The following is a 144,179-nucleotide window of genomic DNA, read 5'->3' on the forward strand; positions in this document are numbered from 1 at the left end:
CTCCCATCTCCCCCCCCCCCCCCGATCATTGGTTGCAGCGGAGTTCTGATCGGAGTCCCAGTTTAATCGCTGGGGCTCCGATCGGTAACCATGGCAACCAGGACACTACTGCAGCCCTGGTTGCCATGGTTACTTAGCAATAGTACAACAGTAAAAGATTCATACTTACCTGGGAGCTGCGATGTCTGTGACCGGCCGGGAGCTCCACCTACTGGTAAGTGACAGGTCTGTGCGGCGCATTGCTGTCACTTACCAGTAGGTGGAGCTCCCGGCCGGTCACAGACATCGCAGCTCCCAGGTAAGTATGAATCTTTTACTATTGTACTATTGCTAAGTAACCATGGCGACCAGGGCTGCAGTAGCGTCCTGGTTGCCATGGTTACCGATCGGAGCCCCAGCGATTAAACTGGGACTCCGATCGGAACTCCGCTGCAACCAATGATCGGGGGGGGGGGAGATGGGGGGTGCACACTGTGCCACCAACGAATAATTATTACAATACAGGGAGGAAGGGGGGGGGGGCCGGGGGGGGCGCACACTGTGCCACCAACGATTTATTACAATACAGGGAGGAAGGGGGGGGTGGGGGGGGGCGCACACTGTGCCGCCAACGAATTATTACATTAGAGGGAGGAAGGGGGTCCGATGGGGGGCGCACACTGTGCCGCCAACGAATTATTACAATAGAGGGAGGGAGGGGAGGTCGCACTGGCCACCAATGATATTCAAACTGGGGAGGGGGGGGGGGGGGTCTGCCCCCTGCTGCCTGGCAGCCCTGATCTCTTACAGGGGGATATGATAGTACAATTAACCCCTTCAGGTGCCGCACCTGAAGGGGTTAATTGTACGGATCACAGCCCCCTGTAAGAGATCGGGTGCTGCCAGGCAGCAGGGGGCAGTCTTGTACACAGTTTGTAGTGTATTCTAACTAGAAGCGTCCCCATCACCATGGGAACGCCTCTGTGTTAGAATATACTGTCGGAAATGAGTTTGAATATACTGTCGGAAATAGATCTGAAAAAGCTTTTATGCAGACGGATCTTCGGATCCGTCTGTATGAAAGTAACCTACGGCCACGGATCACGGACACGGATGCCAATCTTGTGTGCATCCGTGTTCTTTCACAGACCCATTGACTTGAATGGGTCCGTGAACCGTTGTCCGTCAAAAAAATAGGACAGGTCTTATTTTTTTGACGGACAGGATACACGGATCACGGTCTCGGCTGCAAAACGGTGCATTTTCCGATTTTTCCACGGACCCATTGAAAGTCAATGGGTCCGCGAAAAAAAACGGAAAACGGCACAACGGCCACGGATGCACACAACGGTCGTGTGCATGAGGCCTAAGGCCTCATGCACACGACCGTTCCATTTTTTGCAGTCCGCAAACCGCGGATCTGCAAAAAAAATGGAAGCTGCCTGTGTGCCTTCCACAATTTACGGAACGGGCGGCCCATGGTAGAAATGCCTATTCTTATCCACAAAACGGACAAGAATAGGACATGCTATATTTTTATTGCGGGGCCACGGAACAGAGCAACGGATGCTGACAGTACACAGACTGCTGTCCGCATCTTTTGCGGCTCCATTGAAGTGAATTGTTCCGCACCCGGATGTGGACCACAACAACGGCCGTGTGCATGAGGCCTAATGCACAAGTCTGAAGACATCTCCAGCAACGGAGGGGAGAAATCACCACGCACACCCTCCAGCTCTAATACATTCACTCAGGGGAGGGGTCGGCAAGAAAAACGGACAGGACGCAGGCGTCTTCTGTGTGTGCTCAGTATATAAATGGCGCCATGTTCACAGGCCGGAGCACAAACAAGCTGAACCTCACTTATCTGAATGAGCCCTACCTCCTGCTGGATGTCACTGTGTGGTCATGGACGATCCTGCTGTCACCGGCAGCGAAGTCCTCTGCACGGATGGGTCATACACTGGCTTCACCTTTCTCCTCATCTGACGGCTCTGGTGTCTCCTTATCACTTAGTTCTATTAATTGCAACAGTAATCAGGAGATTTAACCCTTACACTGCCTTCCTGTGGAGATTACTGTTCCATTAGCTTCGGGAAGCCGTGTGAGGGTTAAATCTCCTGACTTGTAGCCACAATAAACAAAGGTCAGTGGTGAGGAGAAATGAGACGTGGCACCGAGGAGAAAGCATCGACTCTTCTCTCTGATGCCCTCATGTGCCTGGTTGTAAATACAGCCCCGTGCACATGCGCCGCGCTGTTTCTATGGACTTTATACTTTTTTTTATGACATCACTAGCTCTTATAAGGACAGCTAGTGATTTCACAATGAGGGCTTGTGATGTCATAGTGAGGGGAGGGGTTATGAGGAGAGCTAATGATGTCACAAAGAGTGATGTGTTTTATATGGTGATGTCACAGTGAGGGGGTGGGGTTATATGGGGATGTCTGGTGATGTCACAGTGATGGGTGGGGTTATATGGGGAGAGCTTGTGATGTCACAATGAGGAGGTAGGGTCATATGGGGAGGGTTGTGACGTCACAGTGATGGGTGGGGTTATTGTGAGAAATGGGGCTATATGAGGAGGCTTCTGAGGACCCAGTGATGGGTAAGAGTTATAAGGTGAGTGAGATGCAGGTTCTTAGGACAGCTAGTGATATCACAGTGAGGGGTAGGTTATGAGGAGAGCTAGTGATGTCACAGAAAAGGGGTGGAGTTAAATAGAGACGGCTATGTCACACTAAGAGGGAGGACATTCTAGACTGGATACAATTTTAGCAAACCCTCAGCTGTGAAAAGTGTTAGACCAGGATGGGACTCTTAATTTAAGCAGATATATTACTATTCACTAACAGGAAGCAGAGATCTTGACATGTCCCAACTGAAACACAAAGTATAACAAAAAGTTTCAAAACTCTTCATAACACTTAGTTTATATAACACCCGTCCCCCATACTGTACAGAATACCCCTGCTGCCCCTTCTCTGGACCCGGTGGTGATTTACTGGATCGCGTCTTACGAGCCTCTCCATACAGACGAGCGTCCGGACATCACTCGTGGATTTATGCTCTGGAGCCGGGGACCGCTGCAGTCCGTGTGGTCGGTCCTGTCCATCACCTGCTTTCTGTGTCTTCCCATAATCCCATGCACTTACACAATCTCCCAGTGCATCCTGATTTTCTTGAATAGAATTCAAGGAGTACAGTGAAGACTGACACTGGATTCATCTAACCTTTATATTGCTGCGATTCTCTGTGCCTCGGCGGAGACGTCTCTGTGCACTGCAGGGGGTTAATACTTTCCGCCTCCTGCTTCGGCTGTTGCACTCACACCTTGTTCCTGAGCGGCGCCCTCTGATCCGGATCCGTCTCATTATCCTTCCCCGCCGCTTGGCTTCTTGCTGTTTACAGCGCGCTATGTAAATGTCTTTCCTGTTGAAGCCGCAGGACGCATCAGGAAAAAAACCTCTGAAATAATTGCTTCTCTGAAGACAGCGGCGGCGGCGACAACAGTCCTCCGAGACGTGTAATTGCCAAACCTCCTTCTACAGTGCCTTGAAAAAGTATTCATACCCCAGGAACGTCTCCACATTTTCTCACGTTACACCCACAAACTTCTTCAATGTATTTTATGGGATCGACCGACACAAAGTCCAAGTCTGTGTGAATACTGTGCGGGTGCATTAGTATTCAGCCCCCTGAGTCCGTACTTTGTAGGACCACCTTTCTCTTTTGGGGTCTGTCTCTACCAGCTTTGCACATCTAGAGGATGACATATTTGCCCGTTCTCCTGGTCAGAAGAGCTCGCGCTCAGTCAGATTGGATGGAGAGCGTCTGTGAACAGCAGTTTTCAGGTCTTACCACAGATTCTCAATGGGATTCAGGTCTGGACGGTGACTGGGCCGTTCTAGCACATGGAGATGCTTGGATCTAAACCAAGCATGCCCGACCTGCAACCCTCCAGATGTTGCAAAACTGTTGTAGTTTTACAACAGCTGGAGGGCTGCAGGTTGAGCGTCCCTGATCTAAACCATTCCATCTAGCTGGATGTTGAGGGTTGTCATCCTAACTCTGTGATAACTGGGACATAACTCTTCTTTACACTTCTCCACAACTTTTTCCCTGACCTGTCTGTCGTGTTTCTTGGTTTTCATGATGCTGTTTGATCACTGATGTTCTCCAACAAACCTCTGAGGCCTCCACAGAGCAGCTGGAGTTACACTGAGAAGACATTACACACAGGTGGACTCGATGTACTAATGAGGTGACTTCTGAAGGCGAAGGTCACACTGGATTCTATGTAGGGGGCTGAATACTAATGCACCCCACACATTAAACATTGTGAAAACCTTGTATCATCTTCTTCTCACCTCACACAGACTTGTACTTTGTGTTGGTCGATCAAATAAAATCCCAATAAAATACAGTTTGTGAGTGTAACGTGAAAAATGTGGATAAGTGCAGGGGGTATGAATACTTTTTCAAGACACTGTATATTCAGGGGGAGGAAGGAGAAGATGTCAGGTTATTAACTGTCCAGTCCTATGAAATGTACACAGCTGAGGGTGTGTTACAATGTATCAGACAGAGCTAAACACTGCTGTGTCAATCTTTCTTCTGACTGGCGGCTTCCCGACAGCTTTTAAGAATTACAAGGTCAGGTTGGGTAAACATAAATGTCTCCATTCACTGACAACAAGCAGAGATCTTGAAAATAGATTATGATTCGCAAAGTCTCTTAGGAAGTTGCAGAACTTTTAATTGTAAGAAGATGAATGGACGAGTCCTTAAACTATTGAGGTAATATCTACAGCGCGAACACGAGACTCGCCCGCTTCTGCCCCTCATACACTGATCCGTTTATTCTCATCCTGCCTGGATTTTGTAATAAAGGAGCACTCCATCCCTACAGACACTAACAGTGTTCACTGGCTATATGTTGCTGGGTGGAGCTTAGACATCACATGACTGTGGTCACCTGACAACCGTTGGGTGTAGAGGAATAACATGAGTAGTCGGGGGGGGGGGAACTCTAGAGATTACCATGTGAAACCTCCGGACTGTACCAGTGACTACAGAGGGGAGGAGCTTGTACACTGAGGGGGAGGAGTCACAGCTGATTGACACTTTTCATAAAATAGGAAAATTCAAATAGCAATCACTGTATATGAAGCAGAAGTAAAACCGCGCTCTTCTTCTTTCTGCAGCGGACGATGTGCACGAGGTGGGACGGAACGAGGACCTCGGCATCAAGGAGGACAGTCAGGACATGGCGCCTCCACACAGTGTGGTGAGTACGGCACAGATTAAGGCCTCATGCACACGACCGTTGTGTGCATCCGTGGCCGTTGTGCCGTTTTCCGTTTTTTTTCGCGGACCCATTGGGTCCGTGGAAAAATCTGAAAATGCACCGTTTGGCAGCCGCATCCGTGATCCGTTTTTCTTGCCCGTGAAAAAAATATGACCTGTCCTATTTTTTTCACGGCCAACGGTTCACGGACCCATTCAAGTCAATGGGTCCGTGAAAAAACACGGATGCACACAAGATTGTCATCAGTGTCCGTGATCCGTGTCCGTGATCCGTGTCCGTTTTTTCCTATCATTTCAATGGCAAACTTGACTTAGATTTTTTTTTCATTTTTCATGTCCGTGGATCCTCCAAAAAAAAAGGAAGACCCACGGACGAAAAAACGGTCACGGATCACGGACCTACGGATCCCGTTTTTGCGGACCTTAAAAAAAACCGGTCGTGTGCATGAGGCCTAAAGGGATACTCCAGCCACACACTGTATCACCGGACGCCTTTATGGGGCGTATGGCTGGAATACCCCTCTAAATTATTACTATTATTCTATTGCACTTATTATTTTCTACGTCCTATTCCAGGGTCAATATTTATGATTTACCGTATCATAGATTAGAATAGATCTGTATCAGGCGACTGTCAGCTCTTCTGTCCTTACTGTCCTCAGGCTAACGTACTGCTGAGCCAATCAGAGCTGCAGTGTAAAGCATGGTGGATGGACACAGCCACAGGCTGAGCTTCTGATGAGACAGGCGGTATATTTCAGACTACCTCAGACTCCAGTAGGCAGTGCAGATAAGCTGGAGTGACTTATCATAGCTGTGTCCTGATGGAGAAGAGCTGCAGTGTAGAGCATAGAGATATAAAGTAGCAGTGGTATATTTTCATACTCCGGTAGGCAGTGCAGATAAGCTGGAGTCACTGATCATAGCTGTGTCCTGATGGAGCAGTGCTGCATTGTAAAGCATAGAGATATAGAGTAGCAGCGGTATATTTCAGACTACAGTAGGCAGAGCAGATAGGCTGGAGTCACTGATCATAGCTGTGTCCTGATAGAGCAGAGCTGCAGTGTAAAGCATAGAGAGATAAAGTAGCAGGTGTATATTAGACTACCTCAGACTACAGTAGGCAGAGCAGATAAGCTGGAGTCACTGATAATAGCTGTGTCCTGATGGAGCAGTGCTGCATTGTAAAGCATAGAGATATAGAGTAGCAGCGGTATATTTCAGACTACAGTAGGCAGTGCAGATAAGCTGGAGTCACTGATCATAGCTGTGTCCTGATGGAGCAGAGCTGCATTGTAAAGCATAGAGATGTAAAGTAGCAGCGGTATATATCAGACTACAGTAGGCAGTGCAGATAAGCTGGAGTCACTGATAATAGCTGTGTCCTGATGGAGCAGAGCTACAGTGTAAAGCATAGAGAGATAAAGTAGCAGTGGTATATATCAGACTACCTCAGACTCCAGTAGGCAGAGCAGATAGGCTGGAGTCACTGATCATAGCTGTGTCCTGATGGAGCAGAGCTGCAGTGAAAAGCATAGAGATATAAAGTAGCAGTGGTATATTTCAGACTCCAGTAGGCAGCACGGATAAGCTGGAGTCACTGATAATAGCTGTGTCCTGATGGAGCAGAGCTACAGTGTAAAGCATAGAGAGATAAAGTAGCAGCGGTATATATCAGACTACCTCAGACTACAGTAGGCAGTGCAGATAAGCTGGAGTCACTGATCACAGCTGTGTCCTGATGGAGCAGAGCTGCAGTGTAAAGCATAGAGAGATAAAGTAGCAGGTGTATATCAGACTACCTCAGACTTCGGTAGGCAGTGCAGATAGGCTGGAGTCACTGATCAATGCTGTGTCTTGATGGAGCAGAGCTGCAGTGTAAAGCATAGAGATGTAAAGTAGCAGGTGTATATTAGACTACCTCAGACTCCAGTAGGCAGTGCAGATAGGCTGGAGTCACTGATCAATGCTGTGTCTTGATGGAGCAGAGCTGCAGTCTAAAGCATAGAGAGATAAAGTAGCAGGTGTATATTAGACTACCTCAGACTCCGGTAGGCAGTGCAGATAAGCTGGAGTCACTGATAATAGCTGTGTCCTGATGGAGCAGAGCTGCAGTGTAAAGCATAGAGAGATAAAGTAGCAGGTGTATATTAGACTACCTCAGACTACAGTAGGCAGTGCAGATAAGCTGGAGTCACTGATCATAGCTGTGTCCTGATGGAGCACAGCTGCAGTGTAAAGCATAGAGATGTAAAGTAGCAGCGGTATATTTCAGACTCCAGTAGGCAGTGCAGATAAGCTGGAGTCACTGATAATAGCTGTGTCCTGATGGAGCAGAGATGTAGTGTAAAGCATAGAGATATAAAGTAGCAGCGGTATATTTCAGACTCCAGTAGGCAGTGCAGATAAGCTGGAGTCACTGATAATAGCTGTGTCCTGATGGAGCAGAGCTGCAGTGTAAAGCATAGAGAGATAAAGTAGCAGGTGTATATTAGACTACCTCAGACTACAGTAGGCAGTGCAGATAAGCTGGAGTCACTGATCATAGCTGTGTCCTGATGGAGCAGAGCTGCAGTGTAAAGCATAGAGATATAAAGTAGCAGCGGTATATTTCAGACTCCAGTAGGCAGTGCAGATAAGCTGGAGTCACTGATAATAGCTGTGTCCTGATGGAGCAGAGCTGTAGTGTAAAGCATAGAGATATAAAGTAGCAGCGGTATATATCAGACTACCTCAGACTCCGGTAGGCAGTGCAGATAAGCTGGAGTCACTGATAATAGCTGTGTCCTGATGGAGCAGAGCTGCAGTGTAAAGCATAGAGATGTAAAGTAGCAGGTGTATATCAGACTACCTCAGACTCCGGTAGGCAGTGCAGATAAGCTGGAGTCACTGATCATAGCTGTGTCCTGATGGAGCAGAGCTGCAGTGTAAAGCATAGAGAGATAAAGTAGCAGCGGTATATTTCAGACTACCTCAGACTCCAGTAGGCAGTGCAGATAAGCTGGAGTCACTGATCATAGCTGTGTCCTGATAGAGCAGTGCTGCATTGTAAAGCATAGAGATGTAAAGTAGCAGCGGTATATTTCAGACTACCTCAGACTCCGGTAGGCAGTGCAGATAAGCTGGAGTCACTGATCATAGCTGTGTCCTGATGGAGCAGAGCTGCAGTGTAAAGCATAGAGATGTAAAGTAGCAGGTGTATATCAGACTACCTCAGACTCCGGTAGGCAGTGCAGATAAGCTGGAGTCACTGATCATAGCTGTGTCCTGATGGAGCAGAGCTGCAGTGTAAAGCATAGAGATGTAAAGTAGCAGGTGTATATCAGACTACCTCAGACTCCGGTAGGCAGTGCAGATAAGCTGGAGTCACTGATCATAGCTGTGTCCTGATGGAGCAGAGCTGCAGTGTAAAGCATAGAGATGTAAAGTAGCAGGTGTATATCAGACTACCTCAGACTCCGGTAGGCAGTGCAGATAAGCTGGAGTCACTGATTCTAGATGTGTCCTGATGGAGCAGAGCTGCAGTGTAAAGCATAGAGAGATAAAGTAGCAGGTGTATATCAGACTACCTCAGACTCCGGTAGGCAGTGCAGATAGGCTGGAGTCACTGATGATAGCTGTGTCCTGATGGAGCAGAGCTGCAGTGTAAAGCATAGAGATGTAAAGTAGCAGGTGTATATCAGACTACCTCAGACTCCGGCAGGCAGTGCAGATAGGCTGGAGTCACTGATAATAGCTGTGTCCTGATGGAGCAGAGCTGCAGTGTAAAGCATAGAGAGATAAAGTAGCAGGTGTATATCAGACTACCTCAGACTCCGGTAGGCAGTGCAGATAAGCTGGAGTCACTGATCATAGCTGTGTCCTGATGGAGCAGAGCTGCAGTGTAAAGCATAGAGAGATAAAGTAGCAGGTGTATATCAGACTACCTCAGACTCCGGTAGGCAGTGCAGATAGGCTGGAGTCACTGATAATAGCTGTGTCCTGATGGAGCAGAGCTGCAGTGTAAAGCATAGAGAGATAAAGTAGCAGGTGTATATCAGACTACCTCAGACTCCGGTAGGCAGTGCAGATAGGCTGGAGTCACTGATTCTAGATGTAAAACAGCCAATTCTGAACGTGCGCCTCCTCCTGCCTCTGTGTTTCAGAAAGTGGAAGCCCCCGAGGAGGAGATGAGCGACACCATGGGCAAGTTTGACGTGGAACAGATGCGATCGCTCCTGGATTATAAGGTATAGACATCACGTAGAATCCCGTTATCTCCCCTCCCCCACCGGCGGCCCCAGTCACATGACCCATGGCAGGGCCCCTCTATCTCCACAAGACCAGTGGTTAGTGGGGCCCTTCTGATCCTGGGGCCCTTGCATGTCCCAGTTATCACATAGCAGCGCGTCTCACTGCACTGCGCCTTCTAGAACACACGCGCTGCAATCCGCCTATAGAATAGCGGTCAGGAGAGGCGCCTACAGTGTGCAGCCGGGGTGATTTACAGGCTGCACGACTCCTATGAATGAAGTGCACTGGACACTGCGCTATTGCACTGGATCATTGTGGTCGGGTTGTGTCCTCCCATTCACCGGAGTGAGGTCCCCGCCACCTCATGCAGAGTCTGCACAGACAACATGGCGGATTAGTCCTACTGAACGCCACAGATCCTGTAGTAAATTCGTGGCGGGGCACACGTGCACACCCCTTTATGTTGTTAGGCTTCGGGTCCACTTGATGCGAGGTCTCCGCGTTTACCGGACGCGGTTTGTCTTCTCCGGTCGGTATTTCTGGATCTAGTTCACTGGAAATGATTGGTCTTCCTTCCTGGACCAGTAATACATACAATAGAAGCGTCTGCTGGGGCGCCCTGTGTGAACAGCGTCGCATCCTCATGCAGGGCGGCATTAACCCCATCTGTGCCGGAGTGGAGGTGTAAATCCTAGTTCCGGACTGGGGTGTAGACGATCACAGGGAGGCGATGCTGATACACAACGAGGTTTAGATTCATGATTTCCTCTGCGGCTTTAATTAAAGCGTGATGCCGCCATTTACTACATCTCAGCTGGAGGCGGCTTCTGATGACGGGTTGCTCTGTGCATCTTCTGCTTTACTTAACATTTACTGATGCTGCGAGAAGTGTGATTTATCCTCCAAACACATCCAGAGCTGCAGAAGCTGCAGTACAGGCACCGAAAAGGAGACGCCAGATATCAGGAGGTTGTGAGCGCTCGTATAGCAGTGTTACTGGCGCTGTTCACGGGTTTGTCTGCGGCACTGTCAGTATGGAGGTTTTGGTCGCAGAACTGGGGATCATGAGCAGCGTGGATGGAGGGTTCTCTTCAAAAACGAGGAACAGGTTACCTGGCCAGAATATCTAGGCATACATTACATGTAGTGCATGGGCATGTGGGGATTACTCCAACCCCCAATATGGCATATAGATAGGGGTTCTTGTCCTGAGAAAATAATATTAAGATCTGGATTACTCAACATTATTAACTAACGAGTTTACACCATAATTGTATATAGAATCTGCTTGTCACGGACGTACCGCGACATACGGACGTCCCCGCAACAGTGGGTGACAGAAGATCTGAGAGACTGGCAACACGTGCTTTGATCTGACAGGTTTCCTTGTGGATCAATAGACGTCTGTGTTGTTTCTCTAACCTCCAGGTGTTGCTATTGTGGTCATTTAACTTTTTTTATAGTTGCGTCTCCCACTGAGCTGTGTGGTTTATAGCTTCAGTGGAATCTGCTGGTGTTTGGTTTTCGGCTGAGTTCCTGCCATAACTACTGGAAAGTTAAGTGTTTCCTTTCCCTTTTGTTTTGGTTTATTTGTGTGTTGTTTTTCCCCTGCCCTTTGTTGTAGGCCTGTAGGAGACTTCTGGTCGTCCTTCCTTTCTGGAGGAACAGTGTGTCTCAGTCCTGTCACTATCGCCAGGTTCTAATAAGGTGAGTTAGGACACTAGGTACTCCTGCGTATGAGCTCACCTACCTTTGGGGTCTGTTCATACTGATAGTCAGAACTGTGACTAGGGATTTTACTAGGAGGTGTCCTTCTTTCTTCGTTGTTCCCTCTCCTTCTTCGTCCGGTGTGGTGTCTCCCTCCCACACATGGGCGTGACATTATAAACCGCCAAACCGTAATTTTTTGTTAATTATGGTGCAGCCATGGACCCGATTGTTGTACTGGCAGAACAGATACAGGGTCTATCTTTGGATGTAGCCGATCTCGCAGATGCAGAGATTACAGGCTGCTGGTCCTGGTGGTGGTTACCAGACCTGTCTGGAGCCTAAAGTTCCCCTCCCAGACAGATTCTCTGGGGGTCGCGATAATTTAATTCTTTTGAGAGTCATGTAAACTATATTTTAGGGTTGTCATCTGGTGATAAGGAACAGCGAGTCGGTGTGGTGATTTCTTTGCTTAAGGGGGATGCACAGTCATGGGCTTTTTCTCTGCTGACCGGATCACAGTCTCTCTGGTCGGTGGACGAATCTATGATGACCCTTCCTGGCCGAAACCAAGCTGCACGGCCTTCGTCAAGGAGATCGTTCTGTGGAAATGTATTTCTCTGAGTTTAAGAGGTGGGCTACGGATACGGAGTGGCAGGATCCGGCTCTCTGAGACAGTTTTGTCAGGGGTATCTGAGAGGCTGAAGGACGCTTTGGCCTTTCATGAAACTCCTGTGTCTCTGGAGGCTGCTATGTTTCTTGCCGTACACGTGGATAGACGCCTGAGAGAGATCTAGGGGCCTCCACTCTCAGGACGTACTATCACATGATGTATTGTCCTCCTCTGACACTTTGGGTGAAGATACTCCTGGGTTTATGTCTGGGGACGAACCCATGCAATTAGGGGGAGCTACTCCTGGATCTGCTTTTTTGTGTATTAGTCAAAGGAAGGAAGGAAAAGGAAGAGACCACTGTGGTACTCAGCAGAAGTGGCCAAAATCATTAAAAACAAAAAGATAGCATTTAGGAATTATATAAAAAAAAAAAATCGAGGATGACAGGGAAATTTATAAGATTAGGCAGAGAAAGGCCAAACAAGTTATAAGAGCTTCTAAAGCACAGGCAGAAGAGAAATGAGCTCAGTCAGTGAAAAAAGGCGATAAGACATTCTTCAGATACATAAATGAAAAAAGGAAACTAAAACAAGGAATTATCAAATTAAAAACTAAAGAAGGAAGGTATATGGAAGAAGATAAAGAACTAGCTGACTGCCTCAATGAACACTTCTGTTCAGTCTTTACAAAGGAAAATGAAGGAGAAGGACCTCAGTTAGGAAGGAAGACTAATGAATCTTTTGACGCATGTGTCTTTACAGAGGAAGAGGTTCTGAGTCAGCTGTCTAAAATTACTACAAATAAGTCACAGGGGCCTGATGGGGTACACCCAAAGCTATTAAAAGAGCTCAGCGGTGAACTAGCAAAACCATTCACAGATTTATTTAACCAATCACTGGCAACAGGAGTCGTCCCAGAAGATTGGAAATTAGCAAATGTTGTGCCCATTCACAAGAAAGGTAGTAGGGAGGAATCGGGCAACTATAGGCCAGTAAGCCTGACATCAATAGTGGGGAAATTAATGGAAACCATACTTAAGGAGAGGATTCTGGACCATCTAAAATCCCATGGATTAAAAGATGGAAAACAGCATGGGTTTACTTCAGGGAGATCATGTCAAACTAATCTTATTGATTTTTTTGATTGGGTGACTAAAATAATAGATGGCGGAGGTGCAGTAGACATCGCTTATCTGGACTTCAGTAAGGCTTTTGATACTGTCCCACATAGAAGGCTTATCAATAAAGTGCAGTCTTTGTGCTTGGACTCCCATATTGTTGAATGGATTAGGCAGTGGCTGAGGGACAAACAACAGAGGGTTGTAGTCCATGGAGTATATTCAGACCAAGGTCTTGTTACCAGTGGGGACCTCAGGGATCTGTTCTGGGACCCATATTGTTTAGTATCTTTATCAGCAACATTGCAGAAGGCCTCGATGGTAAGGTGGGTCTTTTTGCTGATGACACAAAGATTTGTAACAGGGTTGATGTTCCTGGAGGGATACACCGAATGGAAAAGGATTTAGGAAAACTAGAGGAATGGTCAAAAATCTGGCAACTAAAATGTAATGTTGATAAGTGCAAGATAATGCACCTGGGGGGTAAAAACCCAAGAGCAGAATATACAGTCAGTGATACAGTCCTAACCTCAGTATCTGAGGAAAGGGATTTAGGGGTCATTATTTCAGAAGACTTAAAGGTAGGCAGACCATGTCATAGAGCAGCAGGAGATGCTAGCAGAATGCTGGGGTGTATAGGGAGAGGCATTACCAGTAGACAGAGGGGGGGGGGGGGGCGCTCATGCCGCTCTACAGAGCACTAGTGAGACCTCATCTGGAGTATTGTGCTCAGTACTGGAGGCCATATCTCCAGAAGGATACTGATACTTTGGAGAGATTTCAGAGAAGAGCTACTAAACTGGTCCATGGATTGCAGGATAGAACTTACCAGGAAAGATGAAAGGACCTTAACATGTAGAGCTTGGAAGAAAGACGAGACGGAGGGGAGATGAGAGAGACTGCTAAATACATAAAGGGAATCAACAAGGTAAAAGAGGAGAGAAGATTTACAAGAAGAAAAACTGCTACAAGAGGACATAGTGTTACATTAGAGGGGCAAAGGGTTAACAGTAATATCAGGAAGTATTACTTTACTGAGAGAGTAGTGGATGCAGGGAATAGCCTTCCTGCAGAAGTGGCAGCTGCAAATACAGTGGAGGAGTTTAAGCATGCATGGGATAGAGGGGGGAGGGGGTACGGTTACGGACGTCCCCGGGACAGTGGGTGACAGAAGATCTGAGAGACTGGCAACATGTGCTTTGATCTGACAGGTTTTCTTGTGGATCAATGGACCTCTGTGTTGTTTCTGACACTGGCCACATCTCTAACCTCCAGGTGTTGCTATTGTGGTCATTTAAACTTTCTTATTTATAGTTGCTTCTCCCACAATGCTGTGCGGTTTATAGCTTCAGTGGAATCTGTGGTCTGCTGGCGTTTGGTTCTCGGCTGAGTTCCTGTTGCTGCCATGACTACTGGAAAGTTAAGTGTTTCCTTTCCCTTTTGCATTTTGTTTTGGTTTATCTGTGTTGTTTTTCCCCTTCCCTTTGTTGTAGGCCTGGGGGAGATTCCTGGTCGTCCTTCCTTTCTGGAGGAACAGGTAGTCTCAATCCTGTTACTATCGCCAGGGTCTTATAGGGTGAGTTAGGACTCTAGGTACTCTGTTTATATTGATAGCCAGTCAGGACTTTGACTAGGGATTTGACTAGGAGGTGTCCTTCTTTCTTCCCTTGCTTTCAGGCCTTGTTCCCTCTCCTTCTTTGTCCGGTTTGGTGTCTCCCTCACACACACGGGCGTGACACTGCTCAGCTCCTCCTGCTCTATAACACACTGCCTGCAGATTACATGGTGACAGGTTCTCTGTATATATAATCTGCTCAGCTCCTCCTGCTCTATAACACACTGCCTGCAGATTACATAGTGACAGGTTCTCTGTATATATAATCTGCTCAGCTCCTCCTGCTCTATAACACGCTGCCTGCAGATTACATGGTGACAGGTTCTCTGTATATATAATCTACTCAGCTCCTCCTGCTCTATAACACGCTGCCTGCAGATTACATGGTGACAGGTTCTCTGTATATATAATCTGCTCAGCTCCTCCTGCTCTATAACACACTGCCTGCAGATTACATAGTGACAGGTTCTCTGTATATATAATCTGCTCAGCTCCTCCTGCTCTATAACACGCTGCCTGCAGATTACATGGTGACAGGTTCTCTGTATATATAATCTACTCAGCTCCTCCTGCTCTATAACACGCTGCCTGCAGATTACATGGTGACAGGATCTCTGTATATATAATCTACTCAGCTCCTCCTGCTCTATAACACGCTGCCTGCAGATTACATGGTGACAGGTTCTCTGTATATATAATCTGCTCAGCTCCTCCTGCTCTATAACACGCTGCCTGCAGATTACACGGTGACAGGTTCTCTGTATATATAATCTGCTCAGCTCCTCCTGCTCTATAACACACTTGCTCTCCAGGGTGAGAATCATTCCCCCGGATTAGCGGTTATATTAATCTCTGCCTCAGTTTTACAATGTAACAATCTAATCTGGACCCTATAGACAACACCAGCATTTCATCCGTTTCCCATGATCTGGTTACACTGTATCGGCTGCGGTATTGATGACCCCCGGCCTCTACTTGTTTTGGCGTTTAGCATTATTCTTTCTCCTGTAGAAACGTTCACATTAAAACCGATGAGAATAACAAGGGTTTTGACTTTGTGACCCGCCAATGCTGCCCAGGTCTTGTGGCTGCAGTCGCGGTGCGGTATTCTTGTGGCTGCAGTCGCGGTGCGGTATTCTTGTGGCTGCAGTCGCGGTGCGGTATTCTTGTGGCTGCAGTCGCGGTGCGGTATTCTTGTGGCTGCAGTCGCGGTGCGGTATTCCTGTGGCTGCAGTCGCGGTGCGGTATTCTTGTGGCTGCAGTCGGGGTGCGGTATTCCTGTGGCTGCAGTCGGGGTGCGGTATTCCTGTGGCTGCAGTCGGGGTGCGGTATTCCTGTGGCTGCAGTCGCGGTGCGGTATTCCTGTGGCTGCAGTCGCGGTGCGGTATTCCTGTGGCTGCAGTCGGGGTGCGGTATTCTTGTGGCTGCAGTCGGGGTGCGGTATTCTTGTGGCTGCAGTCGGGGTGCGGTATTCCTGTGGCTGCAGTCGCGGTGCGGTATTCTTGTGGCTGCAGTCGCGGTGCGGTATTCCTGTGGCTGCAGTCGCGGTGCGGTATTCCTGTGGCTGCAGTCGGGGTGCGGTATTCTTGTGGCTGCAGTCGGGGTGCGGTATTCTTGTGGCTGCAGTCGGGGTGCGGTATTCTTGTGGCTGCAGTCGGGGTGCGGTATTCCTGTGGCTGCAGTCGCGGTGCGGTATTCCTGTGGCTGCAGTCGGGGTGCGGTATTCTTGTGGCTGCAGTCGGGGTGCGGTATTCTTGTGGCTGCAGTCGCGGTGCGGTATTCTTGTGGCTGCAGTCGGGGTGCGGTATTCTTGTGGCTGCAGTCGGGGTGCGGTATTCTTGTGGCTGCAGTCGCGGTGCGGTATTCCTGTGGCTGCAGTCGCGGTGCGGTATTCTTGTGGCTGCAGTCGGGGTGGTATTCTTGTGGCTGCAGTCGGGGTGCGGTATTCTTGTGGCTGCAGTCGGGGTGCGGTATTCCTGTGGCTGCAGTCGCGGTGCGGTATTCTTGTGGCTGCAGTCGGGGTGCGGTATTCCTGGACAGCAGGCGACAGTACGCTTCTCTGATGAAATTTTTAAATAATGAGAGTTCGGGGAGAATCTGTTTTCATTCCTTGTTAAACCAAGTGAAATGGATGCCATGGTAACAGCAGCCAGAGATTTGTGCTGCCAGGCCGCTGACGGGTTGCTAGAATCCTGTAATGCCACCGTGTGCGCTCGTCGTGAAATGCCAGGGAGCTCAGCAAGTCCTTACATGTTCAGACTCTGCACCTGATCCTCCCTCATCTCCGGCCTCGTTCTTTGGTCCTGCGTCAGGAAAACATTAAAGGTTCTATATAAATAAGGTCCCAGATTTATCCTGCCTTCCTATCACATATCAGGCAGTACAGCCATAACATGCACCCTATAGACACAATACAGTAGAACTACACTGACCAAAAATATAACCGCAACACTTTTGGTTTTGCTCCCATTTTGCATGAGCTGAACGCAAAGATCTGAAACATTTTCTACAGACACAGAAGACCCGTTACTCTCACATATTGTTCACAAATCCGTCTAGATCTGTGTGTCAGAAAACCAGTCAGTGTCTGGTGTGGCCACCATTTACCTCATGCAGTGTAACACATCTCCGTGGCATAGAGTTGATCAGGTTGTTGATTGTGGCCTGTGGAATGGTGGTTCACTCCTCTTCTGTACCAAGTTGCAGAATATTGGCAGGAACTGGAACACGCTGTGGTATACGCTGATCCAGAGCGTCCCGAACCTGCTCAGTGGGTGACATGTCCGGTGAGTATGCTGCCAGGCAAGGACTGGGATGTTTTCAGCTTTCAGGAATTGTGTCCAGATCCTTGCAATATGGGGCCGTGCATTATCCTGCTGCACCATGAGGTGATGGTCGTGGATTAATGGCACAACAGTGGGCCCCAGGATCTGGTCACGGGATCTCTGTGCATTCAAAATGCCATCAATAAAATGCACCTGCGTTAGTTGTCCATAACATAGCCTGCCCATACCATAACCCCACCGCCACCATGGGCCACTCCATCAGCAAACCGCTCACCCACACGACGCCACACACGCTATCTGCCACCTGCCCTGAACAGTGAAAACCGGGACTCATCCGTGAACAGAACGCACCTCCAACGTGTCAGACGCCATCGGATGTGGGTATTTGCCCACTCAAGTCGGTGACGACGACGAACTGCAGTCAGGTCCAGACCCCGATGAGGACGACGAGCTGCAGAGGAGCTTCCCTGAGACGGTCTCTGACAGTTTGTGCAGAAATTCTTTGGTTATGCAAACCGATTGTTGCTGCAGCTGTCCGGGTGGCTGGTCTCAGACGATCATGGAGGTGGACATGCTGGATGTGGAGGTCCTGGGCCGGTGTGGTTACACGTGGTCTACGGTTGTGAGGCCGGTTGGATGTACTGCCAAATTCTCTGAAACGCCTTTGGAGACGGTTTATGGTAGAGAAATGAACATTCATTGCACGGACAACAGCTCTGGTAGACATTCCTGCAGTCAGCATGCCGAGTGCACGCTCCCTCAAACGCTGCGACATCTGTGGCATTGTGCTGTGTGATCAAACTGAGCATTTCAGAGTGGCCTTTTATTGTGGGCAGTCTAAGGCACAGCTGTGCAATATTCATGCTGTCTAATCAGCACCTTGATCTGCCAAACCTGTGAGGTGGGATGGATTACCTCGGCAAAGGAGAAGTGCTCGCTGACACAGATTAGACATTTGTGAACAATATTTGAGAGTAATGGGTCTTTTGTGTCTGTAGAAAATGTTTTAGATCTTTGAGTTCCTCGTGCAAAATGGGAGCAAAACCGAAAGTGTTGCATTTATATTTTTGTTCAGTGTATTAAAAACTGCCTCCTATGTACAAGAATAGAACTACAAGAGTATAACTACTATAATACTGCTCCTATGTACAAGGATATAACTACTATAATACTGCTCCTATGTACAGGAATATAACTACTATAATACTGCTCCTATGTACAAGAATATAACTACTATAATACTGCCTCCTATGTACAAGAATATAACTACTATAATACTGCCTCCTATGTACAAGAATATAACTACTATAATACTGCCTCCTATGTACAAGGATATAACTACTATAATACTGCTCCTATGTACAAGGATATAACTACTATAATACTGCTCCTATGTACAAGAATATAACTACTATAATACTGCTCCTATGTACAAGAATATAACTACTATAATACTGCCTCCTATGTACAGGAATATAACTACTATAATACTGCTCCTATGTACAGGTATATTACTACTATAATACTGCCTCCTATGTACAAGAATATAACTGCTATAATACTGCTCCTATGTACAAGAATATAACTACTATAATACTGCCTCCTATGTACAAGAATATAACTACTATAATACTGCTACTATGTACAAGAATATAACTACTATAATACTGCTCCTATGTACAAGAATATAACTACTATAATACTGCTCCTATGTACAAGAATATAACTACTATAATACTGCTCCTATGTACAAGAATATAACTACTATAATACTGCTCCTATGTACAAGAATATAACTACTATAATACTGCTCCTATGTACAAGAATATAACTACTATAATACTGCCTCCTATGTACAAGAATATAACTGCTATAATACTGCTCCTATGTACAAGAATATAACTGCTATAATACTGCTCCTATGTACAAGAATATAACTGCTATAATACTGCTCCTATGTACAAGAATATAACTGCTATAATACTGCCTCCTATAGGGTATTTAGGTCTCTGACTCCTCAGTTATGTGATAAGATATAAAGATGATGAGAGTTCTCCGGATCAGTTCCCCTCTCTAGGATTCTCCGCCATCTTGTGATGTGATAAGGTTATAATCGTCTGCCCTCCTTCTCCATGAGCGGCTTGTTATAAAGCTCTTCTGTGCTGCCCTCCTGTGCTCTCAGGTGATCATTACACTTCTTCTATAGGTGATAATGAGAGGACTTGTTATTTCAGATACATTTTCCTCTGGATGTTTTTTTGAGGACAATCAGAATGCGAGACGCTCGTCTATCAGTTACTGATGCGCCTGATTTATTCTTCTTAACCAATCTGATCGTCCCCTTTAAGTTTAGCAGCTCTCCCCTCAGTCAGCTGTTGTAGTCCGGTGTGAACACTGTCCAGTGGATTGGCGCTGTAGTGCAGCAGCTGCGTATAGGAAGGGCCACCTCTTTGCAGCAGCGTCTTACTGTAGATCTGCCGGTAAATGTCCGAGGCCTGCGGCCGCGTGCTCAGGGCGGAGAAGAGAACATACATGTAACTGTAGATTAGTAGCACTTGGGTTTTAACCCCTTAACATGGGAAATGTGTGCGGCTCAGGAGCCCATACTCCCAGTATGTGATAAATCAGGGACAGCTTCTCTGGATTATGGCTCCATTCACTCACTTTCCTCTGTTTATGCAGAATGAAGATGTGAGATACATGGAGAGCGAACTAGAAAGGTACAAACAGAAGTACACGGAGCTGCAGGCCTTCACCAGGAGCCTCATACACACCATACGAACCAACGACCGCGACCAACAACAGGTAGGAGCAGAATCCAGGTAACCTGCAGCCCGCTCACTATTCTGCTGGTGCAGTCACTGTGTACATACATTACTTATCCTGTACTGATCCTGTATTATACTCCAGAGCTGCACTCACTATGTCCATACATTACTTATCCTGTACTGATCCTGAGTTACATCCTGTATTATACTCCAGAGCTGCACTCACTATTCTGCTGGTGCAGTCACTGTGTACATACATTACTTATCCTGTACTGATCCTGAGTTACATCCTGTATTATACTCCAGAGCTGCACTCACTATTCTGCTGGTGCAGTCACTGTGTACATACATTGCTTATCCTGTACTGATCCTGAGTTACATCCTGTATTATACTCCAGAGCTGCACTCACTATTCTGCTGGTGCAGTCACTGTGTACATACATTACTGATCCTGAGCTACATCCTGTATTATACTCCAGAGCTGCACTCACTATTCTGCTGGTGCAGTCACTGTGTACATACATTACTTATCCTGTACTGATCCTGTATTATACTCCAGAGCTGCACTCACTATGTCCATACATTACTTATCCTGTACTGATCCTGAGTTACATCCTGTATTATACTCCAGAGCTGCACTCACTATTCTGCTGGTGCAGTCACTGTGTACATACATTACTTATCCTGTACTGATCCTGAGTTACATCCTGTATTATACTCCAGAGCTGCACTCACTATTCTGCTGGTGCAGTCACTGTGTACATACATTACTGATCCTGAGCTACATCCTGTATTATACTCCAGAGCTGCACTCACTATTCTGCTGGTGCAGTCACTGTGTACATACATTACTGATCCTGAGCTACATCATGTATTATACTCCAGAGCTGCACTCACTATTCTGCTGGTGCAGTCACTGTGTACATACATTACTGATCCTGAGCTACATCCTGTATTATACTCCAGAGCTGCACTCACTATTCTGCTGGTGCAGTCACTGTGTACATACATTACTTATCCTGTACTGATCCTGAGTTACATCCTGTATTATACTCCAGAGCTGCACTCACTATTCTGCCAGTACAGTCACTGTGTACATACATTACTTATCCTGTACTGACCCTGAGTTACATCCTGTATTATACTCCAGAGCTGCACTCACTATTCTGCTGGTGCAGTCACTGTGTACATACATTACGTATGCAGATCCTGCATTATCCTCCAGAGCTGCACTCACTTCTTTTATCTTAGAAGTCAGCAGAGGTGAAGAGATGAGCACTTCCTGGGGCCCCTCATGCAGCATCGTTATAAGCACCCGTTCTGTATCTATGATTAGTGCACATTTATATGCCATGCAGGGTATGGGGAAAGCTGGGTGACGATCCTGTGCCGGCGGCAGTGGATAAAAGCTTCTTTTTCTGTGTTGCTGCAGATTCTGCTCTCGGAGCCGCCTCTAGACCTGGATGACATGGACTTCAGCCACATGTCTCCGGACGCCGACGATACCTCATACAGCGTCTCCTCCATGTCCGAAGGAACAGCCCAGACATTGTGTGAACGGCCGGACTCCGGCCGCAAAGAACTGATGGATTTTACTAAAGTTTAGAAAAAGAAGAAATAATAAAAAAATAAAAAAACTAAAATTTTAAAATCCTGTAACTTATTTTCATCAAGTGGAGATAGAATCTATTTTGCATCGTGGAAATATAAATCAGAGAGGAAATAAACGTCTAACATGGAGGAGGCGTGCCGCACAGGCTTACTCGCGGACCGGGGGTCTCCATCATTCCTCCAATCAGAGGCAGACATTAAAGTCTATTGGTGCCTGCCCCTTTAAGAGTGTTGCCCCCTGTCATCCTGGAGTCCCCTCTTCCATCAGCCTGGAACATTCCTGCTCCTCATTCTTTTTACTTGTATCTGGTTCTAGGAAAGGTAGGTGACAACCAGCACATCCGGTCACCCAGCTTTCCAGGAGTCCTGATAGGCAGATGCTCCGATCCCCCCGACCTTCCAAGAGTCCCGATGTGTGCGGCCGTTCTCCAGAAATCTCCGGATTATCCAGGTCCTCACATTTCTGGTTTCTACAATGTAGCAGTTTGTGGCCAACTGTTTTCCCACGCCGGCAGTTGTCAGGCTTTGTGCAGTCAGTACAGAGGTCAGGGTTGTCAGGTTCTCATGTTCTTGCCTATAATGAGAATGTGCTGGAAACGGGGGCCCATTTTTTTAACCTTTTTTTTCTTCTTCCCATAGTTCTTCCTTTTCTATCTCTGTCCCGTTAGGTTACACTGGTCTGTCCCAAGATGGAAGATTAAAGTCACCTCTCGTGGCATCAAATGCTCAGACTGTTGCCCTCTCTGCTGCCATGCTTCACACTTCAGCTCTGCTCCCACACATTTGTAATCAGGGACTTTTGCTTATCTGATTTGTCTGACCTGCAGGTCCTCTCTCATCAGGCTCCTGCATGGTTTACCCCCTTGCTTTACTCTGCAGCTCTGCTTGTCCAGAGGTGAGGCGTGCAGGGATGACATAAAAAAACCACAATCACTGAAAGAACCTGAAACTGACAAAGGTAATAATAAAATAAACTCCTGAGAATCAGACGTCGCTTCTGAATTTATAGACGGAGCGCTGCCCCCGGCCGGACACAGACGGCGGGTCCTTAATGTTTACATGACCTTCTGATGCCATCCAGCGATTTCTGCCCCGTCCACAGGTATTTTGGCCGCTCCTCGCGAGCAGACTGCTGCGGCTGTCTCAGATATGAAGGAGTCTTCTCCAGGCTGTAGGTCTCAGCTCCTTTCACTGAATTTCAATTGGATTTAGCTCCGGGCTCCTAGGGGCCCATTTTCAGAATAGTCCAGTATGTTGCTCTCAGCGGTTCTTGGATGTTTTTAGCTGTGTTTTGGGTCATTATCCAGTTGGAGGAACCATGACCACATTTCGCTCCAGAATGCCTGGATAGTCTTGAGATTTCATTGTACCCGGCCCAGATTCAGGAGCCGCACAACACCCCTGAGCCTCCTCCATGTCTCACAGGAGGTACACTGTTTTTTTCTTGGAAAGCTTCATTTTTGTATCTGTGAACCTAGATCTGATGGGACTTGCCAAAAAGATCCAGTTTTGTCTCATGTGCAAAGGATATTCTCCCCAGGGCCGGTTTTAGACAAAATGTGGCCCTGGGTGAAATTAAAAGTGGGGCCCCAAATTCTGAAGTACTGTATCAACAGTCACATTTATTCACGACGCAAGTGGAGAAGTCCCCACCGTGGTCCACGATTGGTTGCAGACAGCGTCAAAATGGATGTTGACATCCAGGGACCTGAGGTCGGAGAGCCAGTGACAGGGAGCAGGTCAGGCCCAGTTCACACTTCAGTTGTTTGGTCAGTTATTGTGAGCCCAAACCAGTAGTGAAGGCTACTCAGAGATAAGGCAAACATTTCCTCCTGTTCCGTGTTTTGACCTGGTTTTGGCTCACAATAATTGATGGATATAACTGAGGTGTGAACTCGGGCTGAGGGCTCCTGCAGACGGCCGTTGCTTGTCTGCAATATGTGGGCACTGCCCGTGTGCTCACCATATCATGGATGCTGACCCATTCGCTTGAACAGTTCCACAATCCAGAAGGTGCGGAACGGAGGCAAAGAACCCAACGGAAGAACTATGGAGCGCTGCCGTGGGGTTTCTCTCCGTATTTGTTTGCGGTGTGGATGGATCACAAACCTTTTCAAGTTGAATGAGTCTGTTTCCGTCTGTGGCAACCACATGGATGGTGCCCGTGCGTTGGGGACAGCAAACTGCGGTGCCCAATGCACGGAACGGCCGGTTTGTGTGCAAAAGCCAGATTTATACCAAGATTCAAAAGGAAAAAAATGCAATGGCTCCGTAATAAGGAATGCAAATAATACCCAGGAGCTGAGCAATCTATGGCCTGAGGGAGCTGGAGTGCGGGGGAATAAAGGATCCACTTGTGTCACTGAAGTCAAAATGCTGCCTTCCATGATAGATGACAGATAGATATTAGATATCCCAAAAAATAAAACCCAAGCGGCACAGCAGGAGCAATGTGAATGACGCCGTGCAAGGGTCCAGCATCCAAGTAACTCGAAAAGAAAGTTCCACGCTGCTCCCAAAAGTTGTTCAGAGGTCGTGTTCTTTAATCACCAATGCGACGTTTCCGTCCTCTTACCGGGACTTTTCTCACACAGTATTTTTATAATGCTTAAGAAAAGTCCCGGTAAGAGGACGGAAACGTCGCATTGGTGATTACAGAACACGACCTCTGAACAACTTTTAGGAGCAGCGTGGAACTTTCTTTTCTGGATAGATAGGTAGATAGAATGTAATCTATTTAGACAATTGTGTTCCAGGCAGCAAATAGTTAAAAAAAAACAGCTACAATATATATATACATATACACACACACACACACACACTCTCAATATAATATGTGTAACTGTAGTAACAGGAAGAGCAAGCCGTTTGGAGATGGTCTTATAGACTTTACCTTTGACTTGTTCGTCGTGAATGTTCTTTCTAATCTCCTGAGATCGTTCTCTCCGTAGCTTTCTTTGGTCCGTGTTCAGTGTGGTGCCCACCATGAAACCAACACAGGGACGACTTCTCACCGTCTAGGCCAGGCATCCTCAAACTGCAGCCCTCCAGCTGTTGTAAAACTACAACTCCCACAACACCCTACTGTAGGCTGAAACCTGTAGGCTGTTTGGGCATGCTGGGAGTTGTAGTTTTGCAACAGCTGGAGGGCCGCAGCTTGAGGATGCCTGGTCTAGGCAGACGGACTGGTCACAAGTCTGAAGACACCTGTGATGTCGGTACAGGACCCACCGCAGTTCACATAATTCCAGTCTTTTCTAGGACTCCCATCGTCTGTGTCCGGCGGGGTCTTTATTCTGTTGAACAACAATTCAGAAGCAATGTCCGATTTTCAGCAAGTTTCTATTATTACTTTTGTCAGTTTCCGTTGTTTCAGTGACATTTTTTCTTTATCGGAGGGGACCAACAGTTGTGTCCACCGGAGAGTCCTGTATTGCGTCCTGTACAGTTTTGCTTTGTTCCAGTGTTCAGGAGAATCCAGTTATTGGAGACCTCAATCCTTGGAATGAACGTATTGATCCTCAATGTACCGTCCTGCACCTCACGCCTCCTCGGGACTCGCTTACTGCACAGGAGCAGAATTTACTTAAAGGAGAACCCTAAATGTATTAGCTAAATCTCCAATGCCACTTATCACCATCAGCGCAGCCGATTCCGGTCTGACAGCCTGGTTGCTATGGATGCAGTGTAACATCAGGTCTAGGAGGTTGTCAGGCAACATAGTAACCAGTCTGTGTCAGATGATTCAGCACCGAGGGCTGAGAAGAGGCATGAGGCACCGCAGGGCTCCCCCACAATGCATCTTACAAGTGAAACATCTCATGAGGAAAACCCAAACGCATCATACATAGTCTGTTCTCCACCCATCTGCTGCTTTTCACGCAAGTTCTCTGCTTGCTGTCAGTGACTTGGTTGTTTAGAGCTAATCTGATTCACAAGGTGTTCGGTCCAGACAATCTATGTGCTAAACACATCATCTGCACAAGCCTCTTGTCTGTCGTGATAGTTTGTTATCAATGTAACAAGAATGTTCAAGTTCATTGATGGAAAGCAGAGATCTTGAAAATAATGAGGATTCAACAACAACGTGTCTGAAAATTTCACAGGTTTTTACTACACACTTGGGGGACATTTACCAAGCACGTTGCACTGGAATAATGGCGTAAAATGTGCCAAAAAGAATGGCATTTTGATTTGCGCCAAATATATCAACTGTTTTCTCCAGAATTTTCACCATAAAAAGGTGTTATAAATGTCAATGTGGGCGGGGCTATCAAACCGGCGCAGATCACGCCTCATTTATCATCCTCTAATCGGCAGAAATAGCTCAGATTGTTGAAAACAATTAAGCAGCTTATGTGGCGGTTTGTGTAAAAAGTCGCATTTATGAAAAGTAAACCAACTCGTTGTGGGAACAAGTGATCGGTGAGTAATAAAACCGGACGATATAAAGGAGCTAAAAACGGCACGGTTGTCAGTAAACCGACATTTAATAAAAAAAAAGGTCCCGAGTCTGAGACAAAAGTTGCAATTTACCAATAGAAAAAGTCGCAAATGTGTTTCAAAAGTCGCCAGTGCGGTCTGGCAGGGGCGGCTGAAATGGCGCATTTTGGTGCGATTGGTGGTGAAATGTCACAAATGAAGAGAATACGAAGGTTTAGTCTTACCGGTAAACGGTTTTCCAGGAGTCCGACATGACAGTACCCACTGGAGGATGTCCTATTGGATCTCTGTAGGGACAGGAAGCGTGAGAGGTTAAAAGGCCCCTCCCCTACCCTCCCACCAGTGTTCTTTCCAATTACTACACCAGATAGGATCCAACGTATTTATTAAACTTCCATGTTAGACTCACATCGGAAAGATAATTTTAAGGATCCTGGCAATAACCGAAAAGAATTATGGGGGGGAAAATAACGGGTACTGTCATGTCGGACTCCTGGAAAACTGTTTACCGGTAAGACTAAACCTTCGTTTCCAGGATGTCCCTCCATGACAGTACCCACTGGAGAACTACCAGCTAAATAACTAGGGGGGGGGGACCACAGCCTGAAGGACCTTGCGACCAAACGCCAGATCCTGGTTGGCCAGGGAATCTAGTCTATAATGCTTAATAAATGTAGAGAAACTGGACCAGGTTGCGGCCCTGCAAATCTGCTCCACTGAAGCATCTGCTTTCTCTGCCCACGATGATGCGACTGCTCTGGTGGAGTGGGCTCTTAAGGGAAACGGACAAGGAAGTCCTTTCTGTGAGTAAGTCTCTCGAATCAAGTCTCTGATCCAACAGGCTAGAGTCTGTTTCGAGGCCTTGTTGCCTCTGTTCTTTCCCCCAAAAGAAACGAAGAGGTTCTGTGATCTTCTCCACGGCTCCGTCCTCTGAAGGTAAGCGAGAATGGTTCTTCTTACGTCCAGGCAGTGGAACCTTCCTTCTTTCGCATTCTTAGGGGAGGTACAAAAGGAGGGAAGAATTATTTCCTGCTCTCTGTGAAACGGTGATACCACTTTTGGTAAGAAAGATGGGTCTAATTTCAGAATGACTCGGTCATCCAGAATCCTCAAGAATGGTTCCCTGATGGAGAGGGCCTGAATCTCCCCAATTCTACGAGCTGTGGTAATGGCTAGTAAAAAGACAGCTTTAAGGGAAAGCAATTTATCCGATAACTGGTCAATAGGTTCAAAGGGGGAACTACAAAGACCCTCTAAGACTACATTTAAGTCCCATGGGGGAACAGTCTGCCTGCCTAACAGTGGGTCTTAACCTGGAAATCGACTTAACAAACCTCCTAATCCACCTGTGGTCGGCCAGAGGGGTGTCGAGAAAACTACTCAAAGCCGAAATCTGGACCTTAAGGGTACTGGGTTTTAGGCCTAAGTCGAACCCTGCCTGTAAAAAGTCCAGAATGCAGCCTATAGACGGGACAGAGATTCCTGGATGAGTGTCTGCGAGCCATGATAAAAACCTTTTCCATATCTTTAAAGGGGTTATCCCACTTAGCGTTTTTATACTTACCTGCTGCCACCGCGCGTTCACTTCCTGGATTCTGGCTGGGGGCGGGCTTCATCTTGATTGAAGTCTTCTCCCGGCCGTGCCGCGCGCTGGACTGAATGCGCACGCCGCCGCGCATGCGCAATGGTGACTTATTCCTACAGAGTCAGCGTGCGCGTTCGCAGCTCTGTACTATTCTGGCCGGGAAGAAGTCAGTCGCGCATGCGCGGCAGCGTGCGCGTTCAGAACAGCGAGCGGACCGGCCGGGAGAAAAGAAGGAGTCTTCTGGGCAAGCGCGACTTTCCGGCTTTTGGAGAAGAGCGGAGGTCGTAACCAGGGGAGACCGAGTCACAACAATCAGGTAAGTGGGGATGAATTTTATCCTAATCGGTGGGGATTTGTTAATAAAGTATATTTACAAAAATGATCACTGTCAAATCATTAACAGATTTAACAGTGATCATTATGATGGGATAACCCCTTTAAGTACATGGCAGAGGTTAGCGGTTTTTGGCTCTGCTGCAAGGTTGAGATTACCTTATCTGAAAGGCCTTTACTTCTCAGGATCTGCCTTTCAGGATCCAGGCTGTTAGCTTTAGCTTCCCGAGGTTCGGGTGTTCCAGGGGCCCCTGAACGAGAAGGTCCTTCCTTGCTGGAAGGGTTATTGGGTCTCCTAGGAGTAAATCCATCAACAGCGGAAACCAGGCTCTCTTCGGCCAGGCCGGGGCTATCAGAATAAGGGTCGCTGAGCAAGCCTTTAGTTTTTTCAGGACCAGTGGAATTAAAGGAAACGGAGGAAAGGCATAAGCTAAGTCCATGTCCCAATTCTGGGATAAGGCGTCTACCCCCAGCGGATTGTCTCTGGGGTTCAGAGAGAAGAATTGATCTACCTGTGCGTTCCTTGTGGAGGCAAATAGGTCTATCTGTGGGAACCCCCATTGATGGCAGATTTGAAGGAAAACTTCCCGGTTTAGACACCATTCGCCTGCATCGAGACAGTGTCTGCTCAGAAAGTCTGCCGCGGAGTTCTCTGCCCCCTTTAAGTGAACAGCCGTCACCGAGAGGACTTTCCTCTCTGCCCAGTGAAAAATTTTCTCTGACAAACCCTGAAGTAGAGGGTTCCTGGTCCCCCCCCCTGACGCTTCAGGTAACACACGGTAGTCACGTTGTCTGACAGAACTCTGATGTGGTGGTTGGAGAGAATGTATTTGGCTGATATTAGTGTCTTCCATACCGCCTTCAGCTCCCTGTAATTTGACGATCTGCGGCTGTCCAGGCTGGACCATCTGCCCTGGAAAACCTGTCCCTCCAGATGGGCCCCCCAACCCCACTGGCTTGCATCCGTGGTGATGACTATGGATGGAGAAGGGTTCCAGGCTACCCCCTTCTTTAGGTTTCCGGGATTGGTCCACCAGGATAGAGAATCTAGACACCGCTTTGTAAGCGTTACCTTTGAGTCTAAGGAATGATGATCCTTGTCCCAAGATGCCAGGACTGCGGACTGTAGGCTCCTGGAATGAAACTGGGCCCACGGGATCACTGAGATACATGATGTCATCAGGCCAAGGACCTTCATTGCCTCCCTTAGAGTATGACCCTTCTGTTCCTGGAAGGACGTTATCTTTCTCCTTATTGTCTCCTGCTTGGACTCTGGAAGGAAGGAGAATTGACTTTTTGTGTCCAAGAGAACACCTAAAAATTGCTTCCTGGTGCTTGGTACTAGGTCGGATTTGGGGTAATTTATCACCCAGCCCAGATCCTTGAAGAGGGCTAAGGTCTGATGAATACTGCCCTCCAGATTCTGTTTTGTGTCGGCCATAAGAAGAAAATCGTCCAAGTATGGAACAATCCTTATTTGCTGTTCTCTCAAATGCGCCACAATTTCCGTGATTACTTTTGTAAAGATGCGAGGGGCCGATGAGATTCCAAAGGGGAGACACTGGAACTGATAATGAAGGACCGTCCCCTCCTGAATGATTGCAAACCTGAGATATTTCTGGTGTAGGGGGTGAATCGGGATGTGATAATACGCATCCTTCAGGTCCAAGGTACATAGAAGGTCTCCCTCTGAAATCAACGGAATTGCCGACTTTATGGATTCCATCTTGAACTTGTGATAGGTTATTGATTTGTTCAGAGACTTCAGATTGATAATTGTCCTGTAGGTTCCATCTGTTTTTTTTTTTTTATTAGAAAGAGACTTGAGTAATGACCCAAGAACTTCAGATTTTCCGGAACCTGGACTATAGCATTTAATTTTAAAAGCTTCTGCACGTCCAGACCTAATTGATTTTGTTGACCCACTGAATGGACTTTTGTGACTAGGAATCTTTCCGGGGGAGGACCGCGGAATTCTAATTTTACCCCTTCTCGGATGGAATTTAGGATCCACTGATTTTGGGTAATCCGAGTCCAGGATTCCCAAAATAAGCGGAGCCTGCCCACTACTGGCCTGATGTCATTGCTTACTTGGGCCTGAGTTGGGATTGAAGAGGAAACCCCTACCTCTCCCTCCTTTAGGGTAGCTCCATCTACCAGTTTTACCTTTCCCTCTCTCTGAGGATGTAAACTGTCTAGAGGTCTTACGAAAGGGCTGCGCTGGCTTTTTTGCTTTTTCTTCCGGAAACCCCTTCTTTTTGTCTGCTGCACTTTCCAGAATGGAATCGAGGACCTGGCCGAAAAAGGTATGTTCCGGTGAAGGGAATTGCGCATAGTTTGTTTTTAGAGGCAATGTCTCCTGTCCAGGATTTGAGCCAGAGGGCCCGTCTTGCTGTGTTCGTAAGAGCGTCATTTCTAGCAGCAAAACGAATGGACTCTGCTGAGGCGTCCGCCATGAAGGATGCTGCAAGTTTTAATAAAAGGTAAGGACTCAAGAATTTCCTCCCTGGAGGTCTTCATCTTGAGATGCTCCTCCAGTTGCTCAAGCCATAAGCACATTGCGCGGGCTACTGAGGTTGCCGAAATATTAGCATTAATAGTGGCCGCTGAGGATTCCCAGGCTTTCTTCAGGAGTCCATCCATTTTCCGGTCCATGGGGTCTTTTAATTGTGAGGAATCCTCGAATGGAATAGACATCTTTTTCACCACTTTGGCCACCTGAATGTCGACTTTTGAAATTTCATCCCAAAGTTTAGTTTCTTCAGGATTGAAAGCCAGTCTGCTCTTGAATTCCCTGGGTATATAGAGTTTTTTGTCACCCTCTTCCCATTCATCTTTGATAAGATCCTGAAGATAAGAATTCACCGGGAAAAGCTTCCTTTTCCTGGCCCTTAATCCGCCGAACATCTTGTCCTGTATTGAACGTTTCGGCTCCTCCTCCTCAACTGCCATGGTTTGTCTTACTGCTGTAAGGAGCGAGTCAAGTTGATCCGAGGAAAAGATATTTCCTAGGTTCCTCCGACACCGAAGGGGGGATCTGTTCCTCCAAATCGTCTGAAGGGTACCCGGTTTCTTCCTCTGAATCCGATACTAAGTGTACCCTGGTACGCTTGGACGGAGGGGAAGCGGGGACTGGAAGGGAAGGGGGCTGATTCATCCCGGCCGCCTGTACTTCCTCTCTGACAATGGTTCTCAGCTCTTCCAGGAAGGATGGTTGTTCCTCCTTCAGGATCCTTGCTAAGCAATCCATGCAGAGGGCCTTCCTATACGACTCAGACAGCTTCTTAGTGCATGTTGCACACTTCCTAGCTTTCTTCTTGGCGTCTCCGTGCGGTCTATGTCCCGCCTCCTTTTCCACCTTAATAGGGGGAGAAGGAGATATAAAACCAGCCTAGGGGGAACTATACACCTGCCAGCCGGATACCACTTACATTACTCTGGATGAGGGGGTCAGCTACCGCATCTAGCTTGCTCACACCTTGGGCCTCCATGATGCAACTGCCAAAAGCACACATCACAGTGATTTTATAAGGATCTTACCTTACAGGCCCTCCCCTCATCGCCGCCGGGACCGCCTCCTCTTCTGGGGGACTCTTCCTCAGAAGAATCGACCCCACATGCGAGGCCTCCAGCATGTATGCGCGCCGCCATTTTGGACGCGTCACTTCCGGGTCGCACAGGAAGGGACGCCGACCGCGTCATCGAGGAGGGCGGAGCCGCTGCTGAGCGCAGAGCTCCGTCGGAGAAGCCGCTCAGCGTCCAGGTACCTGCGGCCTGTTCCACGGAAAAAAGGTACCGGACAAGCTAGGGGACCCCTTCCCAGAGGGGTGCTGGCTTTTAGGCCGCACAGAGGCTGAAGAGGAGAGGCAAGAGCCCCCCGACCAGCCTCGGCCTAGTGCTGTTCCCTACAATAGCAGGGATCCACTCACTGCTCCTATCCCTGTAGGGACAGGAAGAACACTGGTGGGAGGGTAGGGGAGGGGCCTTTTAACCTCTCACGCTTCCTGTCCCTACAGAGATCCAATAGGACATCCTCCAGTGGGTACTGTCATGGAGGGACGTCCTGGAAATTCAAGTTTATATTTTAAAAAGTCACATTTTAAAAGTGGTGTGCGCCTTGTGATATATGAGGTGAAACAAATTACCACTTTTGATTTGTAAAGTTAGCATTTTTTGGCGCAAATTACGCAATTATTGATAAATGTCCCCCACTGATTTACAGACTGGGCGACCCTCAGCCACCACATCCCCCATTTTCCTGCCGTTTCCGCAGGGTCATTTATTAAACAGAAATATGCCTAAATTTAGCTTATTTCTGGTGCAGTTTGCAGCACAAAGCTCGTTTGCGCCACGATCTTAGACTTCTCCCCTAAAAAAAGTGAGCGGGGAACGTGAGGGGCCAGCAGGCCTGTCTCGTGTGCCATTTTCTACACCTGTTTTAGGCTTAGAAAACGGTCTAGATGTAAGACAGCAAGGAAACTAGCGTAGAATTAGACCGGCGGTGGATGCGCCAAAGTTATATAGAGGCCGGCACCAAGTATAGGGCTTTTTAAGACCAGCGTCTAAATCACCGCTCTTAATAAACATCCCCCTTAGTCCTGTTTCTGGTGTTTCATCACAACCAGATAAAATATTATGTGCAAATGAGTTTTCCATATCAATATTTCCTGACCGCAACAGATTTCGGAGCATATGGTCATCTTTTATCATTGCTTAGGGAATCTAATGGAGAGAAATGTATGAGACGCGGCGATCCGGGGCCACTTCCTCTCGCATCCGTGACAGGACCATCTCCCTGACAGGGGATCTGGGATGTGGAGCTGCGATGGGCAGCAAGTCACGAGCCGAGCAGACACACGGCCTCATTCACACTTATCTGATGGGTTTCTTGCAGCAGATGAGCATCTATATTACGGTAACACGGTTCAGCTGTAGCAAACACCGCAGAGTTTTACACCAATCTAAATTCAGTGAACCCTGGGCGCACTACAGCTGAAAGATGGAGGCCAAACCGCAGCCACACTAATGCTTCAGTTCTGCAACTTCCTAACAGACTAGGGAAGAAATTCCTCAACATTTTCAAGATCTCAGCTTGCAGTCAGCGAGTGGAAATATTCCAGTTTCACATTCAGAGACTGAAGACCCATCTTAACTCATTCATGCTCACACAGTTCAGGTGTTACAATTGTAACCAGTCCTATTGTCTGTAAGCAAACATTCTGGACTCCAGACTGATACATTGTAACAAACAGGAACGAAGACAGATTAGATACTCACTGACAAAAAAAAGTCCAGCCCCAGGAAGTAGTTGTTAGAATGAAGTTCTCTGTATGTGACTAATGACGATCAACGTGGTGGCCGCCTCCAGCCCGGATGGCGGGCGAGACACGGCCTCCAGCCCGGATGCCGGGCGAGATACGGCCTCCAGCCCGGATGCCTGGCGAGATACGGCCTCCAGCCCGGATGCCGGGCGAGATACGGCCTCCAGCCCAATAAGGACGTCATGTAAGTTTTAGTGCTCAGTGAACGCCCTGATGTCAAAACTCCAAAAACCTTAGTGGAATTGTGTTTATTTTATTCTTTCAATTTTACCCCACAAATATTTTTTTTCCTGTTTTCCAATACAAGGTATGGTAATTTAAAGGACAGCATTAGAAAAAAAAAAAATATGCATTTTGTCCCGTACAAAAATAAGCCCTCATATAGCTATGTGAACGGAAAAATTAAAAAATAAAAAAAAAGTTATGGCCATTAGAATTTGGGGAGGAAAAAATAAATAAAAAATATAAAAATGAAAATAGGCCTGGTCTTTAAGGGGTTAAGAAGAGGTTGGGATGCGTGTTCAGGGACACAGCGTCAGGTCTGCTTATGTGTAAGTGGAGCTGCTGTCCAAGGTCCTGTAGGTTGTCTACCCCCGGGTACACTGGTTGTGCCGAGGTCTCTGCCGCTGTTCAGATGTGCTGCATGAAGGTCCGATTATAACCCTCCGCACTGAGCGCAGCTTTATAGCTCGGGGATGGCTAGTCCAGCGTTACATCAATCCAGGTCTCTCCCATGACAGTCCCTCCTTCACAACTCTCCTGCGATCAGCTACCTTGGCACTCCAGCTGTGGTAAAACTACAACTCCCAAGATGCCCCCCCTTGCTTGGCTGCTCTCAGAACTCTGTAGAAATAAATGGCGCATGCTGGGAGTCGTAGTTTCACCACAGCTGGAGTGCCAAGGTTAGCCATCACTGAGCTATACAATGGGACCAGTAAGGGTGGTCTTAGTACAGCGTCACCACAGGTGACATGAAGCATTACATGTGTTTATTCACATCAGCTGGATATCTATGTAAATTCCTATAAAGCACTACCAGACCGCATGCAGACTATAGTACACTTCATTTATGAGATTCATAGGAAGAAAAATCCATATATAAAAACAAGTGCAGGGAAATGGCGGCATCAATCGGAAGGGGGCACAGTGGTAATAGTTCATACTAATCCAACAGGGGTTGGCGCCATCCCGGAGGAGGCACATTATCGGTAATTCATTCTGTCCTTTATATTTTGTATCATCATTTTTTGCACTTGTAATTATTTGTTGGATTAGTATGAACTATTACCACTGTGCCCCCTTCCGGATGATGCCGCCATTTCCCTGCACTTGTTTTTATATATAGATTTTTTTTCCTATGAATCTCGTAAATAAAGAGCACTATTGACTTCATGCTGTCTGGTAGCGCTTTATAGGAATTTATATCAGTTTTTTTTGCCATAGGCGCGTGCGTATCGAGCAATACATGGTAGCTACGTAATGTGAGATAAGTCTCAATTTTATCATTAAGGGTTGAGCCTTTATTTTGGTTTGGATATCTATGTACCGTATTTTTCGCCCTATAAGACGCACCTGGGTTTTAGAGGAGGACAAAAGGAAAAAAATATTTTTCATTAGATCATCAGATATCAGACCCCCAATATTAATCAGACCTCAGCTCACGGCCCCAAATGTTAATAATACCCTCAATCAGACTCCAATGTTAATAAGGACCCCCCCCATTCAGACTTCAGATAAGACCCCATGCCTCATATCAGCCCCCTGCTATATCTAATAACTCCCAGCCATGTTTCAGCAGCCCCCAGCCTCAGATCACCAAATAAATAAACCACTTACCTCTCCAGCTCCTGAACGCGGCGGCTGCTCCTCGCTGCCTGCGCTCTGTCTTCCTCCTCCGTTGGCTGTGCTGCGAACCAGCGCGCAAAGCATGAGGTCACAGCGCGCCCATACGCTGTGCACAGCCGAGGACCAGGAAGCAGTGAGTACAGAGCCTTCACCGCTTCCTGGTCCTCCGGTACTAATGAGCACTTCCATAATGGAAGCGCTCATTAGTATTCCACTTTTTTGGGGGGAAAAAAGTACATCTTATAGGGCGAAAAATACGAGTAAGTAATTAAAGCAGCTGAGAAATATTCAGCAGCTCGGAGTATAATTAAACGCGCTCTGAGCATTTATTGTGTCCTTATTTGTCTCTATAAAATTCTGTATGTTTTTCTCCTCTGAAAATGGCAGGAATAGGATTTATTGGCGATTAAACATTGTATCGCCCGAGACTGAAATATACATTGCGGGCGGCGCTGGGTCCTAAGGAGAGCTAGCTAGACGGCAGAGTGATCAGGGATGTCATCCTATCCATACTTGTATTCTGAATGCAACCTGCAGTGTAAAGAATGGAGGTATTTGAAAGAGTATGTCTGATCTATATATAAAACTGTGGACCCAATCCTTGTTCATTCTGTTACTTATCATTTCCTGAAGCGTTCAGAGGCCCTTTACTATTTGCGAGCAGAGGAGGTCGCTGGATGGGTTTAATGTGATCAGGAATGTTTCCACACACAGACAGCAAGCAGAAGTCTTGAAAAATACTGCAGTTTGGTTCAGGTCTGTTGGGAGGTTGCAGCATTTAAATCCCCCTTTGTCATACACCCTCTTAGGGCGTTCCTCTCTTTAGGAGCTGCTCTGGGGTTGGAGGTCCTGCCCTGTATTACCGTATTTGGCGTTCTGGGTTTTATTCGGCTGAGAATCCGTCACTATTACAGGCACACGGCGGTGTCTATGTTGACTCTCAGCATTTGGCTTCCACCATAAACTTGCTGCTGTCACTTTCTAACGAAGTTGGAAGGCAAAACGAGGCAATCGTATAGATGCTCACCCGTCTATAGTCATGCAAGGTGCTCAAGAACTGACTGACTCAACCAGTCAGAAGCGGGATCTAGATAATAGTATTACTGGGCACATGAATATCTGGTCAGCAAGCAGAGGACAGACCAGTAGTGTTTAAGTTAGACCCAAGATTAAAAATACAAGTAGTAGAAAATATATAAAAAATAATAATAATCAAAAATCTAAAAATGGTGGGGAGGTGGAAAAATAAAGAGTAAAAATGTATAAAAAGGGATAGTGGACTAGTATAATAATTCTTCACAAGTAGTGAGATATGTATACTTAGTAGTAATATATAGTCAATAAGGCCGCAGTGGTGTTACCAAAACTGCTAATGATAGTCAATAGTAATAATAAATAAATTAGTCCTAGTTAGTTCATGTAGTCCAGAAGATTTGGCCCAAAATATGGTTAAATTGCCAATGATTACAGAAGGGCACAAGGGGTTAATGTTCTCCTGAGGGCTGTGAAGGTCCTGGGCAGTGCGTTTAATACGACGCCGATCAGGTAACAGGCAGCGTAATATCTTCTTGTGGGGCGCCACAGGGAGAATATTAAACGCACTGCCCGGGACCTCCACGACCCTCTGGAGTGCATTAACTAAGGAATGGAATTCTTCTTCCCTTCTGTTTTTTGGGTTATTGCAGAATGATGGCAGCGCTATTTCCTGGCTCCTATGGAAGTCAGAAACTACTGTGGGAAGAAAACCTAGATTTGGTTTAAGAACTACCCCATCATCCGTGATGGTTAAATGCGGCTGTCTGATAGGGGGACTTCAGGCCCTCTATAATTGCTATAAGGAAAGCGGTCTTGAATGAGAGCATTTTAACCGACGCTTCTTCTAAAGGCTCAAAAGGACTTTTTGTTAGACCGCTTAGTACAATGTTGAAATCCCAAGTTGGGATTCTAGGTCTAACAAAAGGTCTTAACCGGCACGCTGCCCTGAAGAATCTCCTCATCCACCTGTGCTCAGCTAAACCCGAGTCAAAGAACACCCAGGGCTGCAACCTGCACCTTCAAGGTCAAAGGACGAATGCCTAAGTCTAACCCCTGTTGCAGAAAATCTAGAATTTTCTGTATGTTTGGAGCCGATTTAGCTCATCCTGTCCCCACTAGGAGCAGAACCTCTTCCAGATTTTTAGATAGATCGCAGAAGTCACTTTTTTCTCTACTGGCTTTGAGAGTAGAAATGACTCTCTGACAACCCCTGGCTCTTTAATATTTCTGACTCAGGATCCAGGCTGTCAACCTGAAGAATTCTGGATGTGGGTGCATTACTGGGCCTTGAGTCAGGATGTCTCTTTTGGGAGGAAGTACCCACGGATCAGAGTACGAACCTGTAGAAAGCAGTGGCTCTCTGACCCAAAGTTCGGACGAGGAGGCTGAGGTCCCTGATAGCAGCAGGCGTACCCGGCCCCGTGTCGCTAGACCGCAGGTTGCGCAGGATCCACTTCAAGGGCAGCAGAGTGGGGCTGGCGCTGTCGGATTACGTGGTGAGGCATACACCAGCAGCGCAGCCCATCCTGGACCTAGTACCAGCACTGCCGTACAACCTGGTGAAGTAGCGAGCACCAGAAGGGCAGTTGAAGCTGGTACGGTGGCACGTGCAGTAGTGACCCCGTCGCAGCCACCGCACAGACGGGCCCGTAGACCCCCTAGAACCCCTGAGGTGCTGGCAAACCCTGATTGGCAGTCCCCAACTTCAGCCGCACCTGTAGTTCCCCCTTTCACCGCCCAGTCTGGAGTTCGGGTTGAGACAGCTCAGATCGGTTCAGCCCTGGGGGTTTTTGAGCTGTTCTTGACTGCGGAGCTCTTGGACTTAGTCGTGGCAGAAACAAATAGATATGCCACACAATTTATAACCGCCAACCCGGGACGCTATTATGCCCAGCCTTTCCGGTGGAAACCAGTCCAAGTTTCTGAATTAAATTTTTTTCTGGGCCTCCTCCTCAACATGGGTCTAACCAAAAAGCATGAATTGCGGTCATATTGGTCCACGAACCCGATTCATCACATGCCCATGTTCTCTGCTGCCATGTCCAGGGCACGATTTGAGTCCATCCTGCGTTTCCTGCACTTTAGTGACAACACCGCCTCCCGTCCCAGAGGCCACCCAGCTTTTGACCGGCTCCACAAAATTCGGCCCCTCATAGACCACTTTAACCAGAAATTTGCAGATTTGTATACCCCAGAGCAAAACATCTGCGTAGACGAGTCCCTAATACATTTTACCGGGCGCCTTGGCTTCAAACAATACATCCCAAGCAAGCGCGCCCGGTATGGGGTCAAATTGTATAAGCTCTGTGAAAGGGCCACAGGCTATACCCACAAATTTTGGATCTATGAGGGAAAAGATCAGACCCTGGAGCCGGTCGGTTGCCTGACTACCTGGGGAGCAGTGGGAAGACAGTCTGGGACTTGGTGTCACCCTTATTCGGCAAGGGGTACCATCTTTATGTGGACAATTTCTACACAAGTGTGGCCCTCTTTAGGCATTTGTTTCTAGAACAGATTGGCTGCTGTGGCACCGTGCGACCTAGTCGCCGGGGCTTTCCCCAACGGCTCGTTAGCACCCGTCTTGCAAGGGGGGGGAGAGGGCTGCCTTGTGTAACGAAGAACTGCTCGCGGTGAAATGGAGAGACAAGCGTGACGTTTACATGCTCTCCTCCATTCACGCAGACACGACAATACAAATTGAGCGAGCAACCCGTGTCATTGAAAAGCCCCTCTCAGTCCACGACTATAACCTCCACATGGGAGGGGTCGACTTCAATGACCAGATGTTGTCTCCGTATTTAGTGTCCCGCAGAACCAGACGCTGGTATAAGAAGGTGTCTGTATATTTAATTCAATTGGCTCTGTATAATAGTTTTGTTCTCTACAGTAAGGCTGGGAGAACACGATCCTTCCTCAAATTTCAGGAAGAGATCATCGAGAACCTCCTGTACCCAGGAGGTTCCGTGGCCCCATCCACCAGTGTAGTGAGCCGTCTACACGAGCGACATTTCCCCAATGTCGTTCCTGGTACCTCAACCCAACCGTCACCCCGAAAAAGATGTTGTGTCTGTAGCAGGAGTGGAATAAGGCGTGACACCCGCTATTTCTGTCCTGACTGGCCTGACCACCCTTCCCTACGCTTTGGAAAGTGTTTCCGGAAGTACCACACACAGGTACACCTAGCATGGGGATTGCATCTCACCAGGACAGGCACACAGGGCTATTTAGGGCCCATTCACACAGAGCTGCTGCAAACCTCTCCTTTCACCTAGGATAAAGTGCATAACGCACTTCGCCACCTCTCTGGGCGCTTTGCACATTGTCCCATGGGGAAGGAGAGGTTTGTCCTATAAAAAGGTAAAAAAAAAAAAAAAAAAAAAAAAAAAAAAAACACCAGTAAGCAAAAAAGTTAACGTTCAGTTTCAAAAGTTAAATAAAGTTTATATGTTCTGTTCTAAAGTTATTATAAAGTTAATAAAATTTATTGCGTTGTGGCCTGGTTATTTTTTTTTTTTACCTTCCAGGTGGACCAACCGATCGACTAGCTGCAGCACTGATGTGCATTCTGACAGAAGCATTGCGCTGCTGTCAGATTACACACAAGTCGGTGTATGCGGCGCTGCAAGACGAGATTTCTAAAAAATCTAATTTACCCGTATGCTCAATATAAAGAGAATAGCAGAAACTCCTAATGCTAGCCATACATGTAATGATTGCGGAGACCCTCAAATGCCAGGGCAGTACAAACACCCCACAAATAACACCATTTTGGAAAGAAGACACCCCAAGGTATTGAGTCCATGAAAGATTGAAATTTTGGTCTCAAGTTAGCAGAAAGGGAGATTTTGTGAGAAAAAACAAAAAAGAATCAATTTCCGCTAACTTGTGCCCAAATTTATTTTTTTCTATGAACTCGGCATGCCCCTCATTGAATACCTTGGGGTGTCTTCTTTCCAAAAATGGGGTCACATGTGGGGTATTTATACTGCCCTGGCTTTTTAGGGGCCCTAAAGCGTGAGAAGAAGTCTGGGATCCAAATGTCAAAAAATGCCCCCCTAAAAGGAATTTGGGCACCTTTGCGCCCCTAGGCTGCAAAAAAGTGTCACACATCTGGTATCGCCGTACTCAGGAGAAGTTGGGCAATGTGTTTTGGGGTGTCATTTTACATATACCCATGCTGGGTGAGAGAAATATCTCGGCAAAAGACAACTTTTCCCATTTTGTTTATACAAAGTTGTCTTTTGCCAAGATATTTCTCTCACCCAGCATGGGTATATGTAAAATGACACCCCAAAACACATTGCCCAACTTCTCCTGAGTACAGCGATACCAGATGTGTGACACTTTTTTGCAGCCAAGGTGGGCAAAGGGGCACATATTCCAAAGTGCACCTTTCGGATTTCACAGGCCATTTTTTACAGATTTTGATTTCAAACTACTTCTCACGCATTTGGGCCCCTAAAATGCCAGGGCAGTATAACTACCCCACAAGTGACCCCATTTTGGAAAGAAGATACCCCAAGGTATTCCGTGAGGGGCATGGCAAGTTCCTAGAATTTTTTATTTTTTGTCACAAGTTAGCGGAAAATACTTCAATTACTCTTACCGGTAATATGTTTTCCATGAGCCCATGACAGCACCTGTGAGAGAGATCCTCCTCCCTCCGGACAGGAAACAGGAACTTCCCAGATCTTTAAATTGGTCCCGTGCCTTCTACCTTCAGTATTTGACAAGATTCCTGGGACCAGCAACACACCTATATATAGTGAGAACTAACAACATAGGCGAGAAAACATAATAGACAAAAACTCTGCGCCAAATATATGCCAGGCATATCTCTTCTTTGGCACCAAACTAAAGAGTAGACTTCTCTTTTTTCCCATTATTCTCTATATATAAAAAAATGATATATATATATATAGATATATATATACATATTTTTTTTTTTTTTTTTTTTTTTAGGGGGGGAATTATGTAGGTGCTGTCATGGGCTCATGGAAAACATATTACCGGTAAGAGTAATTGAAGTATTTCCATTACGCCCCATGACAGCACCTGTGAGAGACTAGACTAGATAACTCTTAGGGAGGGACTGCAGCCTGCAGCACCTTTCTCCCAAAGGACATATCCTGCACAGATGAAAGGTCCAACCTGTAGTGTTTGTAAAACGTAGAGGGGGAACTCCACGTTGCAGCCCTACAGATCTGTTCTATGGTAGCGCACCCTTTTTCTGCCCAGGAAGAGGCTACTGCCCTGGTGGAATGGGCTGAAAAATCTGAAGGGACCTGACAATCTGATAGTGAATAAGCCAAACCTATCGCTCTTTTGATCCATCTGGCTAAGGTACGGCTTGTAACCTTGGAGCCCCTGTTCTGACCCTGAAATTGAACAAAGAGCTGCGGGGTCTTTCTAAAGTCCTTTGTAGATTCTAAATACTCACAGACACTCCTCCTAACATCTAAAGTATGAAAGGATTTCTCTCCTTCATTCTTTGGGTCCTGACAAAAGGAAGGGAGAACTATCTCCTGAGACCTATGAAACACCGACACTACTTTGGGCAGGAACGCAGGGTCTGGTCTGAGAACAATCCTATCCTCCAGAATCTGGGTATATGGAGGGGAAGAGGACAAAGAGGACAGCTCTCCAACACGTCCTGGCAGATGTAATGGCCACTAAAAATACAGTCTTATAGGACAGCATCTTTAAGGAGATGTCCCCCAGAGGCTCGAACGGAGCTTTGGTTAGAGCAGAAAGAACCAGGTTAAGGTCCCATGGGGCTGACTTAGATCTAACTACAGGACAAAGTCTAGAGGACCCCCTAATGAACCTTTTGACCCAAGGATGAGTAGCCAAACGAAAGTCAAACAGGACACTCAGTGCCGAGACCTGCACCTTGAGAGTGCTGGGTTTAAGTCTTTTGTTCAGGCCTTCCTGCAAAAAGTTCAAAATTAACGGGATGTTGGGCGAGTTCAAGTCTAAGCCTGGACCTGCAAACCGAAGGAAGGTTTTCCATACCCTCAGGTAGATATCGGAGGTGACTTTTTTCCTACTAGCTAGGAGAGTCCCGATGACCTGCTCTGATAGGCCCCTAGACCTGAAGAAAGACCTCTCAAAATCCAAGCTGTCAGATGGAGATTCTTGACTTCCGGATGATGTAGAGGGCCCTGATATAATAGGTCCTGTCTTTCTGGAAGCACCCAGGGATCTGCTATCGATAGTCTCCTCAACCAAGCAAACCAGACTCTTCTGGGCCAAAAAGGTGCTATTAGAATCACAGTCGCCTGCTCTCCCCTGATCTTCTGGATCACTCTGGGCAATAGGCTGATGGGAGGAAACGCATAGACTAGTCCCTTCCCCCACGTCTGTGAGAGCGCATCTGTGCCTATCGACTGATCCTCCCTGCTGAGAGAAAATAACTTTTTGCACTTTTTGTTTTCCACCGAGGCGAATAGATCTATCGTAGGAGATCCCCATAGGGCCTGTATCTGGTGAAACACTTCTTGATTCAGACACCAATTTGCCTGACTGAATCTGTGTCTGCTGAGAAAGTCCGCCTGGAGATTCTCTGAGCCTTTCAGATGAACGGCCTGAGAGAGACAGAGCTTTCCCCTGCATTAACGAGAAAATCCTGGATGCCAGCTCCATTAGTTGATAGGATCTTGTCCCCCCTTGTTTGTTTATATAAGCCACCACCGAGGCGTTGTCTGATAGGATCCTGACATGTTTTTGAGACAAAAAGGGGAGACTCTTCTCTAGTGCGCACAGGACCGCTCTTAACTCCCTGGCATTTTGGGACTGAGCACCCTGGTCTTTTGACCAAGGACCTTGGAAAAACCCCAAAACTGAATGGGCCCCCCATCCCCAAGGGCTTGCATCGGTAGTTATTATTAATGGGTCGTGTCTCACCCACTCTACCCCCTGATCGAGGTTCGAAGCCTTTAGCCACCAAGCTAGGGATCGGGTTACTGACCCCGGGACCACAATCTTGTGATCTAGGGATAGCGACCTCCCATCCCATTTGGACAGAATGAGCCATTGCAGTATTCTGGACCTGAATTGGGCCCACCTCACTGCTGGAATACAGGCCGTCATCAGAACCAGAATAGACATCGCTTTTCTTAGGGGACTTCCTTGATCTTGCTGAAGGACCTGATCTTTTGCTGAATCCCCTCCTTCTTGTACTGCTGGAAGATAAGACTTTCTGAGTCTGAGAGTCTAACAGGATGCCTAGGAAAACACATCTGGATGTTGGAATCAGGGATGATTTGTCCCAATTTATTAGCCAGCCCAGGCTCGTCAGGATCCCCAGGACCTTCTGTATGTGAGATTTCAAGCTGCTCTGGGGACTGCCCTACCAAGAGAAGGTCGTCCAGGTATGAGACTATAATGATGTCCGACCTCCTTACTTCTGCCATCACCTCCGCCATCAGCTTCGTGAAGAGCCTCGGCGCCTGTGATACCCCGAAAGGAAGAGCTCTGAACTGTAAATGAACAATTGATTCCCCCTATCTTCACTGCCACCCTCAGGTATCTTTGGGACAAGGGATGAATGGGCACGTGGTAGTAGGCATCTTTTATGTCTATTGAGGCCATCACACAGTTGGGGAACAGATGGAGGACCGTGGAGGAGATGGACTCCATCCTGAATTTCTGATAGGACAGATACTGGTTGAGACCCTTCAAATTTATAATCAGTCTGAACTGGTGGGCTTGGGGACCAGAAATAGGGTTGAATAAAATCCCTCTCCTTGTTCGTCCTTTGGGACTGGAACAAGGACTGCCTTTTCCAGGAGGCTGTTTATTTCCTCCAAAAGTGCCACCTGTTTTGGAGAATTTTGGTTTAATGAAGTAACTTTGAAAGTTCTGGGCGGTAGTCTCTTGAAGTCTAGGCGATAGCCTTCCTTTATAATATCCTTTACCCAAGCGCTTGCGGTAATATTTCGCCAGGCTGGAAAAAATAAAGAAAGACGACCGCCCACCTGGGGTCTGGCGTCATTGTTGAGTGGAACTTGATGTTGAGGTCTGGATTTAAACAGCACACTTTTTGATTTATCAGATCTCCAATCCCTCCTTTTCTTTTGATCCCCAAAAGCCTTCCTTCTTTCATTACTCCGAAATGGCTTCCCCTGTTTAGGAAAGGACGGTGCTGGAAAACCTTTTTTCCTATCGGATGCCTTATCTAAAATGTCATCTAAGGCTGATCCGAATAGAAAAGCCCCCTTGGCAAGGTAAGGCACAAAGCTTAGATTTTGAAGCTACATCGCCCTTCCACCCTTTCAACCATAACGACCTTCTGGCTGAATTGGAGAGTGCAGCCGCCCTAGCGGAAAGCCTCAATGCGTCAGCGGAGGCATCAGAGATAAAGTCCACTGCACTGGACATAGTTGGTATCGCCTGCAGCAGCTGATCCCTAGGAGTCTTATTCTCTATATGAGACTCTAATTCCTCCAACCAGAGCTTTAATGACCTAGCCACCGAGGTAGTCGCTATATTTGGCTTAAAGGCAGAAGTGGAAGCTTCCCAGTTCTTCCTTAGGTAAGCATCAGCCCTTTTGTCCATGGGATCTTTAAGGGACCCTAGATCCTCAAATGGGAGAGCTGACTTCTTATTTATCTTGGCTACGGGAGCGTCTACCCTCGGTACCTCCTGCCAAGCTGACACTTCCTGATCATCGAAGGGGTACTTTCTCTTGACCGCTCTAGGGATAAAGAATTTTTTATCGGGCTTCTCCCATTCACGTTTAATCAGATCCTTGATACAGTCCTGAATGGGGAAAACCCTAGACTTTTTAGGCTTTAGGCTCTCAAACATTAGCTCTGGTCTAGACCTGGACTCCTTTTCCTCCTCAAGCTCCATCGTGGATCTAACCGCCTTCAATAACAGGTCCGTATCTTCTACTCTAAACAACGGCTTCCCTGTCAAATCCTCAGAAGAGGAATCCGAGTCTGCAATAGCGCCTTCCTCAGACCCAGAGTCCACCGTATCCTCCGCTACCACCTGGGGCCTCCTATGCCTGGATGAGCTAGGCAGGGATTTTTTAAGCTCCTCTACTGACGAACGGACTTCATTTTTTACTAAATTCTGGATACTCTGTAATAAAGATGGCGACTCCTCGGCCACTAACTTATCCAGACATGGTTGACAACATGTCTTGGAGTAAGATGGATCCAGCTTCCTCTTGCAAATTCCGCACTCCTTAGCTCTTTTGTGGGAAGCTTTCTTTGGGTGCTCTTTAGCCTGCATTTAATAAAACAACCCATCAGCTTAACCTGACCATAAAAACAAAACTCCCCAAAGGGAGATGGTGGGGGTTAACCCCTCTTACCCCCAGGAGTACCATGCTTGGTTCCAAAAGCTGCTCCTGTCCGTCGGTGCGCTGTTGTGCATCCCCTACTTCCTGCATCATAATGCTGCGTAAAGGGGGGCCAATTGAGGGCTGTAGCTGCCGCCTGCGTCCCGATCGCTCCTGCTGCCACTCACCACCACGCCGGCTGGCCGGCGTTCCCTTTTTCAAATGGGCCGCGCAGCGCCCCCATGTTAGGCTCCTCCCCTTCCGGCCGATGGAACGCACGCGTCACTTCCGGTGCGACGCGCACGTCCACACAGCCAGCCTCAATGAGAGGGGAAGACGCACCTCCCCCCTCATGCCGTAACTTCGCCGGCAGGCAGGGACACGAGGCAGCCCAGGTATCCCCCCATGGCTCCGAAGAAGGGACCAGACGCCGGGCTTCTCAGCGGCTCCTAGTGGAGACTTACGCCGACAGGTACCTCCACTAGGTTTCGGTCTTAACCCTAGAGGTCCTGCAGCCAAGGAATAGACCTGGAAAGAAATCCTCCTGTCCCTGGACAGGAAACAGGAAAGAACTGAAGGTAGAAGGCACGGGACCAATTTAAAGATCTGGGAAGTTCCTGTTTCCTGTCCGGAGGGAGGAGGATCTCTCTCACAGGTGCTGTCATGGGGCGTAATGGAAATGAGAGTTTGTAAGAAAAAAAAAAAAATCATCATTTTCCGCTAACTTGTGACAAAAAATAAAAAGTTCTATGAACTCACTATGCCCATCAGCGAATACCTTAGGGTGTCTACTTTCCGAAATGGGGTCATTTGTGGGGTATTTGTACTGTCTGGGCATTGTAGAACCTCAGGAAACATGACAGGTGCTCAGAAAGTCAGAGCTGCTTCAAAAAGTGGAAATTCACATTTTTGTACCATAGTTTGTAAACGCTATAACTTTTACCCAAACCATTTTTTTTTTTACCCAAACATTTTTTTTCATCAAAGACATGTAGAACAATAAATTTAGCGAAAAATGTATATATGGAGGTGTTTTTTTTTTTTGCAAAATTTTACAACTGAAAGTGAAAAATGTCTTTTTTTTGCTAAAAAAAAATGGTTAAATTTCGATTAATAACAAAAAAAGTAAAAATGTCAGCAGCAATGAAATACCACCAAATGAAAGCTCCATTAGTGAGAAGAAAAGGAGGTAAAATTCACTTGGGTGGTAAGTTGCATGACCGAGCAATAAACGGTGTTATATCCCCTCACCTGTAATAGCCCCTCCTCCCGTTATATCCCCTCACCTGTATACCCCCTCCTCCCGTTATATCCCCTCACCTGTAATACCCCCTCCTCCCGTTATATCCCCTCACCTGTAATACCCCCTCCTCCCGTTATACCCCTCCTCCCGTATATCCCCTCACCTGTAATACCCCCTCCTCCCGTTATATCGCCTCCTCCCGTTATATCCCCTCCTCCCGTTATATCCCCTCCTCCCGTTATATCCCCTCCTCCCGTTATATCCCCTCCTCCCGTTATATCCCCTCACCTGTAATACCCCCTCCTCCCGTTATATCCCCTCACCTGTAATACCCCCTCCTCCCGTTATATCCCCTCACCTGTAATACCCCCCTCCTCCCGTTATATCCCCTCACCTGTAATACCCCCTCCTCCCGTTATATCCCCTCACCTGTAATACCCCCCTCCTCCCGTTATATCCCCTCACCTGTAATACCCCCTCCTCCCGTTATATCCCCTCACCTGTAATACCCCCTCCTCCCGTTATATCCCCTCACCTGTAATACCCCCTCCTCCCGTTATATCCCCTCACCTGTAATACCCCCTCCTCCCGTTATATCCCCTCACCTGTAATACCCCCTCCTCCCGTTATATCCCCTCACCTGTAATACCCCCTCCTCCCGTTATATATCCCCTCACCTGTAATACCCCCTCCTCCCGTTATATATCCCCTCACCTGTAATACCCCCTCCTCCAGTTATATATCCCCTCACCTGTAATACCCCCTCCTCCAGTTATATATCCCCTCACCTGTAATACCCCCTCCTCCAGTTATATATCCCCTCACCTGTAATACCCCCTCCTCCCGTTATATATCCCCGGCCTCACCTGTAATACCCCCTCCTCCCGTTATATATCCCCTCACCTGTAATACCCCCTCCTCCCGTTATATCCCCTCACCTGTAATTCCCCCTCCTCCCGTTATATCCCCTCACCTGTAATACCCCCTCTTCCCGTTATATCCCCTCCTCCCGTTATATCCCCTCACCTGTAATACCCCCTCCTCCCGTTATATCCCCTCACCTGTAATACCCCCTCCTCCCGTTATATCCCCTCACCTGTAATACCCCCTCCTCCCGTTATATCCCCTCACCTGTAATACCCCCTCCTCCCGTTATATCCCCTCACCTGTAATACCCCCTCCTCCCGTTATATCCCCTCACCTGTAATACCCCCTTCTCCCGTTATACCACCGTTAACCCCTCACCTGCCCAGTCGTCTCCACACTCCGCTCAGTCTCCTCAGAGACACCGTTTCCCGCCATCACCCCTCTGGCACCGCCCCCTCCTTTACGCAGCGCAGTAGGACACGCCCATGGTTTGCATCTACCACGTGCCCACCCTGAAGACCCGCCCACTTCATATGCATGCGCACTCCCGTCCCGGTCGCCAGGCTGGGGATCTCCTTGGTGACGTCACGTTGACGCGGCTCTCCCTGGTTTCCATGCTGCACAGGTGACGGCGGCCGCCATATTGGCGGAGCCTGTGGCTGCGGCGAACGGAAACAGGCGGATCCGGAGGGGGATTCTCACCTCTCCGCTCCCCCTTTAGGAGCTGGCGGGGGGTGCGTGGACCGAACCGCCCGGGAGGGGGATGCCGCAGCGGCTCAGTTATCTGGAGGATCCGGGGATGAACATGGAGGTGTACGGGACCGGCGGGAGTGAGGTGCGTCCGCTGCCGGTGTCATGTGTGCCCCTCAGCCGGTGTCATGTGCGCCCCTCACCCTGTGCCCCTCAGCCGGTGTCATGTGCGCCCCTCAGCCGGTGTCATGTGCGCCCCTCACCCTGTGCCCCTCAGCCGGTGTCATGTGCGCCCCTCAGCCGGTGTCATGTGCGCCCCTCAGCCGGTGTCATGTGCGCCCCTCACCCTGTGCCCCTCAGCCGGTGTCATGTGCGCCCCTCAGCCGGTGTCATGTGCGCCCCTCAGCCGGTGTCATGTGCGCCCCTCACCCTGTGCCCCTCACCCTGTGTCATGTGCTCCCCTCAGCCGGTGTCATGTGCGCCCCTCACTCTGTGCCCCTCAGCCGGTGTCATGTGCGCCCCTCAGCCGGTGCCCCTCAGCCGGTGTCATGTGCGCCCCTCACCCTGTGCCCCTCAGCCGGTGTCATGTGCGCCCCTCAGCCGGTGTCATGTGCGCCCCTCACCCTGTGCCCCTCATCCCGTGTCATGTGCGCCCCTCACCCTGTGCCCCCAGCCGGTGTCATGTGCGCCCCTCACCCTGTGCCCCTCAGCCGGTGTCATGTGCGCCCCTCAGCCCGTGTCATGTGCGCCCCGCACCCTGTGCCCCTCAGCCGGTGTCATGTGCGCCCCTCAGCCCGTGTCATGTGCGCCCCTCATCCCGTGTCATGTGCGCCCCTCATCCCGTGTCATGTGCGCCCCTCAGCCGGTGTCATGTGCGCCCCTCACCCTGTGCCCCCAGCCGGTGTCATGTGCGCCCCTCAGCCGGTGTCATGTGCGCCCCTCACCCTGTGCCCCCAGCCGGTGTCATGTGCGCCCCTCACCCTGTGCCCCCAGCCGGTGTCATGTGCGCCCCTCACCCTGTGCCCCTCAGCCGGTGTCATGTGCGCCCCTCAGCCGGTGTCATGTGCGCCCCTCAGCCCGTGTCATGTGCGCCCCTCATCCCGTGTCATGTGCGCCCCTCAGCCGGTGTCATGTGCGCCCCTCACCCTGTGCCCCCAGCCGGTGTCATGTGCGCCCCTCACCCTGTGCCCCCAGCCGGTGTCATGTGTGCCCCTCACCCTGTGCCCCTCACCCTGTGTCATGTGCGCCCCTCACCCTGTGTCATGTGCGCCCCTCACCCTGTGCCCCTCACCCGGTGTCATGTGTGCCCCTCACCCTGTGCCCCTCACCCGGTGTCATGTGTGCCCCTCACCCGGTGTCATGTGTGCCCCTCACCCGGTGTCATGTGTGCCCCTCACCCGGTGTCATGTGTGCCCCTCACCCGGTGTCATGTGTGCCCCTCACCCGGTGTCATGTGTGCCCCTCACCCGGTGTCATGTGTGCCCCTCACCCGGTGTCATGTGTGCCCCTCACCCGGTGTCATGTGTGCCCCTCACCCGGTGTCATGTGTGCCCCTCACCCGGTGTCATGTGTGCCCCTCACCCGGTGTCATGTGTGCCCCTCACCCTGCGCCCCTCAGCCGGTGTCATGTGTGCCCCTCACCCTGCGCCCCTCAGCCGGTGTCATGTGTGCCCCTCACCCTGCGCCCCTCAGCCGGTGTCATGTGCGCCCCTCAGCCGGTGTCATGTGCGCCCCTCAGCCGGTGTCATGTGCGCCCCTCAGCCGGTGTCATGTGCGCCCCTCAGCCGGTGTCATGTGCGCCCCTCAGCCGGTGTCATGTGCGCCCCTCACCCTGTGCCCCTCAGCCGGTGCCATGTGCGCCCGCCGGCCGGTGCCATGTGCGCCCGCCGTCTGACGTGTTGTATGTTCGTGCCGTCATATCTTTTTGTTCACCCGCATTCAGTTCTTTTTCCCGTTTGTCAGCGCCCCGGAATCAGCATATAAGATTCCCAGCAGATTTCTGCTGTTTTCGGGCAGCCTGCAGTCTTTGACGTGTGCAGCCACCTGTTCCCTGTCATTACTGGCGATGGCGCCGTTCTATACCGTGGCGCAGTACAATGTCACACAGTCATCACCAGGATTCCAGATGCATCCGGAGCCGTCACCTCATCATCCGCAGAAAGCCCGGATCTAAGGAAGAGTCGGGCGGTCGTCCATGGCAACCAGTCAGGTCTAAATGGCTGGAGTCTGGTGCTATGGGTAACTCCTGCACATTTCGGTTGCTCTGCTCATGGTGAATCTCCCCCATGGAGTCTGACCATGCGACCTCTCCCGTCCTCTGCGCGCTGATTACCGTCCGCAATTATCAGGGTTTTCCATAAATCAAGTGCAGTCACTGTATAACGGCGTCATTGCTCCCTCTGCCCTAGAGTTCCGTCTTCCAGACTTGCACTATAAGGGTTTGCAAATTCTGTGCCCATCTTCACAGAACTTTGCGATGTTTTGTATTTTTGCACCTCTCACTCCAATTTCAAAGTCTGTGACAAAACTGTCCCATGACGGAAGAGAAGCCGGCGCTGCTGAGGCAGTGTGAACAGAGCCCGACAGAAGTGACAGGTTGTTACAATGTATCCAGTGTGAACAGAGCCCGACAGAAGTGACAGGTTGTTACAATGTATCCAGTGTGAACAGAGCCCGACAGAAGTGACAGGTTGTTACAATGTATCCAGTGTGAACAGAGCCAGACAGAAGTGACAGGTACAATGTATCCTGTGTGAACAGAGCCCGACAGAAGTGACAGGTACAATGTATCCTGTGTGAACAGAGCCTGACAGAAGTGACAGGTTGTTACAATGTATCCTGTGTGAACAGAGCCCGACAGAAGTGACAGGTTGTTACAATGTATCCAGTGTGAACAGAGCCCGACAGAAGTGACAGGTACAATGTATCCTGTGTGAACAGAGCCTGACAGAAGTGACAGGTTGTTACAATGTATCCTGTGTGAACAGAGCCTGACAGAAGTGACGGGTACAATGTATCCTGTGTGAACAGAGCCCGACAGAAGTGACAGGTACAATGTATCCTGTGTGAACAGAGCCTGACAGAAGTGACAGGTACAATGTATCCTGTGTGAACAGAGCCTGACAGAAGTGACAGGTACAATGTATCCTGTGTGAATAGAGCCCGACAGATGTGACGGGTACAATGTATCCTGTGTGAATAGAGCCCGACAGATGTGACGGGTACAATGTATCCTGTGTGAACAGAGCCTGACAGAAGTGACAGGTACAATGTATCCAGTGTGAACAGAGCCCGACAGAAGTGACAGGTACAATGTATCCAGTGTGAACAGAGCCTGACAGAAGTGACAGGTACAATGTATCCAGTGTGAACAGAGCCCGACAGAAGTGACAGGTACAATGTATCCAGTGTGAACAGAGCCTGACAGAAGTGACAGGTACAATGTATCCAGTGTGAACAGAGCCTGACAGAAGTGACAGGTACAATGTGTCCAGTGTGAACAGAGCCCGACAGAAGTGACAGGTTGTTACAATGTGTCCTGTGTGAACAGAGCCTGACAGAAGTGACAGGTACAATGTATCCAGTGTGAACAGAGCCTGACAGAAGTGACAGGTACAATGTATCCAGTGTGAACAGAGCCCGACAGAAGTGACAGGTACAATGTATCCAGTGTGAACAGAGCCTGACAGAAGTGACAGGTACAATGTATCCAGTGTGAACAGAGCCTGACAGAAGTGACAGGTACAATGTATCCAGTGTGAACAGAGCCCGACAGAAGTGACAGGTTGTTACAATGTGTCCTGTGTGAACAGAGCCTGACAGAAGTGACAGGTACAATGTATCCAGTGTGAACAGAGCCTGACAGAAGTGACAGGTACAATGTATCCAGTGTGAACAGAGCCCGACAGAAGTGACAGGTACAATGTATCCAGTGTGAACAGAGCCTGACAGAAGTGACAGGTACAATGTATCCAGTGTGAACAGAGCCTGACAGAAGTGACAGGTACAATGTGTCCAGTGTGAACAGAGCCCGACAGAAGTGACAGGTTGTTACAATGTATCCTGTGTAAACAGAGCCCGACAGAAGTGACAGGTTGTTACAATGTATCGTGTCTGAACAGAGCCTGACAAGTGACGGGTACAATGTATCCTGTGTGAACAGAGCCTGACAGAAGTGACAGGTACAATGTATCCAGTGTGAACAGAGCCTGACAGAAGTGACAGGTACAATGTATCCAGTGTGAACAGAGCCCGACAGAAGTAACAGGTTGTTACAATGTATCCTGTGTGAACAGAGCCCGACAGAAGTGACAGGTTGTTACAATGTATCTAGTGTGAACAGAGCCTGACAAGTGACGGGTACAATGTATCCTGTGTGAACAGAGCCTGACAGAAGTGACAGGTTGTTACAATGTATCTAGTGTGAACAGAGCCTGACAGAAGTGACGGGTACAATGTATCCAGTGTGAACAGAGCCTGACAGAAGTGACGGGTACAATGTATCCAGTGTGAACAGAGCCTGACAGAAGTGACAGGTTGTTACAATGTATCCAGTGTGAACAGAGCCTGACAGAAGTGACAGGTACAATGTATCCAGTGTGAACAGAGCCTGACAGAAGTGACAGGTTGTTACAATGTATCCAGTGTGAACAGAGCCAGACAGAAGTGACAGGTACAATGTATCCAGTGTGAACAGAGCCTGACAGAAGTGACAGGTACAATGTATCCAGTGTGTACAGAGCCTGACAGAAGTGACAGGTACAATGTATCCTGTGTGAACAGAGCCTGACAGAAGTGACGGGTACAATGTATCCAGTGTGAACAGAGCCCGACAGAAGTGACAGGTACAATGTATCCTGTGTGAATAGAGCCTGACAGAAGTGACAGGTACAATGTATCCAGTGTGAACAGAGCCCGACAGAAGTGACAGGTACAATGTATCCTGTGTGAACAGAGCCCGACAGAAGTGACAGGTACAATGTATCCTGTGTGAATAGAGCCTGACAGAAGTGACAGGTACAATGTATCCAGTGTGAACAGAGCCTAAAAAAAGTGACAGATACAATGTATCCAGTGTGAACAGAGCCTGACAGAAGTGACAGGTTGTTACAATGTATCCTGTGTGAACACAGCCCGACAGAAGTGACAGGTACAATGTATCCTGTGTGAACACAGCCCGACAGAAGTGACAGGTACAATGTATCCAGTGTGAACAGCGCCCGACAGAAGTGACAGGTACAATGTATCCAGTGTGAACAGAGCCCGACAGAAGTGACAGGTACAATGTATCCAGTGTGAACAGAGCCCGACAGAAGTGACAGGTACAATGTATCCTGTGTGAACAGAGCCTGACAGAAGTGACGGGTACAATGTATCCAGTGTGAACAGAGCCCGACAGAAGTGACAGGTACAATGTATCCTGTGTGAATAGAGCCTGACAGAAGTGACAGGTACAATGTATCCAGTGTGAACAGAGCCCGACAGAAGTGACAGGTACAATGTATCCAGTGTGAACAGAGCCCGACAGAAGTGACAGGTACAATGTATCCTGTGTGAATAGAGCCTGACAGAAGTGACAGGTACAATGTATCCAGTGTGAACAGAGCCTAAAAAAAGTGACAGATACAATGTATCCAGTGTGAACAGAGCCTGACAGAAGTGACAGGTTGTTACAATGTATCCTGTGTGAACACAGCCCGACAGAAGTGACAGGTACAATGTATCCTGTGTGAACACAGCCCGACAGAAGTGACAGGTACAATGTATCCAGTGTGAACAGCGCCCGACAGAAGTGACAGGTACAATGTATCCAGTGTGAACAGAGCCCGACAGAAGTGACAGGTACAATGTATCCTGTGTGAACAGAGCCCGACAGAAGTGACAGGTACAATGTATCCAATGTGAACAGAGCCTGACAGAAGTGACAGGTTGTTACAGTGTATCCAGTGTGAACAGAGCCCGACAGAAGTGACAGGTACAATGTATCCTGTGTGAATAGAGCCTGACAGAAGTGACAGGTACAATGTATCCAGTGTGAACAGAGCCTGACAGAAGTGACAGGTACAATGTATCCTGTGTGAACAGAGCCTGACAGAAGTGACAGGTACAATGTATCCTGTGTGAACAGAGCCTGACAGAAGTGACAGGTACAATGTATCCAGTGTGAACAGAGCCTGACAGAAGTGACAGGTACAATGTATCCTGTGTGAATAGAGCCTGACAAGTGACAGGTACAATGTATCCTGTGTGAATAGAGCCTGACAGAAGTGACAGGTACAATGTATCCAGTGTGAACAGAGCCCGGCAGAAGTGACAAGTTGTTACAATATATCCAGTGTGAACAGAGCCCGGCAGAAGTGACAGGTACAATGTATCCAGTGTGAACAGAGCCTGACAGAAGTGACAGGTACAATGTATCCAGTGTGAACAGAGCCCGACAGAAGTGACAGGTTGTTACAATGTATCCAGTGTGAACAGAGCCTGACAGAAGTGACAGGTACAATGTATCCAGTGTGAACAGAGCCTGACAGAAGTGACAGGTACAATGTATCCAGTGTGAACAGAGCCTGACAGAAGTGACAGGTACAATGTATCCTGTGTGAACAGAGCCTGACAGAAGTGACAGGTACAATGTATCCTGTGTGAACAGAGCCTGACAGAAGTGACAGGTTGTTACATTGTATCCTGTGTGAACAGAGCCCGACAGAAGTGACAGGTTGTTACAGTGTATCCAGTGTGAACAGCTCGACCTCCAGAGTGATACATTGTAACAAGCTCAGGACTGGCCAGCAGTGCCTCCGGTGTCAGTGTCTAGACAAGGTGACAGCAAGCAGTGGTCTTGAAAAATGTTGAAGAATTGAAACATAAAGTTTAAGTGAACGTTGCAGAGCTCTCCATTATACTTTTTATTAAGATTTATTTACAGAAATCTGATTCATTACATTTTCTTAATGACGGAAAATCTGTGTCTTTTCGCGCTCGCGGTGTTTGTCGCTGGGATTTCTGTAGTCTCGTAATGAGGTGTTATTTTTAATATTTGTGCTTTTATGTTTTTTTAAAAAAAGTCTTTAACCCTTTTTTTTTTTTTTTTTTAGCTTTTAGTCTTCCTTTCAGGGGGCGTCGGTTGTATAACATGTGATTCCTCTCTTGGTTCTGCCGGGCACCGGAGGGGTCACTGAAGTCCCCGGTGAGTTTTTAGGACGTATAGGAGGATTTTCACTCGGCTCAGCGCGGGGATGCGGGGTTTTGGAGAGAGCAGCGGTGAGGATGAGCGCCCCCCTTTGCTGCGCTCTCATACAGGCGTTGTGCGGGCGTCATCAGCTGCACTCTTCAGGGTTTGCTGATCTTGGGGTACGCTCCATCCGGTCGTTTCCAATAAGATTTGGGGCGATATGAGCCCCTCTGCACCTGCGGATCCACTCGCTGTTTGGTCATATGAGAGCCTTCACTTTTCCCGTCTCGCTTTCTCGTTATCGCAGGCTTTTATACTCTCGTTACTAAGGTAATGGTTGTGCGTCTTTATTACAGCGCGTCGTGATCGGTTAGCGAGATTTCGGCTCACGGTTGTCTTTGTTGCATACGGGTTGGGAAAAATAATAGCAGATCCGCAAATGGAAACCTTCACCTTGTCTGAGTGTTATTTAAAGGGCCGGCGTCCACTCTTTTCTAGATAGCGCACCACCATCACTGTGTAATAAAAAAAGGTTGCAACTTTCTAATGGACGTTGAACTTTAGTTCCTCAACACCTGCAAGATCTCTGTTTGCTGTCAGTGAATGGAAATATCAGTGGTTTCCATCCAGCGGATGATGACCTGCCATGGCTTAGTCCGGCTCACACAGATGATGGGCTATTCCGCAGGGATGGCCAACCTAAGGCTCTCCAGCTGTTGCAAAACTGCAACTCCCAGCATGCCCTCCCTGCCTACAGCTATCGGCCTACAGCAGGGCATGGTGGGAGTTGTATTTTTACAACAGCTGGAGAGCCGCAGGTTGGCCATCCCTGGGCTATTGCATTTGTGGAGGCAATCATCGGTGAGCTCAGCACTGCAGCAGCACAATCCTGACACACTGTGACGAGCTGTGTCAGCAGGACCGGGGTGGGATAGGTTTGTCCCCTCAGAATGCGCGTATCTTGCTTGGGACCCTCCAGTGTAATCCCTGACCACCAGGCTCGTAGTGTTTGCATTCCTTAGTTCTGGGGTCTGCTGGGGGTCTCCTGCCCCTTTAAGACATCACCAGTCTATAGAGCTCACAGTCTCGGCTTCCTGCTGGTAATATTCACATCAGTGGGTAGAGGGGCTTCTGGAGTGACAACCAGGTGTTTGAGGCTGAAATGTGCTCATAGCAGTTGTCACCCCCCGTCTCACTGCAGGTTACTCAGCAGGGGGTGACAATGAGCTCAGGAACTGTTAGGCTATGTTCACACAAATCAGCGGTGGATCAGCAGCTGAAGTGAGCTGGGTTTTGGTGGCGTGCACTCTTGGGGTTTGTTCAGATAAAGGATTTTGGGTGCAGGTTTCATAGAGGATTCTGTACTGAAATCCGAGTGAAAGTTTCAATGGGAGGCTATGCTGCAGGTTATGCGGTGGATGGTTTTTGACGCGCTGTTTTTCAGATCGTGCCCAGAATGTACAGGTCCATTCTTGGAGCGATTTCCGCACGGACCCTTCACCAAGCCGCATTCAGTGGAGCTAAAGCGAGAGCGATCTGCATGAAAAGCCAGTGGGATACATGGACAGACTCCCCCATCTGAACCTACCCCTCAGTGTAACTTACCTCATTGTGATTGACTTCAGTGGAGAAAGCAGAAACGCTTCAAAGCACTGACATGAGAAATGCCCGTCCGTGTGCTGGAGATTGTGTTCTGCTGGCCAGCTCTGATGTGGGGGCACTGCTGCTGGGCAGCTCTGATGTGGGGGCACTGCTGCTGGGCAGCTCTGATGTGGGGGCACTGCTGCTGGGCAGCTCTGATGTGGGGGCACTGCTGCTGGCCAGCTCTGATGTGGGGGCACTGCTGCTGGCCAGCTCTGATGTGGGGGCACTGCTGCTGGCCAGCTTTGATGTGGGGGCACTGCTGCTGGCCAGCTTTGATGTGGGGGCACTGCTGCTGGCCAGCTCTGATGTGGGGGCACTGCTGCTGGCCAGCTCTGATGTGGGGGCACTGCTGCTGGCCAGCTCTGATGTGGGGGCACTGCTGCTGGCCAGCTCTGATGTGGGGGCACTGCTGCTGGCCAGCTCTGATGTGGGGGCACTGCTGCTGGCCAGCTCTGATGTGGGGGCACTGCTGCTGGCCAGCTCTGATGTGGGGGCACTGCTGCTGGCCAGCTCTGATGTGGGGGCACTGCTGCTGGCCAGCTCTGATGTGGGGGCACTGCTGCTGGCCAGCTCTGATGTGGGGGGGGGGGGGGCGGCACTGTTGCAGGCCGGCGGCCCAGCTATTATGTGGGGGGGGGGCACTGTTGCTGCCTGGGGCTGATGTTGCGGGCACTGTTGCTGCCTGGGGCTGATGTGGGGGGCACTGTTGCTGCCTGGGGCTGATGTGGGGGGGCACTGTTGCTGCCTGGGGCTGATGTGGGGGGGCACTGTTGCTGCCTGGGGCTGATGTGGGGGGCACTGTTGCTGCCTGGGGCTGATGTTGCGGGCACTGTTGCTGCCTGGGGCTGATGTGGGGGGCACTGTTGCTGCCTGGGGCTGATGTGGGGGGCACTGTTGCTGCCTGGGGCTGATGTGGGGGGCACTGTTGCTGCCTGGGGCTGATGTGGGGGGCACTGTTGCTGCCTGGGGCTGATGTGGGGGGCACTGTTGCTGCCTGGGGCTGATGTGGGGGGCACTGTTGCTGCCTGGGGCTGATGTTGCGGGCACTGTTGCTGCCTGGGGCTGATGTGGGGGGCACTGTTGCTGCCTGGGGCTGATGTGGGGGGCACTGTTGCTGCCTGGGGCTGATGTGGCGGGCACTGTTGCTGCCTGGGGCTGATGTGGGGGGCACTGTTGCTGCCTGGGGCTGATGTGGGGGGCACTGTTGCCGCCTGGAGCTGATGTGGGGGCACTGTTGCCGCCTGGGGCTGATGTGGGGGGCACTGTTGCTGCCTGGGGCTGATCTGGCAGTTGCTCTCCTCACTTGCTCTCTGTCACCCTGAGGTCGGAGCTATTTTTACATAACCTTCCCTTTCCACCTTTTTCCCTTAGTCACCTTCCCCCGGAGCCGTCATTGCTTTGGGTGTGGGTTTCCAGGTGAGTTTAGTGTTAGAAGCTGGAGGAGCGCAGAGCGTCAGCTGTTCAGGACCTGTCCGGGGAGACGCCGCCACTCGCTCAGGTACCAGCACTGCTGACTTAGGAGGGTGTCGGGTAGCAGAGGGCGAGGTCTGATGTGGACCCTATTTATTTATTGATTTATTTATTTATTTTTAGTGTTTTAGTTCTTTTATTTTTTGGAATTGAGGGAAGGGTTGTTTTACCCTTTGTTCAGTTCATGTGTTCTCATTTTTCTGACTGGGACCACAGCAGTCCTGAGAATGGTGGAGGTGGGTCAGCCGTTACCCAGGAGGGGATAACCCCCAGAGACCTCCGCGAACGTTTGGGGAGCAGCCCGGTCTCACGGTTGTCTTTAGTTCCTGGTCTGGACCCTGGTAGGGTTCTCCTGTATTTTGGGGAGCAGCCCGGTCTCATGGTTGTCTTTAGGTCCTGGTCTGGACCCTGGTCGGTTCTCCTGTATTTTGGGGAGCAGCCCGGTCTCACGGTTGTCTTTAGTTCCTGGTCGGGTTCTCCTGTATTTTGGGGAGCAGCCCGGTCTCACGGATGTCTTTAGGTCCTGGTCTGAACCCTGGTCGGTTCTCCTGTATTTTGGGGAGCAGCCCGCTCTCACGGATGTCTTTAGGTCCTGGTCTGGACCCTGGTCGGTTCTCCTGTATTTTGGGGAGCAGCCCGGTCTCACGGATGTCTTTAGGTCCTGGTCGGGTTCTCCTGTATTTTGGGGAGCAGCCCGGTCTCACGGATGTCTTTAGGTCCTGGTCTGGACCCTGGTCGGGTTCTCCTGTATTTTGGGGAGCAGCCCGGTCTCACGGATGTCTTTAGGTCCTGGTCGGGTTCTCCTGTATTTTGGGGAGCAGCCCGGTCCCACGGATGTCTTTAGTTCCTGGTCGGGTTCTCCTGTATTTTGGGGAGCAGCCCGGTCTCACGGATGTCTTTAGGTCCTGGTCGGTTCTCCTGTATTTTGGGGAGCAGCCTGATGTCCTGGTTTTACAGCAGGGCTCCTCGGTTTTTCTCGCCCTCTGTCTCGGTGGGTGGAGGTCACTGAGATAATTGCTATGTCGCGTAGCACAGTAATTCCTGCAGGAAAATCCCAACCAGCCGGTCGTAAATCCTGATACCTTTTAATTAGTGCCTTCCTCTTCAAGCATGAACATGTCGATCTGTTAGTCGTCCAGCCCTCAGCTCCTGGGGCCACGTGAGCGTCACCGGAGGATCTGGGTGTCACCGGAGGATCTGGGTGTCACCGGAGGATCAGGAATTGACAGTTTAGTGGATCGTTCCGAATACCCTGGATGACAGATGGAAGGACCTGTACAAAATCACAAATACAGCTCTGTTCATCAAGAGCCTCCTCATTCATGAGTAGATGGTAGACTGACACAGGCAGTGCTGAAGAACACGCTGGGAGTTGTAGTTAACTTGTGAATGAATTAAAAGTTAGAATTACAGTAAAAACGGACTCAGCCAAAGTAGTAGATGGATAATCGAGCTTCTGCAGGGTCATTGGAAAGCTGGCCGACAATGGAGGAGACCAAGGCAACTGACCAATGGCTGACCAGGATTGTCGGACATTTTGGCTGATTTCTGTGATTTTAAAGAGAGAGGGTTTGTCCGGTCTGCAGATAATGATCTGGTGCAAAGGACATAAACCACCGAGTCACCTGAAGCTTCCGCAGTGATCACCGCTGATGTACGGCGGATATGAGAAGAGAAAAACCCTAGCAGCAAAAGTCCTGCACCCCCGGCCCAGTCTGCAGATGAAGGGCTAGACTGGGGAATAATGAGCGGTTACTGAAGTTTCCAGCGTTGTCGTTTTTTTGGTGTGTAATGGATTATTGCATCTTTGATGTCATCCATCGATTATCAGCACTCTGGGTGGAGAGAAGTTCTGTGACTGTCTCCTGCTCCACTCAGTCTCTGCAGTATGAGATCATCTCTCTGCCTCAGAGCATCCACCACTAAGACCAGCCCCGGATCCAGCAGGAAAGGGTGTATTAGAAGATCTGTTAACGTGAAGAGTGTACAGACAATACATCCCGTATCCTGCATTATACTCCAGAGCTGCACTCACTATCCTGCTGGTGCAGTCACTGTGTACATACATTACTTATCCTGTACTGATCCTGAGTTACATCCTGTATTATACTCCAGAGCTGCACTCACTATTCTGCTGGTGCAGTCACTGTGTACATACATTACTTATCCTGTACTGATCCTGAGTTACATCCTGTATTATACTCCAGAGCTGCACTCACTATTCTGCTGGTGCAGTCACTGTGTACATACATTACTTATCCTGTACTGATCCTGAGTTACATCCTGTATTATACTCCAGAGCTGCACTCACTATTCTGCTGGTGCAGTCACTGTGTACATACATTACTAAGGCTACTTTCACACTAGCGTTCGGGCGGATCCGTTCTGAACGGATCCGCTCATATTAATGCAGACGGAGGCTCCGTTCAGTACGGATCCGTCTGCATTAATAACTTTAAAAAAATTCGCAAGTGCGAAAGTAGCCTGCGCGGATCCGTTCAGACTTTCAATGTAAAGTCAATGGGGGACGGATCCGCTTGAAGATTGAGCCACATTGTGGCATCTTCAAACGGATCCGTCCCCATTGACTTACATTGTAAGTCTGGACTGATCCGCACGGATCCGCACGGCCAGGCGGACACCCGAACGCTGCAAGCAGCGTTCAGCTGTCCGCCTGTCCGTGCGGAGGCGAGCGGAGCGGAGGCTGAACGCCGCCAGACTGATGCAGTCTGAGCGGATCCGCTCCATTCAGACTGCATCAGGGCTGGACGGCTGCGTTCGGGTCCGCTCGTGAGCTCCTTCAAACGGAACTCACGAGCGGACCAGCGAACGCTAGTGTGAAAGGAGCCTTATCCTGCACTAATCCTAAGTTACATCCTGTATTATACTCCAGAGCTGCTCTCACTATTCTGCTGGTGCAGTCACTGTGTACATATATGACTTATCCTGTGCTGACCCTGAGTTACATCCTGTATTATACTCCAGAGCTGCACTCACTATTCTGCTGGTGCAGTCACTGTGTACATACATTACTTATCCTGTACTGATCCTGAGTTACATTCTGTATTATACTCCAGAGCTGCACTCACTATTCTGCTGGTGCAGTCACTCTGTACATACATTACTTATCCTGTACTGATCCTGAGTTACATTCTGTATTATACTGCAGAGCTGCACTCACTATTCTGCTGGTGCAGTCACTCTGTACATACATTACTTATCCTGTACTGATCCTGAGTTACATCCTGTATTATACTCCAGAGCTGCACTCACTATTCTGCTGGTGCAGTCACTGTGTACATACATTACTTATCCTGTACTGATCCTGAGTTACATCCTGTATTATACTCCAGAGCTGCACTCACTATTCTGCTGGTGCAGTCACTGTGTACATACATTACTTATCCTGTACTAATCCTGAGTTACATCCTGTATTATACTCCAGAGCTGCACTCACTATTCTGCTGGTGCAGTCACTGTGTACATACATTACTTATCCTGTACTGATCCTGAGCTACATCCTGTATTATACTCCAGAGCTGCACTCACTATTCTGCTGGTGCAGTCACTCTGTACATACATTACTTATCCTGTACTGATCCTGAGTTACATTCTGTATTATACTGCAGAGCTGCACTCACTATTCTGCTGGTGCAGTCACTCTGTACATACATTACTTATCCTGTACTGATCCTGAGTTACATCCTGTATTATACTCCAGAGCTGCACTCACTATTCTGCTGGTGCAGTCACTGTGTACATACATTACTTATCCTGTACTGATCCTGAGTTACATCCTGTATTATACCCCAGAGCTGCACTCACTATTCTGCTGGTGCAGTCACTGTGTACATACATTACTTATCCTGTACTGATCCTGAGCTACATCCTGTATTATACTCCAGAGCTGCACTCACAATTCTGCTGGTGCGGTCACTGTGTACATACATTACTTATCCTGTACTGATCCTGAGTTACATCCAGTATTATACTCCAGAGCTGCACTCACTATTCTGCTGGGGGAGTCACTGTGTACATACATTACTTATCCTGTACTGATCCTGAGTTACATCCTGTATTATACTCCAGAGCTGCACTCACTATTCTGCTGGTGCAGTCACTGTGTACATACATTACTTATCCTGTACTGATCCTCAGTTACATCCTGTATTATACTTCAGAGCTGCACTCACTATTCTGCTGGTGCAGTCACTGTGTACATATATTACTTATCCTGTACTGATCCTGAGTTACATCCTGTATTATACTCCAGAGCTGCACTCACTATTCTGCTGGTGCAGTCACTGTGCACATACATTACTTATCCTGTACTGATCCTGAGTTACATCCTGTATTATACTCCAGAGCTGCACTCACTATTCTGCTGGTGCAGTCACTGTGTACATACATTACTTATCCTGTACTGATCCTGAGCTACATCCTGTATTATACTCCAGAGCTGCACTCACTATTCTGCTGGTGCAGTCACTGTGTACATACATTACTTATCCTGTACTGATCCTGAGTTACATCCTGTATTATACTCCAGAGCTGCACTCACTATTTTGCTGGTGCAGTCACTGTGTACATACATTACTTATCCTGTACTGATCCTGAGCTACATCCTGTATTATACTCCAGAGCTGCACTCACTATTCTGCTGGTGCAGTCACTGTGTACATACATTACTTATCCTGTACTGATCCTGAGTTACATCCTGTATTATACTCCAGAGCTGCACTCACTATTCTGCTGGTGCAGTCACTGTGTACATACATTACTTATCCTGTACTGATCCTGAGTTACATCCTGTATTATACTCCAGAGCTGCACTCACTATTCTGCTGGTGCAGTCACTGTGTACATACATTACTTATCCCGTACTGATCCTGAGATACATCCTGTATTATACTCCAGAGCTGCACTCACTATTCTGCGGGTGCAGTCACTGTGTACATCTATTACTTATCCTGTACTGATCCTGAGTTACATCCTGTATTATACTCCAGAGCTGCACTCACTATTCTGCTGGTGCAGTCACTGTGTACATACATTACTTATCCTGTACTGATCCTCAGTCACATCCTGTATTATACTTCAGAGCTGCACTCACTGTTCTGCTGGTGCAGTCACTGTGTACATACATTACTTATCCTGTACTGATCCTGAGTTACATCCTGTATTATACTCCAGAGCTGCACTCACTATTCTGCTGGTGCAGTCACTGTGTACATACATTACTTATCCTGTACTGATCCTCAGTCACATCCTGTATTATACTTCAGAGCTGCACTCACTGTTCTGCTGGTGCAGTGACCCTCTGCAGTCATACTTTCTACTATGTTCCCTTCTTAGGGTACTTTCACACTAGCGTTTTTCTTTTCCCGGCGCTGAGTTCCGTCACAGGGGCTCTATACCGGAAAATAACTGATCAGTTTTATCCCCATGCATTCTGAATGGAGAGTAATCCGTTCAGTTTGCATCAGGATGTCTTCAGTTCAGTCGTTTTGACTGATCAGGCAAAAGAGAAAACCGTAGCATGCTACGGTTTTATCTCCGGCGAAAAAAACTGAAGACATGCCTGAACGCCGGCATTTTTTTCCATAGAAATGTATTAGTGCCGGATCCGTCCTTCCGGTCTGCGCATGTGCAGACCTTTAAAAATGAAAAAAAAAAACGTTTTGCCTGATGACATTTTTCAATGCATTTTTCTGTCTGATCAGTCAGAAAAAATGACATCCGTTTGCATATAGTTTGCCTGATCAGGCAGTCAGTTCAGGCAACGGAACTGCCTGCCGGAATCAAACAACGCAAGTGTGAAAGTACCCTAACGCTGGGTTCACACCTGAGCGTTCTGAAACGAGCGCTCTGTATGCGCGATTGTACGGGCGTTTACAATCGCGCATACAGAGACAGGGGTGCACACATTGTCGCGCGTTCCCGAATATCTATGTGCGGGAACGCGCGACAAACGCCCAAAAAAAGCTCAAGCACTTGTTTGAGCGTCGGGCGTTTTACAGCGCGATCGTACGCGCTGTAAAACGCCCAGGTGAGAACCATTCCCATAGGGAATCATTGGTTCTTGCCTGTTGTGCGTTTTACAGCGCGTAGGAACGCGCTGTAAAACGCTCAGGTGTGAACCCAGCGTTAGTAGGGACCTGAAGAGCACATGACTGCAGGATCAGTCTACATGTTTGTAGTCTGTTACCACGGAGACACCTGGAGCTGAATAGTCGCTGTAGACAAATTATAATGTGAAGTTTTTTCTTCTGTTTTCCGCAGTTTTTCGCGCTGGTATCTGCTGGTTGTTTTTTGGATATAAATCTTCCCCTTGATCAGTAATTGTATTTCCTTCTGTGCTTTTGTGTTGCAGGTAAATGGTATGAAGATGGTGGACGAGCCGATGGATGACGAGGACTCCCTCCTCCCTTATGTGAGTGTAGCCACTGACCTTATGTTACTGGAGGTAGGTGTCATTAAAGGGGTTTCCCAGGACTTAAAGGGGTTGCGCGGCATCAGCATATTGATGGTTTTCGGACAGCTGAGCGCCGGGGTGACCGGAGTCGGACCGCTGCTGTTTGCAGGGATCGTGTGTGTGCCGCGGTCTCTTCGGGTAATTACAGCGGCCCCCGCCAGTACACCAACTCTCATCAGGCGTGCTCTGGTTTCAGCCAGGAATGACTGAGATGAGAATACCCCTTTAATTCTAAAATATTTTATTATACCAGTCCCTCACCATTTCAGGACCTCTGCTTGCTGTCCCTGTATATTGATCTTTGATTACAATCAGAAACCTTGTTTCCAATAAGGATGATGCCCGAACCAACGTGCGGCGAGCGCCCGGCTGTACATTGACCCATTTCTTACAGCCATATTTCCCCGGGGGCGGCTGAAATGCGGTGGGTGTTACGTTCTGTACTAGGAGTAGCTCTGCGGCTTTTTTTTTTTTTGCTCTATTGGGGATTTTTCTTTGCATCGCCTGAAATTTTTTTTTTTTATTGCTTATTTGTATCATTTTTTTTCCATTACGGCATCTCGGTGCACAGGAAAAAATTTTTTAAAACAGTTCAGACGTTTTCGGACGCGGCGATACCTGATATGTTTGTTTATTTTCACATGTAAGATTCGGAAAGAGCGGCGATTTAAACGGTTACTAGTTCTGTGTTGTTTTTTTATTTAATAACTTTTAGCCGCTAGAACCTGGGATCCCATTCACTGTAATAGAGATGTATTAGGATGAATGGGATTCTGACGTGTTCCCTGCTGAGCTGTGCCAGATGCCGCGATCGCTGTTAAATGAGGCACCTGAGGGGTTAAATGACGGGATTCGGCATGATCGCTGTTCCTCGTCATTGTGGCCGGGTGTCTACTGTATTATACAGCCAGCAACCGCCACGTATGGAGTACGCGCAGCGCAGCAGCCCGCTCCATACAATTCCCTGCGCATAATGCCGTGCATGTAAGGGTTAATGGGAGGCACATGGTGTTATTCATTTTAAACCTCCATGCGCTTTAATGGTAAGTAACACCATCATTAACCCCATGTAGCCCATAATATGAGGACGAGGGTCACCTGCTATTAATATGAGGTACTAATGTAATAAAACCATGCGCCTCACATTAATACATGTACACACATGCCTGAAATCCTCCTGGATGCTGATAAGTTAAAGGATCTTTGATGATGTCATCAACTTGTGATCAGTACCCAGTGGATCTTATTGGTCACATGGCGATGACATCATCAAATCTCCTTTAACCTTATCAGCATTCAGCGCGGTGAGTTTCCCTCGTGCCTGCCCTCCTATTCTCCCCCATATTTCCCTCCCTGACACCTCCACCCTCGTCAGGCCACTGGGCTTTTTAATTGGTGGCAGTGGCCGGCCACGTCGCAGTGAGGGGCGCTGTGCGACCGCGGCAGCTTGGAGGGAACATTGCCGCCTGGACCCCATATGACTCCACAGAAACCAAACCCCAAAAAATGACCTAGTCAAAGTGCCGTCGGTTAATCAGGCTGGTGGTCGGTAGGTTTTGGGTTTTGGGGATTATTGGCCCAGCCCTACAAGTAAGGGTTTCACCGACCACACGTTATCCCGTGTTTTAAGTAGGGGGGGGGGGTCTGCATCTACCTCCACAGACTCCGCACTGATCACCTCGCGTTTCTGTCTCCTCAGGACGAAGGAAACGTCGAAGAGATTCCCATCACCCACCATGTGAAGGAGGGCTGCGAGAAAGCCGACCCCGCGCAGTTCGAGCTGCTGAAGGTTCTGGGACAGGGATCCTTTGGAAAAGTAAGCCGCTTACGGGATCTGGTGGGATCGCTCGTCCCGGGCGCCGCCGTCCCTGCAGTGGGGCCTATGTGGGGTCCCAGTGACGTTTATAATTTTTACATGTCTTCAACCTCATACACAGCATGAGGTTGAAGTGTCCTCCGGTCTCTGCCTCCTGCACTCTCTGTAGGTGGTCTCCCAGTCACACAGCATGAGGTTAGAGCGTCCTCCGGTCTCTGCCCCTGCACTCTCTGTAGGTGGTCTCCCAGTCACACAGCATGAGGTTGAAGCGTCCTCCGGTCTCTGCCCCTGCACCCTCTGTAGGTGGTCTCCCAGTCACACAGCATGAGGTTGAAGCGTCCTCCGGTCTCTGCCTCCTGCACTCTCTGTAGGTGGTCTCCCAGTCACACAGCATGAGGTTGAAGCGTCCTCCGGTCTCTGCCCCCTGCACTCTGTAGGTGGTCTCCCAGTCACACAGCATGAGGTTGACGCGTCCTCCGGTCTGTGCCCCCTGCACTCTCTGTAGGTGGTCTCCCAGTCACACAGCATGAGGTTGAAGCGTCCTCCGGTCTCTGCCCCCTGCACTCTCTGTAGGTGGTCTCCCAGTCACACAGCATGAGGTTGAAGCGTCCTCCGGTCTCTGCCCCTGCACTCTGTAGGTGGTCTCCCAGTCACACAGCATGAGGTTGAAGCGTCCTCCGGTCTGTGCCCCCTGCACTCTCTGTAGGTGGTCTCCCAGTCACACAGCATGAGGTTGAAGCGTCCTCCGGTCTCTGCCCCCTGCACTCTCTGTAGGTGGTCTCCCAGTCACACAGCATGAGGTTGAAGCGTCCTCCGGTCTCTGCCCCTGCACTCTCTGTAGGTGGTTTCCCAGTCACACAGCATGAGGTTGAAGCGTCCTCTGGTCTCTGCCCCTGCACCCTCTGTAGGTGGTCTCCCAGTCACACAGCATGAGGTTGAAGTGTCCTCCGGTCTCTGCCTCTGCACCCTCTGTAGGTGGTCTCCCAGTCACACAGCATGAGGTTGAAGCGTCCTCCGGTCTCTGCCCCTGCACACTCTGTAGGTGGTCTCCCAGTCACACAGCATGAGGTTGAAGCGTCCTCCGGTCTCTGCCCCTGCACACTCTGTAGGTGGTCTCCCAGTCACACAGCATGAGGTTGAAGCGTCCTCCGGTCTCTGCCCCTGCACTCTCTGTAGGTGGTCTCCCAGTCACACAGCATGAGGTTGAAGCATCCTCCGGTCTCTGCCCCTGCACTCTCTGTAGGTTGTCTCCCAGTCACACAGCATGAGGTTGAAGCGTCCTCCGGTCTCTGCCCCCTGCACTCTCTGTAGGTGGTCTCCCAGTCACACAGCATGAGGTTGAAGCGTCCTCCGGTCTCTGCCCCCTGCACCCTCTGTAGGTGGTCTCCCAGTCACACAGCATGAGGTTGAAGCGTCCTCCGGTCTCTGCCCCCTGCACTCTCTGTAGGTGGTCTCCCAGTCACACAGCATGAGGTTGAAGCGTCCTCCGGTCTCTGCCTCCTGCACTCTCTGTAGGTGGTCTCCCAGTCACACAGCATGAGGTTGAAGCGTCCTCCGGTCTCTGCCCCCTGCACTCTCTGTAGGTGGTCTCCCAGTCACACAGCATGAGGTTGAAGCGTCCTCCGGTCTCTGCCCCTGCACTCTCTGTAGGTGGTCTCCCAGTCACACAGCATGATGTTGAAGCGTCCTCCGGTCTCTGCCCCCTGCACTCTCTGTCCTCCGGTCTCTGCCCCTGCACTCTCTGTAGGTGGTCTCCCAGTCACACAGCATGAGGTTGAAGCGTCCTCCGGTCTCTGCCCCTGCACTCTCTGTAGGTTGTCTCCCAGTCACACAGCATGATGTTGAAGCGTCCTCCGGTCTCTGCCCCCTGCACTCTCTGTAGGTGGTCTCCCAGTCACACAGCATGAGGTTCAAGCGTCCTCCGGTCTCTGCCCCCTGCACTCTCTGTAGGTGGTCTCCCAGTCACACAGCATGAGGTTCAAGCGTCCTCCGGTCTCTGCCCCCTGCACTCTCTGTAGGTGGTCTCCCAGTCACACAGCATGAGGTTCAAGCGTCCTCCGGTCTCTGCCCCCTGCACTCTCTGTAGGTGGTCTCCCAGTCACACAGCATGAGGTTGAAGCGTCCTCCGGTCTCTGCCCCCTGCACTCTCTGTAGGTGGTCTCCCAGTCACACAGCATGAGGTTGAAGCGTCCTCCGGTCTCTGCCCCCTGCACTCTCTGTAGGTGGTCTCCCAGTCACACAGCATGAGGTTGAAGCGTCCTCCGGTCTCTGCCCCCTGCACACTCTGTAGGTGGTCTCCCAGTCACACAGCATGAGGTTGAAGTGTCCTCCGGTCTCTGCCTCTGCACCCTCTGTAGGTGGTCTCCCAGTCACACAGCATGAGGTTGAAGCGTCCTCCGGTCTCTGCCCCTGCACTCTCTGTAGGTGGTCTCCCAGTCACACAGCACGAGGTTGAAGCGTCCTCCGGTCTCTGCCCCCTGCACTCTCTGTAGGTGGTCTCCCAGTCACACAGCATGAGGTTGAAGCGTCCTCCGGTCTCTGCCCCCTGCACTCTCTGTAGGTGGTCTCCCAGTCACACAGCATGAGGTTGAAGCGTCCTCCGGTCTCTGCCCCTGCACTCTGTAGGTGGTCTCCCAGTCACACAGCATGAGGTTGAAGCGTCCTCCGGTCTCTGCCTCCTGCACTCTCTGTAGGTGGTCTCCCAGTCACACAGCATGAGGTTGAAGCGTCCTCCGGTCTCTGCCTCCTGCACTCTCTGTAGGTGGTCTCCCAGTCACACAGCATGAGGTGGTTGATATGTCGTCCGGCCTTCTGGGAATTTTAATTTTTTTGCGCCTATTAAGTTTGAATAAAACTGGGCGACCAGTCGGAGCATGAGCTGTATGGAGTTGCCGGCCATTGTTTCGTTGCGGGGTAGACGGTAGCGGTCCTGAACGCAGTAGCCGATGCTGTAACGACTGATCTGATCCTTCTTGTTCCCTTTAGGTTTTCCTTGTGCGAAAAACTGTGGGGCCGGACGCCGAACAACTGTACGCCATGAAAGTGTTAAAGAAGGCGTCTCTGAAAGGTGAGGTGGGGGGCGGAGCCAATCTGACTGCCTGTGTGGTGGATGATGATGGGATACGGAAATCAGATGGTGAGCTCCCGGGGTCCAGGATGATGGGAGTGATACATTCTGTGCTACAGAGATTAGCTGGTGAGCTCCCAGGGTCCAGGATGATGGGAGTGATACATTCTGTGCTACAGAGATTAGCTGGTGAGCTCCCAGGGTCCAGGATGATGGGAGTGATACATTCTGAGATACAGAGATTAGCTGGTGAGCTCCCAGGGTCCAGGATGATGGGAGTGATACATTCGGAGATGCTGAGATTAGATACATCCTATATTCATGGATAATGAGAGTAATACTTTCTGAAATATGGAGATTAGTTTGTGAGCTTCTGGGTTTAGGGATGATGGGAGTAGTAAAGTGTGTGTTGCAGGGAGATTAGACTCAGATCCTGTGGTGAGGGATGATGGGAGTATTAGATTTTCTGTTACGGGGAGATCAGACTGGAATCCTATGGTCAGGGATGATGGGAGTAGTGATAAATTCTGAGATATGGATTATAGACTGAGATCTTATGGTCGGGGATGATGGGAGTGATTGTGAGCTCCTGGGCTCAGGGGTTATATCTGTTTCTTCTCTACTTTCAGTGAGGGACCGAGTCCGCACTAAGATGGAGCGAGACATCCTGGTGGAGGTGAACCATCCGTTTATTGTCAAGTTGCACTATGGTAAGTGTGTCTGACCCTGACGGTCATCGCCTGAGCTAATAGAGGGGCGTAGCGGGCGATCCCACCCTATGGGGGCACACGTAGGGGCCCCTCTTAATACCTGTTCTGCTTCCTTCTATTTCAGCCTTTCAGACCGAAGGGAAATTATACCTAATCCTGGATTTTCTCAGGGGAGGCGACGTCTTCACGCGGCTATCCAAAGAGGTAACTCTGCTTCTTGTCACTGCGCACGTGACTCCGGGCGCTGCCGGGAGGAGAGTGAATTAGGGTGTTGCTAGTTAAGCAGTTGTCTAACCCGATGTCGATCACTGTGCGTAAAGGGGCAGGGCCTAAACTGTCATGTGACTGCGGGGTAACGACCCTACACAGACATGATGCTATGCATGAATTTAGGAGTTGGTGAAAACGGCGCGGATTACTCCGAATTTATCAAAATGGCGCATGTGGCGTATTACTATTATATATACATTATATATATTTGCCGACTCGCCGATGTTTATCGCACACATTTCACTTCCTACATTACATGGTGCAAACACTACATATTCCACAGCAGAGTAAGAGGTTGTGCAGCCTGAGAGCTAGCTGGAAGGCAGCAGAATTGTGAATGCAGCTCTGGATGTGCCTGGAGTATAAGGTGTGCTGTATAGTGTGAATACAGGTGCCTGCCAGTTAATAGGTTAGGTTTTCCATACCGGGCTTGTAGACCGCCACTGAGAACGGCCGCAGGTCACCGGCTCCATCATACGCACTCGCCTCTGCTTCATCTTCCTGCAGTGTGAACGTATCTGAGGCAGCGTCTTCCATCGAGCTCTCTGTCTACATATAATGAGAGCAGCCGATGAGCGATCTCACAGGGGCGGCCGCTGCACTCGGGGACCCCCTGTACTGACGTATTGGGGAGTCCTGAGGTAATTAGAGGGTGGTTCCTGATCACAGGGGAGTCGCACTGTCTGAAGAACCAACCCCTCCATTATCATAACTGATATTTCCATAAAGCTGGAGACAGTAAAGTGTCTCCCTGCAGATGAAAGGACACATATATATTTAAAAAATCCTGTAGTTACTGTTTTATACGCCAGAGCTTCACTCACTATTCTGCTGGTGCAGTCACTGTGTACATACATTACTTATCCTGTACTGATCCTGAGTTACATCCTGTATTATACTCCAGAGCTGCACTCACTATTCTGCTGGTGCAGTCACTGTGTACATACATTACTTATCCTGTACTGATCCTGAGTTACATCCTGCATTATACTCCAGAGCTGCACTCACTATTCTGCTGGTGCAGTCACTGTGTACATACATTACTTATCCTGTACTGATCCTGAGTTACATCCTGTATTATACTCCAGAGCTGCACTCACTATTCTGCTGGTGCAGTCACTGTGTACATACATTACTTATCCTGTACTGATCCTGAGTTACATCCTGTATTATACTCCAGAGCTGCACTCACTATTCTGCTGGTGCAGTCACTGTGTATATACATTACTTATCCTGTACTGATCCTGAGTTACATCCTGTATTATACTCCAGAGCTGCACTCACTATTCTGCTGGTGGAGTCACTGTGTACATACATTACTTATCCTGTACTGATCCTGAGTTACATCCTGTATTATACTCCAGAGCTGCACTCACTATTCTGCTGGTGCAGTCACTGTGTACATACATTACTTATCCTGTACTGATCCTGAGTTACATCCTGTATTATACTCCAGAGCTGCACTCACTATTCTGCTGGTGCAGTCACTGTGTACATACATTACTTATCCTGTACTGATCCTGAGTTACATCCTGTATTATACTCCAGAGCTGCACTCACTATTCTGCTGGTGCAGTCACTGTGTACATACATTACTTATCCTGTACTGATCCTGAGTTACATCCTGTATTATACTCCAGAGCTGCACTCACTATTCTGCTGGTGCAGTCACTGTGTACATACATTACTTATCCTGTACTGATCCTGAGTTACATCCTGTATTATACTCCAGAGCTGCACTCACTATTCTGCTGGTGCAGTCACTGTGTACATACATTACTTATCCTGTACTGATCCTGAGTTACATCCTGTATTATACTCCAGAGCTGCGCTCACTATTCTGCTGGTGCAGTCACTGTGTACATACATTACTTATCCTGTACTGATCCTGAGTTACATCCTGTATTATACTCCAGAGCTGCACTCACTATTCTGCTGGTGCAGTCACTGTGTACATACATTACTTATCCTGTACTGATCCTGAGTCACATCCTGTATTATACTCCAGAGCTGCACTCACTATTCTGCTGGTGCAGTCACTGTGTACATACATTACTTATCCTGTACTGATCCTGAGTTACATCCTGTATTATACTCCAGAGCTGCACTCACTATTCTGCTGGTGCAGTCACTGTGTACATACATTACTTATCCTGTACTGATCCTGAGTTACATCCTGTATTATACTCCAGAGCTGCACTCACTATTCTGCTGGTGCAGTCACTGTGTACATACATTACTTATCCTGTACTGATTCTGAGTTACATCTTGTATTATACTCCACAGCTGCACTCACTATTCTGCTGGTGCAGTCACTGTGTACATACATTACTTATCCTGTACTGATCCTGAGTCACATCCTGTATTATACTCCAGAGCTGCACTCACTATTCTGCTGGTGCAGTCACTGTGTACATACATTACTTATCCTGTACTGATCCTGAGTTACATCCTGTATTATACTCCAGAGCTGCACTCACTATTCTGCTGGTGCAGTCACTGTGTACATACATTACTTATCCTGTACTGATCCTGAGTTACATCCTGTATTATACTCCAGAGCTGCACTCACTATTCTGCTGGTGCAGTCACTGTGTACATACATTACTTATCCTGTACTGATCCTGAGTTACATCCTGTATTATACTCCAGAGCTGCACTCACTATTCTGCTGGTGCAGTAACTGTGTACATACATTTTGTGTCCTGTACGGATCTGCATGGTTGATAAGCTATCAGGGATAGGCTGGAGCAGTTCTTCGGTATATATGATGTTAGGAGTGGTAGTCGCGCTTTGTAGACAGAGATTTTGGGGTTGCTCCAGCGTCTGATTTCTCAGTAGTTAATATGCAGCCTCCGTGCTCTTCAGCCGCCCACGCCCTCCGCTTGGTGGAGGTGCAGCCTGTGTGATTCATGCCTCGTGTGATCGGGCGATCTCCTCCTGCTCTTGTGTCCTTGCTGTGCGCGCTGTTAATGCTGTCAGTCGGGCTACTTTGGCGGCCATAGGTTGTGGCTTCCTATTCCCAGCATGCTTTGCCGTGAGGTTCCTAGAATTCGCTTCGCCTGTAGCATATAAATGTTTACAGAATTCATTTCTGAAATGTTTTCTTTTGAAAGGTCGCGGCTCTGCAGGTTATAATTGAATTATTTACCGTGAGAGTGTAACCAGCGGGAGGCGCCGTTCTCGTGGCCGCCTCTGCTGAGATCTCATTACTCAGACTTCGCTCATAGCATTAGTTGCAGATATTGCGGCGCTGCGAGGCACGGTGGAGCTCGGGGAAGAAGGAACCATAACTGCGCATCCCTGACCTTTCTATAGAGAGCACAAGAGTCGGGTGCAAGACTGTCGCCAAGCGTAGTACATGTGACCAGAGGTTGTACCAATTACCGCAATAAGGACGACGTTACCTGACCGCTAACAGCGCATTAGATTATACAGCCCCCACTAGGGGGAGCTCACTACATACAGATTATACAGCCACTACTAGGGGGAGCTCACTACATACAGATTATACAGCCACCACTAGAGGGAGCTCACTACATACAGATTATACAGCCACCACTAGAGGGAGCTCACTACATACAGATTATACAGCCACCACTAGAGGGAGCTCACTACATACAGATTATACAGCCACCACTAGAGGGAGCTCACTACATACAGATTATACATTCACCACTAGAGGGCGCTCACTACATAGAGATTATACAGTCACCACTAGAGGGAGCTCACTACATACAGATTATACAGCCACTAGAGGGAGCTCACTACATACAGATTATACAGCCACCACTAGAGGGAGCTCACTACATACAGATTATACAGACACCACTAGAGGGAGCTCACTACATACAGATCATACAGTCACCACTAGAGGGAGCTCACTACATACAGATCATACAGCCACCACTAGGGGGAGCTCACTACATACAGATTATACAGTCACCACTAGAGGGAGCTCACTACATACAGATTATACAGCCACCACTAGAGGGAGCTCACTACATACAGATTATACAGCCACCACTAGAGGGAGCTCACTACATACAGATCATACAGCCACCACTAGAGAGAGCTCACTACATACAGATTATACAGCCACCACTAGAGGGAGCTCACTACATACAGATTATACAGCCACCACTAGAGGGAGCTCACTACATACAGATTATACAGTCACCACTAAAAGGAGCTCACTACATACAGATCATACAGCCACCACTAGAGGGAGCTCACTACATACAGATTATACAGTCACCACTAGAGGAAGCTCACTACATACAGATTATACAGTCACCACTAGAGGGAGCTCACTACATACAGATTATACAGCCACCACTAGAGGGAGCTCACTACATACAGATATACAGCCACCACTAGAGGGAGCTCACTACATACAGATTATACAGCCACCACTAGAGGGAGCTCACTACATACAGATTATACAGCCACCACTAGAGGGAGCTCACTACATACAGATTATACAGCCACCACTAGAGGGAGCTCACTACATACAGATTATACAGCCACCACTAGAGGGAGCTCACTACATACAGATTATACAGCCACCACTAGAGGGAGCTCACTACATACAGATTATACAGCACCACTAGAGGGAGCTCACTACATACAGATTATACAGCACCACTAGAGGGAGCTCACTACATACAGATTATACAGCCACCACTAGAGGGAGCTCACTACATACAGATCATACAGCCACCACTAGAGGGGAGCTCACTACATACAGATTATACAGTCACCACTAGAGGGAGCTCACTACATACAGATTATACAGCCACCACTAGAGGGAGCTCACTACATACAGATTATACAGCCACCACTAGAGGGAGCTCACTACATACAGATTATACAGCCACCACTAGAGGGAGCTCACTACATACAGATTATACAGCCACCACTAGAGGGAGCTCACTACATACAGATTATACAGCCACCACTAGAGGGAGCTCACTACATACAGATTATACAGTCCACCACTAGAGGGAGCTCACTACATACAGATCATACAGCCACCACTAGAGGGAGCTCACTACATACAGATTATACAGTCACCACTAGAGGGAGCTCACTACATACAGATTATACAGTCACCACTAGAGGGAGCTCACTACATACAGATTATACAGCCACCACTAGAGGGAGCTCACTACATACAGATTATACAGCCACCACTAGAGGGAGCTCACTACATACAGATTATACAGCCACCACTAGAGGGAGCTCACTACATACAGATTATACAGCCACCACTAGAGGGAGCTCACTACATACAGATTATACAGTCCACCACTAGAGGGAGCTCACTACTACAGATTATACAGCCACCACTAGAGGGAGCTCACTACATACAGATTATACAGTCACCACTAGAGGGAGCTCACTACATACAGATTATACAGCCACCACTAGAGGGAGCTCACTACATACAGATTATACAGCCACCACTAGAGGGAGCTCACTACATACAGATTATACAGACACCACTAGAGGGAGCTCACTACATACAGATCATACAGCCACCACTAGGGGGAGCTCACTACATACAGATCATACAGCCACCACTAGGGGGAGCTCACTACATACAGATTATACAGTCACCACTAGAGGGAGCTCACTACATACAGATTATACAGCCACCACTAGAGGGAGCTCACTACATACAGATTATACAGCCACCACTAGAGGGAGCTCACTACATACAGATCATACAGCCACCACTAGAGAGAGCTCACTACATACAGATTATACAGCCACCACTAGAGGGAGCTCACTACATACAGATTATACAGTAACCACTAGAGGGAGCTCACTACATACAGATTATACAGTAACCACTAGAGGGAGCTCACTACATACAGATTATGCAGTCACCACTAGAGGGAGCTCACTACATACAGATTATACAGCCACCACTAGTGGGAGCTCACTACATACAGATTATACAGCCACCACTAGTGGGAGCTCACTACATACAGATTATACAGCCACCACTAGAGGGGGCTCACTACATACAGATTATACAGCCACCACTAGAGGGAGCTCACTACATACAGATTATACAGCCACCACTAGAGGGAGCTCACTACATACAGATTATACTGCCTCCACTAGGGGGAGCTCACTACATACAGATTATACAGTCACCACTAGAGGGAGCTCACTGTGTATAAGTAGTTTTTACGTGACTGCTTACTTCCTTTGTCATGATGTCTGATCGCTCAGATGCAATTGGAGGACCCTGAGACTGACCATATTCAGGGCTTGTTCACATTGTGGATCGATTAAACATTCAGTAAAAAAATATGTGCACAAATGTATGCAATTTTCTGGTTATCTATTTTTTTGTTAACGTATGTGTTTTTGTGAAACCTTTCTTTTTTAAATAAAGATTTGTGGGTCATTTATTAAGAGCAGCGTTTTAGATGCCGGTCTTAATGCCCCTTGAGTAAAGGCGCCGGGCTCTTTATACACCTCCGGGGCCTGACAGCCTTTAATCTGCGCCTGCTCCCTTGCTGGCATAGATTTTGATAATTTTCTATACTAAAAACTGGCATAGAAAATGATGCTCAAGACAGACCAGCCGGTCCGCCCCCTTGCCACGCCCCCTTCTTTTTTTTTTTTTTTGAATTGGCGTACATGGCGTGGAAGGGGAAGAAGTCACAGATTTGTCTTCAAATCCCCTTTGCGACCGAATCTGCGATAGATATACGACAAAAAGTGGTATATATGTTATCATAAATAACCCCCTTGATGTATATCAAAGAAGGTAGAAAGTATCTGGGGAAAAATGAATGAATTTAACGGATAATAAATGATTGGCTTACGTTTCCATCCGTTTTTTTTGTTAGTTTTTTTGCAGGACAGAAAAGCGCGTTGTGCTATTCTGTCCTGCAAAAGAAAAAGTACAGACACCTGAGCAGTGAGAAAAGTGCACTCTTTGCCTGTACATTAGAAAATAGAAATCAGAGTAAAAATATAAACATAAAAAGTTGTTTAAAGAAGAAAAATAATGCACTTTTTTATTTACAAATAATAAGTTTTATTCAGTAAAAAATCCCTGCACATTGGCTGTTTGCAGGTATTTCTTATGGCGGTAAGAAGATGCACAGTAAACGTGTATGAAATTAAACCTAACGAATGAATGAATTTGGCAGCGGAATTGCTTTTTTCAGTATTTTTGCCAAAATAAAACTAATATAAATGAATATGTATGTGCAAAATAAAAAATAGTTTAAAGGGAACCTGTCACCCAAAAATCGCCTATTAAGCTGTTTACAGTACCTTATAGTGCTGTATAGTCGTTTCCTGATGCACTTTTTGTTAGTTTTGCCGCATGTATGCTCAGTCAGAAATCGATGTTATATTCAGCTGCTGCCCCGTGCTTCAAGTCAGGCTTGAAGTCACGGGGGCAGCGGCCTCGGCGTCTTACATGGCCCTCTCCCCGCCCCCTGCCTCTGTGACTGACAGCCGAAATCCGATTCCGGGACCGCGCTCAACGGCCGCATGCGCAGTAAAGGGCGGCAGGAGCGCGGTCCCGGCTGCCGCGCGTACTACGCGCCGTCTTACTTTCGCCGCACTGCGCATGCCCCCGACATCCTGTATCAAACGCGCCCGCGCCCGGCATCCGTTGAGCGCGGTCCCGGAATCGGATTTCGGCTGTCAGTCACAGAGGCAGGGGGCGGGGAGAGGGCCATGTAAGACGCCGAGGCCGCTGCCCCCGTGACTTCAAGCCTGACTTGAAGCACGGGGCAGCAGCTGAATATAACATCGATTTCTGACTGAGCATACATGCTGCAAAACTAACAAAAAGTGCATCAGGAAACGACTATACAGCACTATAAGGTACTGTAAACAGCTTAATAAGCGATTTTTGGGTGAAAGGTTCCCTTTAAATGTAAGAGATTGTCCTGATCGGGACGACGTGTTTTTAGTTATTATCCGTCTTCCCGCGGTCCGGTGCAGTGCGGCCGTCTAGCCTTCCCGTGTAGACATTGCCTTTCTGCTCCGTCCCCCGTTGTCTTTTTGGTTCAGTCCGTGTGACGAGGGCTGAGTGATTTATGTGGGGGGGGGGGAGGTCGCCCTGTTCTGGGTGGTGTTTTCGTGGCTGGTAGAACATACAGTAAATCTATACAGTTCTTATTAGGTTATGTTTACAGAGGAAGATGTGAAGTTCTACTTGGCAGAGCTGGCCCTGGCGCTGGACCATCTGCACAGCCTGGGCATCGTCTACAGGGACCTAAAGCCAGAAAAGTAACGTAAACCCCTCCTCTCTGTCTGTCTCCTCCTCCTCCTCTCTCTGCCGCTGTCCTCCTCCTCCTCCTCCTCCTCCTCCTCCTCCTCTCTCTGCCGCTGTCCTCCTCCTCCTCCTCCTCTCTCTGCCGCTGTCCTCCTCCTCCTCCTCCTCTCTCTGCCGCTGTCGTCCTCCTCCTCCTCCTCTCTCTGCCGCTGTCCTCCTCCTCCTCTCTCTGCCGCTGTCGTCCTCCTCCTCCTCCTCTCTCTGCCGCTGTCGTCCTCCTCCTCCTCCTCTCTCTGCCGCTGTCGTCCTCCTCCTCCTCCTCTCTCTGCCGCTGTCGTCCTCCTCCTCCTCCTCTCTCTGCCGCTGTCGTCCTCCTCCTCCTCCTCTCTCTGCCGCTGTCGTCCTCCTCCTCCTCTCTCTGCCGCTGTCCTCCTCCTCCTCCTCCTCCTCCTCCTCTCTCTGCCGCTGTTGTCCTCCTCCTCCTCCTCCTCTCTCTGCCGCTGTTGTCCTCCTCCTCCTCCTCCTCTCTCTGCCGCTGTTGTCCTCCTCCTCCTCCTCCTCCTCTCTCTGCCGCTGTTGTCCTCCTCCTCCTCCTCCTCCTCTCTCTGCCGCTGTTGTCCTCCCTCCTCCTCCTCCTCCTCTCCTCTGCCGCTGTTGTCCTCCTCCTCCTCCTCCTCCTCTCTCTGCCGCTGTTGTCCTCCTCCTCCTCCTCCTCTCTCTGCCGCTGTTGTCCTCCTCCTCCTCCTCCTCTCTCTGCCGCTGTTGTCCTCCTCCTCCTCCTCCTCTCTCTGCCGCTGTTGTCCTCCTCCTCCTCCTCCTCCTCTCTCTGCCGCTGTTGTCCTCCTCCTCCTCCTCCTCTCTCTGCCGCTGTTGTCCTCCTCCTCCTCCTCCTCCTCCTCTCTCTGCCGCTGTTGTCCTCCTCCTCCTCCTCCTCCTCCTCCTCCTCCTCTCTCTGCCGCTGTTGTCCTCCTCCTCCTCCTCCTCTCTCTGCCGCTATCGTCCTCCTCCTCCTCCTCTCTCTGCCGCTGTCGTCCTCCTCCTCCTCCTCCTCTCTCTGCCGCTATCGTCCTCCTCCTCCTCCTCTCTCTGCCGCTATCGTCCTCCTCCTCCTCCTCTCTCTGCCGCTGTCGTCCTCCTCCTCCTCCTCCTCTCTCTGCCGCTGTCGTCCTCCTCCTCCTCTCTCTGCCGCTGTCGTCCTCCTCCTCCTCCTCCTCCTCTCTCTGCCGCTGTCGTCCTCCTCCTCCTCCTCCTCTCTCTGCCGCTGTCGTCCTCCTCCTCCTCCTCCTCCTCCTCCTCCTCCTCCTCTCTCTGCCGCTGTCGTCCTCCTCCTCCTCCTCCTCCTCTCTCTGCCGCTGTCGTCCTCCTCCTCCTCCTCCTCCTCCTCCTCTCTCTGCCGCTGTCGTCCTCCTCCTCCTCCTCCTCCTCCTCCTCCTCTCTCTGCCGCTGTCGTCCTCCTCCTCCTCCTCCTCCTCTCTCTGCCGCTGTCGTCCTCCTCCTCCTCCTCTCTCTGCTGCTGTCGTCCTCCTCCTCCTACTCCTCTCTCTGCCGCTGTCGTCCTCCTCCTCTCTCTGCCGCTGTCGTCCTCCTCCTCTCTCTGCCGCTGTCGTCCTCCTCCTCTCTCTGCCGCTGTCGTCCTCCTCCTCCTCCTCCTCTCTCTGCCGCTGTCGTCCTCCTCCTCCTCCTCCTCCTCTCTCTGCCGCTGTCGTCCTCCTCCTCCTACTCCTCCTCTCTCTGCCGCTGTCGTCCTCCTCCTCCTCCTCCTCCTCCTCCTCCTCTCTCTGCCGCTGTCGTCCTCCTCCTCCTCCTCCTCCTCTCTCTGCCGCTGTCGTCCTCCTCCTCCTCCTCTCTCTGCCGCTGTCGTCCTCCTCCTCCTCCTCCTCCTCTCTCTGCCGCTGTCGTCCTCCTCCTCCTCGCTCTGCCGCTGTCGTCCTCCTCCTCCTCCTCCTCCTCTCTCTGCCGCTGTCGTCCTCCTCCTCCTCCTCCTCCTCCTCCTCTCTCTGCCGCTGTCGTCCTCCTCCTCCTCCTCTCTCTGCCGCTGTCGTCCTCCTCCTCCTCCTCCTCTCTCTGCCGCTGTCGTCCTCCTCCTCCTCCTCCTCTCTCTGCCGCTGTCTCCTCCTCCTCCTCCTCCTCCTCCTCCTTCTCTCTGCCGCTGTCGTCCTCCTCCGTCCTCACTCCTCCTCCTCCTCCTCCTCTCTCTGCCGCTTGTCCGTCCTCCCTCCTCCATCCTCCTCCTCCTCCCCTCCCTCCCCTCTCTGCTGTCCGCTGTCGTCCTCCGCCTCCTCCTCCTCCTCCTCTCCTCTGCCGGCTGTCGTCGTCCTCCTCCTCCTCCCTCCTCCTCCTCCTCATCTTCTGGCCGCTGTCGTCGTCCTCCTCCATCCTCCTCCGTCCTCCTCCTCCTCCTCTCTCTGCCCGCATGTCGTCCATCCTCCTCCTCCCTCTCCTCTCTCTGCCGCTGTCGTCCTCCTCCTCCTCCTCCTCCCTCCTCCTCTCTCTGCCGCGTGTCCGTCCCTCCTACCTCCTCCCGCCTCCTCCTCTCTCTGCCGCTGTTCGTCCTCCTCCTCCTCCTCCCTCTCTCTGCCGCTGTCGTCGTCCTCCTCCTCCTCCTCCTCCTCCTCCTCCTCCTCTCTCTGCCGCTGTCGTTCCGTCCTCCTCCTCCTCCTCCTCTCTCTGCCGCTGTCGTCCTCCTTCTCCTCCTCCTCCTCCTCCTCCTCCTCTCTCTGCCGCTGTTGTCCTCCTCCTCCTCCTCCTCCTCCTCCTCTCTCTGCCGCTGTCGTCCTCCTTCTCCTCCTCCTCCTCCTCCTCCTCTCTCTGCCGCTGTTGTCCTCCTCCTCCTCCTCCTCCTCCTCTCTCTGCCGCTGTCGTCGTCCTCCTCCTCCTCCTCTCTCTGCCGCTGTCGTCGTCCTCCTCCTCCTCCTCCTCCTCCTCCTCCTCTCTCTGCCGCTGTCGTCGTCCTCCTCCTCCTCCTCTCTCTGCCGCTGTCGTCGTCCTCCTCCTCCTCCTCCTCTCTCTGCCGCTGTCGTCGTCCTCCTCCTCCTCTCTCTGCCGCTGTCGTCGTCCTCCTCCTCCTCTCTCTGCCGCTGTCGTCCTCCTCCTCCTCCTCTCTCTGCCGCTGTCGTCCTCCTCTTCCTCTTCTCCATGCACCTTGTGTGTTGCACCCTCTGGTACTTAGTGCACTGAGTTGTGCAGCTTCTGGACTTTCCTGCTCATTACTTTGTGTCTTCTTTTCTTTCTTTCTTCTACCGATTCCCGTTATGTGTGTTGGTGAATGTACATTTTAATTTTCAGCATTTTGCTTGATGAAGCAGGACATATCAAGTTAACAGGTAGGTGGCGATTGTCCGTCGGAGCGCTTCTCTCATCGCATGTGTATCTGATGCCGGCCTGTCCTTGTCTCCAGTGTTTATGGTACAGTCTGTTAATCTCTGTCTCGCACGTTTCATTCCGCACCGTCCTCCCCTCTGACTGTAATTGTGGCTTCATTATGTGGAGGTGTCAGGACAACTGGTGGTACCAGCGGTATTACCTGCACCCCCATGTTATCAATGCTCCTCTCTGGGTCCTAGTGCCTATCATGTTAGCCGTGCACCATAGATCACCACAACCTAGGGGTTCCAGTCTGGGGGGGGGGGGGGGGTTGTGTATTATAGCTTTGTATTAGGTATCGTGTTCCAAGCAGAGAAGTAACAGACGAGACCCTCGGGGCTTGACATTTACCAGTGTTCCTACGCATTGATTAATGGAGTCCCATCCAAAACTTAAAGGGCAACACCACCTAGAAATGGAACCCTGCACAGTCAGTCAGTGATTGTCTGCCAATGCCAGGTGTGGGTCTGAACACAGATCTTTCCCATATACTTGCTCTCTCCTGGTTTTGGCTCACTGGCCAAACACTGATGTATCACTGGCCAAACACTGACGTGTGAATGAGGCCTAATGGGGGGTGTTTTCTTCCGAATGTTCGCTCACCTGGAGGATCGCAGAATTGAGATGGGACAAGTCTTTCCCATATGACCTGTGGATTCCCTTAAAGGGGTTGTCCATTATGTTTATATTGATGACAGTCCTCAGGTCATCAATACCTATCAGTGACACCCGCACTCCATCATCTGCTGGTTACTGCAGCACTGCTCCCGTTCAAGTGAAAATACTGGACAACCCCTTTAAGGCTGAGGACGCTCGTGCAGTTTTTTGAGCCAAAGCCAAGTGACGGAGAAGAAGTCTGTCCTTCATATTTTCGGAATCCACTCCTGGCTTTGACTGCTTGTGTGACTCCAGCCTTAAAGGGGTTATTCAACCCCTATGATGACCCCGCCCCCAATGCCCAGGCCCCTCATATAGGTTACACTTACCGCGGCACCTGCGTTGCTTCTGGCGCCCCCTTGTGTCTGCCAGAGGCAGTGACCAGCCCTTTCCTTTCATAGTCCTGATGGGGATGATGCCGCGGCGCAGTCAGGACCCGCCAGTGTTTCGTTAGGGGGCACTTTTGCATCTCTTTTGTTTTCCAGATTTTGGGCTCAGCAAAGAGTCAGTGGACCATGAAAAAAAGGCGTATTCCTTCTGCGGTACTGTGGAGTACATGGCCCCGGAAGTGGTCAACAGGCGGGGCCACACGCAGAGCGCGGACTGGTGGTCCTTCGGCGTCCTCATGGTATGTTCACTATAACCTAAGGGGATAGGTCTGGCTCTTCCCAGTGGACATAGTAGAAGGCCAAGCGGGGGATGTGCACCCTATAATAGGGGAACGGTGTACCCCCAGCGCTGCTGCTCTGCAGAGAGTTCATTCACCAGGTACTTCTGGGGTCAAAATGGCCATTTTTCCTTTTTTTTCTTTATTTACATTTTAGTATTGAAAAACTTTCTGCATGAGGTTTTCTATGAAAAATTGTAGCTGCATTTACAATTCTGCAGCTTCAGAGCTGAAATCTCCCAGCATTCTCTGCTGGTTCAGTGTCTGTACAGAGCTTGCTCGAGTGGTTCGCACTCTCGGTGTCCTCTTTACCCCAGGCTATAGACAGTACTGAGCCGCGGGGGGGGGGGGGTTGGCTGTCTGTTCACAAGCCTGCAGAATTGTGAGTTCAGCTCCGGAGTCAGGATGAGTAGTGTGGCTCTTTTATCGGTTGTGTCTTTTGTTCCCTAATCACGGTCGTCTCTGTGCCGATAACGGATTTGCTGCTTTGTGTTTTCCAGTTTGAGATGCTGACGGGCACGCTGCCGTTTCAAGGGAAAGACCGGAATGAAACCATGAACATGATACTAAAGTAAGTGCCCCCCTGTCCGGTGTGTCATGAGACTTACAGGGTCGCAGGTCATGAGGCATATCCCCTTGAGTAAAGAATGTCAGGCTCAGGATTCAGCCATTTTATCTGTTTCCAGGAAAGCTGGATGACGACCAGTTCGGCTCTCACAGGGATCGTCATCCAGCTTTCCCAGGGGCTTTCTTCAGATTTTCGTAGAAATCACTCTAAAGCTTCATAATGGAAAGTTCTGGAACTTTCTAACAGACCGGGCTAAGCTTCCACCAGCTACATGATTAGGAAATCTGGGCATTTGTATTTCTATTCCTCACTCTCTTCAAGATCTCCGCTTGCTGTTAGTAAATCTGCATTGTCAGAGCTTGAGAACTTATAGTAACAGACCAGCTGCACACGTCTATCCCGATATTGTTACATGTCGCCTGCACTGATACAATGTATCAGCAGGCTTGTGCTGCTGACATGTTTACCTTACTGAGGATTGTCTGCACTGACACATTGTTACAAATTAAATCCAGCTCCAATCTGAAAAGCCCTGTCTTGCCGTCTTGTTGCTATGGATACATTGTATTGGACATTCTGTTGCTTTCTTGTGCGTTTTGAGTATATTTTAACCTTTTTGACCTTTCCTCAGATCGAAGCTCGGGATGCCGCAGTTTTTAAGTTCAGAAGCTCAAAGTCTCCTCCGAATGTTGTTCAAGCGGAATCCTGTAAACCGATTGGGTGAGTTCCCTGTAATTGCCGCCCTGTGTGCTCTGCTCCTCAGGACGCCTCGGTAAAAGTTCTCTCCTCTGACAAGTGGCCTCTCAATAATCCAGAATATTTCATTATCTGGCACTTGTCAGGTCCTACTGACACAGAATTACCAGCAGCAATGACCCGCTGACAGTCAGCCCCACCCCCGAGGATCCCAGGGAATAGGTGAAGTGAGGACATTGTCACCTCCCACATGGCAACCTCAACAAGCCGTACACTGGGTTATCACATTTTTTTTCAAGATTTTAGAGGCTTTTGAGTGGGTATCAGTGTTTTTCAATTTTCTCTGCTTGCTGTCAGTGTATGTTTTTTTTTTTTTCCCATCCACTAACCGAAAACAGACTAAATGCTTTCAGTAGTAATAATCCTCTATGAACAAAAGTGAAACAATATTTTGCTACAATGTGTCAGTAAAGACTGCTTCTAATAAATTTAACGATCACCTTGACGCACATAGCAGAGTTTGTGGGCTAACCCTCTCCTATTCTCAGTTTAAGTAATTAAATGTCGTTTTATCTGCCCGGAATACCCAAACACTGAATATTTCTGCCCTATGCACCTGTTTTCACTTGGCAGGTTGTTTACAAGCAGAACTTCCTGTTTCCTCAGCTTCCTGCTGGTTTTCTAACCAATCCCAGCATGCTTTGTTCTGTGATGTTTCACAAGTCTTGCTCTGCCTTTCTTACATGAAGAGGGGAGGTGTAAGGGCGTGAATACTGTAGAGGGAACAGTGGAGCTGGTGGATCATGGACTAAGAAACATTGCAGAGTAAACTGTCGGGATTGGCCAGAGAACCCGCAGGAAGCTGATGAAGACAGGAAGTTCTGCATGTAAACATCCTGCAGCATCCAGTGATGGCGAGAACAGGGGACGAAAAGTGCTGACACGAAAAACAGGTATGTGGGGCAAAAATATACAGGGGCAGTTAAGGGCTGTTTTTGTAAGAGACAGTTTCAGAATGATTTAAAGTCTATGGAGCTATTTACATGGCCCGTGAACAGCAGCTGCCAAAAAATAGGCTATGTCCTATTATTGGCCATTGTCCCATCCAGACAGTGGGGGCACAAAGGGGGCATTACTTATATTAGGGACACAAAGGGGGCATTACTTATATTGGGGGCACAAAGGGGGCATTACTTATATTGGGGGCACAAAGGGGGCACAAATGGGGCATTACTTATATTGGGGACACAAAGGGGGCATTACTTATATTGGGGACACAAAGGGGGCATTACTTATATTGGGGACACAAAGGGGGACACAAAGGGGGCATTACTTATATTGGGGACACAAAGGGGGCATTACTTATATTGGGGGCACAAAGGGGGCATTACTTATATTGGGGGCACAAAGGGGGCATTACTTATATTGGGGACACAAAGGGGGCATTACTTATATTGGGGGCACAAAGGGGGCATTACTTATACCGGGGAAAACCATCAGTCCTACGGGGGCATTATGTATACTGAGGACACTACAGGGGTTGGAATAAAAAATAAATTAAAAAAACTTAAGAAATTCATACGTTTTTAATGACTGTTTTTAAAATGATTCAAACGGCTGTTAAAAACAGTTAAATAGCCAGAAAATTAATGCCCACAGTTCTGCAAAATAACCATGAAAAACTGACAGTTTAACTGTTGTTAATGGCGGTTCTTTTTCATTGTCGTGTGAATGAGCGCTAACGCTCTAGATGGTGGCGGTCTGGACCGGCCCGGATTTATCACACAGACTCGCCCCTTTCCCACAGTGAACCTTAGTTGTGCCAGTCTTTAGTCGGGTTCTAGGTGCAGACACATTAGTAAATCAGGGCCACAGTGTTTGGTTTACTCTGGGCAGATATAAAAAGATCATGAAACTGGAGAACCCCTATTATCTCCTTCCCACCCAGTGGCTGAAGGGCTGTGTGTATAGATATATCTATATACTGAATGAAGTGGGGGACTGGGGGCTCCTTGTGCTGCCTGTACTCACCTCTCCCTGGTCTTCTGCCAGCTCCTTGCTGCACTGTGACCTCACTATGAACGGACACTGTGATGAAGACCAGGGAGTGGTGAGTGGCTGTGCCGTCCAGAGAAGGAGAGGTCTGTCAGGAGGGCTCTGCTCTGAGGTCTGTTGGGGGGCTCTGCTCTGAGGTCTGTCGGGGGGCTCTGCTCTGAGGTCTGTCAGGAGGGCTCTGCTCTGAGGTCTGTCAGGAGGGCTCTGCTCTGAGGTCTGTCGGGGGGCTCTGCTCTGAGGTCTGTCGGGGGGCTCTGCTCTGAGGTCTGTCGGGGGGGGGCTCTGCTCTGAGGTCTGTCGGGGGGGGCTCTGCTCTGAGGTCTGTCGGGGGGGGCTCTGCTCTGAGGTCTGTCGGGGGGGGCTCTGCTCTGAGGTCTGTCGGGGGGGGCTCTGCTCTGAGGTCTGTCGGGGGGGCTCTGCTCTGAATTATCCCACACAGTGAACTCTGAAAAAACAGAATTGTGCAACTTTTTCTATGAACCCCAAACTAGTGGTATTAAAATTACAACTATTCCCACAAAAACAAGCCGCTTACAAGTTCTGGCTTTTAGAAAACAAAGCTAACGAATTTCCAGTGTCATTAAGGGGTTAATGTCTGTTTTTGTTCCCAGGGGCCGGCCTGGACCGGGTGGAAGAAATCAAACGGCATCCGTTTTTTGCTACCATTGACTGGAATGTAAGTTCTATGCAGTGAGGGATTCTGCAGCTTTCTAATAGGATTTGTGCTTTTATTCCTCTTTTCAAGGTCCCTGCTTTCTGTCAGTGAGTAGGTACATTCAACTTCTTTCCACCTCGTTCTGTTCACAAAAGCTGATTGGCTGTTACAATGTATCAGTGTCGACAGTGAGTTATCAGCACCGACACAGTGTAGCTAGTCCTCCGCTACATGAGCAGAACGAGAATGTTTCCATGTGTTGACTGCAAGCTGTGATCTTCACGAATGTGAGAAATGAAGTCGCTGAATCTTCTAGAGGGTTGCAGAACTTGCACTCCGTTGTGCTGTTTTTGTTGGACTGACAGTTCTGACACTTGTTATTGGAAACAGTCAGAAAGTTTGCAGATTTAACTGTTGGGGGGGCAGTTAGTTTTCCCAGTGTCAAATGGCTGTAAAGACGGCGCTTCCCAGAATGCACCACAGCAGCTCCCTGCGGCACTGGACAAGCAAGGAACGCTAGGAGATTTCAGCTCTGAGGCATGCAGTCCTGAAGTGCTTGACCTGCTGGGGCTCCTGTGATGTACACACGTTCAGCTCCTCCTCCGCTTGGTTCTTTCCAGAAGCTGTACAGACAAGAGATTCAGCCGCCATTCAAACCGGCGTCCGGCAAACCTGAGGACACCTTCTGCTTTGATCCAGAGTTTACAGCGAAAACACCAAAAGGTAAGAAATGTGGTGAAGTCCCAGGACACGGTATACAGCGACACGAAGGGGATCCCACCCTTCATCTCACACACGGGGGCTTGAAAGTTTCTGACCCCTTCAGAATTTTCTGCATAAATTTGACCAAAAGCGTATCAGATCCTAAAAGTAGAAAAAGAACCAAATAAAATATGTGAGTCACAGATATCAGACCTGGAGGAGATCGCTCCGATATCGCGTGTCTGTGAGCGGTAAAAGTAGGTGAACCCTTGGGATCAGCAGCTCATGTGGTGCGTCCTGGTAGCGGAGCGCCCGCTCTGTATTCAGGGAGTTTATAATAAAGTTTTGGAGAGAAACGTCTCCTTTTTGACCGGCTGTGCGACAACATTACACGGCCGATGTCGCAATTTTTTTGGGGGGGAAGTCGGGGGCAGTGCCGGCAAATTTACTAACAGGGGGACATGTCGGCTGTTTTTCCGCCAGGTGCACAACTGCCGGAGAATTTATGATGAGGCACATAAATCGGGCTAATCCTCTGCCCCGTGACGCCTGATCATCCGCAGATGCTGGTCCGGCAGTCCGCCTGATCAAGTTCTGTGATTTATTTTTATTTTTTTAATTATTGAGGCTTAAAAAACTCCACAGAAGGAGCAGGTCCTGTAGGAGGCGCCACCACTGACCCCCGAAGTGAATGAGGGCCCACCATGCAAGCGTGGACACTCTCCATTCACTTCTATAGGATTGCTGGGCTATTTCCAGAACTCAGATTGAGGTGAATGGAGCGGCGGCTGCACTTGTTCGGTGCATTCTATGGGTGTTCTGGGAATAGCTGAGCACGCTATAGAAATCAATAGAGAGCGCTCCGCTCATGCTTAGTGTGCTCTCCTGCACTTTGGGGGCCTATTTTAGAGATAGGTGTGACCCACTATCTGACATTGGTGGCATATCGCCAGTGTGTGAGGTGGGAAAAACCTTGAATCTCATGGTCATTTTTAACAGCGGACTGAGGGGGTGCAGCTTGTCCTGCTGCGGAGGGGGGGCTCCTGCTGCCACCCGTTATCTTACAGCCAGACACGGCATAGTAAGGGGTGCGACTGCATTGATCCTGGGAAATAGATGACAGACATGTAGCAGGACTACTCCTCCTGTCAGGCGCTGGGGGGTGTCTGTAATCTGTAACATCCACATCTCGTCCTTCAGATTCTCCGGGGGTCCCGCCCAGCGCCAATGCTCACCAGCTCTTCAAAGGCTTCAGCTTCGTGGCCCCTTCTTCCATTGAGGAGCATAAAATCTCTTCTGTTACGAACGTCCTGCCGATCGTACAGGTAACGGGCCGGGTCTGTGCGCTCCCCTGCGCCGCTCCCTCCGGTTCCCTGGTTTTATGGTTTGTTTTTGTGTTTTTTTTTTTTTTTTTTTTTTTTTTTATAGCAATTTCATGGAGGCCGGGTGCAGTTCACTGACATCTACGACCTGAAGGAAGACATCGGCGTCGGCTCCTACTCCATCTGCAAGAGGTGCATCCACAGGGCCACAAACATGGAGTACGCCGTCAAGGTATACAAGAGTTCCTTATCTGTGTTGTATTACATATTCACCATCTCTGCTTTGTCAGTGAATAGAAATGTTCTTGATATGACCCCGCTATTGTCCTCTGCTATCAGCCGCTTCTGTTTCTTTCAGATCATAGACAAAAGTAAGCGGGATCCATCAGAAGAGATTGAGATCCTGATGCGATACGGGCAGCATCCGAACATCATCACCCTGAAGGACGTAAGTTGCTGCTTGTCGCCTTCATCCTTTTTGCTGCGGGCGTTAGGATCTTCACGCTGACGCCTCCATCTTGTGTTTGCAGGTGTACGATGACAACGGCCGCTACGTTTACCTTGTTACGGAGCTGATGAAAGGGGGAGAACTGCTGGACCGCATCCTGAGGCAGAAGTTCTTCTCGGAGCGGGAGGCCGGCGCCGTCCTGTACACCATCACTAAGACCGTGGACTACCTGCACTGCCAAGGTGTACGTGACACACACACCGCCATCATCTACTGCACCAGATACAAAGGTTATATGCGATTCTGGGAAAGCTGGGTGAATAGCTGCCATTACAACCTTCTCTCCATGGACGGTCACTCAGCTTTCCCGGACTCCTAAATAGCAAATCTGTGCAGGAAATGATCACATCATCTGGTAAATCTGAAATTCTGCTGCCTGGAAAAGCTGGGTCGCAGCGTCCTTCAGAGCCGTAACAGACCTTCAGCGGTGTGAGCAGGACTAGGTCTGGACTGGTTTCTACAATGATTGTTCCCATTCATTGAAAGCAAGCAGTGAACCTGAAACCAAAGACATGATCAGACTGCATTAGTGCTGCACTGTTCCGGGCTCCTGAATGACAGAACAGTGATCACCCAGCTTTCCCGACAGATCTGCACAGAGCTCTGTATATAATATATTAATTCCCAGGATTATCTCTGTCTTCTCAGGTGGTTCACCGGGACCTGAAGCCGAGTAACATCCTGTACATGGACGACTCCAGTAACGCTGACTCCATCAGGATATGTGACTTCGGGTTTGCTAAGCAGCTGCGGGGCGACAACGGCCTCCTCCTGACGCCATGTTACACCGCCAACTTTGTGGCCCCTGAGGTACAAAAAACAGCTCAGAGCTGTCAGCATAGTCTGTGTGACCCAGCGCCAAAGAAAAGCTGTGATGGGAGCCGCCTCTAGAGGCAGTGTCATCCCAAGATCCCTACAGTCATCCTCTCCCCTGAAATGGCTGATAACAGGGGGCAATAGACTGTATTCTCCTGTCCTACAGTCATCCTCTCCCCTGAAATGGCTGATAACAGGGGGCAATAGACTGTATTCTCCTGTCCTACAGTCATCCTCTCTCCTGAAATGACTGATAACAGGGGCAATAGACTGTATTCTCCTGTCCTACAGTCATCCTCTCCCCTGAAATGGCTGATAACAGGGGGCAATAGACTGTATTCTCCTGTCCTACAGTCATCCTCTCCCCTGAAATGGCAGATAACAGGGGGCAATAGACTGTATTCTCCTGTCCTACAGTCATCCTCTCCCCTGAAATGGCTGATAACAGGGTGCAATAGACTGTATTCTCCTGTCCTACAGTCGTCCTCTCCCTGAAATGGCGGATAACAGGGGGCAATAGACTGTATTCTCCTGTCCTACAGTCATCCTCTCCCCTGAAATGGCTGATAACAGGGGCAATAGACTGTATTCTCCTGTCCTACAGTCATCCTCTCCCCTGAAATGGCTGATAACAGGGGGCAATAGACTGTATTCTCCTGTCCTACAGTCATCCTCTCCCCTGAAATGGCGGATAACAGGGGGCAATAGACTGTATTCTCCTGTCCTACAGTCATCCTCTCCCCTGAAATGGCTGATAACAGGGGGCAATAGACTGTATTCTCCTGTCCTACAGTCATCCTCTCCCTGAAATGGCTGATAACAGGGGGCAATAGACTGTATTCTCCTGTCCTACAGTCATCCTCTCCCCTGAAATGTGCTGATAACAGGAGGCAATAGACTGTATTCTCCTGTCCTACAGTCATCCTCTCCCCTGAAATGGCTGATAACAGGGGGCAATAGACTGTATTCTCCTGTCCTACAGTCATCCTCTCCTCTGAAATGGCTGATAACAGGGGGCAATAGACTGTATTCTCCTGTCCTACAGTCATCCTCTCCCCTGAAATGGCTGATAACAGGGGGCAATAGACTGTATTCTCCTGTCCTACAGTCATCCTCTCCCCTGAAATGGCTGATAACAGGGAGCAATAGACTGTATTCTCCTGTCCTACAGTCATCCTCTCCCCTGAAATGGCTGATAACAGGGGCAATAGACTGTATTCTCCTGTCCTACAGTCATCCTCTCCCCTGAAATGGCTGATAACAGGGGGCAATAGACTGTATTCTCCTGTCCTACAGTCATCCTCTCCCCTGAAATGGCTGATAACAGGGAGCAATAGACTGTATTCTCCTGTCCTACAGTCATCCTCTCCCCTGAAATGGCTGATAACAGGGGGCAATAGACTGTATTCTACTGTCCTACAGTCATCCTCTCCCCTGAAATGGCTGATAACAGGGAGCAATAGACTGTATTCTCCTGTCCTACAGTCATCCTCTCCCCTGAAATGGCTGATAACAGGGGGCAATAGACTGTATTCTCCTGTCCTACAGTCATCCTCTCCCCTGAAATGTCTGATAACAGGGGGCAATAGACTGTATTCTCCTGTCCTACAGTCATCCTCTCCCCTGAAATGGCTGATAACAGGGGCAATAGACTGTATTCTCCTGTCCTACAGTCATCCTCTCCCCTGAAATGGCTGATAACAGGGAGCAATAGACTGTATTCTCCTGTCCTACAGTCATCCTCTCCCCTGAAATGGCTGATAACAGGGAGGCAATAGACTGTATTCTCCTGTCCTACAGTCATCCTCTCCCCTGAAATGGCTGATAACAGGGGCAATAGACTGTATTCTCCTGTCCTACAGTCATCTCTCCCCTGAAATGGCTGATAACAGGGGGCAATAGACTGTATTCTCCTGTCCTACAGTCATCCTCCCCCTGAAATGGCTGATAACAGGGGCAATAGACTGTATTCTCCTGTCCTACAGTCATCCTCTCCTCTGAAATGGCAGATAACAGGGGGCAATAGACTGTATTCTCCTGTCCTACAGTCATCCCTCTCCCCTGAAATGGCTGATAAACAGGGAGCAATAGACTGTATTCTCCTGTCCTACAGTCATCCTCCCCCTGAAATGGCTGATAACAGGGAGCAATAGACTGTATTCTCCTGTCCTACAGTCATCCTCTCCCCTGAAATGGCTGATAACAGGGGGCAATAGACTGTATTCTCCTGTCCTACAGTCATCCTCTCCCCTGAAATGGCTGATAACAGGGGGCAATAGACTGTATTCTCCTGTCCTACAGTCATCCTCTCCCCTGAAATGGCTGATAACAGGGAGCAATAGACTGTATTCTCCTGTCCTACAGTCATCCTCTCCCCTGAAATGGCTGATAACAGGGGGCAATAGACTGTATTCTCCTGTCCTACAGTCATCCTCTCCCTGAAATGGCTGATAACAGGGGCAATAGACTGTATTCTCCTGTCCTACAGTCATCCTCCTCCCCTGAAATGGCTGATAACAGGGAGCAATAGACTGTATTCTCCTGTCCTACAGTCATCCTCTCCCTGAAATGGCTGATAACAGGGGGCAATAGACTGTATTCTCCTGTCCTACAGTCATCCTCTCCCCTGAAATGGCTGATAACAGGGGCAATAGACTGTATTCTCCTGCCTACAGTCATCCTCTCCCCTGAAATGGCTGATAACAGGGAGCAATAGACTGTATTCTCCTGTCCTACAGTCATCCTCTCCCCTGAAATGGCTGATAACAGGGGGCAATAGACTGTATTCTCCTGTCCTACAGTCAGTCCTCTCCCCTGAAATGGCTGATAACAGGGGGCAATAGACTGTATTCTCCTGTCCTACAGTCGTCCTCTCCCCTGAAATGGCTGATAACAGGGGGCAATAGACTGTATTCTCCTGTCCTACAGTCATCCTCTCCCCTGAAATGGCTGATAACAGGGGGCAATAGACTGTATTCTCCTGTCCTACAGTCATCCTCTCCCCTGAAATGGCTGATAACAGGGGGCAATAGACTGTATTCTCCTGTCCTACAGTCATCCTCTCCCCTGAAATGGCTGATAACAGGGGGCAATAGACTGTATTCTCCTGTCCTACAGTCATCCTCTCCCCTGAAATGGCTGATAACAGGGGGCAATAGACTGTATTCTCCTGTCCTACAGTCATCCTCACCCTGAAATGGCTGATAACAGGGGGCAATAGACTGTATTCTCCTGTCCTACAGTCATCCTCTCCCTGAAATGGCTGATAACAGGGGGCAATAGACTGTATTCTCCTGTCCTACAGTCATCATCTCCCCTGAAATGGCTGATAACAGGGGGCAATAGACTGTATTCTCCTGTCCTACAGTCATCCTCTCCTCTGAAATGGCTGATAACAGGGAGCAATAGACTGTATTCTCCTGTCCTACAGTCATCCTCTCACCTGATATGGCTGATAACAGGGGGCAATAGACTGTATTCTCCTGTCCTACAGTCATCCTCTCCTCTGAAATGGCTGATAACAGGGGGCAATAGACTGTATTCTCCTGTCCTACAGTCATCCTCTCACCTGATATGGCTGATAACAGGAGGCAATAGATTGTATTCTCCTGTCCTACAGTCATCCTCTCCCCTGAAATGGCTGATAACAGGAGGCAATAGACTGTATTCTCCTGTCCTACAGTCATCCTCTCCTCTGAAATGGCTGATAACAGGGAGCAATAGACTGTATTCTCCTGTCCTACAGTCATCCTCTCACCTGATATGGCTGATAACAGGGGGCAATAGACTGTATTCTCCTGTCCTACAGTCATCCTCTCCCCTGATATGGCTGATAACAGGGGGCAATAGACTGTATTCTCCTGTTTTCGGTGATTATACTCTGTAGGGCCTGCTGCAGTCGGTGATTATACTCTGTAGGGCCCGCTGCAGTCGGTGATTATACTCTGTAGGGCCCGCTGCAGTCGGTGATTATACTCTGTAGGGCCCGCCGCTGCTGCTGCTGTTGGGGATTATACTCTGTAGGGCCCGCTGCTGCTGCTGCAGTCAGTGATTATACTCTGTAGGGGCCGCTGCAGTCGTTGATTATACTCTGTAGGGCCCGCTGCTGCTGCAGTCAGTGATTATACTCTGTAGGGCCCGCTGCCGCTGCAGTCGTTGATTATACTCTGTAGGGCCCGCTGCCGCTGCAGTCGGTGATTATACTCTGTAGGGCCCGCCGCTGCTGCTGCTGTTGGGGATTATACTCTGTAGGGCCCGCCGCTGCTGCTGCTGTTGGGGATTATACTCTGTAGGGCCCGCTGCTGCTGCTGCAGTCGGTGATTATACTCTGTAGGGCCCGCTGCTGCTGCTGCAGTCAGTGATTATACTCTGTAGGGCCCGCTGCCGCTGCAGTCGGTGATTATACTCTGTAGGGCCCGCTGCCGCTGCAGTCGGTGATTATACTCTGTAGGGCCCGCCGCTGCTGTTGGGGATTATACTCTGTAGGGCCCGCTGCTGCTGTAGTCGGTGATTATACTCTGTAGGGCCCGCTGCCGCTGCAGTCAGTGATTATACTCTGTAGGGCCCGCTGCTGCTGCAGTCAGTGATTATACTCTGTAGGGCCCGCTGCTGCTGCTGCAGTCGATATTATTCTCCGGGGCAGATCACATGCTGATGATGGATGATGTTTCCTGTCTGCAGGTTCTGATGAGGCAGGGCTATGACGCGGCCTGTGACATCTGGAGCCTCGGCGTCCTCCTCTACACCATGCTGGCGGGGTAAGACTGATGGGCTCTGTGGGGTCACGTCAGAGGGGGGAGGATTTCTGGTTAATTACCTTCAGAATAATTTGTGCAGGGACCAAAGTGATGAGAAGCTTCCTGTAATACAGATAATGAGCACCAGGGGGCGCTGATTATCACCCAGAATCTGTTACCTGCACTCTGCTGTTCCCCATGCAGCAGGAGGCTCTGTATTGTTTTCTGGGCGCTTCCTTCTATTTACCCCACATCTCGTGCTTCACCTCCATATTGACAGGTACACGCCCTTCGCCAATGGCCCAAACGACACTCCAGACGAAATCTTACTGCGAATAGGAAGCGGCAACTTCTCGCTGAGCGGAGGGAACTGGGACACGGTGTCCGATGCTGCAAAAGTAAGTGCGCCCCCTTCATAGATCTGCACAAGTAGCCATACTGCCGAGTGACATGAATCTACCGTTTCAATGTCAGGAGCTGCTGTCGCACATGCTCCATGTCGATCCGCACCAGCGCTACACCGCCGAGAAGGTGCTAAAGCATTCCTGGATCGCCTGCCGAGACCAGCTCCCCCACTACCAGCTCCACAGACAGGACGCCCCCCACCTCGTCAAGGTAAGGACTGGGTCACCGTCAGATACCAACAGTCCTAGTGCAGGACGTATCGGATGTAGATGACCCCCAGACCCTGCTGTAACCCCCTGCTTTCCCTTCCAGGGAGCCATGGCCGCCACATACTCTGCGCTCAATCACAAGACTTTTCAGCCAGTCCTGGAGCCCGTCGCAGCCTCGAACCTCGCCCAGAGACGGAGCATGAAAAAGCGAACATCCACGGACTTGTAGAGCGAAGCCCCGAAGGGAGGATCTCAATTACTTGAATATTGTGTACAGGTCTCCGGGGGGGTCATTCATCATCATCATCCGGGTACGACACCCGCCGAGCGCACCCCCGGCCATCACGAGGCTGTAAATTCTGCGTCTATTCCAGGCCCCTTCTCCCAGGACCGTGTATGGGGAGGGGTAGCTCTCGCGTCTCCTCTGAGCCCCATACATTGTGTGTGAGTGGAGGTCCGAGGGGTCAGCGCACCACCGGCTGCGGGTACAGCAGATGACGTCACTACCCGCGATCCTCCGCTGCGGGGGAAGGGTGCACACCGGATCCAGAGACTATAACTTATTCTATTCGCTATCACTGTGTTCACCTTGTCGCTGTAGTCGTTAGGAAATCCGGGGGCGATGGACGCTCACTCTATAGCACGCCGGGGCGCTCCGCAGAGGACATTGCCGGGGATTTGCCGTGCATTAATTTATAAGTGGCGTGTCGTGTTTTTGGCGTTCTTTTATTTCACGGTACCAGGAGCTGATGTTACCGAGTCGATAAAGTTTTATATTTTTGTAGAATAAGAAACCAAAATGATAACAAAGATGGAGGACGAGGAGCTCCCTCCAAAGGGGGCCAACTGCATGGAGGAGCCATTAAAGGGGAACACCACAAACAGCTAGAATTGCTTGAAGATCAAATGGTAGGAGCCACCTGGGGGCGAGTCAGGCAGAACCCCAAATTTAGGGTCTGTACTGGTAATGAGGTCAGATGTTCCTCTTGTTGGAGTTCGGCCTCGGTGGTATGCTCTGGTGTGTTATGGTTGGAGTTCCCCTTTAAATCTATGCATTGTCTGATCTGTGGTGACCTCCATGCAGTGGACCCTCTCAGTGGTGGGAGAGCAGTGACGTCGGCAAGGAGTCCAGGTAATGGTGTCCGCGGGGGGGCTATGTGTGCACTATGTGGTGACGCTATAGAGCTGCGGTTTACAGCAAATATTGTGCCAATCCTGACTTGTATCATGGGTTACTACACTCTAGTCACATCCAGAGCTGCAGTCTAACTCTACTTTATGCTCGCCTTGTTAGTCTGTAGAACCAGGAGATTTGTGAGTGCAGCTTTAGATGTGATTGGAGTACAATAACTGAGCGTTGCAACGCGTCGTTGTTTCGTGCCTCTTTGTCTTTGTCCCTGCAGGTTCAGCCGCGGGGGGATGTCCTTCTGCTCTACGTCCTGGAGCCTCTTGGGTTGTCTTACTGGATCGTTCCATTAGTTTTGGCAGGAATAAGTGGTATGGTCCATGTTTGCATTTTGAGGGACTCACTGAGGATCTATAGGAAAGTTCCCCCTACTGGTGGGGTGTGATTACTTCCAGTGTCCTGCCCCTCAGGGGCCGCAGACGAGGTGCCGGCCCCCAGTATACCTTATTGGATGACAAGATCCAGGTGTGAGCGCTCGCGCATTTTACACCTGAAGCGCGTAAACGTTCATGTACTCATCCCATCAGCATCTTCAGTATCGTGTACGGGGCCGGGGACACAGTCCTGGTCGTGACCCCGGTGCATCCTCCATGTCTCTGCTCACACAGCTGATTGACTTGTTACAGTGTGCCAGTGCAGAGGTTTTATGTGGCATTAAACCCCAATGAGTCTTAAAGGGGAAATCCACCATTTTCATGACACGGGACCCCTGTAACTTGGGTCCAGTAGCCATTGCTTTCACTGCTGCCGTAAGACACATCAGTAAAATGGTACCAGTAAAGTCAATGGTGAGAAGAAGCCCTGCGCTGAAGACATCGGGACTGTTTTTTGGTGGTAGTCTAACCTGCCAGACACCCGTCTCTGCGAAATCAATGGAAGATAAATAAAGGTGGAGTTCCCCTTTAAGAAACAACCCACAGCCGTTGCTTGTCCTGGATAAAATTGCATCCCCCGCTCACCGCTCCGCCGTGCAGCTTTAGGTATATCTGGTTTGGGGCGCTGCCCCTTTAAGAGTTGAATCTGTTGTTACATTTGTTACTTGTGATACTTGAACGATACATTAAGGGCTGTTTCCGTAGATCTGATCTGTGTAGGAGATTTCCGGGCGCCTCCCGATTCTGTGCGCAGCGGCGTTACGTACGTCCGTGTAGTCAGAGCGCTGCGCTTTTCTGCTGTTGTCGCAGGTGGCTCCGCATTTCTTCACTGTTCTGTATTTTCCCCCTTGAAGTCGTGGTCCTCGGTGAGCGGACTGCGGCCTCCTGTACGGTAGATTCCTGTGTGTAGTCTGAGCGTCGTTACGTCGGGTGAGCGGCGGCCATTGCTTGGTTGCGTTATTCTTGGCTGGTAAAGAGATGGCGGGCCAAATTGCTTGTGTCCGCGCTTCGTAGAGACAGCCATACTCCTCGGGTGCGGCGGCCCCGACTTGTGCCATGTCTGTATAAAGTCGTCTTGTGATTAGCGAGGATTCCTCTGCCCGTTTTTTATTTTGTGGCCTTTTTCGTGCATGAGGCAGGAAGCGACAGAGCGACATAAATTATTTTTGTTACAAAAAATAAAAAATTAAGAAAAAAAATAATCCTTGCGCCATCTTTATTTCTGTTCATTTTTAATGGAGTCTTCATCTCAGTCTATGTGGTCATTCAGGGTGATGTCACATGACCTGCGCCGGCGAAATTCAGTACGATGTGTACGTGTTTGCTGGTTCGGAATGCAGGACAGATAAGAAATGTAGACGTTCTGTGTGATGTAAGATATGTGCAAGAATCCGGCAGCATCCTCCGGGGGGGCCGCACTGCAGTGCACTTCACCCTCCGGGGGGCCGCGCTGCAGTGCACTTCACCTTCCGGGGGGCCGCGCTGCAGTGCACTTCACCCTCCGGGGGGCCGCGCTGCAGTGCACTTCACCTTCCGGGGGGCCGCGCTGCAGTGCACTTCACCTTCCGGGGGGCCGCGCTGCAGTGCACTTCACCTTCCGGGGGGCCTCGCTGCAGTGCACTTCACCCTCCGGGGGGCCTCGCTGCAGTGCACTTCACCCTCCGGGGGGCCTCGCTGCAGTGCACTTCACCCTCCGGGGGGCCTCGCTGCAGTGCACTTCACCCTCCGGGGGGGCCTCGCTGCAGTGCACTTCACCCTCCGGGGGGGCCTCGCTGCAGTGCACTTCACCCTCCGGGGGGGCCTCGCTGCAGTGCACTTCACCCTCCGGGGGGGCCTCGCTGCAGTGCACTTCACCCTCCGGGGGGGCCTCGCTGCAGTGCACTTCACCCTCCGGGGGGGCCTCGCTGCAGTGCACTTCACCCTCCGGGGGGGCCTCGCTGCAGTGCACTTCACCCTCCGGGGGGGCCTCGCTGCAGTGCACTTCACCCTCCGGGGGGGCCTCGCTGCAGTGCACTTCACCCTCCGGGGGGGCCTCGCTGCAGTGCACTTCACCCTCCGGGGGGGTCTCGCTGCAGTGCACTTCAGGCCCTCCTCCGGGGGGCCTCGCTGCAGTGCACTTCACCCTCCTCCGGGGGGCCTCGCTGCAGTGCACTTCACCCTCCTCCGGGGGGCCGCGCTGCAGTGCACTTCACCCTCCGGGGGGCGCGCTGCAGTGCACTTCATCCTCCGGGGGGCGCGCTGCAGTGCACTTCACCCTCCAGGGGGGCGCGCTGCAGTGCACTTCACCCTCCAGGGGGGCGCGCTGCAGTGCACTTCATCCTCCAGGGGGGCGCGCTGCAGTGCACTTCATCCTCCAGGGGGGCGCGCTGCAGTGCACTTCATGCTCCAGGGGGCCGCGCTGCAGTGCACTTCATGCTCCAGGGGGCTGCGCTGCAGTGCACTTCATCCTCCAGCCCCCTCCCACCCTTTCTGTACCGCCCCCCTCCTCCCCTGCCCGTCAGTGCCCCCCTCCCCCACTGTCTCCCACTGGTGTCCTTGCGCTCAGGCAGCAGTTGTGACGTTCTCATGAAGATCTGCACTGATGTTACATACGGTGCGGATCCTGGTACCGGAGCTGCCGCCATCTTGTTTTGTCGCTCCTTTGTCTTGTGGATTTTGTATGATACTGTATTTATTATTTTTATTAGAATGGTTACATTGTTTCTTTTATGTCTCTGTATATATTGTCATTAAAACTTGCATTTTACGATTCTGACCCGCGCTGCTGCTCATTCATTCCTCTCCTGTAACGAGCCGTGTGTCACATGACCACAGATCGACAGCAAGCAGAAATCCTGAAAACACAAGGATTTGCCACAAAAAGGATATAGAAAATGAACCATTCTTTGCTGAAACCAGAATACCCCTTGAAGACCCTCAATGTGGCTGCCTTGTAAGTCAGATTGTCAGCCGTCTTTCCAGGGGTCCTGGGTGCGCCTGGTTCTGCCGTCCCCTGCTCCCCAGTATACGCGTATCCTGGTGGACCCGCTGCGTTCTGGAGCCTGGGGAAGCTGGATGATGAGGATGTGCTACTTCATCATGGAATTCCACATGTAGAAACCAGTGTCCGAAGGCTTCCGGGAAATGACGTAATATATCCGCCATCACATTATCGGGGCACTCCACCGGCGTTCCTGAACTACATGAATAAGCAGAAGATGGGCTGGAGCCTGGGAAAGCTGGGTGACGAAGAAACTCTAGTAAGAGAAGGTGGATTTCCCTGCGTGCATTCAGGAATTGTCATGTGAGCGACTACCGCCAGCCCCCCATATATGTGGCCCTCCACCATCACGATGTAAAAACGTGCAAGGCATCGATAATAATTAAGGGGCTGTTCCCCTGGATAGGTCATATTCTATCAGCTGATCGGCGGCATTCCCGGGAGTCGGACCCCCACCGATCTGATATTGATGGCCTAGCTCGAGGATAGCCCCTTTAAACCTAACAAGTGTTACATTAGGTTCCATTTCAAAACTCATTAACACTTTCTGAACTTCTTGCGCAAGTCCAGTCTTTAGAAATGGCGTCTCCTCGCGGGTGCCATAGCCGCTGCGCTTCTGCTATGTTAAACAGCGGTCACTCGGGGCTAATATCTGCAACAACACCAATCGCAGACTTTTAACCCCTCAGATGCCATAGGAAAATATGACCAAAAACCCGGAAGTTCTGCGCTTCGGGGCCTGAAACGGCGATTGGGGGGGGAACCCTTCGTTCATTGTAAAAGGCCTGAGCCTGCTGGAGACTCGGGTATATTCCAATATAGGCCAGCAGGTGGCAGCACTACACTGGAATATACTGAATCCAACTGCTAAATGGAAATAGCAATCTGACGATTGCATATTGTTAGGCCTAAAAAAATTTGAATCGCCTTTTTTCCCCAGGGTAAAAATAATTTTAAAAAAGCATCGCTGTGTCCAAAAACAACCAAACTATTAAAAATATAAAAATATTTATCCCAAACAGCGTAACGGAAAAAATCAAAATGGACCTTTTTTTCAGCGCTTCATCTCCCAAATATATGGACTGAAAAGTGATCAAAAAGTCACACAGACTCCAAACAGACTGAAAATGACAGAACGTCCCGCAAAAAAAAGAGCCCACCAAAACTTTGTAAAATGTTCTTTTCATCCACACATTCTGTCCCCCATAACTTTTTCTTCTATTTACATCTGCGGGGCGCAGACGTAAATAGAAAAGTTTTTTTTTGTAGTAAAACAATAAAAACTATATAAATGTGGTATCGCTGTAATCAGGCCCTCATTACCGCGTAGGGAACACCGTAAAAACGAAACCTATAAAACTGAAGCAGAATTGCATATTTTTTTCCCCGATTCTAACCCATTTGGATTTTTTTTTTCCAGCTCCCCACTCCATCTTATTCAATAGTAAATAGTGAAATTAGAAAGTACAAGCACAAGCCCTCATACGGCAGGGAGTGAAAAGCAAAAAATCACTGAAGATTGTCCTGAAGGGGTTAAACATTGAAAGAACATAAATCTACTCTATCAACAGGCAGGTTGTCAGCAGGGGGCGGGGCTGTGACTACCTCTCAGACAGGATATACAGGCAGGTTGTCAGCAGTATTAGATGTTCCTGTAGTATAAGGTGTGTGATCTCATGTCTGATCACATGTCATTATATCAGTGATGTCATCAGCAGGGGGCAGGGCTGTGACTACCTCTCAGACAGGATATACAGGCAGGTTGTCAGCAGTAATAGATGTTCCTGTAGTATAAGGTGTGGATCTCATGTCTGATCACATGACATTATATCAGTGATGTCATCAGCAGGGGGCGGGGCTGTGACTACCTCTCAGACAGGATATACAGGCAGGTTGTCAGCAGTAATAGATGTTCCTGTAGTATAAGGTGTGTGATCTCATGTCTGATCACATGTCATTATAACAGTGATGTCATCAGCAGGGGGCGGGGCTGTGACTACCTCTCAGACAGGATATACAGGCAGGTTGTCAGCAGTAATAGATGTTCCTGTAGTATAAGGTGTGGATCTCATGTCTGATCACATGTCATTATATCAGTGATGTCATCAGCAGGGGGCGGGGCTGTGACTACCCCTCAGACACAGCATACAGGCAGGTTGTCAGCAGTAATAGATGTTCCTGTAGTATAAGGTGTGTGATCACATGTCATTATATCAGTGATGTCATCAGCAGGGGGCGGGGCTGTGACAACCTCAGACAGGATATACAGGCAGGTTGTCAGCAGTAATAGATGTTCCTGTAGTATAAGGTGTGTGTGGCGAAACCAACCTCGCCACAGTGTTTTGGAGGGGGCTGTTTGAAGGCCTCCTGCCCCAGGATTACGGCCCTTTGAGATACTTTTGCTAACTTTTAAACCCCTGAACCTATTCAAGTGAATTTTGGATAGGTTTGTCCCCCAAGTTATACTGTTTAAATTGATGTAAGTTATATGTATGGACAATGTAACCTCATAAAGTTGTAACAATTTTTATAATAAGTGTAACTTGTCAGCTTGGGAGGAATATGCTGGGTGTGTTTCTATTGTCCCATTGTCCCATTGTGTGTTTAAATGGTGATGTCTGTCCTGTTGTCTCCACATGTGTATTGGCGATCTCCCTTTGTCCTGAGACATAATTGGATTGCCCTCGGTTGTCTCTGGGACAGAGAGGAGGAAACCATGATGCATTGTGGGGATGTGTTGTATCTGTTCTGTGTCGCAGTCTCCCTTCTGGTCCTCTAGGGGGCGTGAACGATTGGTTGCTGTACTTGCATTGTGTGTGTTGTAAGATATTGATTGGTTGGATTTCAAAACCCTGTGGGCAGTACTATGTTTGTTTTTTATTAATAAAAGAGGCTGTATCTGAAGTACAGTCAGACCACTGCTTGACCCTGTACACGGAGCCTTGTCTCGTCATTGGGGGGGTTCCCTGTATGCTGTTGGAGACTGATTGCCAGGAGTGTAAGCTGACTGTATGCTTTTCCTGTTCGTCTGCTAGCAGCTATTCGCGAGGTTCCAGTTTGGAGTGCTATTTTGTATCCAGTTCGGGAGGTTGGTGTTCTGCAGTAGCTGTGCCTGCATCTCGGAAAGGGGCATATCGCCTAAACGGATTTTAACCCCTTGTCTGCGGAAACGGTCCGTTACAATTGGTGGCAGCAGTGGGATCGTTCCTACAGCCAGAAGGACAGCTACAGGAGACACCATTTCTTTGGATTTTGCAACTTAAGGGCAACGCATGTCTCAGTACAGCGACCCTAAAAGCACCAGGATGGAACCAGCAGTGGAGTACAGATACTCTGTTGAGGAATTTGACCATATGATGTGGTTGCGGCTGAACTTCTTTGGACCCAATCCAGCTGAGAAATACGTGAAGTTCGTGAGGAGTCTAGTGTCTAAGACCCTACTATACCGGGCAGAAGGTGACGGTCAGCTGCCACGTTGGGTGGACCTCCATCGGAAGTTACAGTTGCGGGACAGTGGGAGCCCAGTCTCCATTCCCCAGCAGCAGAGTGATATGCCGGGAAGGCAGTGTGACATGCATGGAGAGGAGAGCAGCGTCCTCCCTCCCCAGCGGCAGGCTGAGTTACAGGGGGCAGAGGTAGTTGTTCCTGCCCCCCAGCAGCAGCATGATTTTTGGGGAATTGGGAGCCCAGTCTCCATTCCCCAGCGGCAGGCGGAGTTACAGGGGGCAGAGACAGTCGGTCCTGTCCCCCAGCGGCAGAGTGTCCTACAGGGAATAGAGAGCCCAGTCTCCTTTCCCCAGCAGCAGGACACTGTATTGGGAGCGGAGACGGTCGGTCGCCCTCCCCAGTGGCTGGAAGTATGTATGGGAGAGGAGCTCGTTACCCCCTCTCCCCAGCGGCATCTTAACGCACCAGGGGGAGACAGTAAGCCCCACAACAGTGCAGATGGGACCGTGGTCTCTGCACTTACAGCACAGGGGGTAGGGGCAGTCGGTCCTGCCCCCCAGCAACAGGGCTGTTTAGCCAAAGGGGAGACAGTCGGTTTCCCCCTCCAACAACCAGACTCCAACCAGGCTTCTTTCGTGGTAACGCTGGCACCAGGGCAGAGTACCGCTGATCCCTGCCAACAAAGCAACCTCCACTCCAAGCCAGGGAGCAACACAGAGACCGGGAGTACCAGCTACCAATATAACCTTGGTGGATTCACTGGACAGAGACAGCCTACTAAATTCTACAGGTCCAGTATTGGGTTGTGGGTGGGCTGCCAGACTAACTCAGGTACCGACCGGCGTGAGGTCAGGTATCTGGTTAGTCTTCCCTGGGGGGGGGAGATGTGTGGCGAAACCAACCTCGCCACTGGGTTTTGGAGGGGGCTGTTTACCAGCCTCCTGCCCCAGGATTACGGCCCTTTGAGATACTTTTGCTAACTTTTAAACCCCTGAACTTATTCAAGTGAATTTTGGATAGGTTTGTCCCCAAGTTATACTGTTTAAATTGATGTAAGTTATATGGATGGACAATGTAACCTCACAAAGTTGTAACAATTTATAATAAGTGTAACTTGTCAGCCTGGGAGGAATATGCTGGGTGTGTTTCTATTATCCCATTGTGCCATTGTCCCATTGTGTGTTTAAATGGTGATGTCTGTCCTGTTGTCTCCACATGTGTATTGGCGATCTCCCTTTGTCCTGAGAGATAATTTGATTGCCCTCGGTTGTCTCCCAGGCAGAGAGGAGGAAACCATGATGCATTGTGGGGATGTGTTGTATCTGTTCTGTGTCGCAGTCTCCCTTCTGGTCCTCTAGGGGGCGTGAACGATTGGTTGCTGTACTTGCATTGTGTGTGTTGTAAGATATTGATTGGTTGGATTTCAAAACCCTGTGGGCAGTACTATGTTTGTTTTTTATTAATAAAAGAGGCTGTATCTGAAGTACAGTCAGACCACTGCTGACCCTGAACACGGAGCCTTGTCTTGTTATTGGGGGGATTCCCTGTATGCTGTTGGAGACTGATTGCCAGGAGTGTAAGCGGATTGTATGCTTTTCCTGTTCGTCTGCTAGCAGCTATTCGCGAGGTTCCAGTTTGGAGTGCTATTTTGTATCCAGTTCGGGAGTTTGGTGTTCTGCAGTAGCTGTGCCTGTCTCTCAGAAAGGGGCATATCGCCTAAACGGATTTTAACCCCTTGTCTGCTGAAACGGTCCGTTACAGTGTGTGATCTCATGTCTGATCACATGTCATTATATCAGTGATGTCATCAGCAGGGGGCGGGACTGTGACAACCTCTCAGACACGATATACAGGCAGGTTGTCAGCATTAATAGTGTAAGGTGTGTGGATCTTGTGAAGTCGGAGTATAATTTGAGGGGGGAGCAGACACGATACACAGACATAGGCTCTACATCTGGACCCGGACGGTTTGAAGATGTAAAGACACTTTGTATTTTATTTATTTATTTCTACAGTTTTTGATCTGCGTTTCCCTTGAAGAGTCGGATAATTCTGCACAATCCCCGCAGGATGCAAACAATGGATGCGTGTTGTTTCCCCTCTGACCACTAGAGGGCACTGCTGCTCCATCCCATGAACTGACACACTGTGCCTAAATCCCAGGTGTGAGAAGGATTTCCAGCCTTCGAGGTGAAGAAGCAGAAAGCCCAGGACCCGCTCAGTCACCTCCTTATTAGAGGGGCCTGACACGGCCGGTCACCCGATACGTAGGAGAGTCCGTATGTATGAAGAGCTCGCACCGGTCACATGGGGAGACTGTGACGTTACTGAGGGTTTGTTACAGTGACCTGCACTGACACAGTGGAACAAACTATGAGAAGTAGAAGATTTGATTTCACGCCGTGCCTGTTAGCGGCTGCGGCATTGGGGTATGCACATCGGTCACGATACCGAGAGAGCTGGCGGTATCTGCACTCATCTCTCCTAGTTGGTGAGTGACTGCAACACCCATCATCCTGGGCATCTTTATCACAGGCCCTGCCTTGGGCCCCTTGTAGACGAGCGTGAGCGGATTAGGTCCGGATGCGTTCAGTGAAAAATGCGTGATCACGTTCAGTTTAGTTTTTATTGCGCGGGTGCAATGCGACTTGATGTGTTTCTCACGCACGTGATAAAAAACAGAATATTTACAAACATCTCTTAGCAACCATCCATGAAAAACGCATCGCATCCGCACTTGATTGTTTTCATGCAGCTCCATTCACTTCTAATGGGGACAGAATATAGAACATGCTGCGATTTTCATGCAACGCACAAGTGATACATGAAAACCAACGCTCATGTGCACAGGATCACGCATTGCACCCGCGCGGAATACTCGCACACAGGAGTGCGGGCCCCGGAGGACGAGCGCAGTGGCGCCGCCTGCTGGTTCATGTCCTATCTCAGGATGGTCTAGGACAGGGATCAGCAGCCTTTCACACTCCAGATGCTGTGAAACTACAACTCCCAGCATGCAAACTTACTCGGCTGTTCTCGTAGCTCCCATAGAAGTAAAAGGAGGATTCTGGGAGTTGTAGTTTCAGAACAGAGGGAGGTTGCTGATCCCTGATCTAGGACTTCATTCCCACTGCAGAACCGGACAGATGTCTGGGCCCCTCCCGTCAGTCGCCATGTTTGCTTCTATGGTATCCGTGCTCGCGGACGTGTTAGGACGCGTTTACACGCTGCGCATTTTGTGGCAAAAAGTTTGAATGGCCTGAAGCGCGTGATTCTCTGGGAGCCCCAGTCCGGCGTGTGAAGGCGTCCTTATAAACCCGCGCTGCGATCTGGTCCCGTAATGCGGCCGCAGCTTCGGGCGTCGCTGTCCCTGCACGTCGGAGAGTCACGCGGGAATTATAAGCAGATAATTCACAGAAATAAATATATTAAACCGCCGCCGGCAGCGGTATCATCACCTGTCCGCTGCGTCGCGTTGACTTTGCTGCACAAGTTCCGCTCTCCCTGCGCCTCGGGGCGGAAGAAATAGAATTTTCTTGAAACTTTAATTATCTTTAAAGTCAATTTTAGACAAATGAAGTGAAGTCCGGAGGTGACTGATCGCCTTCCCTCTGATACTGACGATGAGGTCACAGCCCCCCCAATGTAGAACGGGGACCTCGTGGGGGAGACGGGCGCGCCGCTTGTATTGGGGGGGGGGGGAGTCTATTCAGCGTGTCCCAGCTCAGAGCACTCTCCTGTGTCCAGAGCTTCCTGGTTCATGACTAGAATTCCAGAACTGCAGTGAAGACTGACACTCCGGCAGGGCTAGTTTTAACCCAGTTTGACAATGCAGTTTATATCACATTTAGGGTAGAAAGCTGGGAGACCCTGCCCCGGTGCCCACTGATGCTCAATAAGATACTACAGGCGACGACTCCATGGCTCTCACCGCGCACGATCCGCCGCTCCGTATTCTGCTGCGCACCGTGCAGACAGGCGTGTAGGCCGGTGGCGAGCGGTAAGTGGTGTGACGGATTTGTCCTTCTATTATACACACCATTAAACCCGATAAATAAACTGCGCCCTTCACCTTTTCTTGTCTCTGCCGCCGTCCTTCCGGCTCATCACTTCTCCAACCATCTGTCGTAACCTGGGGGTGGCCCCTGCCGCCGTCCACCAGCCGCTGCCGAAATATGGGCCTTGTCTGTGTGATTGGTATTTATACTGCGTGCAGCCAGCCGACCTGTGCGAATCTCCAGTCACACCCAGAGCTGCAGTCACAATCCTGCGGTTACATCATGTCTTGTACTCCAGTCACAATCCTGCTGTTACATTATGTCTTGTACTCCAGTCACACCCAGAGCTGCAGTCACAATCCTGCAGTTACATTATGTCTTGTACTCCAGTCACACCCAGAGCTGCAGTCACAATCCTGCGGTTACATCATGTCTTGTACTCCAGTCACAATCCTGCTGTTACATTATGTCTTGTACTCCAGTCACACCCAGAGCTGCAGTCACAATCCTGCTGTTACATCATGCCTCATACTCCAGTCACACCCAGAGCTGCAGTCACAATCCTGCTGTTCCATCATGCCTCATACCCCAGTCACACCCAGAGCTGCAAGTAGGACCTAGTGTCTCCCTGCTGGATAAACGTCCGCCGCTGTGCTGCATTGTGGGAGATGTCATACGTGGACCAGGCCCTGCACAATACACACAGTGAGGAGTAAGGGCAGAATTCACAACATCACAGCCGGAGCTGCAATTAACAATTTTGCTGATTGCCTTGGGAAATAGTTTTTGGGTTATCAATCCGCTCATCCATGCTGTTCTGGTGTGTTTTTTTTTTTTACTCTAGTCACATTCAGAGCTGCATTCAAAAGGTTGCCCTTGGAAGCAGACAATTGGTAAACCCGTCTATCATCTGTGTGCTGCAGCTCTGGCTGTGACTGGAGTACATGAGCAGTGATCGTATGGATACGCATTATTTTGACAGTAGATATGTTTTCAGCTCCGTGTTCTTCTCCTTTAAGGCCAGACCACGGTACGGATGGGTCACCTCTGCCGCAGCTCCCGCACCGTGCAGGACGACGAATGGGAGGGGGATGGGGAGACATCCGGCCGCCTGCGCCCCTCCACCTGCATCAGAATTATCTAATTAACACTTCAAGGATCAGAAAACACAGATTGTGAATATGGAGCGAGCGCTTTGTGCGCCGCCGCCGCCTCCTTGTACCGGGGAAATCGTAACGAGTTCATTTAGATATTTACCCCGATCCTGCCTTGAAAGCTAACAACATAATCAGCCGCTAATTAAAATTGGCAAAACAATTTCCACCGTGTTAGACGGCGCTGAAAGGGCCAGCAGGGCTTATAATTGGCGGAAGCTGAAGGACGCCGCGTCCGGAGCCGGAGGAGGCAGATGCTGCATTATGTGCGCCATTAATGCAAAAAATCCAGATAATTGACCAGAAATCAGATCCTGCGACAGCGGCCCGCGCCCCGAAACCTTCAGCAGCTTTACCTAATGTTACAAGGTGTGGAGACCCCGACCCCTGGTCTCTCCAGACACCCCAAGATGGACAGCGGTCGTCCTACTCTGCCGCCAGCGATTATCGAGGAGCTAAGATGGCGGTGTTACCAGAAATGCGGAATTCCTAAGGTGGATACTTTATATCCGTTTACATTGTAACTTATGGCTGCCGTCACATATCGGCAGTCGCGGCCGCTGATTCTTGGCCCTGATTTGCTGTGGGGCCCCATGGTATCTCAGTTCTCCAGATGCTGCGGCCCAGTGGTGGCCCTGGGCCGGGGCCCTGTAAACCCCGGGGGTCAGTGCATACGATAATAAGGATTCGCCATATACAGCACGCTTCCCCTTTAAGGAACATAAGAAGCCCAGCGTCTTCCGCAGCTTTCCCTAAGATGATGTGAACAGGCGGCCGAGCTCCCCGCTCTGTGTGCGACATGAAAAGCTCCCTTGTGATAAGACGCTAAATAAATACGTTATCCGCACCGCGCTGTTTGTTCGGGCAGCGACCGGGAAATCTGCTTAACCCCTTCCTGACGTCCATAAGGAAAAATCAACAGCAAATAAAACAAAGAAACAGTAACATCCTCCCTTATATGGGCGGTAAATACTGATACATTGTATCGCTCTCCATCCAATCAGAGTCCTGGAAAAGCCAGGGTCACGACCTCCTCACATTGCTGTCACCGTCTGGCCTGTAAGGACGCGTTCACACGCGGCAGGTTTTATTGCGGAAAATTCCTGCTGCTGAGAATCCGTTCCATCCATTTGAAAGCGGCGGCAGAATCTATGTGCTTTGCGCGAAAGCAATCCCATTCCGACGGATGGAAATGATTTTCAGTCGCAGAAATTTTCTGCATCAAAATCTGCCGAGCGCGATCGCGTCCTCAAAAGACCGAAAAAGCAACGAGCGAACAGCGTCCTGAACGATTCAGAGCCTCCCAAAAATGTATCCAGAGACGCACTATGAATGATACAGGTGCAAGAAAAAGTAAGTGAACCCCTGCACTGGTTACTAATATAATGTGGTCACAATGATAGACAAACACAATGTAGCTAAACTGATGAGGAGCCGCTTGGTTCCCGTAGTTCTCCAAAAGGAGATGAGATTGGAATTGGGGGTTTGACCATAAACTGAAGGCACACGAAGCCTGGTGACCGACAAATCTGTGGCCGCTGCCTGGGGAGAAGCTCTCAGCGTCCAGCAGTCCACGGCTAGACAAATTATAGATGGAGAGGATTCAGCAAGGCGGCTTCTCTGCTAGGAACGAGTGTCCTGTCAGGATCCCTCCGAGAAAACCCAAGGATAACGGCAAAAGATCCACAGGAGACCCTGTAAACTGCAGAATCCTCTGCTCGTGTGCTGCTGGAGCAGGGATCAGCAGCCGTCAGCACTCCAGCTGCTATAAAACTACAACTCCCAGCATGCAAACTGCAGAAACCTCTGCTCATGTGCTGCTGGAGCAGGGATCAGCAGCCGTCAGCACTCCAGCTGCTGTAAAACTACAACTCCCAGCATGCAAACCGTAGAAACCTCTGCTCATGTGTGCTGCTAGAGCAGGGATCAGCAACCGTCAGCACTCCAGCTGCTATAAAACTACAACTCCCAGCATTCAAACCGTAGAAACCTCTGCTCATGTGTGCTGCTGGAGCAGGGATCAGCAACCCGTCAGCACTCCAGCTGCTATAAAACTACAACTCCCAGCATGCAAACCGCAGAATCCTCTGCTCGTGTGCTGCTGGAGCAGGGATCAGCAACCTTTAGCACTCCAGCTGCTGTGAAACTACAACTCCCAGCATGCAAACCGTAGAAACCTCTGCTCGTGTGCTGCTGGAGCAGGGATCAGCAGCCGTCAGCACTCCAGCTGCTATAAAACTACAACTCCCAGCATGCAAACCGTAGAAACCTCTGCTCATGTGCTGCTGGAGCAGGGATCAGCAGCCGTCAGCACTCCAGCTGCTGCAAAACTACAACTCCCAGCATGCAAACCGTAGAAACCTCTGCTCATGTGTGCTGCTGGAGCAGGGATCAGCAACCCGTCAGCACTCCAGCTGCTATAAAACTACAACTCCCAGCATGCAAACCGCAGAAACCTCTTCTCATGTGTGCTGCTGGAGCAGGGATCAGCAACCCGTCAGCACTCCAGCTGCTATAAAACTACAACTCCCAGCATGCAAACCGCAGAAACCTCTTCTCATGTGTGCTGCTGGAGCAGGGATCAGCAGCCGTCAGCACTCCAGCTGCTGTAATGCTGGGTTCACACCTGAGCGTTCGCGATGGAGCGCTCTGTATGCGCGATTGTACCGGCGTTTGCAATCGCGCATACAGAGACAAGCGAACGCCTATTGTCGCGCGTTCCCGAAAGTCTATGTACGGAACGCGCGACAAGACGCCCCAAAGAAGCTCATGTACGCGTCGGGCGTTTTACAGCGCGATCGTACGCGCTGTAAAACGCCTAGGTGAGAACCATTCCCATAGGGAACCATTGGTTTTTCCTTGTTGAGCGTTTTACAGCGGGTAGGAACGCGCTGTAAAACGCTCAGGTGTGAACCCAGCCTAAAACTACAACTCCCAGCATGCAAACCATAGAAACCTCTTCTTATGTGTGCTGCTGGAGCAGGGATCAGCAACCCTGACCCTGGTGCACCTTCAGGCCCGTCCTGACCCTGGTGCACCTTCAGGCCCGTCCTGACCCTGGTGCACCTTCAGGCCCGTCCTGACCCTGGTGCACCTTCAGGCCCGTCCTGACCCTGGTGCCCCTTCAGGCCCGTCCTGACCCTGGTGCACCTTCAGGCCCGTCCTGACCCTGGTGCACCCTCAGGCCCGTCCTGACCCTGGTGCCCCTTCAGGCCCGTCCTGACCCTGGTGCACCTTCAGGCCCGTCCTGACCCTGGTGCACCTTCAGGCCCGTCCTGACCCTGGTGCACCTTCAGGCCCGTCCTGACCCTGGTGCACCTTCAGGCCCGTCCTGACCCTGGTGCACCTTCAGGCCCGTCCTGACCCTGGTGCACCTTCAGGCCCGTCCTGACCCTGGTGCACCCTCAGGCCCGTCCTGACCCTGGTGCACCCTCAGGCCCGTCCTGACCCTGGTGCACCTTCAGGCCCGTCCTGACCCTGGTGCACCCTCAGGCCCGTCCTGACCCTGGTGCACCCTCAGGCCCGTCCTGACCCGTGTGCACCCTCAGGCCCGTCCTGACCCTGGTGCACCCTCAGGCCCGTCCTGACCCTGGGGCACCCTCAGGCCCGCCCTGACCCTGGGGCACCCTGAGGCCCGTCCTGACCCTGGTGCACCCTCAGGCCCGTCCTGACCCTGGTGCACCCTCCGGCCCGTCCTGACCCTGGTGCACCCTCAGGCCGGTCCTGACCCTGGTGCACCCTCAGACCCGTCCTGACCCTGGTGCACCCTCAGACCCGTCCTGACCCTGGTGCACCCTCAGGCCCGCCCTGACCCTGGTGCACCCTCAGGCCCGCCCTGACCCTGGTGCACCCTCAGGCCCGCCCTGACCCTGGTGCACCCTCAGGCCCGTCCTGACCCGTGTGCACCCTCAGGCCCGCCCTGACCCTGGTGCACCCTCAGGCCCGCCCTGACCCTGGTGCACCCTCAGGCCCGCCCTGACCCTGGTGCACCCTCAGGCCCGTCCTGACCCTGGTGCACCCTCAGGCCCGTCCTGACCCGTGTGCACCCTCAGACCTGTCCTGACCCTGGTGCACCTTCAGGCCCGTCCTGACCCTGGTGCACCCTCAGGCCCGTCCTGACCCTGGTGCACCCTCAGGCCCGTCCTGACCCTGGTGCACCCTCAGGCCCGTCCTGACCCTGGTGCACCCTCAGGCCCGTCCTGACCCTGGTGCACCCTCAGGCCCGTCCTGACCCTGGTGCACCCTCAGGCCCCTCCTGACCCTGGTGTACCCTCAGGCCCGTCCTGACCCTGGTGCACCTTCAGGCCCGTCCTGACCCTGGTGCACCCTCGGGCCCGTCCTGACCCTGGTGCACCCTCAGGCCCGTCCTGACCCTGGTGCACCTTCAGGCCCGTCCTGACCCTGGTGCACCCTCAGGCCCGTCCTGACCCCGGTGCACCCTCAGGCCCGTCCTGACCCTGGTGCACCCTCAGGCCCGTCCTGACCCTGGTGCACCCTCAGGCCCGTCCTGACCCGTGTGCACCCTCAGGCCCGTCCTGACCCGTGTGCACCCTCAGGCCCGTCCTGACCCGTGTGCACCCTCAGGCCCGTCCTGACCCTGGGGCACCCTGAGGCCCGTCCTGACCCTGGTGCACCCTCAGGCCCGTCCTGACCCTGGTGCACCCTCAGGCCCGTCCTGACCCTGGTGCACCTTCAGGCCCGTCCTGACCCTGGTGCACCCTCAGGCCCGTCCTGACCCGTGTGCACCCTCAGGCCCGTCCTGACCCTGGTGCACCCTCAGGCCCGCCCTGACCCTGGTGCACCCTCAGGCCCGTCCTGACCCGTGTGCACCCTCAGGCCCGTCCTGACCCTGTGTGACCCATCGAGAAGCGGACAGGCAGCCTGTGGGAGCAGGAGGACTTCAGGTCCCTCCTCATCCAGAAGAGCTCATGCACCCATCCCCCGCCTGCTCCCCAATATTTGCTAATGTCAGACAACCCCTTTAAGGACCACGTCTCATTTGGCGGCCATGTTTTCATATTTTTTCAAGTCCCACATTTAATGCATCAGATATTTAATAGAGAAAATAAATTACATGAATGAATTATACAAATTATAAATCAGGTGAAAATGAGGAAAAAACATAATTCCATCTATAACTGTGTTTTTTTTTTTTTGTCGCGCCGTTTACTGTTTGGTAAAAGTGACAGAATGACCCCCGATAGCGGCGGTACCGAATGTGTACGATCCACGTGTCACTACATATACAAAATAAAAAACCGTCACTTTAAGTCGCCGCGTCCTCACACCCAGAACGTTCGTATTCCTCCATCGCGGGGGCTCATTTTTTGCAGGTTTTTATTGCTACCACTTTTGGGTCCATACAAGTTTCGGATAATTTTGAATACACTTTTTGTGGAGGCGGGGGGGGGGGGGGACCAAAAAGCAGCAGCTCTGACATTGGGAATCTGTTTTCTGTAACGCCGTATTTCAAACGCAGCGAAGGGTTAATGTTTCATTATTTTTTAATACGATAAATGGGAAAAGACGCTTTGGGAATTTTTTGTATTCGTGTTTTTTTTATATAGTTTTGTAAACTTTTTGGCTTCATTTTTTGAACCCGCAATAGTGAGATCACTGCAGGACGGTGGCATCGGCCCCCGGGGCCAGGACAGGATTGGAACCGATCGGAGACCAGCGGGAGGTCGCTATTGGACGGGTCATCGATATCACACCCGGTGCCCCCGCCGATCAGCTGGCCATGTGGTGCGAGTGCAGCCTACCCTTCATTGGCTACCCGCTCGCCATCTACATCGCAGCCGTGATCCGTGTAATTACACTTCTATGGAGGAGGAGGGTTTGTTACAATGTATCAGTGCTGATAAAATGTATAGTCTGGACAGTGTATGTTTTATACTAATTAAACATTCTTTTTTCTAATCTGTTTTCTGTCCCTAATTCTGGGGGCGGCCATCTTGTCCGTGCTGCTAACAGCATTTAGAGATTTGCTTTACGGCAGCCACATGGATCTTAGGAACCTGTAATCAAGGAAGAAAAGGTAGCGGGCATGCTCGGAGACCTGATCAGAGGTACAGGGAGGGGGAAGAGGTGTGCTGTTATATCCGCAGGATCAACCCCATTACACCAGGTATACTGCCTCCTAGGGGTGAACCTGCTGAACAAAATGACACCTGTCTTGTGAAAATCGTTTCAGGATTTAGAAGGAAAAAAGACTTTGATCATTTATGCCAATTAGCGCTTCAGTGCACCAGGGGGCGGGGCCTAGCTTCTTGGTGCACTGCACAACTGCTTTCTAGGGCTGGCCGCGCGCCTCGTGCACTGAAACCCTCATTTGCATCAATAATAAAGATGGGTGTCCGTTTAATCAGCAGGATCACCCCTAGCTGGCAGTATACCTGGTCTCATACGGTGGATCCATTTCTGCTAACAGGTGGACCATTTACTAGTGATACATTCCAGAACACAATGTAGCAACTCCTCAGCTCTGTTTGGTCAGGATAGAATTTCTGCCTTTACAGTATTCCCATTCACAGAGAGCAAGCAGAGATCTTGAAAATGCTGAGGAATTTAGACAGAAGGTCTATCAGATATTTGCAGACCTTGCCGTGATACATGTAAAGGTGGAAGATCCCTTTAAGGCCAGAGCGACGCTGTCTCGTCGCGGACGCCTTCACTCGCGCTGGACGTTCAAAGACGAATAAACGCCTCAGAATCCATAAACTTCAGCTGTTCAGGTCTTTTTCCTGTTTTACCAAACTTGCTCCATAAACCTGAAGATTCCTGAGCGCGTCAGCGTTTTGGGGCGGACGTGCGTCGTCTTCCTCCGCAGCGCAGGAGCAGCAACATAAATAGACATAAAATCCCCATAAAAAAGCCTGAAATACGGCGGGCAATTAAAATGCAGAAAAATGGAGAGAAAATTTGCTGTTTTGTTTTATCTTTACTGCCGCGAAGTGGAGCCCGAACCGTGATTTATTGCGTGTTGTCTCCAGAAGAAAAGCGCACAGATGGAGGCACCTAATTACCGCCGCCTCCGAGCGCCTCGCAGACGCCATAAAACATTATACCTGAGACGAGAGCGCATGTTAAACACCTGAACCCCTGGAAGTGAGAGGTGAGGTGCCAGTCCATCACCACCGCTGGAGCAGAACCCCATGAGATTCTGAGTATTGGATAATAGTAGGATTACAACCCCCATCATCACCATCGGAAATGAATGTGAATGAGTCAGTGTCAAAGAGGAGAAAAGACATAGGGATGCTGAGCCCCGAAGTCTTCAGAAAATTCAAATTTACCTAATTTGTTCTATAAAATACACCAGTCACATCCAGAGCTGCATTAACATTTCTGATCTACGCTAGTGGTGGCTGTATAATCTGTATGTAGTGAGCTCCCCCTAGTGGTGGCTGTATAATCTGTATGTAGTGAGCTCCCTCTAGTGGTGGCTGTATAATCTGTATGTAGTGAGCTCCCTCTAGTGGAGGCTGTATAATCTGTAGGTAGTGAGCTCCCTCTAGTGGTGACTGTATAATCTGTATGTAGTGAGCTCCCCCTAGTGGTGGCTGTATAATCTGTATGTAGTGAGCTCCCTCTAGTGGTGGCTGTATAATCTGTATGTAGTGAGCTCCCTCTAGTGGTGGCTGTATAATCTGTATGTAGTGAGCTCCCTCTAGTGGTGGCTGGATAATCTGTATGTAGTGAGCTCCCTCTAGTGGTGGCTGTATAATCTGTATGTAGTGAGCTCCCTCTAGTGGTGACTGTATAATCTGTATGTAGTGAGCTCCCTCTAGTGGTGGCTGTATAATCTGTATGTAGTGAGCTCCCTCTAGTGGTGGCTGTATAATCTGTATGTAGTGAGCTCCCTCTAGTGGTGACTGTATAATCTGTATGTAGTGAGCTCCCTCTAGTGGTGGCTGTATAATCTGTATGTAGTGAGCTCCCTCTAGTGGTGGCTGTATAATCTGTATGTAGTGAGCTCCCTCTAGTGGTGGCTGTATAATCTGTATGTAGTGAGCTCCCCCTAGTGGTGACTGTATAATCTGTATGTAGTGAGCTCCCTCTAGTGGTGGCTGTATAATCTGTATGTAGTGAGCTTCCTCTAGTAGTGGCTGTATAATCTGTATGTAGTGATCTCCCTCTAGTGGTGGTTGTATAATCTGTATGTAGTGATCTCCCTCTAGTGGTGGCTGTATAATCTGTATGTAGTGAGCTCCCCCTAGTGGTGGCTGTATAATCTGTATGTAGTGAGCTCCCTCTAGTGGTGGCTGTATTATCTGTATGTAGTGAGCTCCCTCTAGTGGTGGCTGTATAATCTGTATGTAGTGAGCTCCCTCTAGTGGTGGCTGTATAATCTGTATGTAGTGAGCTCCCTCTAGTGGTAGCTGTATAATCTGTATGTAGTGAGCTCCCTCTAGTGGTGACTGTATAATCTGTATGTAGTGACCTCCCTCTGGTGGTGGCTGTATAATATGTATGTAGTGAGCTCCCTCTGGTGGTGGCTGTATAATATGTATGTAGTGAGCTCCCTCTAGTGGTGGCTGTATAATCTGTATGTAGTGAGCTCCTTCTAGTGGTGGCTGTATTATCTGTATGTAGTGAGCTCCCTCTAGTGGTGGCTGTATAATCAGGTGATTTTCCTATTTCATGACGTAAAGTCATGATTTTATTAAAGACACGGAGGCGAGTATTGCTATTCTCCTTCTTTACTCTGACCAATAGCAGCAAAGAACAAATAAAAATATTGACACATGTCATCAGCCCCTCCCCATAGTCTCTCTATAACAGGCCACACCGCCTTCAAATCCTCCTCTTTCTTTGTAAAACCGAAACCGAACAGTCCAACCGAACCGCCAACCAGGAACCGGAACAGCCTGGAAACAAAAGCGCCATCCATCCGGAAGCGAACAGGAACACCAGGAACAACCTTGAAGAACCTCCAGAAGCTGTCCACGTCACATGACCGGCTGGAACCAAACTGCCGACCCTCCGAACCAGGACGTAGACCAAAGGACATCACGGAACGGGCCGATCTCAACCTGAAAAAAGGCGAAAAACAGAGCCATGATAGAAGCAAAGTGGTGCATTGTAATCACAAACAAATGGTTGCGACAAACCTACTCAGGAAAAAACTCATAGAGTTAAATCAATATGCAAATGACATACAATCAAAATCATTCCAATCTTAAAACCCATATAGGGAGGGAAAACATAGGGTGGGCAATACTCGCCTCCGTGTCTTTAATAAAATCATGACTTTACGTCATGAAATAGGAAAATCACCTGATTTTATTACAAGACCCGGAGGCTCATATTGCAAGTTCAAAGTTAAGACAAATTCTCAATGATTGATGAGAAAACGTGAGGACCTGGACGGAAGTAAAATTCTCTGAACGTGGATACTCTGGACCAGTCCGCCAATATCAAAATGTCCTCCAACCTGGCGCCAGACACCGCCAAAGAGGTAGCGGATGCCCCCCTAGCGGAATGTGCCGAAAAAATGGAAGTGTCCACGCCCGCCAATTCCATGATCCACTTCATCCACCTAGCCAGCGTGGGAGTGGTCACCGGGGCAAAAGGGCGAATGGTAGAAAGGAAAAGATGAGAAAACTCCCGTGAGTGATGAAGGGAAGTGCGAGCTTCATACTCCTTGAGGCATTCCACCGGACAGAGAGAAGGCGAGGCCGGGAAAGCCGGATAAGCGACTGAGCGTATGTGAGACTTGGTCCTCCTAGAGATGTCAAAGGAGACCCCCTCCGGAGTATACGAGCGGGCATCATAATCCAAAGCCCGGACGTCAGACACCCGCTTGCAGGAAATTAGACAGAAGAGAGTGACGAGCTTCGCCGACAGTTGCCTTAAGGACAGGGCTGAATTCTGAGGCCAAGAAGATAAAAAAGAAAGGACACAAGACACGTCCCAAGTAGCCGAAAATCTAGGTCTAGGAGGCCGAGACATCCGAGAGCCACGCAATAGACGGCATATCAAAGGATGTTGCCCCGCAGGAGTACCGTCAAACCCCTGGTGGGACGCAGAAATGGCCGACCTGAAAAGGCTGATCGTGCGATAGGCCTTGCCCTGGTCGAAAAGAGAAGATAGGAAGTGCAAGATCTCCGTCACAGGTGCCGAAACGGGATCCAAGTCCCTAGCCACGCACCAGCGATCTCAAGATCCCCAGGCAGATCTGTAAGATCTCCTGGTTCCTGGGGCCCAAGCGTTCTCCAAAAGGACTCTAGCTGTTCCCGAAACTCCCGGGACCTCCCAGGGTCCCCTGAAATTCGACACGCCAACAGGCGCAGGGATCCGTCCAGGAGAAGAGGATGTAGCTGGTGATTCGGACCTCGGAGGAGAGTCTGAGATGTTGGGAGCAGGTACGGGGCCTCTGTCAACATCTCCAGAAGGTGAGGAAACCACGACTGGGAAGTCCAAAACGGGACCAGCAGAACCAGATCCGCTGAATGACGGCGTACTTGAATCAGGGTCCTGGGAATCAGCTGGAAGGGGGGGAATGCGTAAAGCAGGCCCCGTGACCAATCCTGTAGGAACGCGTCCACAGCTTCGGCCTCCGGGTCCGGGCGCCAACTGTAGAAACGTGGCAGCTGCGTGTTCAGGCGGGAGGCAAACAGGTCGATACAGCAAGGCCCCCAAAGAGACGTTAAGGAACGGAACACCGCTGGATCTAACTGCCAGTCGCTGGAGTCTGAGAGATATCGAGAGCTCCAATCCGCCCGAATGTTCTGGACGCCCGGAAGATATTCCGCCAAGACGATCAACTCCGAGATAGGATGGTGGAACGTGTACCGCCCATGCCGTTGATGTAACGCACTGCCGACACGTTGTCCATACGAAGTTGAATGCAGGCCTTGGCCGTGTCTCTCGTGAAACTCCTGATTGCGAACGAACCTGCCAACAGTTCCAGCCGCCTCCGGTTGAGATCCCCTCGCAGTGAGCTCCCCAGCCCGACAGGCTGGCATCCGAATCCACCACGAAGTCCGGGCGATGACCGAAAATAGCCTTGCCGTTCCAAGCCTGTAGATTGTGGATCCACCAGGATAGCTCCTCCTTGGTTTCCTCGTCTAGGGAAATCCAATCCGCATAGGAAGCCCCCTTCCGGAGGTGGAAAATCTTCAGTCGCTGGAGGGCCCGGTAATGTAGTGGGGCTGGAAAGACCGCCTGGATAGAAGATGCTAGAAGGCCTATGATCCTGGCTAGTTGACGCAACGGGATCTGGGAGGACGACCTGACTCTGCACAACTCCTTCCGAATGGACCGAACCTTGGTCGGTGGTAGGCTGAGAGTCCCTGCCGTGGAATCCACCAGAAACCCCAGGAACTCCATCTCGCGAGCCGGGGTGAGACAGGACTTCTCCTGATTGAGAAGGAAACCCAGATCCAACAGGAGATCCATCGTCCAGCGAAGGTGATTCAGTAACACCGCATGATCCTGTGCCATGATCAGGATGTCGTCCAGATAGACGATGAGGCGAACTCCCCGACTGCGCAGCCAGGCCATAGCAGGGCGCATCAGCTTGGTGAAGCACCACGGAGCAGAAGAGAGGCCGAAAGGGAGGCATGTAAACCGCCAAATCCTGTCCTTCCAAAGGAAACATAGAAGGTTCCTGGACGCGTCCTCGACAGGGACGGTAAGATATGCGTCCTTCAGGTCCAACTTGACCATCCAATCGCCCACCTGAAGTAGGTCCCGCAGGAGATGGATGCCCTCCATCTTGAAATGGCGGTACCTGACGAACGCGTTGAGAGCGCGTAAATTGATGACGGGCCGTAGCTGGCCCCCTTTTTTCGCCACCAAGAAAATGTTGCTGATTATCGCACCAGTGGATGCCGGAGCCGGCTCTATGGCCCCTTTGCGGAAGAGATCTGATAGCTCTGAGTCCACAAGTATGCGGCTCTCTACCGACAGCACTGCCGGGTGTGGGGGCGGGATGGATAGGTGAGAAGATGTCAGCTCTATGTGGAAACCCCTGACCGTGGAGAGAATCCATTGGTCCGAGGTGATGCGCGACCAAGCTCGAGAAAAGTGCTGGAGTCTGCCCCCTACACAAACAGTTAAAGAATTGAAATGAGGCATCGGTCTTACCATAAGGTCGTCTGGAACCAGGGTTGCCTCTGTATCCTCTAGGCCTCCAGGATCCTCCCCGGGAAGGGAAAAAGGATGATGTCTCTCGCCTCTGCTCCTGGAACGCAGGTCTCTGGGAGAAGGAGCCTCTGCCCGCAGCACGGGATTGGAAATGGGCACGGCCGGACAGACGGCCCCTGAAACTGCCGGCCCTGGTAGAGACCCTACCGTGAAACACCCGTTTCATTGAACTCTGTGCCTTATCGAGTGCTGTAAAGGCACCGACAAAACGTCCTAAGTCCTTAATAAAGGACTCGCCAAACAGTAAGCCCTGGGCCTCCTTACCGGCTTCAGTGAGCGCCAAGTTGGAGAGTTTAGGCTCAATCTTGAAAAGAATGGCCTTGCGCCGTTCAATGGCCAGGGACGTGTTGACGTTTCCTGCCACACAAATCGCGCGCTGCACCCACTCGCGCAGCTCTAGAGGGTCTACCTGCTTACCCTCGGCCTTGGCAGCCTCGGCCAGGTCAAAAATCTTTGCCAGGGGGCCAAATATGTCCAGGAGCTTGTCCTGACAGGCACGCAGGGCCGACTCCAGACCCTTCCTCGGATTCCACCCAGATTTGGTGAGGAATTGGGTCATTTTGGGGTCTACCGCTGGAGTCTCACACACCCTGTTGGGAATTACGGGTCTGGGGCATTCCGCCCTAAGCTTGTTGCGCGCCTCTTTGGAGAGGGGGCAACGCACGCGGGCCTCCAAATATTTGGAGACATGCTCCAACGGCAACCACTCCGCAGACCGAGGGTGGTGTAGGGAATCCGGGTCAAAGAGAGGTTGCCCTGATGGGTCCGTCAAGGACACGTCTGCTGCCGAAAGCATGGAGCTGCACCCGGGTAAGGGATCAGAATCTATGACCCCAGAAGGGTCGTCCTCTGCCTCCTCAAAGGCGTCACCTATCGCCTCCTCATCAGAACCGACTTCAGAGCCGGAAGCTGTATCCTGCTGTGCTCTAGCACTTTTCCAACTGCGCGTATGTTCTGCCTGACGCGTACAGGCTCTCTTGCGCGAACCCAGCGCGCCAACATTGGTGGAGACAACGTCACCAGACAAGCGTGTTCTGGAGGCGGGCCTTGGCCCGGCTGGGTTAGAAACCGTAGCGGGCTGTGGGGCGGGAGAGGCAGCTGGATGGGTTGCAAGGGCCTGGGCAATAGACTGGGGTATGACCGAAGTCATTGATCCCATAGCCGCAGCAATCACATTAGATAAAGTAGTTTGAAAAACCAGGGAAGGATCCGCAGAGGGCGTCCCAGTATCACAATCATCCCCAGAAGGGGTTAAATCAGCCTGAGGCATATCCTCTTCCATAGGGCCCTGCCCATTGAGATCTGTATTAGGCATAATCACAGCCTGCATCTAGATCTATGGCACCTTTGAGTAGTGATAGGGTTAATTTGAAAAACACTAATCCTACGCTATGCACTCCGCTGGTGAGGATTTTCCCCAGCCAGGGAGAGGAACTAGAGTGGGGACAGAAAAAACCTGACAGAAGGCAGGAGCCGGAGAGCAGAGGGGCCGCCGAGCACAGAGCAGAGGTTCGCCGAGACTCCGGAGCGCCGCACTGACCGGAAGCGGAAGCGCCCGAGATCTCGCGAGATCTCGGGCGGAGCGAAGCGCGGCAAGCAGGAGCGCCGGCGGCAAGATCAGGTGAGCCGCGGCGCGAAAAAGGAAGCCAATTAGGGGAGGGGGACCGAGGGGGAGTGCGCAGGTGAAAAAGGGCTGAGAGAAAAAACTCAGCAGACGCCAAGAGCAAAAACCCGATAAGGGGAGGGACAGACAGAAGGGGGATGATAACCCCAAAGGATATAATCGGAACACAGGGTACTCCTGAATAACAGGGTCACCAGAGTTGTGCTAAGGAAAAACACAGCACCAGACAATGGGAGATCCCACAAACAACCTGCAAACAATAGAATAACCCATAAACCCCAAAAAAGGGGAAAAAACCACAATAAGAGAAAACAGTAATAGTAATCAGACAAATATCACAGGTACTTATCTCTGCGGTCAGCAGCAAAGAAAGAGGAGGATTTGAAGGCGGTGTGGCCTGTTATAGAGAGACTATGGGGAGGGGCTGATGACATGTGTCAATATTTTTATTTGTTCTTTGCTGCTATTGGTCAGAGTAAAGAAGGAGAATAGCAAAACGAGCCTCCGGGTCTTGTAATAAAATCTGTATGTAGTGCGCTCCCTCTAGTGGTGACTGTATAATCTGTATGTAGTGAGCTCCCTCTAGTGGTGGCTGTATAATCTGTATGTAGTGAGCTCCCCCTGGTGGTGGCTGTATAATCTGTATGTAGTGAGCTCCCTCTAGTGGTGGCTGTATAATCTGTATGTAGTGAGCTCCCTCTAGTGGTGGCTGTATAATCTGTATGTAGTGAGCTCCCTCTAGTGGTGGCTGTATAATTTGTATGTAGTGAGCTCCCTCTAGTGGTGGCTGTATAATCTGTATGTACTGAGCTCCCTCTAGTGGTGACTGTATAATCTGTATGTAGTGAGCTCCCCCTGGTTGTGGCTGTATAATCTGTATGTAGTGAGCTCCCTCTAGTGGTGGCTGTATAATCTGTACGTAGTGAGCTCCCTCTAGTGGTGACTGTATAATCTGTATGTAGTGAGCTCCCTCTAGTGGTGGCTGTATAATCTGTATGTAGTGAGCTCCCTCTACTGGTGACTGTATAAACTGTACGTAGTGAGCTCCCTCTAGTGGTGACTGTATAACCTGTATGTAGTGAGCTCGCTCTAGTGGTGGCTGTATAATCTGTATGTAGGGAGCTTCCTCTAGTGGTGGCTGTATAATCTGTATGTAGTGAGCTCCTCTAGTGGTGGCTGTATAATCTGTGTGTAGTGAGCTCCCCCTAGTGGTGGCTGTATAATCTGTATGTAGTGAGCTCCCTCTAGTGGTGACTGTATAATCTGTATGTAGTGCGCTCCCTCTAGTGGTGACTGTATAATCTGTATGTAGTGAGCTCCCTCTAGTGGCGGCTGTATAATCTGTATGTAGTGAGCTCCCTCTAGTGGAGGCTGTATAATCTGTATGTAGTGAGCTCCCTCTAGTGGTGGCTGTATAATCTGTATGTAGTGAGCTCCCTCTAGTGGTGGCTGTATAATCTGTATGTAGTGAGCTCCCTCTAGTGGTGGCTGTATAATCTGTATGTAGAGAGCTCCCTCTAGTGGTGACTGTATAATCTGTATGTAGTGAGCTCTCTCTAGTGGTGGCTGTATAATCTGTATGTAGTGAGCTCCCTCTAGTGGTGACTGTATAATCTGTATGTAGTGAGCTCCCTCTAGTGGTGGCTGTATAATCTGTATGTAGTGAGCTCCCTCTAGTGGTGGCTGTATAATCTGTATATAGTGAGCCCCCTCTAGTGGTGGCTGTATAATCTGTATGTAGTGAGCTTCCTCTAGTGGTGGCTGTATAATCTGTATGTAGTGAGCTCCCTCTAGTGGTGTCTGTATAATCTGTATGTAGTGATCTCCCTCTAGTGGTGGCTGTATAATCTGTATGTAGTGAGCTCCCTCTAGTGGTGGCTGTATAATCTGTATGTAGTGAGCTCCCTCTAGTGGTGACTGTATAATCTGTATGTAGTGAGCTCCCTCTAGTGGTGGCTGTATAATCTGTATGTAGTGAGCTCCCTCTAGTGGTGACTGTATAATCTGTATGTAGTGAGCTCCCTCTAGTGGTGGCTGTATAATCTGTATGTAGTGAGCTCCCCCTAGTGGCGGCTGTATAATCTGTATGTAGTGAGCTCCCTCTAGTGGTGGCTGTATAATCTGTATGTAGTGAGCTCCCTCTAGTGGTGGCTGTATAATCTGTATGCAGTGAGCTCCCTCTAGTGGTGACTGTATAATCTGTATGTAGTGAGCTCCCTCTAGTGGTGGCTGTATAACCACCTCAGCCCCCGCTAGCTGAAACCCCCTTAATGACCAGGCCACTTTTTACACTTCTGCACTACACTACTTTCACCGTTTATTGCTCGGTCATGCAACTTACCACCTAAATGAATTTTACCTCCTTTTCTTCTCACTAATAGAGCTTTCATTTGGTGGTATTTCATTGCTGCTGACATTTTTACATTTTTTGTTATTAATCGAAATTTAACGATTTTTTTGCAAAAAAATTGCATTTTTCACTTTCAGTTGTAAAATTTTGCAAAATAAAACGATATCCATATATAAATTTTTCACAAAATTTATTGTTCTACATGTCTTTGATAAAAAAAAAATGTTTAGGCAAAAAAAAATGGTTTAGGTAAAAGTTATAGCGTTTACAAACTATGGTACAAAAATGTGAATTTCCGCTTTTTGAAGCAGCACTGACTTTCTGAGCACCTGTCATGTTTCCTGAGGTTCTACAATGCCCAGACAGTAGAAAAAACCCACAAATGACCCCATTTCAGAAAGTAGACACCCTAAGGTATTCCCTGATGGACATAGTGAGTTCATAGAACTTTTTATTTTTTGTCACAAGTTAGCGGAAAATGATGATTTTATTTTTTATTTTTTTCTTACAAGGTCTCATATTCCACTAACTTGTGACAAAAAATAAAACTTCCATGAACTCACTATGCCCATCACAAAATACCTTGGGGTGTCTTCTTTCCAAAATGGGGTCACTTGTGGCGTAGTTATACTGCCCTGGCATTTTAGGGGCCCATATGTGTGCGAAGAAGTTTGCAATCAAAATCTGTAAAAAATGACCGGTGAAATCCGAAAGGTGCACTTTGGAATGTGGGTCCATTTGCCCACCTAGGCTGCAAAAAATTGTGACACATCTGGTATCGCCGTACTCAGGAGAAGTTAGGGAATGTGTTTTGGGGTGTCATTTTACATATACCCATGCTGGGTGAGAGAAATATCTTGGCAAAAGACAACTTTTCCAATTTTTTTTATACAAAGTTGGCATTTGACCAATATATTTATCTCACCCAGCATGGCTATATGTAAAATGACACCCTAAAACACATTCCCCAACTTCTCCTGAGTACGGCGATACCACATGTGTGACACTTTTTTGCAGCCAAGGTGGGCAAAGCGGCACATATTCCAAAGAGCACCTTTCGGATTTCGCAGGCCATTTTTTACACATTTTGATTTCAAACTACTTCTCACACATTTAGGCCCCTAAATTGCCAGGGCAGTATAACTACCCCACAAGTGACCCCATTTTGGAAAGAAGACACCCCAAGGTATTCCGTGAGGGGCATGGCGAGTTCCTAGAATTTTTTATTTTTTGTCACAAGTTAGTGGAATATGAGACTTTGTAATAAAAAAAAATAAAAAAAATATATCATCATTTTCCGCTATTTTGTGACAGAAAATAAAAAATTCTAGGAACTCGCCATGCCCCTCACGGAATACCTTGGGGTGTCTTCTTTCCAAAATGGGGTCACTTGTGGGGTAGTTATACTGCCCTGGCATTCTAGGGGCCCTAATGTGTGGTAAATCAAAATGTGTAAAAAATGACCGGTGAAATCCGAAAGGTGCACTTTGGAATGTGGGCCCCTTTGCCCACCTAGGCGGCAAAAAAGTGTCACACATTTTACATATACCCATGCTGGGTGAGAGAAATATCTTGGCAAAAGACAACTTTTCCCATTTTTTTATACAAAGTTGGCATTTGACCAAGATATTTATCTCACCCAGCATGGGTATTTGTAAAATGACACCCCAAAACACATTGCCCAACTTCTCCTGAGTACGGCGATACCAGATGTGTGACACTTTTTTGCAGCCTAGATGCGCAAAGCGGCCCAAATTCCTTTTAGGAGGGCATTTTTAGACATTTGGATCCCAGACTTCTTCTCACGCTTTAGGGCCCCTAAAATGCCAGGGCAGTATAAATACCCCACATGTGACCCCATTTTGGAAAGAAGACACCCCAAGGTATTCAATGAGGGGCATGGCGAGTTCATAGAAAAAAAAATTTTGCCACAAATTAGCGGATTTTTTTTTATTTTTTTTGTATTTTCTCTTAAAGTCTCCCTTTCCGCTAACTTGGGATAAAAATTTCAATCTTTCATGGACTCAATAGGCCCCTCACTGAATACCTTGGGGTGTCTTCTTTCCGAAATCGGGTGACATGTGGGGTATTTATACTGCCCTGGCTTTTTAGGGGCCCTAAAGCGTCAGAATAAGTCTGGAATATAAATGTGACGGAGATCTTGCACTTCCTATCTTCTCTTTTCGACCAGGGCAAGGCCTATCGCACGATCAGCCTTTTCAGGTCGGCCATTTCTGCGTCCCACCAGGGGCCCTGGTAGAGATGTCCGTATGATTTTTACGGATCCACGGATACATGGATCGGATCCGCAAAACACATACGGACGTCTGAATGGAGCCTTACAGGGGGGTGATCAATGACAGGCGGGTGATCACCCATATAGATTCCCTGATCACCCCCTGTCATTGATCACCCCCCTGTAAGGCTCCATTCAGATGTCCGTATGATTTTTTCGGATCCACAGATACATGGATCGGATCCGCAAAACACATACGGACGTCTGAATGGAGCCTTACAGGGGGGTGATCAATGACAGGCGGGTGATCACCCATATAGACTCCCTGATCACCCCCTGTCATTGATCACCCCCTGTAAGGCTCCATTCAGACATTTTTTTCGGCCCTGGTAGAGACCCTACCGTGAAACACCCGTTTCATTGAACTCTGTGCCTTATCGAGTGCTGTAAAGGCACCGACAAAACGTCCTAAGTCCTTAATAAAGGATTTGCCAAACAGTAAGCCCTGGGCCTCCTTACCGGCTTCAGTGAGCGCCAAGTTGGAGAGTTTAGGCTCAATCTTGAAAAGAATGGCCTTGCGCCGTTCAATGGCCAGGGACGTGTTGACGTTTCCTGCCACACAAATCGCGCGCTGCACCCACTCGCGCAGCTCTAGAGGGTCTACCTGCTTACCCTCGGCCTTGGCAGCCTCGGCCAGGTCAAAAATCTTTGCCAGGGGGCCAAATATGTCCAGGAGCTTGTCCTGACAGGCACGCAGGGCCGACTCCAGACCCTTCCTCGGATTCCACCCAGATTTGGTGAGGAATTGGGTCATTTTGGGGTCTACCGCTGGAGTCTCACACACCCTGTTGGGAATTATGGGTCTGGGGCATTCCGCCCTAAGCTTGTTGCGCGCCTCTTTGGAGAGGGGGCAACGCACGCGGGCCTCCAAATATTTGGAGACATGCTCCAACGGCAACCACTCCGCAGACCGAGGGTGGTGTAGGGAATCCGGGTCAAAGAGCGGTTGCCCTGATGGGTCCGTCAAGGACACGTCTGCTGCCGAAAGCATGGAGCTGCACCCGGGTAAGGGATCAGAATCTATGACCCCAGAAGGGTCGTCCTCTGCCTCCTCAAAGGCGTCACCTATCGCCTCCTCATCAGAACCGACTTCAGAGCCGGAAGCTGTATCCTGCAGTGCTCTAGCACTTTTCCAACTGTGCGTATGTTCTGCCTGACGCGTACAGGCTCTCTTGCGCGAACCCAGCATTGGTGGAGACAACGTCACCAGACAAGCGTGTTCTGGAGGCAAGCCCTGGCCCGGCTGGGTTAGAAACCGTAGCGGGCTGTGGGGCGGGAGAGGCAGCTGGATGGGTTGCAAGGGCCTGGGCAATAGACTGGGAAATGACCGAAGTCATTGATCCCATGGCCGCAGCAATCACATTAGATAAAGTAGTTTGAAAAACCAGGGAAGGATCCGCAGAGGGCGTCCCAGTATCACAATCATCCCCAGAAGGGGTTAAATCAGCCTGAGGCATATCCTCTTCCATAGGGCCCTGCCCATTGAGATCTGTATTAGGCATAATCACAGCCTGCCTCTAGATCTATGGCCCCTTTGAGTAGTGATAGAGTTAATTTGAAAAACACTAATCCTACGCTATGCACTCCGCTGGTGAGGATTTTCCCCAGCCAGGGAGAGGAACTAGAGTGGGGACAGAAAAAACCTGACGGAGGTAGGAGCCGGAGAGCAAGGGGCCGCCGAGCACAGGAGCCGGAGAGCAGATGCAGAGCAGGGTGCGCCGAGACTCCGGAGCGCCGCACTGAACCGGAAGCGGAAGTGCCCGAGATCTCGCGAGATCTCGGGCGGAGCGAAGCGCGGCAAGCAGGAGCGCCGGCGGCAAGATCAGAGGTGAGCCGCGGAGCAAAAAAGGAAGCCAATAGGGGAGGGGGACCGAGGGGGAGTGCGCAGGTGAAAAAAGGGCTGAGAGAAAAAACTCAGCAGACGCCAAGAGCAAAAACCCGATAAGGGGAGGGACAGACAGAAGGGGGATGATAACCCCAAAGGATATAATCGGACACACAGGGTACTCCTGAATAACAGGGACACCAGAGTTGTGCTAAGGAAAAACACAGCACCAGACAATGGGAGATCCCACAAACAACCTGCAAACAATAGAATACCCCATAAACCCCAAAAAAGGGGAAAAAACCACAATAAGAGAAAACAGTAATAGTAATCAGACAAATATCACAGGTACTTATCTCTGCGGTCAGCAGCAAAGAAAGAGGAGGATTTGCAGGCGGTGTGGCCTGTTATAGAGAGACTATGGGGAGGGGCTGATGACATGTGTCAATATTTTTATTTGTTCTTTGCTGCTATTGGTCAGAGTAAAGAAGGAGAATAGCAAAACGAGCCTCCGGGTCTTGTAATAAAATCTGTATGTAGTGAGTTCCCCCTAGTGGTGGCTGTATAATCTGTATGTAGTGAGCTCCCTCTAGTGGTGGCTGTATAATCTGTATGTAGTGAGCTCTCTCTAGTGGTGGCTGTATAATCTGTATGTAGTGAGCTCCCCCTAGTGGTGGCTGTATAATCTGTATGTAGTGAGCTCCCCCTAGTGGTGGCTGTATAATCTGTATGTAGTGAGCTCCCTCTAGTGGTGGCTGTATATTATGTATGTAGTGAGCTCCCCCTAGTGGTGACTGTATAATCTGTATGTAGTGAGTTCCCTCTAGTGGTGGCTGTATAATCTGTATGTAGTGAGCTCCCTCTAGTGGTGGCTGTATATTCTGTCTGTAGTGAGCTCCCTCTAGTGGTGGCTGTATATTCAAGTGATTTTCCTATTTCATGACGTAAAGTCATGATTTTATTAAAGACACGGAGGCGAGTATTGCTATTCTCCTTCTTTACTCTGACCAATAGCAGCAAAGAACAAATAAAAATATTGTAACATGTCATCAGCCCCTCCCCATAGTCTCTCTATAACAGGCCACACTGCCTTCAAATCCTCCTCTTTCTTTGTAAATCCGAACCGAACAGTCCAACCGAACCGCCAACCAGGAACCGGAACAGCCTGGGAACAAAAGCGCCATCCATCCGGAAGCGAACAGGAACACCAGGAACAACCTTGAAGAACCTCCAGAAGCTGTCCACGTCACATGACCGGCTGGAACCAAACTGCCGACCCTCCGAACCAGGACGTAGACCAAAGGACACCACGGAACTGACCGATCTCAACCTGAAAAAAGGCGAAAAACAGAGCCATGATAGAAGCAAATCGGTGCATTGTAACCACAAACAAATGGTTGCGACAAACCTACTCAGGAAAGAAAACTCATAGAGTTAAAGCAATATGCAAATGACACACAATCAAAATCATTCCAATTTTAAAACTCACATAGGGAGGGAAAACATAGGGTGGGCAATACTCGCCTCCGTGTCTTTAATAAAATCATGACTTTACGTCATGAAATAGGAAAATCACCTGATTTTATTACAAGACCCGGAGGCTCATATTGCAAGTTCAAAGTTAAGATAAATTCCCAATAATTGACGAAAAAACGTGGGGACCTGGACGGAAGTAAAATTCCCTGAACGTGGACACGCTGGACCAGTCCGCCAGTTTCAAAATGTCCTCCAGTCTGGCGCCAGAAACCGCCAAAGAGGTAGCAGACGCCCCCCTAGCAGAATGCGCCGAAAAAACAGAAGTATCTACTCCCGCAAGCTCCATGATCCACTTCATCCACCTAGCCAGCGTGGGAGTGGTCACTGGAGCAAAGGGACGAATGGTCGAAAGGAAAAGATGCGGGAACTCACGTGACCGATGCAGAGAAGTGCGAGCCTCATACTCCCTGAGGCACGCCACTGGGCAAAGTGAAGGTGAAGCCGGGAAAGCAGGATAAGCGACCGAACGGATGTGGGTCTTAGTCCTCCTAGAGATGTCAAAAGAGACCCCCTCCGGGGTGTACGAGCGGGCATCATAGTCCAAAGCCCGGACGTCTGAAACCCGCTTGCAGGAAATCAGACAAAAGAGAGTGACGAGCTTCGCCGACAGTTGCCGAAGGGAAAGGTCCGTATTCTGAGGCCAAGAAGACAAAAAAGAAAGGACACAAGACACATCCCACGTGGCAGAAAATCTAGGTCTAGGAGGACGAGACATCCGAGAACCGCGCAGGAGACGACATACTAAAGGATGTTGTCCCGCAGGGGTACCATCAAACCCTTGGTGAGAGGCAGAAATAGCCGATCTGAACAGGCTGATTGTGCGATAAGCCTTGCCCTGGTCAAATAAAGAAGAAAGGAAATGCAAGACCTCCGTCACAGGTGCCGATACGGGATCCAAGTCCCTAGCCACGCACCATCGAGCCCAAGATCCCCAGGCCGATCTGTAAGATCTTCTGGTGCCAGGGGCCCACGCATTTTCCAAGAGGACTCTAGCTGTTCCCGAAACTCCCGGAGACTCCCAGGGTCCCCTGAAATCCGACATGCCAGCAGGCGCAGGGATCCGTCTAGGAGAAGAGGATGTGGTTGGTGATTCGGACCTCGGAGGAGAGTCTGAGACGTCGGGAGCAGGTACGGGATCTCTATCATCATCTCCAGAAGGTGCGGAAACCAATGACTGGGAGTTCCAAAAAGGGACCAGCAGCACCAGATCCGCTGAATAACGTCGCACCTGAATCAGGGTCCTGGGGATCAGCTGAAATGGAGGAAACGCGTAAAGCAGATCTCTGGACCAATCCTGCAGAAAAGCGTCCACCGCTTCGGCTTCCGGGTCCGGGCGCCAACTGTAAAAACGTCGTAGTTGCGAGTTGAGACGGGAAGCAAACAGGTCGATGCAGCAAGGACCCCAAACTGACATTAAGGAACGGAACACCGCGGGATCCAACTGCCAGTCGCTGGAATCGGAAAGATATCGAGAGCTCCAATCCGCATGAATGTTCTGGACGCCAGGGAGATATTCCGCCAAAACAACCAACTCCTTGTCTAGACAGTAGTCCCAGAAATCCTTCGCCAGACGAGACAAGATGGTGGAGCGGGTTCCGCCCATGCCATTGATGTACCTCACCGCTGACACGTTGTCCATGCGAAGTTGGATGCAGGATCTGGCCGTGTCTTTCGTGAAACTCTTGATCGCAAATGATCCAGCCAACAGTTCCAGCGCATTTATGTGGAATCCCGCCTCGGCCTCTGACCAACCGCCTCCGGTCGTGATCCCCTCGCAGTGAGCTCCCCAGCCCGACAGGCTGGCATCCGAATCTACCACGAAATCCGGACGATGGCCGAAGATCGCCTTGCCGTTCCACGCACGTAGATTGTGGAATCCACCAGGATAGTTCCTCCTTGGTCTCCTCGTCCAGCGAGATCCAATCCGCATAGGAAGCTCCCGCCCGAAGGTGGGAGATCTTCAGGCGCTGTAGAGCCCGGTAGTGAAGCGGGGCTGGGAAAACCGCCTGGATAGACGAGGCCAGCAGCCCTATGATCCTGGCTAGATGGCGTAGAGGGATCTGGGAAGACGACCGAGCTTTGCACAACTCCTTCCGTATGGACCGAACCTTGGCCGGAGGTAGGCTGAGCGTCCCTGCCGTGGCATCCACCAGAAACCCCAAGAACTCCATCACGTGAGACGGGGTGAGGACAAGACTTCTCCTGATTGAGGAGGAAACCCAGATCTGACAGAAGATCCATGGTCCAGCGAAGATGATCCAGTAATACTGACCGATTCTGGGCCATGATCAGAATGTCGTCCAGATATACGATGAGACGAACTCCACGACTGCGCAGCCACGCCATAGCCGGACGCATCAGTTTGGTGAAACACCAGGGAGCTGAAGAGAGGCCGAACGGGAGGCACGTGAATCGCCAAATCCTGTCCTGCCAAGAGAAACAGAGAAGGTTCCTGGACGCATCCTCTACTGGGACAGTAAGATAAGCGTCCTTCAAGTCCAGCTTGACCATCCAATCGCCCATCTGAAGGAGGTCCCGAAGGAGATGGATGCCCTCCATTTTGAAATGGCGGTATCTGACGAACGCGTTGAGGGCGCGTAAATTGATAACAGGCCGAAGTTGGCCCCCCTTTTTTGCCACTAGAAAAATATTGCTGATTATCAGGCCAGGGGACATCGGAGCCGGTTCTATGGCTCCTTTGCGGACAATGGTCCGACAGTTCTGAGTCGACCAGCATGCGGTTCTCCGCTGAGAGTATCGCCGGGTGCGGGGGTGGGAGGGATAGTGGAGAGGACGTCAGCTCGATATGGAAACCCCTGACCGTGGACAGGACCCAACGGTCCGAGGTGATGTGGGACCAAGCTGGGGAAAAAAGACGTAGTCTGCCCCCTACACAAGCCTCTAAAGAATTTAAATGAGTTGGTAGACTCACCGTAGGGACGTCTAGAAGACGAATTTCCTCGATATCCTCTTGGACGCCAGGAGCTTCCTCGTGAAGGGAAGAACTGAAGACTGTTCTCGTCTGTGCTCCTGGAATGAAGACCTCTGGGAGTAGGAGCCTCGGCCCGAACCACGGGACTGAAAATTGGGCACGGCCGGACAGGCGGCCCCTGAAGCTGCCGGCCCTGGTAGAGACCCTACCGTGAAAAACTCGCTTCATGGAGGACTGGGCCTTGTCTAAGGCCGTGAAAGCCCCCACAAACCTCCCTAGGTCCTTAATGAACGGTTCTCCAAATAAAAGGCCCTGGGCCTCCTTTCCAGCCTCCGTCAGAGCTAGGTTTGACAGCTTTGGCTCAATTTTGAAGAGGATGGCCTTTCGCCTCTCTATAGCCAAGGACGTAGTTCACGTTCCCTGCTATGCAAATGGCCCTCTGTACCCATTCGCGCAATTCCAGCGGGTCAACTTGCTTGTCCTCAGCTTTAGCTGTCTCTGCCAGGTCGAAAAGCTTAGCTAGCGGGCCAAATATGTCCAGGAGTTTATCCTGGCAGGATCGTAGCGCCGACTCCAGACCCCTACGCGGGTTCCAACCAGATTTGGCGAGGAACTGCGTCATCTTGGGGTCGACCGCTGGAGTCTCGCACACCCTGTTAGGGATGACGGGTCTGGGGCACTCCGCCCTAAGCTTATTGCGAGCCTCTTTGGAAAGAGGACATCGCACTCTAGCCTCCAAATACTTGGAGACGTGCTCCAGTGGTAACCACTCAGCCGAGCGGGGGTGGTGGAGCGAATCTGGGTCGAACAATGGATCCCCAGAGGGGTCCGTCAAAGATGCAGGCATACCTTCTGCCGCAGATCTAAGGGAGCTACACCCGGGTAGGGGGTTATCATCCATGACCCCCTGATGGGTCCTCCTCTGCCTCCTCAAAGGCGTCATCAATAGCCTCCTCCTCAGATCCGATTTCAGAGTCGGAATCCAATTCCTGCAGTGCTCTAGCACTTTTCCAGTTGCGCGTGTGTTCTGCCCGACGCGTACAGGCTCTCTTGCGCGGACCAGGCGCGCCAACATTGGTGGAAACATCATCACCTTTATTTCTCTTTCTGGAGGCAGATGGCCCTGGCCCGGTGGGTGAGGACACCATGACGGGCTGCGCGGTTTGGGAGGTGGCGGGATGGGCAGCAAGGGCCTGGGCAATCGATTGGGAAAAGACCGAAGTCATAGATCCCATGGTGGCAGCAATGGCGCTAGACAGTGACGCCTGAAAATCAATGGATTGCTCACAAGGGACCAGAGCATGACCATCCTCCCCCGAAGGGGTTAATTCAACTAGAGGAACAGCCTCCTCTGCAGGACCCTGGCCACTATGTGTAGGGTTAGGCATTTTTAATTCCGATTATATATAATCCTATAACTGGGACTTATATAATAATAACTCCTGGGTGCACAACTATGCTGGGGCTACTGTACTGGTGATGGGGATTTGCCCCAGGCCAGTAGGAAGAAAAAACGCTGAGAACCTGTAAAGAAAAAAGCCCAAGAGACGGACCGAGGCTGCCGGAGCTCCGATCTGCACAGGTCACACTGCGGAAGCTGGAAGCGCCCGAGATCTCGCGAGATCTCGAGCGCTCCTGCAAGAATGAGAGGAAGCGGAAGCAAGCCGCTCTGAGGTGAGTAGCGCGGGAACGAGGCGCCGAAAAAGGAGAGGGAGGGAAGAGAACCCCACAGAGGACCATGCGCAGCAGGGGACAGAAACGTCCCACAGGCAAAAGAGGGGAAGCGCCGAATTAACCCCCCAATGACCTCCACAAACAAGGGAGAGAAAAAACTTCCCAAAAAACGGGGTGACACAAAATATGAATATATATATATATATAAATCAAAGAGCCCCCCCAAGGAGGGGGGGGGGGGAAACAGATAAAACTAAAAACGAACAAAGAAAATGATATATATCTACACAAATATATCCAATATGTGCAAAAAGACAGAGCAATAAATTTGAATACTTATCTCTGCGGTCAGCAGCAAAGAAAGAGGAGGTTTTGCAGGCGGTGTGGCCTGTTATAGAGAGACTATGGGGAGGGGCTGATGACATGTTTCAATATTTTTATTTGTTCTTTGCTGCTATTGGTCAGAGTAAAGAAGGAGAATAGCAATACTCGCCTCCGTGTCTTGTAATAAAATCTGTATGTAGTGAGCTCCCTCTAGTGGTGGCTGTATAATCTGTATGTAGGGAGCTCCCCCTAGTGGTGACTGTATAATCTGTATGTAGTGAGCTCCCCCTAGTGGTGGCTGTATAATCTGTATGTAGTGAGCTCCCCCTAGTGGTGACTGTATAATCTGTATGTAGTGAGCTCCCTCTAGTGGTGACTGTATAATCTGTATGTAGTGAGCTCCCTCTAGTGGTGACTGTATAATCTGTATGCAGTGAGCTCCCTCTAGTGGTGGCTGTATAACCTGTATGTAGTGAGCTCCCTCTAGTGGTGACTGTATAATCTGTATGTAGTGAGCTCCCTCTAGTGGCGGCTGTATAATCTGTATGTAGTGAGCTCCCTCTAGTGGGGGCTGTATAATCTGTATGCAGTGAGCTCCCCCTAGTGGTGGCTGTATAATCTGTATGTAGTGAGCTCCCCCTAGTAGTGGCTATATAATCTGTATGTAGTGAGCTCCCTCTAGTGGTGGCTGTATAATCTGTATGTAGTGAGCTCCCTCTAGTGGCGGCTGTATAATCTGTATGTAGTGAGCTCCCTCTAGTGGGGGCTGTATAATCTGTATGCAGTGAGCTCCCCCTAGTGGTGGCTGTATAATCTGTATGTAGTGAGCTCCCCCTAGTAGTGGCTATATAATCTGTATGTAGTGAGCTCCCTCTAGTGGTGGCTGTATAATCTGTATGTAGTGAGCTCCCTCTAGTGGTGGCTGTATAATCTGTATGTAGTGAGCTCCCTCTAGTGGTGGCTGTATAATCTGTATGTAGTGAGCTCCCTCTAGTGGTGGCTGTATAATCTGTATGTAGTGAGCTCCCTCTAGTGGTGGCTGTATAATCTGTATGTAGTGAGATCCCTCTAGTGGTGGCTGTATAACCTGTATGTAGTGAGCTCCCTCTAGTGGTGGCTGTATAATCTCTATGTAGTGAGCTCCCTCTAGTGGTGGTCGTATAATCTCTATGTAGTGAGCTCCCTCTAGTGGTGGCTGTATAATCTGCATGTAGTGAGCTCCCTCTAGTGGTGGCTGTATAATCTGTATGTAGTGAGCTCCCCCTAGTGGTGGCTGTATAATCTGTATGTAGTGAGCTCCCTCTAGTGGTGGCTGTATAATCTGTATGTAGTGAGTTCCCTCTAGTGGTGACTGTATAATCTGTATGTAGTGAGCTCTCTCTAGTGGTGGCTGTATAATCTGTATGTAGTGAGCTCTCTCTAGTGGTGGCTGTATAATCTGTATGTAGTGAGCTTCCTCTAGTGGTGGCTGTATAATCTGCATGTAGTGAGCTCCCTCTAGTGGTGGCTGTATAATCTGTATGTAGTGAGCTCCCTCTAGTGGTGGCTGTATAATCTGTATGTAGTGAGCTCCCTCTAGTGGTGGCTGTATAATCTGTATGTAGCGAGCTTCCTCTAGTGGTGATTGTACAGATTCTTGCAAGGATGTTTTGAAAGTAAGAGTAGATTAGGATAATGCGGTAATGTTTCTTTTTTTTAATTTATATTAATACTGTGATCAGTGGCGCCTCCTGTTATGACTTCATTTCTCTGCCTCCTCGTCGATGAATAGCGGCCCAGACACTGGCACTGGTAAAACCAGCATCCCACCAATTCTCATAAAGAGGGATTTTCCGTCCTCTAGCAGCACAGTCTCCATCTTCTTTGCTGTCTCTGTTATTTGGTTGCTCTGCTCCAGGATCTGCAGAGAAGTAATCTACAATAGAAAGATAATTGGGAAATTGTGGCCCCTGCTGGACATCATATTCTGTATAGTATGACTGTGGGGCCCCTGCTAATCTTGAAACTTTTCTGACCATCATCATTCTGCAAAAATGGCCATAAAATTATTACCCAAAAAACTGACAACCAATGCCGGAGTAATGCGAGACGGCAGATCAGAAAATAACTACACCAAAGAAACTTTAGGAACATATAAGTAAGAAGGGAAGCAAAGTCAGACACTGACTATAGAGCCACGTTCACATGACAAGGATTTAAAAATCTATGATAAATACCTGCAGCTGAAAGATGGACTGCACCAGTGTTCCAAGCACTGATGAACCACATTTTAATTCTGCTGGTGCGGTCACTGTGTACATACATTACTTATCCTGTACTGATCCTGAGTTACGTCCTGTATTATACCCCAGAGCTGCACTCACTATTCTGCTGGTGCAGTCTCTTTGTACATACATTACTTATCCTGTACTGATCCTGAGTTACATCCTGCATTCTACTCCAGAGCTGCACTCACTATTCTGCTGGTGCAGTCACTGTGTACATACATTACTTATCCTGTACTGATCCTGAGTTACATCCTGTATTATACTCCAGAGCTGCACTCACTATTCTGCTGGTGCAGTCACTGTGTACATACATTACTTATCCTGTACTGATCCTGAGTTACATGCTGTATTATACTCCAGAGCTGCACTCTCTATTCTGCTGGTGCAGTTACTGTGTACATACATTACTTATCCTGTACTGATCCTGAGTTACATCCTGTATTATACTCCAGAGCTGCACTCACTATTCTGCTGGTGCAGTCACTGAGCACATACATTAACTATCCTGTACTGATCCTGAGTTACATCCTGTATTATACTCCAGAGCTGCACTCACTATTCTGCTGGTGCAGTCACTGTGTACATACATTACTTATCCTGTACTGATCCTGAGTTACATCCTGTATTATACTCCAGAGCTGCACTCACTATTCTGCTGGTGCAGTCACTGTGTACATACATTACTTATCCTGTACTGATCCTGAGTTACATCCTGTATTATACTCCAGAGCTGCACTCACTATTCTGCCGGTGCAGTCACTGTGTACATACATTACTTATCCTGTACTGATCCTGAGTTACATCCTGTATTATACTCCAGAGCTGCACTCCCTATTCTGCTGGTGCAGTCACTGTGTACACACATTACTTATCCTGTACTGATCCTGAGTTACATCCTGTATTATACCCCAGAGCTGCACTCACTATTCTGCTGGTGCAGTCACTGTGTACAGACATTACTTATCCTGTACTGATCCTGAGTTACATCCTGTATTATACTCCAGAGCTGCACTCACTATTCTGCTGGTGCAGTCACTGTGTACATACATTACTTATCCTGTACTGATCCTGAGTTACATCCTGTATTATACTCCAGAGCTGCACTCACTATTCTGCCGGTGCAGTCACTGTGTACATACATTACTTATCCTGTACTGATCCTGAGTTACATCCTGTATTATACTCCAGAGCTGCACTCCCTATTCTGCTGGTGCAGTCACTGTGTACACACATTACTTATCCTGTACTGATCCTGAGTTACATCCTGTATTATACCCCAGAGCTGCACTCACTATTCTGCTGGTGCAGTCACTGTGTACAGACATTACTTATCCTGTACTGATCCTGAGTTACATCCTGTATTATACTCCAGAGCTGCACTCACTATTCTGCTGGTGCAGTCACTGTGTACATACATTACTTATCCTGTACTGATCCTGTACATCCTGTATTATACTCCAGAGCTGCACTCACTATTCCGCATGTTTATGTATATGTGTGAAGTAATTATGTTGGATTCACTGAAAGATATTTGGTCATGAGACTGTACTGAAATCAAAAAGTGTCTCTGCCTAAATGTGCGGTCAGAAGGAAAACGTCGTTAAAGACTTGTATAAATACCCCAGCTTCATCGGCCATTACTGGGACTAGGCAGAAACGGAAAAGCGCCAGTTTGGGGCAGTGTAAGGGGCTATCCACAGTCCGAGCAGCAGTATGAATGGTCAGGGCAGCAGGTATGCTGATAGATAGTCGCAATACCCATGTACGCTGCAGTACTGCTGTGTCTCTGCCCTGAACCACGTCCCACAAAGATTAGTGGTAATTTGTGAACTCACTGGACCTTATTATCTGTCCCACGGTGAGTACCACTAATAGTATCCGTGTCGTCCGTTACTCATATAACCTGGAAAGCATTCACCACCAGGTATCGCAACCAAAGCCGTATGATCACCGAAACCCTAAAATCAGGATGGGGCATGTAATTAGTATTAGCCCAATGTGCACCTGACTAGAGATGTGGCAAAGTAACAGGGAAAACGAAGCCCAGCGCCTTGTTCAGACTGAGCTCTCTGGTGCTGGCTAGCTAACGGTCATTTTTAAACGACCGTCTGAAATACTTAATTGGTAATTCTATGCAAAAACACTGTCACAGGAGCAACTACCTAAAACATAGCTTTTATTCTTAATGCAATAAGATCAAAACGTCCCTCACTTGGGGACTAAATCCATATACAACACAGACAAACAAACAACCGGTGAAGATGTCCTGGTACCAGTGGCGACTCTAGGAACAATATATAGGGGGGGCACAAAGATACCACAGTCAAAAATGGGGGGGCAAAAACAAAATAAGTATATAGAAATAAGATTACAAAATACGAGAGTATCGCGGTCTGCAGGGATACAGTTATAATAAAACAATTTACTTACAAAAGAAGCTATTCAGTCCTCTGCTGTGCCGTCCTCTGCTCTGCCGTCCTCTGCTGTGCCGTCCTCTGCTGTGCCGTCCTCTGCTCTGCCGTCCTCTGCTGTGCCGTCCTCTGCTCTGCCGTCCTCTGCTGTGCCGTCCTCTGCTGTGCCGTCCTCTGCTGCGCCGGCCTCTGCTGCGCCGTCCTCTGCTGCGCCGTCCTCTGCTGCGCCGTCCTCTGCTGCGCCGTCCTCTGCTGCGCCGTCCTCTGCTGCGCCGTCCTCTGCTGCGCCGTCCTCTGCTGCGCCGGCCTCTGCTGCGCCGGCCTCTGCTGCGCCGTCCTCTGCTGCGCCGTCCTCTGCTTGCTTCCGCGGATTCTTTCCCCTTCTTTCTGTCTCTCGTCAGTGCACAGGCGCAGTGTTATGGTGGATCTGTGGAAGACACATTATGCCTCTCATTAGCCCCCATATCAGCCCTTATGCCTCTCATTAGCCCCCATATCAGCCCTTATGCCTCATTAGCCCCCATTATTCTTCTTATTAGCCCCATTAGCCCCCATTATGCCTCATTAGCCCACATTATGCCTCATTAGCCCACATTATGCCTCCTATTAGCCCCCATATGCCTCCTATTAGCCCCCATATGCCTCGAATTAGCCCCATATGCCTCCTATTAGCCCCATATGCCTCCTATTAGCCCCCATATGCCTCCAATTAGCCCCCAATTAGCCCCCATATGCCTCCAATTAGCCCCATAGACCCCATATGCCTCCAATTAGCCCCCATATGCCTCCAATTAGCCCCCATATGCCTCCTATTAGCCCCCATATGCCTCCAATTAGCCCCCATATGCCTCCTATTAGCCCCCATATGCCTCCAATTAGCCCCATATGCCTCCTATCAGCCCCCAAATATGCCTCCCATTAGCCCCCAAATATGGCTCCAAATGCCCCCATATGCCTCCAATTAGCCCCCAAATATGCCTCCTATTAGCCCCCATATGCCTCCTATTAGCCCCCATATGCCTCCTATTAGCCCCATATGCCTCCTATTAGCCCCCAAATATGGCTCCAAATGCCCCCATATGCCTCCAATTAGCCCCCAAATATGCCTCCAATTAGCCCCCATATGCCTCCTATTAGCCCCCATATGCCTCCTATTAGCCCCCATATGCCTCCTATTAGCCCCATATGCCTCCAATTAGCCCCATATGCCTCCTATTAGCCCCATATGCCTCCAATTAGCCCCCATATGCCTCCTATTAGCCCCCATATGCCTCCTATTAGCCCCATATGCCTCCTATTAGCCCCATATGCCTCCTATTAGCCCCCATATGCCTCCTATCAGCCCCCATATGCCTCCTATTACCCCATATGCCTCCTATTAGCCCCATATGCCCCCAAATATGGCTCCAAATGCCCCCATATGCCTCCAATTAGCCCCATATGCCTCCTATTAGCCCCCATAATGCCCCCAGCAGCCACATTTTTTATAAAATAAAATAAAAAAACACTTACCTCTCCTGCTCCTGGACGGACGCCGCCTGCCATTTTCTCCCTCCTCAGTCGACTGTGCTCTAAACTGGCGCGCACAGCGTGAGGTCACAGAGCGCCCTCACACTGTGCGCAGCCCTGCACAGCCGACAGCCGAGGACCAGGAAGTGGTGAGTACAGAGCGTTCACCGCTTCCTGGTCCTTCTGTACTAATGAGTGCTTCCATAATGGAAGCGCTCATTAGTATTCACTCGGGGGAATCAGCGGGGGGGGGGCACCCGGGGGGGCAAGGAACAACATAGGGGGGGCAATTGCCCCCCCTCGCCCCCCTCTAGCGACGCCACTACCTGGTACTGACAGCGGGTACTGGGCAACCATACAGGGTCCCTGGTCTTGTTCTCTGCCCAGAGATGCCCCCAGATGGTAGAGGCTCTCTGTCCTTGCCCTTACCACACGGATTGGCCCCTATGGATGCCCGGGTCATTCAGTTCACTAGATAAATTCCTGTTGATAAAATACTTCTGGTCTCAACGCGTTTCCCTATTAATAACAGGTTCATCAGGAGACAATGAAGGTGATCGCTCAATGCTTGGTGGTCACACACCGGGGCTTAACAGACATAAACCAAAAACAATGAAATAATAGCTGGAGCACCTCCAGGGTCGCATATGGCTGCCACGGATTCCACACCAATGGTGTACTTTAGTGAATCACAGCCAGTTCAGATAGAAACGATCATTTAGATTCCCTGCGCTGCTTTTTACAGCCGCAACATACGCCCTGCATGTGCGCTACGCATTCTATGCCCCTATCAGCGGGACCCTTCATCAGGAGCACCAGGCACTACAGGAAGGATCATTAATCTGTAATGGAGTCGATAGGGGCATAGAAACGCGTAGCGCAGGGAATGACCGTTAGCTAGCCAGCACCAGAGAGCTCAGTCTGAACAAGGCGCTGGGCTTCCTTTTCCCTGTTACTTTGCCACATCCCTAGTCAGGTGCACATTGGGCTAATACTAATTACATGGCCCATCCTGATTTTAGGGTTTCGGTGATCATACGGCTTTGGTTGCGATACCTGGTGGTGAATGCTTTCCAGGTTATATGAGTAACGGACGACACGGATACTATTAGTGGTACTCACCGTGGGACAGATAATAAGGTCCAGTGAGTTCACAAATTACCACTAATCTTTGTGGGACGTGGTTCAGGGCAGAGACACAGCAGTACTGCAGCGTACATGGGTATTGCGACTATCTATCAGCATACCTGCTGCCCTGACCATTCATAGTGCTGTTCGGACTGTGGATAGCGCCTTACACTGCCCCAAACTGGCGCTTTTCCGTTTCTGTCTAGTCCCAGTAATGGCCGATGAATCTGGGGTATTTATACAAGTCTTTATCGACGTTTTCCTTCTGACCGCACATTTAGGCAGAGACACCGGAAGTAATTATGTTGCAACATTTTGTGTCTTCTGCTTTCCTTGTTTCTTTGGTGATCGCCCCGATTCTTCTCTAAGGTATAA

At 49.8% G+C, this 144,179-nt stretch overlaps 3 protein-coding genes across 6 annotated transcripts in view; 2 read left to right on the plus strand and 1 right to left on the minus strand.

The window, feature by feature from the left end:
• The window catches only part of HDX (highly divergent homeobox), a 25,868-nt gene extending 3,533 nt beyond the window's left edge, over positions 1–22,335 (plus strand). Inside the window, exons 2-5 of the mRNA XM_044294661.1 lie at positions 5,187–5,269; positions 9,435–9,518; positions 20,044–20,166; positions 21,562–22,335. Coding sequence (XP_044150596.1) covers positions 5,187–5,269; positions 9,435–9,518; positions 20,044–20,166; positions 21,562–21,735 — 464 coding nt within the window. The 3' untranslated portion in view covers positions 21,736–22,335. The remainder of the gene's footprint in view (positions 1–5,186; positions 5,270–9,434; positions 9,519–20,043; positions 20,167–21,561) is intronic.
• Positions 22,336–44,489: 22,154 nt separating this feature from the next.
• Positions 44,490–46,169, minus strand: LOC122939522. Its single transcript, XM_044295591.1, has 2 exons — positions 45,640–46,169; positions 44,490–45,539 (listed from the first exon to the last, which is right to left on the minus strand). Exons 1-2 carry the CDS (start codon positions 45,706–45,708, stop codon positions 44,490–44,492), a joined length of 1,119 nt encoding a protein of 372 aa, XP_044151526.1. The 5' UTR covers positions 45,709–46,169.
• A 2,093-nt stretch (positions 46,170–48,262) lies between these two features.
• Positions 48,263–96,877, plus strand: RPS6KA6 (ribosomal protein S6 kinase A6). 4 transcript variants are annotated; one of them, XM_044292862.1, is made up of 22 exons: positions 48,263–48,539; positions 65,053–65,145; positions 66,854–66,970; positions 69,956–70,037; positions 70,667–70,747; positions 70,872–70,951; positions 79,185–79,291; positions 82,563–82,600; positions 83,783–83,925; positions 84,465–84,535; positions 85,164–85,252; positions 87,895–87,959; positions 88,559–88,661; positions 89,841–89,965; positions 90,069–90,194; positions 90,321–90,410; positions 90,493–90,654; positions 91,119–91,280; positions 95,967–96,043; positions 96,303–96,420; positions 96,497–96,637; positions 96,740–96,877. In XM_044292862.1, exons 1-22 carry the CDS (start codon positions 48,468–48,470, stop codon positions 96,863–96,865), a joined length of 2,268 nt encoding a protein of 755 aa, XP_044148797.1. In that variant the 5' UTR covers positions 48,263–48,467; the 3' UTR covers positions 96,866–96,877. The 4 variants fall into 4 exon arrangements, with proteins under 4 accessions (XP_044148797.1, XP_044148798.1, XP_044148801.1 ...); XM_044292863.1 differs by having other exon boundaries at positions 65,053–65,112; XM_044292866.1 differs by lacking the exon at positions 48,263–48,539 and adding an exon at positions 58,670–58,707 and having other exon boundaries at positions 65,053–65,112.
• The last annotated feature ends 47,302 nt before the right edge of the window (positions 96,878–144,179 follow it).

This window comes from Bufo gargarizans, chromosome 5 (genome assembly GCF_014858855.1).
Source record: "Bufo gargarizans isolate SCDJY-AF-19 chromosome 5, ASM1485885v1, whole genome shotgun sequence".
NCBI classification, from domain to species: Eukaryota; Metazoa; Chordata; class Amphibia; order Anura; family Bufonidae; genus Bufo; species Bufo gargarizans.

Excerpts from the sequence above, each read along its gene's own strand:
- RPS6KA6 (XM_044292862.1), top strand. The coding sequence starts at position 48,468 with ATGCCGCAGCGGCTCAGTTATCTGGAGGATCCGGGGATGAACATGGAG. Across the intron at positions 70,038-70,666 it reads AAAGAAGGCGTCTCTGAAAG|TGAGGGACCGAGTCCGCACT; the intron begins GTGAGGTGGGGG and ends CTCTACTTTCAG. Across the intron at positions 70,952-79,184 it reads TCACGCGGCTATCCAAAGAG|GTTATGTTTACAGAGGAAGA; the intron begins GTAACTCTGCTT and ends AGTTCTTATTAG.
- LOC122939522 (XM_044295591.1), bottom strand. The coding sequence starts at position 45,708 with ATGATGCAGGAAGTAGGGGATGCACAACAGCGCACCGACGGACAGGAG. Across the intron at positions 45,540-45,639 it reads AGCTTTTGGAACCAAGCATG|GCTAAAGAGCACCCAAAGAA; the intron begins GTACTCCTGGGG and ends TATTAAATGCAG.